Genomic DNA, 121,896 nt, shown 5'->3' with positions numbered 1-121,896 from the left:
AGTTAGTAAACTCACGAGCAGGTGAGGAAGTGGATCAGAATTCTGCCACCTCTTCCTACTTGCTGACGAGGTCAGAGAAGTCATATTTTTTCTGAGGATGGTGAATCTACCTTAGTGATAAATGCATTAATATAGCTTAAAATAAGCTTTTTAAACCTTCAAAATCAGAACATACAAAAGGCTTAAAGGAGCCGAATCCACATCTACCTTAGAGGGAACATAGAACAAACCTTCCGTTGGTGGATTTGAACCTGCCAACTGCCACTTCAGCCAATGCTATAGCTCTGGTTTCTACACCGTTTAATCCTGAGAGTTACAGAACGCTACAGTTAAAGTGATGGACACAGGGCACCTCAATGTCAAAGAAAGCGAGGTGGGAAGGCCATCTCCCAAACTCTGGCACTGTTTTAAGACAGTTGACGAGACTCCCTTCAGAGACCTCCTTCCGTGAGGGTCCTCCAAACAAAGTCATCCTCAACTTTCTTCGTCTTGCTTTTTCTCAGAAAATTAAAATAGTCTTTCGGCTAGAAAATAAACAGAGAGATCAGAAATGTAAAGGAAAGGAAGAAATTTCCCTAAGAACAAGAAAACCTCAAGGAGGTTGAAAAAGTATCAAAATAGTTACAACAGCTACAAAAGGTTACATCTGTGTAAGCAAGGATTACTTTGTACCTTAATCCTGCACTGGGGTAGGAAGGAGGACGGCGCCCCCTGCTGGTCTGCTCAGGAAGCTCTGACTCCCAGAACCAACATTCTGCCCGCCCGTTCCTCCCTACTCCTTGTGAATTTCAGTTCTTCGTCTCATTTTCTTGCTCACAAAAGCACAGACCTTAAAAAAGTCATGTGAAACATTTTAAGAACTTATTTGCTATCAGTACTTAAGCTCTCGATGCAAGTGTGTGTGCGTGCGTGTGCGAGTATGTGCGTGTGTGCGAATGTGTGTGCACGTGTTCAAGCACGTGGAGACCCGAGGTTGACATCAGATGTGTTCCTCACTTTCCATTTTATTTTTTTTTTATTTTTTTTATTTTTTTTTTGGTTTTTCGAGACAGGGTTTCTCTGTAGCTTTGGAGCCTGTCCTGGAACTCGCTCTGTAGACCAGGCTGGTCTCGAACTCACAGAGATCCACCTGCCTCTGCCTCCCGAGTGCTGGGATTAAAGGCGTGTGCCACCGCCGCCCGGCTCCATTTTATTTTTTGAATCAGGGTCTCTCGTTGAACCTGAAGCAAGCCCAGCTGAAGAAACAGGCGGTTCTGGACCAGGTTGCGCTTTCGCTCGGTCTGTACAGGGGCTTCTAAGAAGCAGCCAGCGACCTTACTTAAGCTTGAATGCCAAGGACTTTGCTGAAAGGTAGGGTGGGGGGGGATGGGGAGGAAGGCACCTGATGACAACACATCCATGATGTCATTTTACTCACAGACCTGGTTCGGCTGCTTCTTACTTCTGCCTTGTTCTGGAACCTCGATCTGCTAAATGAGTTAGCAAAATGTCAGCTCAGCTCAGGGAACCCGGCACATGAATAATCCACTAACCGACATGGTTCCCCCTCCATAGTCATGCCAATGACCCCTCAACTGCCAGTCAGCAGGCACATTGCCTGGCATCTGTACACCTGCTTGTGACCTGCACACCTGTCTGTGACATGCACACCTGTCTGGCACCTGCACACCTGCAAACTATTAAACACCAGGGACTGTACCCCTCCCAGCAGGGCCCAGCACCCCACGCTATTGAAGGTCTGAAGAGTAACTTGCATCCTTAAGGAGGGCTGCCAGAAGCCTCACAGCTTACACCTCTGCTCAGCGGCCAAGATTTCCTCACATCACAGGCCAGTGCCTGCTTTCAAGGCTCTGGTCAGCATAACTTTTAAATGGGTGCTTTGTCTCCCCAAAGAAAACTGTTATTGCTTAGGACGATGGGCAGAAAGGGAAATGCCGGAGACTCCAACAGCCTCTGGGGTAACTGAATGCTGAACCAGAGGCATGAAGTCTACGGGAGACTTCTGAGAGTCCACCTTAAGGACAGGAGTCCTCGTTCATATTTCCCAGGCCTGCAGGCTGAGACTGTGGACATAATGGCTGGGCTGACAGCAGCGTTCACGCTGATGTAGAACAGCAGGAAAGTCTCTACTTACACTGTGATTCCACAGCCCCGCCCTAGACTAGGCCTACCTGAGCTTCTAGACAAGAGAAAAGCACACTTCTATTCTGTTCAGATACTTGCTGTCTTGGTTGGGCTTGGTTTTTTGGCTTTTGGTTTTTCCTTTTCCTTTTCTTTTTGTCAACTGGACAGAAACCTAGACATGTCTAAGGAAGCATCAGTTGAGGAAATGCCTTCATCAGACTGTCCTGTGGGGCATTTTCTTGATTAATAATTGATGTGGGAAGGCCAGACCATTGTGGGTGGTGCCGCCCCGGGACAGGTGTTCCTGGAGTGTATAGGAAAGCAAACTGAACAAAGTCCTGAGGAGCGAGCCAGCACGAGGTGCTCTCCGCGGTTCTCTGCTTCGTGCCTACCCCCCAGACTCATGCCTTGGCTTCCACGGTGGTAAGCTGCAAGCTGACCTAACCCTTTCCTCCCCGCGTTGCTTTTGGTCAGTGTGCTAGAACAGCAACAGAAACTTAGCGAAGACACTTATTTTGCTTCCTGTTATATGCAGCTAAACTTTACCCTAATATACTTTATTTTAAAATAAAACATCTTTGTAATTCTGCTCTCTGTCTCCTTCCTCCCACCCCGCCTTTTCCGTGGGGGCTTGGGGTCCGAGCTCAGGGAGCCATCTTGCACCTCGAGCCTTAATTTTGAAATCATTGTGTGAACTAACAAGACTAATGAGTTTTGATTTGACACCAAATGTCTTCCCCCATTCATCCCATCTAAATGGGAAAGCCCCGTATTTCTGGTGGCTGTCAGATTAACCGTGGGGGCTCATTTGGTTAAAGTTCTCCAGGGTTTCCCCTTTGCCTTAGAGTCTTCAACCTTATCAAACCTTTGGACTCAGAATCCGCTCACTAAATAGAGACCTCTGCCTTAGTCCACAGAGTTCTGTAAGGGATGTGTGTTCTTCCCAGGGCACGTTTGCTCAGAAAACAAGCAAATGTCAGTGCCTTGCATTTCTATGGCCACTTTAAGTCACAAAATGACTTTAGTCCATGGTCCTCAAGAGGCCCGGCACTGAGCTGTGATTTCACAGGGCTCAGCCAGCCTCCATGTCAGACTTCCTTTTACTCAAGGTTTTGTGGGGGAGAATTCAGCTTGAAATGTGGTTTGTCTTTGAAGGCAATGTCTTTCCAAGAACCAGAATAATCCATAGACATAAATAAGCCATAGATAAATAAAATAAAGTTCATGGAAACAAAACCTGTTGAAGCCAGTCTATGCCTGCTCTGATGTCGTTCGCGGAAATGAATGGAAGCGTGAAGCGCCCTGTGAGCTGCAGGCGTGCGGACTGTGTGGATTTTACTGAGCTGGTTCCTCTGCTATTCACTGTCCGAGGACTTCCTGTATCAAGTGGCCGTATTATTCTCCTGCATCTGAGGGCATGAATCTCTTTTCAAAAAGCCTCCTCCAGTTAATTACTTTTCTTTCTTCTTTTATACGCACATGATAATCAAAGCCTAGGAGAGACTGCTGTGCCTGAGAGGGTGGATTTTATGACTCTTTTCACAAAGCGCCTCCTTCATGGACTGCTCTCTAGTGCAGCTTGAATAGTTCAGTCACCAGGAGACAGCGGATTGGTTTGCCCTAAAAAGATATTTTTGGATCCAGAAGAGAAATGAAGTCCAGAGTACATTTGGTTTCTTAGAGAAACAAGCTGTAATGATTAACGTTGAAGCGAAGATGCTGCCCATTTGCTTCTGGAGAATTAAACCTAAATAGAAATGTTAGGGAAAGAGCTCCAACGTTTTCTATGGTAATTTAAAGATGACTGCATGGGCCTGGGACAGTGCAGTGGTTAAAAGCACTGGCAGAGGACTGAGGTTCAGTTCCCAGTGCCCACACAGTGGCTAGCAAGCATCTGCAACTCCAGTTCTTTAGGATTTGATGACCTGTTTTGGCCTCCATGGGCCCAGGCAGGCACATGATACACCTACATATATGTAGGTAAAACACTCACACACAGAAAATAAATCTGTTTTTTAAAAAAAAGGATCAATGTAATCCTCTGTAAAAACATTAAATTTACCGACACACATGCCCACCAACCTGTCCTATCTTATTTGGAACATGGTTATATTGTAATGATAAGGTAATCAGAAAAGTCTAGAATCACAGGTTTGTTCTTATTTTGTTTTACAGCATTTAGACCAAGCCTAAGGAACCAGGCCTTTGGTGGAAATATGCAGACCAGAAAAATAAAGTTTATTCGGAGGAAAAAACGAACAAACAAACAAAAACAACTGACCTCAGAGTTTCTTTCACTCTGTGGCTTCCTGCTTGGTAGACAGGAAGTGTCAAGGGGCTATGGATTCCTTCTGGGGAAGTTGCTGAAGATCACCCCTGCTGTGTTAAATGGTCCCCTCAAACTCCTGACTTCAACGCTAGATGGGGGTTCTTAAAGCGGAGGGCAAAGCAGAACACACGAGATGTGAGAACCGGGAGGAAAGCTGTAGCCAGGATTCAGGGAGGAGACTGAGTGGATTAAGAAAAATGAAGAAAGCATAAAAAAAATTTATGAAACTCACAACTTTTTGTTTTGGTTCTGTTTTTGAGACAGGATTTCTTTGTGTAGCCTTGGCTATGCTGGAACTCACTCTGTAGAACAGACCAAGCTGGCCTCGAACTCATGGAGATCCACCTGCGTCTGCTTCCTAAATACTGAGATTAAAGGCGTGCGCCACCACTACCTGGCCAAAACTCACAATTTTTAAGCTAATTAAAAATGTATAATTCAAAGAAGAAAGGGCATTTGAGTGAATGTATCCTGCATGGGTGGACAAGCTGCCCTTGGAAGATCTGGGAAATAATTACATGAAAATCTCACTGAGGAGTATATGGTTCCCTGTGAGATTGGCCAGAAGGGCCCTGGAGGCACCCAAAACAGCAGAGGATCGCCATTGCCTCTGGATGCTCACCGTATATAGATAGTGCGACCCTATCGCTAAAGACTCAATGCACTCCCATTGCAGGATGTGAAAAAATCAACCTAGAAGCGACCTCAAAACTTCCTCCCCGCTGACTACCTTCCATGGTATCAGGAAGAGCTATATAGGTCACTAGGGGAGAAACGCCATCAGTGGGCCTTGCACCCACTGGTTTGCTGGTAACATTACTGTTTTCTGGTTGGATTTCAGACCCGCTCTACAGGGTGGGATGAACTCCCTTCCCTGCTTTTCGCCACTGCTGAACTCTGACGGCTTAAAAAGCCAGTGTGGGAGAGCTGGGGGACCCAGGCTCTCCCCTAACAATTCCGGTAACATAATCAGATGACCACTGTGAGCTGGAGCTGCCTCCCTGGAGGACAAGACCCTCAAATTCTGGGCGTCTGGGGTGAATTTGGTCTACACGCGTTAGCACACATGTGAATATATCCGAGTTCGTACCATTTCTGGGTTCTCCTCAGCGAGCTTCGCCATCTTCTCTGAGATCATCTTCTTCAGGCAGCTACTCAGGAAAAAAGCCTATGAAACCCGGAAATAGAGACTGCTCTTAGGCCGGGCGGTGGTGGCGCTCGCCTTTGATCCCAGCACTCGGGATACAGAGGCAGGAGGATTCCTGTGAGTTTGAGGTCAACCTGGTCTCGTGAGTTCTGGGCCAGCCAGGGTTTCATAATGAGCCTCCCTGTCTTAAACAAACAAAATAAACAATCAGAAACACAGAGCTGGAGAGGCGGCTCAGGAGTTAAGAGCACTGGCTGCTCTTTCCTGAGGACTCAAGTCTGAATCTTATCACCGACATGGTGGCTAACAACAGCCTGTAACTCCAGTTCCAGGGGATCTGACTTCCTCTTCTGGTCTCCTTGGGCATTGCATGCACACACCACACAGACACATGCCGACAAACATCCATACACATTAAAAGTAATAAAAACAGCCGGGCAGTGGTGGCGCATGCCTTTAATCCCAGCACTCGGGAGGCAGAAGCAGGCAGATCTCTGTGAGTTCGAGGCCAGCCTGGTCTACAAAAGCTAGTTCCAGGACAGCTAGGGCTGTTACACAGAGAAACCCTGTCTCAAAAAACCAAAATAAATAAATAAATAGATAGATAATAAAAACAAGCAAATCTTTAAAACAACAAAACCCTCCCTCAGCTCGAGGTCCTCATTCTCCTTCTCTCACTGCATATGGAGGCTAAAACTCACCAGCACATTTTAAAGAATTTTGTCTTTAATTTTCTCAGAAATGGACTTAAAATGTAATTAGCAGGAAAACTCAGGTTTCCTAAATTGCAAGAATGTAGGAACATTTAAAGACAGATGAATAAATAGGCCAAAACCCCATTCCTAATTGTTTCCCCTCTTAATCCACATTTCTATGGCACTATGAACAGTTTGTGTCTCATAAGCAACAAGCTCCTTCCACTAAATAAATAAATCTTCCACTTAATGGTATAATAATTATTGGGAGACTCATCATCAGGCATAAGTACTAACCCATCTATTTGGAAGAAAATATAAAAACTTTTGCTTTTTGTTTGTTTTGTTTTCAAGACAGGGTTTCTCTGTGTGGCCTGGAGCTGTAGACCAGGCTGTCCTGGGCGCATGTGCCACCATGCCTGGCTTACAGAGATACTTTCTAACTTCTTTTATCTTTTCTTTGTGTCTGTCACATCAGGCATCTCGATCCCACTCGGTTTCCATCCCTTTGTATTCCCCCTCTGCCCTTGCAAACCCCCCTCAAACACAAACAAAATTTAAGAGGAAAAAAAAAGAGAAAATCTCCTCATGGAAGCTGCAGTGTGACACAGCGCGTCAACCTTTTCCTCCCACGTTGCTTCTGGTCCTGGCGTTTCATCACAGCAACAGAAACCCTAATTAGGACACCCTAAGGACCATTTCCTTCACTTAGTATTGCAGTTTCATACTTTCTGTTTTTTAGAGGACGGACATCACGACCACATCGGTATTAGAGGTAGACATTGGTGACCAGAAACCAAAATTCTCTGTGGAGCTAGGCAGGGCTCAGGTTGAACACAACATCAATGTAAAGTTTACCTGATATTTTTATTAGAATTAGAATACCTGGAATAATTTGCCTATTTTAAGAGTTATTATCTTCATCCAGGCAGTGGTGGGGCACAGCTCTAATCCCAGCACTTGGGAAACAGAGGCAGGTGGATCTCTGTGAGTTCGAGGTCAACCTGGTCTACAAGAGCTAGTTCCAGGACAGGCTCTAAATCCAAAGCTACAGAGAAACCAAAAAAAAAAAAGAGTTATTATTTTCTTATTTATGTGCATGCATTTTTGCCTGCATGCTGCTGACCTCAAAGGCCAGAGAGGGTGCTGGATATCCTGGGGCTGGAGTCACAGGTGGCTGTGGGTGCTGGGAACTGAACCCTGGTCCTTTGCAGGAGCAGCCAGTGCTCTTAACTGCTGAGCCATCTCTCCAGTCCCTTTATTTTTTTTAATTAAAATATTTTTTCAACTGGAATTTTGACTCTAACTTGAAATAGCTAAGATAGGGGAATTTGTTTGTGGATGCTTTGTTTACTTTTGGGGTGGTCTCTCTATTTTACTTGGACACATCAGGACCCATCCCCTCTCTCTCTTTGCTTCCTGTTGCTGGGCCTGAGACAGTTTGGTCCACCACACGTTTCTCTCTTTGCCTCGCCACAGGTGATGGTGCTAAACCAGCACAGTCTGAAGCCTCTGGAATTAAGAGCTGAAATAAGCCTTCTTTGTGTGATTTATCTCAACTCAGAGCTGGCCATCACATCAACTACATTCATTGAATTCATGACCATAGTGACCAGGAAAATAAAGCAAAATAAAAGCAAAGTATTTTGGTCCCGTGCCTGTGTATGCTGACCAGCAGGCCAGGCACTTTGGCACAAGCGGCTTTCACGCCCCGACCTGAGAACTCACCTGTTTGGTGTAAACGACGAACCACTGCTGCCGACTGTCTTCACTGTACTGAAATCTCAGCTCTAGGTTCTGGTTGAGAGTTCGCTGGGGCCCCTCTGTATCCAGCAGAGTTCCCTGGAGAGGGAAGGGATCACCAAGGTGCCTTGGAATAGACTGATGTGAAGAAAGCATCATTTCCCCAAGGCTGTCAATCTCCCAGGGACCGTGGGAGGAAAGGAGCACAGTCAGGACACAGGGAGCCTTGGAAAGGTGTGCAGAAGGCAGCAGAGGGTAGCCCAGGCTAGAAGGGTGGAGGAAGACTTCCTAGAAGGAGGGGCATGTGAGCAGAAGTAGGCGCTGTCCAAGTTTGTCGTGGTGGCTTTATCGGTTCGAGATGCTGTGAGGGACTGGACATGTGAGTGGTCGACACTCACCCTTCCACCAAGTCCTTTGGTTACTAGAACTGGGTGTACAGGGGTCTAGTGCTGGCTAGCGAAGGGCTTGGCTCTCGTGGCTTTACAAACAAAGCTAAGGACTCCAGACTTCACCCCGAGGACAGCGGGCATTCCTTAAGAGAGTTGGCAAAGCAAGATGATAATGAGACTTGATTCATGTCCTAGAGATGTTAGCCTCAGAGCATCTGCATGGACAGTAAACTGGGCAATAACTGTCTGCAGAGAAAGGGAATAAATGAAGTGAGCCCCACAATCGCTCCACCCCTAGCGAGAGAACTCAGAGAAGACAGAAGCCTGCTGAGGTGAGAGGGGAGGAACATGAAGCCGAGGTCAGGGTTTGTGAGCAGATCACCACAAGGGGGAGCTCCTGTGAAGTCTCTGTCTGAACAGTGATCCGTGCACACGCGGTGTGAAGCCCTGGGACCAGTCCTGTGTCTCCAAGACGAAGCACACAGAGAAAAACTTTAAAGGGCCGACAAAGCGAGGTGCCAGATACTCACAAGGAAAGTGACCTGCCAGCACTTTACTCCGCTCATCTGGAAAGCAATGTCCTGGGTCTGGCCGTCAGGCAGGGTCACACAGCAGCTGATCTCGTTGTTGCCGATGGAAAGTACAGCCGTGCAGCCGGGTTCGGGGTGGTTGCAGGTACAGGGATCCAGCTGAATGTACCCATAATGCCGGACCTCCTGGGACCGCTCCAGAAACTACTCCAAGGTGGGATGGAGGAGAAGGAAATAAGATACAGAGCTCATGGGTGTGGGGGAGATGGGGGAGAAGGAGATAGGGGTGGAGGGAGCATACTGCTGCCCTGCTGGTGAAACCCACATGGGGGTGGGGGGGGATTCACAACAAAGCTCTCTGTTTCTAGAGCTTCCAAATGAGGCTCTTAGTCCTGCCTTCTCCCCCGCCCTGACTCCTAACCCTACTCCTGTTTAGACCTTGGAGCCAACAAACTCAGCTAATGAATGAAGAGCAGAGTTGAGAAAACAAAAGAGTAGATGTGATTCTATCGCAATAGGAAGGGTTTTGCCTGCCTGCAAGTGTGTGCATCTTGTGTGTGTCCATGGAGGTCAGAGGAGGACAGTGGATCTCCTGGGGTGGGGTAGGGGTGCTGTAGATGCTGTGAACCAGCATGCACGTGTGAGGACCAAACCTTGGTCTTCTGCAAGAGCGGCAAGTTCTCTCACTCACTGAGCTATCTCCTGGCACAACTCTTGTCCCTTTTTTAAAAAAAAAAAATTGAAATAAAGGCCGGGATGGTTCAGAGGCAGAGCTCTTGCCAGTGTGTATGAGGCCTGAGTTCAATCCCAGCACCGAAGAAAAAGAAGGGAGAAGGAAGGAAGACCTTTTGAAAAGTCAATAAACTTATAGCTGTTGTGGATTAAAGGAAGTGAATGTATTTAATTAAAAGTAAAGCTATGTCGGGAGACGGTTGATGACTATTAACTCTACTCCAGACACCCGTTGGCCCTGGCCATTCTACAGGAGGTGCTAACCCGCAGAAACCAGAGGGTAGAATTCTTAAGGATTATACACTTGAAGACGTCATTCTTTTAAGAACATTATATCTGGAGCCAGAGAGATGGCTCAGTGGTTAAAACACTTGCTGCTCTTAACGCAGGGGATAGGGGTTCAGTTCCCAGCACCCACACCAGGCAGCCCACCACTGGTTAACACCAACTCCTGAATCTGATGCCCTTTTCTGGCCTCTGTGAGCACACACACACACACACACACACACACTAATAAAAACAAATCTTTTAACTAACACAAGTACCTTAAAAAGCCAACTCTACGCACAAGCCATGGATGGCATGTTTACTTATTTTCATTTGAGATGCCCACACTGCTCTTTAAGGAAACACACACTAGAGCCTGGGGCTGGTGCTCCAGTGTGAACACTAGCCTAGGATGTGTAAGGCCATTAGGGAGCCTACTGTCTCTATAGCAACGCCATACCTCTTTCACCGCAGCACAAAAATGACTTTAGACACACATAAATGAAAAGGTGCCACTGTGTGCCAACAAAACTTTATTTATAAGAACAGTGGGCCAGAGTCCCAGTTAATTCATCTCTGGTTTATATCAAATTGCTTTGGGTCATTTCACTCATCCTCAGTTCAGCCTCCTTGCGCGAGCACAAGGTCCTAGCTTACGTATTTGTCCCATCTCCGGGAGTTCGCACAGGAGTAGGACAAGGAAGTGTAAATTAGACGCAGGCCTGGGTCTACATGTGGTGCTTGCTGCCGAAGAGATTCATAGCAGAGAAAGCTGTTAACAGCTTGACTTCCGGTGAAAGGGAACTGCATGATAATCTCAACCCCAAAGGAGAACACTCGACCCTTATATAATGGTGTGGAGGAGCTTTATTAATTAACTGGGCCAAAGATTCGATATACTGTATGCTTTCAGAGTCCTTACACAGGAAACTTTTCCTGATTATAGAGTCAGAAAGATCAGGAGAGGAACTCCCGTTTTCAGTGCTCGATGGGTTTGTCACTGATAGCAACACTGGATGCTAGCGTGTGCGGGAGCTCAGCTAGTGTGTGCAGGAGCTCGGCTAGCGCGTGCAGGAGCTTGCTTCCAAGGGACAGCTCTTGCTACGATGCAACACTCACCTCTGTTTGATTCTCTTTCTCCTGGAATGCCTTCAGTTCCTCCCTCTGAACCTGTGTGGGTTTCACCCATTCTATTTCAATGTCCTGCACTGCCTTAAAAACAGGATAATTATATAATTAGCAACCTTAGTAAAAATTAATTGACCTATATAAAGGGCTAAAAACCTAGACCCAAATGGATCTACATAATGATTTGACAGATTATAAAGATTGTCTTTTTGTTGTTTTGTTTGAGACGGGGGTCTTTTCAAAAATTTACCTTTATTTTATGTGCAACTGGTATTGTTTTGCCGACGTGTGTCTGAATTAAGGTGTTGTATCCCCTGGAACTGGAGTTACAGACAGTTGTGAGCTGCCATGTGGGTGCTGGGAATTGAACCCCAGGTCCTCTGGAAGAGCAGTCAGTGCTCTTAACCCCTGGGCCATCTCTCCGGACCTGGGATAAGGTCTTAATATTGAGCACTCTTTATATAGATAGATCAGGCTGGCCTCAAACTCCACCTCCAAAGTGCCTGGATACCTGGAATGCATGGCCACAGCTGGCCTAGTGCCAATTAAATTAGCAAGGAGGAAAGATTTCTCTACAGTTAGGACAATAAGAATACTTGGCAAAGAAAGTCAAAGTAACTTCAGTACCATCCAGTCAAATAACTTCCTAAGAGATTAAGGTATAAAACACCATTAAAGGCAGAAAAGGGGTGGGGGAGATGGCTTGGCAGTTAAGAACATATGCTGGTCTTTAGAGTATGAGATGGTTCACAGGCACCTGTGACATCAGACCCAGGGACCCAAAGCCTCTGGTCATCACAGCCACCTGTGACATCAGACCCAGGGACCCAAAGCCTCTGGTCATCACAGCCACCTGTGACATCAGACCCAGGGACCCAAAGCCTCTGGTCATCACAGCCACCTGTGACATCAGATCTAGGGACCCAAAGCCTCTGGTCATCACAGCCACCTGTGACATCAGATCCAGGGACCCAAAGCCTCTGGTCATCACAGCCACCTGTGACATCAGATCCAGGGACCCAAAGCCTCTGGTCATCACAGCCACCTGCACTTCCATGCACAAACCTATACACAGACATGCACATGTATGATTTTAAGAAATGAATCTTTTTTAAAGCAGAAAATTAAAGATGAATGTGTTTATCTTGATGGAAAGACCATCCTTTTAAGATATAACAGCAAGATCATATGTAGTTATACATAAGTACAAATTTCTGTACACAAGACACCAGGAACTAAGCTAAAAGGTAAGTACTAAAGCAGGCAAAGGGTTAATATTTACAGAGAACAACAGGACACACATAAAATCACCAAAAACGGAGCACAGGTCAATACTGACAGTTGACCAAGAGGGTTTCCAGATGGCAAATGCATACATACACAGTCTCACTAGTAATCAGAGTGTTTTGCCTCTTGACTTGACAAGGCTAAAACATGCACAGTTAGAGCTGACGGGTTGAGAGAAACAGTGTGATTAAATAGATTAAATAGATATGACGCAATAGATTAAATTCATACAACTTTCTAGAAGTAACTTGGCAATACAAATCTAAAACCACATATAAGATTCATAAATACAAGGAGCCAAACACAATAACCCCATCACTCAGGAGGCAGGGGCAGGAGGATCTCTGCGAATTCAGAGTCAGTCTGGTCTACATAGCAGCTTCCAGGCCAGACAAAGCTATACAGTGAGACCCTGTCTTAAAACAAACAAAACAAAAAAGGTGTGGGGAAAAGTATATTGATGAAACCACTATGGCTATTGTATATAAAAATGAGATAGTTTAACTAATGGTTAGCAGCAAACACACACACATGTTCGCACTCAGAATCTGTGGGTTCCACATCCTTGGATTGAACATGCGGGGGTGACAGAGGCGTGGAGTCAAAGCGTGTCTACAAGGATGTGCACCCACCGGTTTCTCATCACTGTTCCCCAAACAAAGCAGGTAACAACTGCTTGTATGGTGTTTTCATGTACGTAATCTAAAGGTTTAAAGCTCACAGGAGAACGCGTGTGATTTCTGTGGGAATGCCGTCCCATTCTATCGGAGGAGCTTGTGCAGTTCCAGCCCCAGTGGCCAGCGCCAACCTCACCTGCATGTACAGCAGGTCTCCAGCCGCTCTGCAGTCCATCAGCACGGAGTCCAGGGCGGGGTCCAGGTACCTGCACGATTACATGATCCCCGATGAACACCTAGGGATGTATGCAGAGTTCGATGCTCCACCCTAGGAACTGGGTCCCCTTCTCCCATAAACCTATACCACTGTACTTGCCTAACCTCTGATGCGTTCCTGTATCCCTGCTCTGTCCTTGTCCTGTTTCCTCTGTATGTGAGTTTTTAGCTGGTACGCTGTCATCGTTCTTATCGATATGACAACAATAAACATTAACAAAATGTATTGAGCATGTGGGACTGCCTTAATACTGACAATAGTCCTGGGAGGATTGTTCTCCTATTTTATACATATGTAAACTGAGGCTTAAGGAGCTCAAATAACTTGACTGAAAGCGTGGCGAACTGGGTCTCAGCATGTATCCTCTGACCTAGGAACAGCCGCGCTCAGACACACAGCATTGAAAGCAGCTCCGGGATAGTCGAAACCCTTAGATGGAAGCAGAGTCCTTTCCCCTTCTCATATATCCAGTAAAAAGGTTTTAGCGATTTCTCAAACGTTTCTGAGTAGCTGGGGTTAACCCTTTAGAATTCAAAGCCCCAAGCTAGACCCAGCGAGGTCTCATTGGTCAAGTACATCACTATTCCTAGATTTCAAGGCTCCTTTTTTTTCTTTTTAAAGTCTGTATCCCCAGATTATAGAATAACTAGGATGAACAGAGCCAACGTGAGTAGCCATTCAACACAGTCACGGTAACGAAGGCTGGGGTCGCAGGTTGTTGGACGAGGCTGGGAAAGCACTCTGCCTTCACTGAGATTTCCTGTTGATTTGTTCTTGCTGGGACTTGCATTTCCCAGCAAAATAACAGCATTTTCTGCAGAGACTTTGTGTCCTTCTAATCTAGGAATTAAATGTGGGTGGCCCTGGCACATAGCCTTCAGGATTGTGAGCCGAATGCTTAAGGGGGTCAAATTCAGTCCAAACTGGCTGAGCCACCCCCTCTGCCTTCAAGGAATATCACAGTTACCAGACATCTGATCTGCCTGGATTAGCAACACATCCTTCCCTTACTACAGCTAGTCGCCCATCGCTCGGCAAAGCGTGGTCAGCAATTTCTCCCCGCTCTGTTTCAGGCCGCTCCACACCCACCTGCCTCTCGAGTACGGTGAGACTGACAGATTCTCACGCAGTGGCGTCTCTCACAGGTACTCACCATTTTCTGAGTCCTATCTTCCAGTCTTCCGCCTCAGAACTCTGAAGACTAGTGTAAGGTAGCTCAAAGTCAGCCAGCTTCTTCACAACTAGAGAGGGAAAGGCAGCGTGGAGGTCAGGCTATGCCCTACTCCGAGTTACCCCGCACTGTATAAAACTGTTTTTTTTTTCAGCCCGCGCCTTGCTCCTAGAAACTCCATTTTACAGTGTTTTGTTGTGTTTGTTTTGCTGTCTACTTCATTTTGAGGGTGGACACTGACAAAGTCAAGGCAGACCACACACCACCATCTGTCTTACATCACCCATCCAGCACAGACTGAGAAATGACTTCTTTTTTTATATATATTTTAATGGTTTATTTAACTTTATTTTATGTGCATTGGTGTGGTGTCAGATCCTCTGCAACTGGATCTTCAGACAGTTGTGAGCTGCCATGTGGGTGCTGGGAATTGAACCCTGATCCTCCGGAAGAGCAGTCAGTACTCTTAACCACTGAGCTATCTCTCCAGCCCCCAAGAAATGACTTCTTCATAGTAGAAAGGGGGCTGCCCTATCAGGATGAATTAAGGCCATGGGGCACATGCGTATATTAAAACCAAACAAAGCTCCAAAACTTAATAGACGAGTAGAAGTCCCTCACCTGGGTCCTATAAAGTGATGGATGTCTCTCAGTACTGATGGCATGCCCCACACCAACCCGTCACCTGATACCCCAGCTAACTCGGCTGCTGTCTGCCTGTCCACATGCTGTTTGCCCATCTGGACCTCCTGTCTTGGTTCTGGATCCAGTTCTGCCGTTCCTTCTCTGCAGCCAACTATATCTTTACTCTCACCCCTGTCTGCTGAGGCCTGGTCTACAGCAAAGCCTCCTCCCTCTGCTGGTTCAGGTCTAATCTGAGCGACACTGACTCGACGGCATTTTTGTTACCCATTTCTTCAACCTCTGTATCCTCCTGCTTTCTCTAACCTGTGTTCATTATGGAAACCACGTATAGAAAAGCGCAGAGAGAGGTATTAACCACGTTCTGTTGGGTGTATGCTAGGAGGGTTAATATTAAGATAAGGAGTAAAGAAAGCCCCTGCTCACACCCGCCCATCCTGTTTGCTGCACCTTTCCAGCTTACCAGAGAGCTTGCCCTCCGGGAAGCACCGGATGAGGAACAGGCCGAAGTACCCCAAGAGCTCCGGATACAGTCCAAGTTTCTGCGCCACCACCTGCACCAGGAACAAGCAAAGGGGAGAATTCAGCAAGGGCCATGCTTCAGGCTGTGGAGGCAGAACTGGAAGAGACCAGTACACACTGGCAGCAAGTGCATCGCAGGCCAATAAGCACTCAGAGAGACGTTCTGGAATCTAAAATTCACTCATATTTGTTACAGTTTGAATCTGAAACAGCCTCCACAGGCTCTTGCATCTGAAGTCGTGGTACCCAAGCTGGTGGTACCGCCTTTGGGGATCATGGGAGCTCTTACTTGGAGTCCTTGTCATTTGTGGGCCTGGGACCAAAAGGCTATGAGCCAGTTTTACTTTTAGCCCAGATTCTCTCTCCTGATCTACTGGGACGTGAGAAGTCACGGCTGTACATTCCGGTCATCGTGAGCGTCACCGTGATAGACTGCACCCTCCCAAACCATGAGCCAAGACAAACCTTTCTCCCTGAAACTGTCTCTGTAGGGACATCTAGAGAAGTAGCTAATGACACATTTGCTCTAGACAATCTTGGGGACCTAGGAAACTAGAGTGGGTAGAATCCAAGCCAGTGCTACTTCAGGGGACACCCTGGGCCCACTGGGACTGGCTGTCCTGACTTGGATCTGGACATATGTCCTGGGTTATTCTAGTGTTTGTCGTCGGATGGAGGATGGCGGCATTCTCCGCAAGCATCCGGCCCTGGGGCTTGCACTGCTGTGCACACCAAGCAGAAGGCACTTCCCACTGTTTGGTGGCATATAAACGTGCCCGTGCTGGTACCCTCTCTCCTTTGGCACCCAGGCCTGCTTCTCTTTGATGCTTCCTGCCATGGTCAAGTTTAACTCACCACAGCTTTGGTCCAGCGTAAACTTCAGACACCATTATATGTAACCTTGGCCCCATGGGCACCGGCAAGTCCAGGTCCAGGGTGCTCCTCTTTGACAACAGCTGCCTTTGGCTTCATATTTACCAGAGTGTAGCCTCCCAGAAATCCACCTCCATTCACCTTCCCTTCGTAGGGACCAGAGGCCACCCTCTCCTCCGCCTAGCTACACATTTAAGACTTGGGAAGACGGCAGCCCAGCTGGGCAGAGGGAAACAGCCCAGAAGGCAGAGCTGCTGATAGCCACATCTGAACCAGGAGAATGTTTTTGTTATCCTCAAAATTATTCAGACTCAGGTCAAGCCCTTGGTGCTCAGCATTAGACCCCATGGAAAGCAGCTTCTGGGGGTACCCAACATTAGACCATATTAAATGCAGCTCCTGGGGGTGCCCAGCATTAGATCCCATGAAAAGCAGCTCCTGGGGGTGCCCAGCATTAGATCCTATGGAATGCAGTTTCTGGAGCTTCCTGGGTGTGAGAGGAGAAGTCTTCAAGAAAGACCGCCTGCCCTGCCAAAAAAAGAAGCGCCCCACTACTCCCTGCCAGGCTCGCCTGCCAATACACACTGGGTATGCCCTGTTCCAGACTCTGCCAGGCACCGCCCTCCTTCCTGTTCCCATCCTTGCAGCATCCTGAGACACAGCCTTCTGCCCGTTACCAGAACCCAGTCTGGTGAGTGCCAGGGAAGTAGCCACAACCTTAGGAGAACCTCAGAGGTCTCGAGAGGGTAAAATCAAGGAGCCCTCCCCACACCGAGGATGGGCTAGACCTTGGCTTTCTCAGTCAGTATCTCTTTGGGGATGATTTCTGTGTGTCACCTCTGCAGATAAACCATCCCCAGAGAAAGCGACAGGCAGGAATCACATTCAAGTCTCCACCTCATAAGACCTGTTTCTGCATCCCCTGGAGCTGAAGCTAAGCAGAGTTTACCTCAAGGACCCTTTCAGCTGTATCTGACGTTAGAACCTCCACGTTAACGCTCTTTCCATTGGGCAGAAACACATCCAAAGTGGCTTGCGTGGTGGTGACGTTCAATGTGTGCTATAAGTAAAAAGGCAGCCATCAGTTTCACACCCATCTCAGAGAGAGGCAGCAGTCCTTGCCTGCCCCCACCGTGTGCAGGGAGCCAGCACTGAGGAGAAAGCACCCAAGTGCTGAAGTTTAACAAGGCTGTGTCTCTCCATGGGACCCTGCAGTGCACAGTCTGGTACATTTCTTTATATACCTGGAGATTTTTCTGTCACCTCAAGTCAACAGAGTCCACGAGCCAATCTGAGCATCCTTTGCTGGTACTTCCGTCCCTCTAGTGAAGTGCTGACTGACGGCCACCCCTCAATACGTATAGTGTAGAACATAAAACGAGATAAAACAGGACACGTGCCTAACAGGACCACTTTCCTGATTCGAGCTTAATTTCCTTTTCAAAATTTTGATATAAACCTCTTTTAAAGACACCGCTGAGAATAAGGCTTCCTCTGCCCTGTTTGCCTTTTGAAGCTAAGATGAAAACAACAAAAATAGAAGCCATCTTTGAAAATTGGAAAAACAGTCCCAGGCCTAAGCCCAGGACACTCTGTATGTCTGTTCAGCATAACAAAATGGCCCCAGTCACAACGCGACCAAAGGCCTCAGTCCATTCCACATAACCTGGCTCAGGGAAGTTCATCCCAAGGGCTTAGCCAAGCATGACTCAGGAGCCATCTGAAGAGGTACGTGGTCACTAAAGACTACCTTCCTGTAGAACCGGGAAGAGGGAACGGGCCTGGCATCAGCCACTAGAGTGCTGACCTCCCATGAGGCAGCAATGTGCCATAGTCCTCAAAACAGCCAGAAACAGGAGCTCTGTTCCCCATTTTCCCGCTGGAGAAACTGGTACATAAAGAAACTAAATAAACTCAGTGTCGCTGCCATGTATAAATATAGCAGTTGGAGAAAACAAGAAGATTACGAGTTCAAGGTCAGTCTGAGATACATAGTGAGCGCTGTAGAAAAGAGAGGAGAATAGGAACTGGGAAAGAGAGGAGGAGAAGGAGAGGAAAAAGTCAATGAAAATGGAAGGGAAGGGGAAGGGAGGGGAGAAGAGGGGAGAAGAGGGGAGGGGAGAGTTTGAATGCATCATCCCAAGTCACAGAAATCAAAATATCACCTCTTGCTCCAGAGCCAGATTCACCATCACCAAGCCAGATCTCCAGCAGCTTGTCTGAATGGATAGAAACATTTAAAATACTAGGTCACAGGAAGAAGCCCTGTGGCTTAAACATCACCGCTAGACAGAGCAGGTTGCAGGGTCTTAGGGTGGAGGATTAATGAGAAAAGGCTCAGAGACAAGACCCAAGATCCAGGAATATCTCAGACTCCAGGGACTCAACGACAGCCCCTCTCCAGCAGTGTGCATCGGCCAACAGCTAGTCAGGACACAAGGGCCAAGGAACTGTCAAGAGCTGGATCAATCAAAAAAATTGCAAAAGAGAAGAAAGCATGACCAATGCATGGACATACATGTTCAGAGGAAGCATTAGGCCCTGCAGATAAGGATGGTGTTGGTGCTACTAAAGGAACGTGTCTCCGTATGAAGATCTCAATGAGAGAGAGAGAGAGAGAGAGAGAGAGAGAGAGAGAGAGAGAGAGCGAGCAGCTAAGAGGTGGGAAAATGAATGCAACAGTGAGCTTGCAAAGTTCATGGGCAAACAATGGAAAAGAAAAATAACATCATTGCCAAAGTGAACACTACATCAGAACCCAGAAAAGAGACACCACAGAGCAAAGTTATGAGGTAAAAAGCTTTTATACAAAGCTAGACAGTCAAAATCCCAAGGCCCTAAAACTAGGCTAAAATCCTTTAAAATTGTTGGAAGAATTAATACAAAGCAAAACTCTACAACACTGATAGCCCACAAGAGATATTTTCTTAAGGCAAGAAAACAAAAGCTGTAATGTACTCCTATAAGAACTTGCCAAACTTATCTTCATGTGTACTGGCATTCAATGAGCCACAAGATTTCTACCTTAAATAATTTTTTTTTCTTTTTAATTCTGTGTGTGTGTGCATGTACACACATACACGCGCACACACACACACATGCAGAAGCCAGAGGCAGCACTGGATCTTCCTGGAACTGAAGTTACAGGCTATTACCTGGCATAGGTGCTGCGGCCCTGACTAGGGTCCTCTGCTAGAGGAACAATCAGTCTTCAACCATGGAGTCAACCCCCCAATGCCAGACTTCAACTTTTAAAAATCAAGTTTAGGGCGAACTACACAGGAGCAGGCCTAAGGCAGTGCCAGAGCAAGCCTGGGACAGTGAACTCCATGGGCAGGAGCAGATCCATACCAGGGACATTTGTGAGAGCAGGTCTGGACCAGTGGCCTAGGCCAGAGCAAGGCTGAGGCAGCGAACTCCACAGGAGCAGGGGAGCAACTGCTAAGGGAGTGGGCCAGAGCCAGAGACCTCTGTGGGTTCAGCCATAAGTCTGGAATCTCTGTGAAACTAGGCCTGAGTCAGGACCTAGGAGGGTCTGGGCATGAGTCTGGGACCTCCAAGGGAGTGGGCAAGAACCAGAGACTGCTGCAGGTCCGGGTGTGAGTCTAGGACCTCTGAGGGAGCAGGCCTGAGTCAGGACCTCTGCAGGAGTGGATCCAGACCAGGGACATTTACAGAAACCCGGTAGGGTCGAGCAACCTCCAGGACATGGAGTGACCATGCATCTTATCAGATCACCATGCTTTAAAACTAGACGTCAACAGGAACACTAATTCCAGAAAGCCCACAAACAGATGGAAATTAAACAATGCTCACCTGAATCATCAATGGGTCAAGAAAGAAATAAAGGGAGAAATTAAAGGCTTTCTAAAATTCAGTGAAAATGACCACACAACAAACCCAAATTTATTAGACACGATGAAAGCAGTGTTTAGAGGAAAGTTCATAGCACTAAATGCCTAAATAAATAAGCTGGAAAAATCCCACACTACTGAATTAACAGAACATTTGAAAACTTTAGAGCAAAAAAAAGCAAATTCACCTAACAGAACTAGATGGCAGGAAATAATCAAATTGAGAGCTGAAATCAACAAGATAGAAACAAAGAAAACAATACAAAGAATGCAAAACAAAGACTTGGTTCTTCGAAAAAAATCAACAAAATAGACAAACCTTTATCCAAACTAACCAAAAGGCAGAGAGAGAATATCCAAATTAACAAAATCAGAAATGAAAGGGGGGACATAATAACAGACACGGAGGATCATCAGGTTATCTTTTGAAAACCTGTACTCCACAAAATTGGAAAACTTAAAGAAAATGGACAACTTTCTGGATAAATATCACTTACCAAAATTAAATCAAGACCAGATAAGCAAATTAAATAGACCTATAACTGCTAAAGAAATAGAAACAGTCATCAAAAGTCTCCCACCAAAAAAAAAAAAAAAAAGCCCAGGACCGGAAGGTTTCAGCTCAGAATTCTACAAGATTTTTAAAGAAGAACTAATACCAATTCTCCTCAAATTGTTTCACACAATAGAAACAGAAGGAACACTGTCAAACTCTTTTTATGAGGCTGCAATTACTCTGATACCCAAACAACATAAAGACATTACTAAGAAAGAGAATTACAGACCAATCTCACTCATGAACATTGATGCAAAAACACTCAATAAAATACTGGCAAATCAAATCTAAAAACACATCAGAACCATCATCCACCATGGTCAAGTCAGCTTCATCCCAGAGATGCAGAGATGGTTCAACATACAAAAATCTGTCAACGTAATCCACCATACACAAAAACTGAAAAAAAAAAACACATGATTATCTCATTAGATGCTAAAAAAGCTTTCAACAAAATACAACATCCCAGGCTGGAGAGATGGCTCAGAGGTTAAGAGCATTGCCTGCTATTCCAAAGGTCCTGAGTTCAATTCCCAGCAACCACATGGTGGCTCACAACCATCTGTAATGGTCTGGTGCCCTCTTCTGGCCTGCAGGCATACACACAGACAGAATATTGTATACATAATACATAAATAAATAAATATTTTACAAAATACAACATCCCTTAATGATAAAGGTTTTGGAGAGAGCGGGGATACAAGGAACATACCTAAACATAATAAAGGCAATATACAGCAAGCCAACAGTCAATATCAAACTAAATGGAAAGAAACTCACAGTGATCCCACTGAAACCAGGAACAAGACAAGGTTGTCCACTCTCTCCATATCTATTCAATATAGTACTCGAGGTCCTAGCTAGAGCAATAAGACAACATAAGGAGATCAAGGGGATACAGATTGGGAAAAAAAGAAGTCGAACTGTCACTATTTGCTGATGATATGATAGTTTACATAAGCGGCTCCAAAAATTCTACCAAGAAACTTCTACACTTTCAGTAATATAGCAGGATACAAGATTAACAACAACAACAACAAAAAAAAATCAGTAGCCCTCCTGTGCACAGATGATAAATGGGCCGAGAAAGAAATCAGAGAGCCGGGTGGTGGTGGCGCATGCCTTTAATCCCAGCACTCGGGAGGCAGAGTCAGGCAGATCTCTGTGAGATCGAGACCAGCCTGGTCTACAAGAGCTAGTTCCAGGATAGGCTCCAAAGCCACAGAGAAACCCTGTCTCGAAAAACCAAAAGAAAAAAGAAAAAAAAAGAAATCAGAGCAACATCACCCTTCACAATAGCCACAAATAACACAAAAGATCCCAGAGTAACTCTAGCCAAACAAGTGGAAGACTTGTGTGACAAGAACTTTAAATATTTGAAGAAAGAAATTGTTCAGTCAGGATCCCAGGTACAGGCACAAATGTGCAAACGGAATGAAAGCTGTGGATTACCAAAAGTTTCCGCCTAGTCGGGGAGTGGGTGTGGCTCCTGGTCCGCAGAAATGGGGCTGCTTTATGCTACTCTTTCAGGCTGGATGTTCTCCACGGACAGTAAAGTTAGGAAGACAGACAGCCGGCAGCCGCAGGGCCTGCTGTTCCGATGGCTGCACTATGGTGCTCTCCGAGACCTTGGCTACAGCCTTTGATCTCATCTCAGTCTGGGGTCCCTGAGCGCTAAAACTCTAAAACTCCAGCTCTTTGTCTGCCTTTCCTGGGACCAGCACACAGGCTACAGAACAAACGTCTACTTAAACCGTAAGCCAATGTGAGTGACACTTCACCTCCCATGTAGGACCGGAACAGGAAGCAGCCTCCAGCTTCCTGGAAACGATTCTACTTCACCCTAGTCCAGAAAGCCTGTGCACTCGGGAAGCGGGCAGGCTCGGCAGAGGCTGATGGCGCCACTCAGGAAGGGGTCTTACCATCTGTACCAGCGTTAAAAACTCGGTGAAGACGTCGCTTCTCATCACACGGGGGTCTGCAGTTACTGAAAAACACGGAAAGCAAGCCCAGTCAGCAAGAGCAGGGCACGGCTCTGTCAGGAGTTCTGAGATCTTGCCCTAGTAGTGAGTTGACCTTCCAGGATGTAAGCTTGAGTTCTCCCCGCAGAACAATGGACAGAGTCTGCCCCCTTGAGGTGGTCTGGGCAGTATGAGCCCATCAAGACCATGGTGTTCCTGGGACCCTCACTCTATTCCGCGGGAACCTCGCTCTGCTCAAGTCATCCACACCGCTCAGTAGCCACCTTATTACCCTAGCAAATGGGAGAACTCACTTAGTTGGCCAGGCTGGCCTCGAACTCAGAGAGATCCTCCTGCTACTGCCTCTTGAACAAATACTCAATATAAAGAATGCCATTGTAAAGTCAGGCACACAGGAAATACCCAGAATGCACAGGTGTGTAGAGAGAAACTAGAGGGGTGGCTTCATGGGCCCAGTGGGAGGAGGCTAAAACGGAAAGCAACTGCCAATGGTCGTGAGGTCTCCTGTGGGGGCGATGGTAATATCCTAAAACTAGAATATGGTGACAGTTTGCACAATTCCATAACTATGCTAACAATGACAAATAAGGCCTTTAAAACAGGTGGCTCTTGTGACGAGGAATTTACGTTGCAACGCAGCTGTGAAGCAGAGTCAGCGTACATACCATTTTGCAGGTAGCGTTCCAGCTGGTCCCTCCTCTCTTCAGCCATGGCGGCCGTCATTGCCAGATAGTGCTTTGGCGGGAAAGGCGGCAGGGAGTTTCCAAATACTCGTCTCAGCTGAAAGGTCCCAAGTCAAAGTGAGACACCAGCTCTAGGGTGAGGAGGCTCTTTATTTAAAAGCACTTTATTTAAAAGGAAAGAAAAACTGGTCCCTGTTGGTGGCCAAGGGGAGGGAAAGAGGACGGACATTTCCTTTATGAAGAACAGCCTTCAGTATACGTTCCACGGATGTCCTACTACATCACAGACGCTAACTCCAGCCGTGCTCTGGTGAAGCTGGCCTATATTTTCATTATAAGACAGTCAGAGCATCGCTCATATTTCCTTAAATTCATTCTCTATCAGAATGATCTGAGATTATAGCCAGATTTTTTTTTTTAATTTTTGATTTGTCTCACTATGTAGCCCTGACTGTTCTAGAACTCACCATGTAGACCAGGCTGACCTCAGACTCACAGAGCTCCTCCTCAGTCTGCCTTCCAAGCCAGATTAAAGGTGTGCGTGCAGCCGGGCGGTGGTGGCGCATGCCTTTAATCCCAGCACTCGGGAGGCAGAGGCAGGCAGATCTCTGTGAGTTCGAGACCAGCCTGGTCTACAAGAGCTAGTTCCAGGACAGGCTCCAAAACCACAGAGAAACCCTGTCTCGAAAAAACCAAAAATAAAATAAAATAAAATAAAAGGTGTGCGTGACCATTCTTGGCTCTTTTTACTCTAATGAATGGACCACCTAAACATAATGTGTGTCCTTCGTGTCGTTTCTGTGGCACAGTGCCAATTACAGAGGTCCTAGAAGGCTGGCGTGAAGGCCAATAGATTCCAGGCAGGCCTTTCCTCCCACCTACCGTACAGAACCCAGAACTACGGTGGCAGTCACTTTCACAGAAGATACATAAAAATAACTTTTAGGGGCTGGAGAGGCGGTCCATCAGTTATGAATACACGCTGCTCTCACTGAGGACTCAGATTTAACTTCTAGCACCCATGTCAGGCAGCTCACAACTGCCTGTAACTCCGGCTCCAAGAGGATACAATGCCGCTGACTTCTTCAGGCACCCACATTCACATGGACACACACGCACACACGTGTACATGCAATTATAATTATTATTTTTAAATGTGAAGGAAACCAGGCAGCGTCCTGGGAGACTGGAACCTGACTATTGGCGGATCCCTCAGCTTAAACAGGGGAACCAGTCGCAGGAGAAAGGAGACGGCAGACAAGACCTTTAGTTCCCATTTAACTTTGGTTGCCGTTGCCGTAATTACCAGTGCATACCTGGCAATTCACATGGCCGCTGCTTAGGAACACATGTCGAGGCTGACCACTTCTCTCCACCCCAGCGCCACTATGCGGGTGCAATCCTACTAATACTTGTTTCCTGGATTGTAATAGCAGCCTCCTAGGCGGTCTCTCTGCTTCTCTCCTTCTAACACAGCTCTCAAGTAACACTTCAAAACTGTACGTGGAATCATCACGCTCCCTCAGTCAGAATCCTCTGGTGTCTCAGCTCCCCGCCCCCGCCCAGTCAAAGGCAAACTAGTTCTAATGATCTATAACTATGACACCATTATGAATACAATTAGCCACGTGTAGAAAGTCACACTTGAATCGTTTAAATAAGATAAACTTGTAAAATCGGTTCCGAGGTCACGCCAGCCACATTCCACTTGTTTGATGGACGGTAACACGTGTCGTGTCAAGCTGCTGCCAAATTGGCTGAGCACATACACAGCATCTCTGTTGGCATAGAAATTTCTACCGGCCAAATGCTGGCCTGAATATAGAGAGGTTATTAACTGTCGGGCTATGAACAAATTATGGCTTCCTGCTGTTTATTGTGTGGTGTTGCTCAGTTCTTAGAGAACCACATTCAATGCCAGCATTTACTTTTGTGATTTAAATTTTAAAACATATCCTGCAGAGACTACAAACTATCATAGCTGCTTCGGTAGAGAGCTTGGTAATTTCCTACAGTGTTAAGCATAGTCTCACTGTAGACCCCAGCAGTCGTGAATCGGAACAGCTTACTGAACTGATCTCAAGACTCTGTGCTCACGGAGTCTGCACGTGGGGCTGGGGAGATGGCTCAGCTGCTGTTCTTCCTTAGGACCAGCGTTCAGTGCCCAGCACCGCATCAGGCAGCTCACAACTGCCTGTAACTCCAGCAGCAAGGGCTCTGAATACTCTTCTAACCTCCAACAGCAGCTGCACACACATCACACGGACACACATACACACACATCTCTCTCACACACACACATCTCTATCTCACACACATACACACACCTCTCTCACACACACACACACACACACACCTCTCTCTCTCACACACACACACACACACACCTCTCTCTCACACACACACACACATCTCTATCTCACACACATACACACACCTCTCTCTCTCACACACACACACCTCTCTCACACACACACAACACAAATAACAATAAATGTTTATAGACTGCTTGCAACCCGCAACTGACAAAGGTCTGATCTCCAAAATATATAAAACTCAAGAAACTAGACCGTAAAAGGCTAATCAACCCAATTATAAAACGGGGCACTGAGCTGAACAGAGAACTCTCAACAGAAGAAGTTCAAATGGCCAAAAGACACTTAAGGTCATGCTCAACTTCCTTAGCGATCAGGGAAATGCAAATCAAGTCAACTTTAAGATACCATCTTACACCTGTCAGAATGGCTAAAATAAAAAACACCAATGATAGCCTTTGCTGGAGAGGTTGTGGAGAAAGGGGTACACTCATCCATTACTGGTGGGAATGCAAACTTGTGCAACCACTTTGGAAAGCAGTGTGGCGGTTTCTCAGGAAATTCAGGATCAACCTACCCCTGGACCCAGCAATACCACTCTTGGGAATATACCCAAGACACGCCTTATCATACAACAAAAGTATATGCTCTACTATGTTCATAGCGGCATTGTTTGTAATAGCCAGAACCTGGAAACAACCTAGATGCCCTTCAATGGAAGAATGGATAAAGAAAGTATGGAATATATAAATATTAGAGTACTACTCAGCAGTAAAAAACAAGGACTTCTTGAATTTTGCATGCAAATGGATGGAAATAGAAAACACTATCCTGAGTGAGGTAAGCCAGACCCAAAAAGAGGAACATGGGATGTACTCACTCATATTTGGTTTCTAGCCATAAATAAAGGACATTGAACCTATAATTCGTGATCCTAGAGAAGCTAAATAAGAAGGAGAACCCAAAGAAAAACATATAGGCATCCTCCTGAATATTAACCTTCATCAGGTGATGAAAGGAGACAGAGACAGAGACCCACATTGGAGCACCGGACAGAAATCTTAAGGTCCAAATCAGGAGCAGAAGGAGAGAGAGCACGAGCAAGGAACTCAGGACCGCGAGGGGTGCACCCACACACTGAGACAATGGGGATGTTCTATCGGGAACTCACCAAGACCAGATGGCCTGGGTCTGAAAAAGCCTGGGATAAAACCAGACTTGCTGAACATAGCAGACAATGAGGACTACTGAGAACTCAAGAACAATGGCAATGGGTTTTTGATCCTACTGCACGTACTGGCTTTGTGGGAGCCTAGGCAGTTCGGATGTTCACCTTAATAGACCTGGATGGAGGTGGGTGGTCCTTGGACTCCCCACAGGGCAGGGAACCCTGATTGCTCTTTGGGCTGACGAGGGAGGGGGACTTGATTGGGGGAAGGGGAGGGAAATGGAGGCGGGGGTGGGGAAGAGACAGAAATCTTTAATAAATAAATAAATTAAAAAACTGCTTGCAAATGTTTGTGGCAGCTTTATCTGCAATGCCTTAGAGATGCCCTTCAATACTATGGAGGGTGAGCAGTGATCTATTCCTACCATAGAAAGCTTTCATCCCTGAAAAGAAATGAACTGTCTAGCCACAGAAAGATCAGGTGAACCTTCAACGCGTGTTACCAGTGAAAGAGCTAGTCTGGAAAAGTTACTGTATGGTTTCAATCCTATGACCATCTGGGAAAAGGCAGTAACAAGACCACCTGTCCCTGGGGCTGTGGGACAGGAGGGTCTGAGGAGCTTTGAGCACATGGGCCTCTAGACCTGCGCAAGAGAGCGTACTCACGGGGCATGTGCTCTGCACGTGGCCAGGCACGCTGAACACTTACAATGTGAGCCTGACATCTGCAAATATTTTCAAAACCGTTTAGGCAGCGGGGAGACTCTCGGGATGGAATGCAGCTCGTGACAGAAGACGTGAACTGCGTTGCAAACATTCTGCACACCTCACTGAGAGGAGGAGGGGGAGCGACGACCTAAGAAACTACAGGAAAGAGAAGTCCACATGAGGACTGCATGTAGTCAGCTGGGCAGAAGTGCTGTCCTGTAGCTGAAGTGGTTTCCCGAGTCGTGTGAGTTAATTCTCACACTACTGTGAGACTCAACCATGAAGTGAGTGAGTGGCAGGCGTCCGATTTCTCACTGCTGTAGCGAGTTCTTCGCTAAGAGCACGACCTGCACATGCTCTAAACGATGAGCTCCTGATCAGTGTGATTAGCACCATGGCCGGTGGGAAACGTCCCCCGTTGGAGCTTGTGCCTGACGACTCGATCCCCAGCGGGTGATAGTCTTTGTGAGGTTATAGAACATTCGGGGTCCAGGGTCTAGCCAGCAGCAAGAGGTCACCGGGAACGGGCTCTGAAGGCTAGACACACGTGTGGCTCGGGTCTGTGGCCGCTCGTGTAACGAGCCTCTCGTCATGAGCGCTGCCCCACCACAATGGATTGTGCCCTTAGAAACTGAGCCAACACGAACCTCTCCTCGCTGAAGTTGTTTCTGTGAGGTAAAAAAAAGTTACTGATACAAATGGGTGTCCCTAGACATCCCTGAGGCAAGCCTGGGTGACTCTGCAGGGTGTCTACCTCCCAGCTCTGCATGGGAAGGCCTGAAAGTGACAATAGGAGCCCTGAGCACATCTTAGTGTCTAACGCTATCCCTCAACGAAAGCCACCACAAATCCGTGAAGAATGACTCCTTCTAAGACAGAGCCTGGAGCAGCTTGGAGCACCAGCAAGGGTGGAAGTGCCCAATGGCCAAGTGTAGAGGAGACACAGGAGCTACGGAAGCACTCCTGTGCCCAGAGCTCAGACAACCTGATCAATAAATACCCATCACCCACGGTTGTAGTAATAGGAGCGGCGGGGCTGTGTCCCCAGCCCCGGCCGCCCACATGGCTAGCTCTACCCAAAATAATTACACTGAAACTGTATTCTTTTAAACACTGCTTGGCCCGTTATATCTAACCTTTTCTCGGCTAACTCTTGCACCTGGACTAGCCCATTTCTTATAATCTGTGTAGCCCATGAGCTGGCTTACCAGGAATGATCTTAACCTGCGTCTGCCTGGAGTGGGAGAATCATGGCTACTCTCTGACTCAGCTTCTTTCTACCAGCATTCTGTTCTGTTTACTCCACCCACCTATGTTTCAACCTATGAGGGCCAGCCAAGCAGTTTCTTTATTGCTTAACCAATGAAATCAACAGATTGATATATGACACTCCCCCATCACACGGTGCTCCAACTAAATTACTGAATGAACAGGAGAGGACAGGCCAGTCTCTTGGGTAGAATGCCAGGTAATTTATGTGAACGGGGAACATGAATCTCCATTCCTTAAGGGTGGGTTGTACACGATGATGCAGGGTACCATAGTGCTGCTCAGAATTGGGGTGGGGGCACCGCTTTGCTGTGGGAAAGCCAAAGGGACGCTTCCTCAGCCAAGAGACGTCGGGCACCATCCACAGTGGGGGGGGGGCTGTCAGGCACCATCAACAGTGAGGGAGAGAGAGAGAGAGAGAGAGGCTGTCGGGCACCATCCACAGTGAGGGGGGGGGCTGTCGGGCACCATCAACAGTGAGGGAGAGAGAGAGAGAGAGAGAGGCTCTCGGGCACCATCCACAGTGAGAGAGAGGCCGCGCTCGTGGCGGACACACGAGACAACACAGCCAGAAAACTGCAGCTCACTCTTCTCCATGTGAAAACAAAGATCCCAAACAGAGGCACGTCCACAGAAGAGCCGACCAGTTCCCTCGAAGCCGTCGGGGGTCATTAACAACATGGAGAGCCCGAGAGAACTGTCACAGTCAGAGAGCCGAAAGGAGACCCAGCCATGAAATGGGATGCTGGGTCCCGAACAGAAGCTGTACGTTAGATCAGAGCTAATCACGTCTGAATGAGTTGTGGGTGCAGTTGTAACAGTGTATCCCTGCTGAGTGAGTCATTGCAACAGCTGTGTGTGTTAGACAGAGGGCGCCAGCTGGGGAGGTGTCCAGAGTGCTGGCTGTTTGTCGGGGGGACCTGGACACACCCACACAGTGGCTCACAGCCGTCTGTAACTCCATCTCCAGAGGATCCGACACTCATCTGAACTCCGGTACAGCACACACGATGCACATACATGCAGGCAAAACATTCATACACATTGAAGACATTTTTAAAATAAATCTTTAAAAATATTTTGAAGAATAGAGGAAACTTGCCTAACAAAGGGGAACTCTGTATAAAAATTATAAACTAAAACTTTTGCTACAAAAATTGAGCTTACTTTAAAGAAAAACGGAAAACCCCATGTTCTGGATTCTCTTCAGAAAGTGAGAAGATCGGGCAGTGACAGGGTCACATACTCAGGCCATCATTTTTCAGAGCCAGCACAAGGGCTCCCGCCATGCTGCGTTGCCTCGTGCCTGCCTGACCCCTGCAGACCCAACTCTTATCCGTCCTGGTATCAAACATTGTGCAGGATTATGTTTCCTTTAAACCCAAGGATATGTTCCTGCTGTGCCCAAGAGTCAAAGGGTCCAGCGGCGGCAGCAGCATCCAGGCTGTTCCACCAGCCAGGACGTTCTGATCTCCATCTCTCTCACTCCATTTAATGGAAACAGAAATCTGTCTTCTCTGCACGCAAGCATTTCTAGGCTAGATGACGGCTGACTAAGTGATGGCAAAAGGAGAACTGTCTTCATTGATATGTGTTCATAAATGCCACAGACATTCCCTCGCTGACTGCAGTCACAGCAGCCTTGAGACAACAGGACTGCGTGAATCACCTGCACTGAATCTAGGGGAGCTCCGCCCTTAGGTCATGAAGTGGGAAAAGTCAACAGGACTGAGAATCTGCAGCCTGACACAGAGCAGAATTCCTCCTAGCAGGTTTTACAGCAAGAACTGGTTCCTCAAGAAATCTCTGGCCTTTCAGGCTGAATGTAGTCCGTAGTCCGGGGGGGGGGGGGGGGGGGGACCAGAAATACAGTGTTGCGGGAGGTCCTTCCGCTCCTCCAGCCAATAGGGAGCTGAGTAAATTCTGCCAAAAGTCAACCATCGTCTCTCTGGTCCAGTTCTCTGGTTACCAACACAGAGCTCCTGCCTGGGTTCAGCGGAGTTTGGCTGCTGCAGCCACTAGCATAGCAAGACTTCTAGAGTTCAGCTCAGTCTCCACCAAAACCCCCATGAAAGACGTCAGAAGGGGAAGCTCAGCTCTCCTGATGTGATTAGGCCAAGCATTTCTGTTTGAGTTGTTCTTTTTGCTTTGTTGTTGTTGTTGTTGTTTGTTTTGTTTCCTGGACTGGTCTTGAACTCAGTATGTAGCTGAAATGATCTTGAAGTTCTGATCCTCCTACCTCTGATTCCCAAGCACAGGATCACAGGCGTGTGCTAGCGTGCCTGGTTTACAAAATACTAGGGATCAAACTCAGGGCTTCAAAGGTACTAGGCAAGCACTCTGCCAGTTGAACCATATCCTCAGCCTGGTGTGTGAATTTGAATGTACATTTGTGTGTGTGCGGGCGCATGCGTGCATGTCTGTGTGTGTGTGTGTGTGTGTGTGTGTGTGTGTGTGAGTGCACGCGCATGTGTATTATGTGTGTGTGTGTGTGTTCTCCATGACTGGCATCAAAAAGTTGAAGGATTTTCCCGGATCCTTCTCTCTTAGTTTTTATTTTTACTTTTTTTTTAATGGATGGTAAATGGCTCCAAAATCTTTTATAATTTTTTGATGTCATTTATTCCATTGTGGGGGAGGAGCACCTGTGTGAGGTCAAGGACAACAGGCAGGAGCTGGTGGCCTTCTTGCACCACGGGAGTCCTTGGATTTGAACTCAGGTCAGCAGGCTTTGCAGCAGGTGCCACTGAGCCATCTTGCTGGCCCTAATTCTTAATATGACCAAATACAGAGCACCATGAGGAAGGAAAGACCTTGTACATGTGTGTAGAGAGTAGAGATTCCTTTCTGTAAGAGCTCTGTGTGAAGCTTTGATTATGTGTATTATGTTAAATCAAGTTTAGAACTCGTGCAACATGGTTTTGGCTGTAAGAATTGAATTTAGCTAGGCATAGTGATGCACACCTTTAATCCCAGCACTCAGGAGGCAGACGGGTCCCTCATCCTGGTCTACACAGTGAGTTCCAGGACAGCCAGAGCTACATAGTGAGATCCTGTCTCAGAAGGGTTACCTGTCCAGGTGATGTGGCCATGAGCTCTTGTCAGCCGGAGCATGTGGAGGGCTAGTCCAGGAAAGAGAAGGGCGTGTCTCTGAGGTGAGATGTGAATCGTGTTCTCTGACGTCAGCTGTGTGGTCAGCTGCACCTCTGTCCCTCAGTGGCCGGCAGCCTCCCCTCTGCTGCTGAGCCTTGTTAGTGTCTGCTGTGTGAATGCCCTGGCCAGCTCTCTGTGCCCTTAGAGAAATAACCACCAGGCTGATGGGTGCCTCTGTCCTCTCGCTAGCCTGTGCTAGTTTCCCTGCTTTAGAGAAGTCTGTGAAGGCAATGCCAGCTTACAGGGCCCAGGGTTGCACAGGGATCGTCAGCAGGAGGGGGAATCGGAGAACCTCTCAAACAGTGAGTTAGGGTGCTCCTCCCCAACACAGTTAAGGCACTCCTCCCTGCCATGGCTAGGGTGATCCTCCCTCCCATGGTTAAGTTGCTCCTCTCTGCCACAGTTAAGGTGCTCCTCCCTCCCACGGATAGGGTGCTCCTCCCTGCCATGGCTAGGGTGATCCTCCGTCCCACAGTTAGGGTGCTCCTCCCTCCCACGGTTAGAGTGCTCCTCCCTCCCACAGGCCAGTCTACCTGGCTCCTTCCTCATTTTGAGCTAATCTAATCTAATTTTTCTACCCGCCCACCCTCCTTCCTTTTGGGGCTGAGACAAGCCTGACTGTGTTGCCCAGGCTGGTCTGGAATTCTCTATCCCCCTGCCTCCGTCTCCCATGGGCTGGTCTTATAGGTATGTACCACCTCTCCTGGCTTTTACCTTCCTCTCCTCATTCACCTCCTGCTCCTGTCTGCCACTGTTACATCCTCTGCTTCAAAGACTGCTCCTGGACCATCTGGAGCCAGTCCCTTCTCAAGCCCCTGCCTCCCTCCTCCCAGAAGTCCCCTTGGATTGTGTGAGATGCTTTTGAGTCCTGTGTTTCTGTCTGCTTAGGGTCCACAATTCAATCTGCTTTGAGTGTGACTCCTTAGCTGTTGAGTCGGGTTTGCTAGCAGAGGGGCTTGGAGAGGGGTGATCCTGATGAGCCAACACTGGAAATAGAGACTGCACAAAGGACACCCTTCACAATCCCTCTTGTCCCGATTGACCCCACTCTGGGAGGCTTGGGGGCTGTGAGCACAGTGAGCCAGAGGAAGGGGTGACTTTTGCAGCCGGCCGGTAGGATCCTGTTTCTGGTATAAGCTGGTGTTGGAGATGTTGGTATAGGAGATTGCTTTGGGATGTTTGTTCGTTTGCTTGCTTGGTTGGTTTTTCATTTTTGGAGACAGGGTTTCTCTGTTTCAAAACTTTGGAGCCTGTCCTGGAACTCACTCTATAGACCAGACTGGCTTTGAACTCACAGAGATCTGTCTGATTCTGCCTCTGCTGGGATTAAAGGCATGCACCACCACCGCCTTGATGCTCTGGGTTTTAAAGAGTGCCCGTAGTTCACAAATTAGTGGGCTGGGTACAGGGCACTCACCCCCACTACACACACAATCCGATGTCTTTCAGAGTGGCACAACCCAAGTCCTCAGGCACACTTTCCCCACGAGGCTCACCTGTTCATTCCAACGGTGCAGCTGGCTATAGCGTACCTTGCAGAAGAGGAAGCCGTCCAGGTACACGGAGTACAGCTGAAAGCACAGACACCGGCCGGGGGTTATCCAAGGCAGGGATGATGATGCGGGGGTGGAGGTAGAGGTGAGGGGGGTTCACAGGGTCACCGAACCGCTCCCTACCCAGTCGGTCCCGGGCCCCAGACCCACCACGTAGCGGCCCCCCATCGCGTCTGGCCGCTGCTGGGACACCGGGATGTAGAAATGCATCTTCATGGCTCTAGCGATGACCGGGGACAGCGTGGCGAACTGGACCTGTTGTTCTAGAGTCTGGGATGAGTCCTGAGCTCTGGCAGCTAGAGCTCTGCGGGTGGGCGGGGTCCGAAGCCTGGCCCCGCCCCGGCCTCGCCCCCTCCACTGTCCCAGGTGCCAGGCTGGGGTTGAGAGGCAATCAGGGTATAGAGAGACCCTGAGGAGCGCCAGAGCCTCTCTGGCCAGGGTCACCCTGGAAGCCAGAGGCCAGAATTTTAGAGACTTTTAAAGAGAAAAGCCTGCCTCTGTGGGGCGGGGAGGGAGAGCGTCGAATTCTTTTTTAGAGGACTCCTTGAACTCACAAGTGAAGAACCGGGCTCTGGCTGCATGAACGTTCTATACTGTTGCCAGAAAGGCATGCTACACCCTGTCCTGCCCCAAAACAGCAGAGCCAGGTAGCCTGCCTAGGAAAACAGCTTCCCCGAGGGGCCACTTGAGGGCCCGGGTCTAGTGTCTGTGACTGACAGAACACGCACTTCCGGAGCTGGGTGGAGGAGGTGGCATTCAGATGCAGGGGGTGCTTTGACCATTTGAGAACTTCGCATCACCCTGGCACTGGCTACAGTATGCTGTGGATTAAGATTAGAAAGAAAAAAAGGGATCTTGGAAGCGCACTATGAGCAGCACAATTATATTAGGCTCAGGGGTTTTGTTTATTTTGGGTGGTTTTTGTTTGCTTGATTTTTTTGTCTTTATCTAGTTAAAGTGTATCATGGCATGCCACCATATATAAAGCACTGCTTACCGAAGTTTTGTTTTGCCTTTGAAGTCTTCTTTTTCCCTAATGTATTAGGGACGTCAAAAACACGAAGGTGGCCTGGCTCTCTCTTACCGGGAGAAGCCCTGATCTTGCGTAGCTACCTCTCCCTGTAGCTGGGTTCATACAAATCTTCATTCCTAGGGTTTTTCAACGACTTCTCAGTTCTTCCTTGTTGATGCTCATTCATGTTAACTTATGAATATGTTTGCTAGTTATTGCCTATAGATGGGATCTAGAATGACCTAGGAGCCAAACCTCTGAGTATGTCTGCAAAGGGTCGTCTGTCAATGGATTGTCTTAACTGAGCCGGGAAGACTCAACCGCCATGGACTTGGTGGCACCGTTCCACCAACTGGGTCGTGGAGCGAACCGGAAGAGCCGGCTTCGTGCCACCATTACCAGTCCCTCGCCACCTCCCGACCACAGAATTTACAAGGGAGCAAGCAGGAAAATGTCACAAGTGGCCTGGCACGCTTCAAGGACCACATTCGGAAATCGGGAAAGATGGCTCAGCAGAAGAGCTCTGGCTGCTCTTGTAGAGGACCTGGGTTTGATTCCCAGCACTCACACGGCAGCTCACAACTCTCTGTAACTCCAGTTCTAGGGGATCTGACACCCTATTTTATATTTTGCCAGATTCCACGTGTGTGCACCGTCTGTGCCACAGAGGCCAGAAGAGAGTCTGTGAGTTCCTGGAACTGGAGTTCCAGGCAGCTGTGAGCTACCCGATGGGTGCTCAGATCTAACCCCAGATCCTCTGCAAGGGAGCCAACTCTCCAGCTCGTGATTTTTGGTGTTTTTGAGGAAGATCTCCCCTAAGATACTCAGATAGCCTTGAACTTTCTATGTAGTTTCACCTTAATCTTTAAACAATTTTTATTTATTCTTACTGAGTCAGAGGAGGCGTTCAAATGTCACGGGGTGGCCATGTAGAACTCAGAGCAGATGTCAGGAGTCAATTCTCTCCACCTTGTCAAGGCTGGGTCCCTCCTGTTCTGTCCACCGGCTTCCAGGCCCCCATTTCTGCTCCCCAGCTTGCTGGAGGAGTTCTAGAATTACTAGAACTACAGATGCCAATGTAATTGGCTTTTTCACATTGGTTCTGGGGGTCAAACTCAGCTCATCAGGCTGAGCAGCAGGTGTGTTTATCTGCCGAGCCATCTCACGGGCCCTGGCGTTGAGACTGTGTCACCTTGGCCTCCTGAGTCCACAGAGCCAAGCTTTGCTCACTTACTGTCACCCACAGACCCATTTTCAGGCAAGAGAGTTGTAGTGATAAAGACCTTCAATATCTTTGTTTGTGTTACACTACCAGCGATAGCAAACCTTCCATTCCGGGCCACCTGACTCGGATGCTCAGTACTCTCGATTCCACGGATGGCTCCTCCTCTGTGAAGGGTGAAGGGATGGTCTAAAAGCTTGTATCTGCCATCAGCCCACGGGTAGCTTTGGGCAGATCCTCATCCCATGGACCTGGCAGCATCCTTTGTCTTCTCAGTCTAGACCAATCGTCTGCCTTAGGGGAGTTGCTCCGGAGAACCCAGAAAAAGGAGCTGGTTCAGAAGACATGAAGAATCCGGCTGGTCAGCCACTTGGGAGCAGGACTGCGTCTCTGGGTAGTTGCGCCCACACTCACAATTGCACAGGCTGTGCCGAACGCTCTGTAGCCCTAGATCCTTTGTTGAAAAGCTCTACGCACGTGGTCAGCCTCAGACTCTGCCAGTTCTGAGGAAACGCGAGTGAGTCTGATTCCTTTGGAGAAGTTTTTGAAAGCAAAAATAGATGTCATTTTTATCTGGGGAGGGGGGGTGTCAGAGGTTAAGTTTCATGAATCAGTTCTTGCCTTCCACCATGGAGGCCTGGGGATTGAACTTATCCTGCCAAGCTTGCCAAGAGATGCTTTACCTCTCTGCTCTATCCCACCAGCCCAAGAAGTGTGATGTTGGGAGCAGTGAGACCCAGATCCTGAATGTCTTGTAATCCCCTGATCTGAGTGCCTACAGCTGCTCTGAGCACGAGACCTTCAGGAGTTCCTGATGGCAGGAGAGTGGTTTCTGGTGGGTTTGGCTGGGGCGTGGCTCTCTCTATATAATCTGCCCCTGAACATAAGAAAGGGGGCATTCTTGGGGAATTCAAGGATGACCCGTGTCGCTGTCTCTCTGTGTGTGTTTTTGTATTTTAACCTCCAGCCCCTTGCCCGAAGCTCAGTAACTGGGTGCCAGCACACAGAGCACAGACACGGGGGCACGGTGTGCGGCAATTGGAGGTCTCCACCGAGATAGCGGTGTGTGAGATTATGTAGATCAGTTCCAGGGAAGAATAAAGACCCAGGGAGACTTCCACCCTCCTAGTGGCATGTCTGGTCCCTGAAGGTGGAAACTTTCCTCCTGCCATGTCAGCTGTGTTCACAGGACAGTTGGGGTACAGGACACGTGGGGTGACTTCCTCAGGCACTTGGTAATATTTAGCAGGTCCCAGACTCTACCTGAGTCTGTCCTCCAGATGTAACAACCAAAATGTCCCCCCACATTGCCAAATGTCAGTAGGAGGGAAAAATAATATCAGCCTTGGCTAAAAACCAGTCATTTAGAAGAACACTTCAAAAATCGATCTTGTTGGCCCAGGGAGGTCACTGTCAGCAAAGTGCCTGCCTCGCAAGCATGGGGACCTGGGTTCTGGTCCCCGGAGCCCACATGAAGAGCAGGGCATGGTGACACATTTCTGTAACCCCAGTTCTGCCGGTGCAGAGAGAGGCGGGGTCTCCAAAGCTCTTGCCAGTTAGTGGAGCAGCGGCCCTGAGCTGGAGGTTCGCTGAGAGACTCTGTCTCAAAAGAGTGAAGGCGGTCAGGGAAAGACACTGGAAACCTTTGGTTTACACACACTAAATCAATAAATCCTGTCCTAGGCTGCTGAGGTCATTCGGTGGGTAACAAGACTTGCTGCACAGGTCCGGAGACCTGAGTTCAATAACTGGAGAAGGGAAGAACAGCTCTGTGGGGTTCTCTGGCCCCCGCACCCATGTATAATAATAAACAAAATGCTTCCTTCAGAGAGAATCATCATAGCGGCATCATTCTTCATCCGTCACAACACAGAAAAACCGGAACCCTACCAAACGATAACCCCAAAAGCAGAACATGGATGCTCACAGTGAGATAGCATTCTCCACTAACAACACTGAACTAGGTGTGGGGTGACGACGAGAGCCGTGTAGGGGAGGCACAAAACCCAGGGCTTTATTTATATGAACCCCCAGACTTGGTGACTCCGTAGGGCTTTGGGAAGTGGGGATCACAGGCTCAGAGGGTTTTCTGAGGGGTGCTAAATGTTCTGAAATTGTCTGGGGCGGTGGTTACATAACCACACATAGGTACAGCAAACCCCACCGAACTGTACGCTTTAAACGGATGAATAGTAACATATGCAAACAGCACTCAGTAAAATGTCATCGAGAGGAAGGAAAAAGTCATTAACTCTAGCCGCTCTGCCCCCGTCGTAACCTACTCCACGCCTTCCAAACCAGGCCCTCCATGAGGCTGCCCTGAGGACTTCCTGAAAGGTCTTGATGCAGCGGGATCGTGCGGCTGGACTCTGTGGCTCAGACAGGGTGATGGGTCCTCATCATCTGATCGGAAAGCCTGGCAGGGCTCCCCACTGCGGCAAGCGGTAGCAAACCGGTCTCTGCCGCGCAGAGAATCTCTGCCTCCGAAGCGAACGCAGCATTTTGCAGATTATGGCCTGGCACACGGTGCCCCCCAGTGGACTAGTGGGGAAGGTCAGGCTTTCCGCCAGCACATCGGAGGCCCCGGGGAAGTATGGGAGAGAACACATCTTAAGGGAGGCATTTACATAACTGGGGAGCTTTCCGATGGGCTTCCTTAGGGTGAGTGAGGTCTGGCACCACCCTCCTTTTTTGGGTTCCAAGGCGCAGCGCCCAGCTAAATCGCTGGCCTGTTCAGATGCTGAAGTAGCACACCCCTGTAGCGTTCTAGAGCAGCCTCGGGACACACAAGCCCCTCTCTTTCTCCTTCGGGGTTCTTCCTTCCAGCGTGGGCCCCGGCTGTGAGCCAGACAAGCCTGGGCTCTGTCCAGCTTGCCCAGGCGGCTGTCCTTTGCACACAGGGCCCTTGCTAACAGCCCAAACCCTTCCGAGAGCAAGGCACTGTTCTTAGGGTCACTGGGAGAGGAGTCTGAGCCAAGCATAGGTGGGTTGTCCATGGTCAGATAGGCATAAGCACATGGCACACGTACAGCAGAAGCTGGGTCTCACTGTCATTTGCCGTGTTCTCCAAGTCTAGACTTGCTGATAAATTGATTTTTTTTTCAGTATTGGGGATTAAACCCAGGCCTAATCAAATGCCACAGCGCTGAGTGTACATCCAGGCTGTGTGTGTGTTCGTGTGTATATTTATCCATGTGAGTCTGGAAGTCACTGGCATAGCTGTCACAGAAGACCCCCAGAGGTCCTCCCATCCCAGCTTCCTCATGGCTAGGATTACAGGCACACACCAGTACACCCAGAAGTTTATATTAGTGCTGGGGATTCGAACTCAGGTCTTCACATGGGCACACTAAGGACTTCACATCTGAGCCACCTCCCAGCCACTCCAGCCCCCCCCCTTAATTTGCTTATTTTGAGACAGGGGCCCAATAGGTTGTCCAAGCTAGCCTTGAACTTTTTGATCCTCCTGCCTCTGTTTCCTGAGTAGCTGGAAGGGCAGACCCATGGCACCAGGCCCACTTGGACTGGACCAGGCTTTGGTAATGGTTCACTGTGCTTCCAAGTGGTGCGTTTGCCCTTTGACTTGGGTCTTCTCGAAATCAAAACAGAAATCTTGAGCCCAATCCCTAATGTTGAATGTTGGCCATTTAAGTACAATAGCTTCCAAGGAGGTGAGAGGCAGGTGATTTAGGCAAGGATCCCTCAGGTAGCCCTCATAGTTCCGCACGGGCCCATAGCTATCGCAAGCCTCCCTACTGAGCAGTTTATGTATTTCGTCTTCACGAATCTTCCCAGTAACCTCCAGGGTATGATGATCCTCATTCTGCAGCAGAGGACACTCAGTGGGGTTGAGTGGCATGGGCACTGGAGCCGGAGTCCATGCTCGGGTCTTCAAGGACCAAGGCAGTGTTCCTGTTCTATTGCTGCCTTGACTCGTGTCCAGCCTGTCTGACTTTAGCTCCCTGAAAGAGTTCTGAGCGTGTTCTGTTCATTTACGTCCAGGCAACACTTCCCAGCAAAGCATCCTGTAGGCCTATATGGGCCTGAGTCTCACTCATCCGGGAACCCTGTGGGGTGAGAGTTGCATGTGGTCTATGCACGGAACACGTGAGGCACATGGATCTCAGGCTGGATACAGGTAGAACTGGTTGTGAAGGATGTATTCAGTATTCCAGTAAAATCCAGACCCATGCCCCAAATGCCTAACGGCGGTAACAACCACAAACACTTCCTGAAGCACGGCAGTTGCGGCCGTTTTAGTGGCCTAACCCAGTGCCTGTCCAGTCGTGAGCCTCCAGGCCCAGGCCTGGCAGGTGGCCACCCACACCTCGGCAGAAAAATAGCCGGTTTCTCCTCCAGCTTGGATTTGGGAAATGAGGGGAAAGACGCTGGGGCCAGGTCATTCACTGCCCATCATTTAACACATACTTTATATTTTTGGGCCTAGCGGTTAACAATTGAGCCATCTCTCCAGCACATTTAACACACAATTGGAACAAAAAAAAATACTGCACTATGGCGGTCTGAATGACAAAGGCTCCCATAGGTTCATATGCTTAGATACTTGGTCCCCAGGGTAGAACTATTTGGGAAGAATTAGGAGGTGTGGTCTTGTTGAAGGAGCTGTGTCATGGGGGTGGGCTTTGAGGTTTCAAAAGCCATTCCTAGTGTGTCCTCTCTGCCTCCGACTTGTGGATCAGGATGTGAGCACTCAGCTGTGCCCGCTGTCATGCCTACGCGCCACCATCACAGACTCTAGCTCTCTGAGATGGCCAGTCCAGTTGAAGGCTTTCTTCTAGGAGTTTACAAGGCCATGGTGTTTTGTCACAGCAATGGGAAAGTATCTAAGGCACATGTCCAGCCTCGTGGAGCTCATAACCATAAGTCCATTGACCAGCAAGTGTGACCTGCCCTAAGACAGACTGGACGTGGAAGTCAGGGAAATGAGAGCTGACATCAAAGCGTCCCCAGGCAAAGAGCTGGGGATGGTTTTCTGTATGGAGGGAGACTTGGGGATAAAGCAGTGGGGCAGGTCTGTGACCTGGGCCTGCAAAGGGCTCGAATGGAAAGATCCAGAAGAAAGTGGCACAGAGGAGAGCGGAAAGAGGTCCATGGAGCTTGGTAGGAGTCCTGAGGGGATCCAGGATGGAAATGGAGGGCAGCGGGTGACGTGACCACACTTTCCTCTAACACTAGCTGTGGCTGGACAGAGAGGCCACACAACCGTTCAGAGGAAAATGTCAGTCTCTGGATCCCAGGTTGATGGGGAGGCAAACAGGACGAAAGTCCAAGAAGTCTAGAACGGATGAGCCTTGACGCTTGGGACTGTCACCAGGGATGCTCCTTAACGCTCTGACTTGCTAATGCCTCCCAGAGGGATATGGGACTGATATGACCTGGATGGGTCACGCTGTCACCCCCAGGGAAATATCCAGGCCCTGTGACTTACCAAATTCACAAGATTCTCTTGGAACTGGGGAACTTGTCCTGAAGAGGGGGTTACAGACCCCAGCTTCAGATACCGCAGTCCACTGCAGAGATAGAGAGGGGACCAGTCTCCAGCCCCCAAGAAGACCAGCAAGATGCCACTTACCACAATCTTGAGTGTCATCAGGCAAGATGCCAGGATAGGCAATCCTGCTGCTTCCAGAGCCCCTATGTGAGGTGTTTCACTGTTGAGTTCACTGATGCGGGCACCGCCAGGATTCTCAGCCCAGGCTCCGAGATGGCCTATAAAGTGTTATCTTGGCTCCAGTTAAAACAGAAGTTGAAAAGGTAGAGGGATTGTTGCCAAGAGCATCAGCCAAGCTGGTGAGGGGCAGAGGAGCAGGGCAGTCCGGAGCATTTCGTTTCCATCCTGAATAAACACAAAGACGCAAGCATGCACACACTCTTGGCACCCTGAAAGTGTTTCACCTGGATGCCACTCTTTCTAAGAGTCCTGGATCTTAAAGAGAAAAATAATTCTTTGTGTCTCTTAGATATTTTTCCTCAATGGTACCTAGAAGTCTTTGGCAAGTATGCTAACATTTTAAGTGAAATGCTAAGCCAGGGAGAAACTTAGCACAAGAACTGGTCTTTCTGGATCCCCTGGGTAGTCAGGCCAACAGGTTGTGTTCAAACCAGTAAAAGCAGCCAAATTACCCGGATGTTTGTCTAAGACAACCTAGTGTTGCTTTGTGCACAGCAGTGAAGGGGGTGGCGTGTGGGCTTTTCAACGGACCATGTTGGCTGCAGTTTTTTATCTCAGAGACGATGTGAATGAAGGTGAGTGCCTTAAAGATCACAGCAGTTTCATGGGTTTTTGGTTTGAGCTGGTTTTTTTTTTCTGCTCTCAAAATAAAATGTTGTTTCTTTTTTTTTTTTTAAAGTCATTGAGAAGTGGAGGTGATCTCAGGTAATGAAAGACACAAAAGCCCAGCGAATCAGGAACCCTGGAACTGGCCCCAGGGAGGGACAGAGTGCCAATAGCTGTGCCCTTCGCTAAGCTGGAGAAACAGTGGGCTCAGAGCCCAAGCTGATGATACTTCAAGTCCATGGTTGTCCCACTTCCTGTAGAACAGGTTCCCTGGCCTAAACCCCACATCAGAGCTGCAGCCGGCTCCAGGAGGAGAGTCTGCCATAGCCGGCTCCAGGAGGAGGAGAGTCTGCCATAGCCGGCTCCAGGAGGAGGAGAGTCTGCCATAGCCGGCTCCAGGAGGAGAGTCTGCCATAGCGTGCTCCAGGAGGAGGAGAGTCTGCCATAGCCGGCTCCAGGAGGAGAGTCTGCCATAGCCGGCTCCAAGAGGAGAGTCTGCCATAGCGTGCTCCAGGAGGAGGAGAGTCTGCCATAGCCGGTCCAGGAGGAGGAGAGTCTGCCATAGCCGGCTCCAGGAGGAGGAGGGTCTGCCATAGCCGGCTCCAGGAGGAGGGTCTGCCATAGCCTGCTCCACTCTGCTGAGGAAACAGTGTTCAACTCTCAAAGTTTGGTATAACAGTTATTTCCATTACATCATGGTGACAATCTGGGAGGTCACTGTAGATGGCTCCCAGGCATTGAGCAGACGTGCTTCCGGCAACGCTGCAGCTATAAGCAGTGGTTGGTGTTGGGACTTGACCCTGACTTAGGATGCTTTACTGTCTTCCCAAAAGATCTTGCTGCTCACTGAATTCTGGCCCTAGCTCCACACTGGGGCTAAGGTGTGATTGGCAGAAAGTCTACATGAAACGGGGCACTTGATTAGAGATTTTTCTCCTTAATTCTGATGGTCTCCTAGTGCAGAGATCGCTGCTGCCACCAGCAATTTGCCCATCTACTGAGAAGATACACGGGCCGCTACCAAGTTCTAGTAAAGTACCAAGTTGATATCACCCATGTTGTCAACCCACAGGGCAAAGAGCCCAGCCAAGAAATCAGACTGCCACCAACTACTCAGTCCCACAGCCCCAGAATCTGACTGAGGCAGGAGGATTACGAGAAGTTCAAAACCAGCCCAGGCTGTGTAGTGAGTTCCAGGCCAGGCTGGGCTACACAGTGAGCTGTCTCCAACCCTCCACTCTCAAAGCCGGCCTAGATCCCCTGCCTTCCTTGTACAGTCGTTGCCAGGACTGTCCCTAGACTCGGGCGGGACTCTAAGGAAGACCCAAACAGAAGGAGGCTAACCCTTCAGCTTCCATCTTCCTCTTTGGTACCTGCAATCCACTGCAAAATCTGGGGCTCCCGTGGCTGCTTCATTCACTCGTTCGGAGAGCAGGGCTTCTCAGGCTGGCTGCGACACACCAGGAAGCTGGTTAAAACTGTAGACTGATTCAGAAGGTTCTAGATGCACTCCCTCTCCTCTCTAGTCTGCCTGACAGGGACTGGGTGCACAATACATGACGGTCAGACCTGGGCTTCCGAATGACATTTTCCGCCAAAAGAAAAATTCTTTAGTAACAGATAACTTATTGGGAAAAGTAAAATGGGGAAGCGTGACTCCTTACAGATATGCCAGTGAATAAAATGGTTATCTGAACCAGACATATTTCACTGTTTCAAATACGTCCCGAGAAGCATCCATGGATGACAGAGAAAAATCACAATTTTACCCCTGCAGGTGACAGTTTCACTATAAATGTCCTCAGCAATGGAGAAAAATAAAATTGTGAGAGAAACTAATGACCTAACACGGAGAAATCACATCGAGTTTGTGATGCCAACACACCTGTAAACTCACTGGAGCAATGAGGAAACACCAGAAGCCCAAAGGAGGGCTCTTCCACAGATGACTGGTCCTCAGTGTTCACGAGTGTCACGGGAGACTAGACAACTGTTCCAGACAAGAGACAGACGAAAGCCACAGCAGCCAAATGTGTGTCAGTTCTAAACCAGGCCTCTCCCTCCAGAGGACATTACCAGGACAGCTGAGGACAGAGGGATTATGGGTACCTGGGAGACTGTTGTTCCCCATGGTTAGGGCATGAAGCATCAGGCTGGCGACTCACTCTCAAATGGTTAAAAAAATAAATTCTTGGGGGCTGGAGAGATGACTCAGGCATTTAGAGCACTGGCTGCTCTTCCCAAGATCCTGAGTTTAATTCCCAGTACCACATGGTGGCTCACAGCCATCTGTAATAAGATCTGGTGCCCTCTTCTGGAGTGCAGACATATGTGCAGAACACTCTTACATAAGGGAGGGAGGGAGGGAGGGAAATAAAGTCTTTGTATTACATTTCTAAATTTCTTTTACATCTTTGTGACAGCTTCAAATAAAAAATTAAATTCAACTTTTAAAAAGTCACTCACTGCTTGTCCCTGGAGCGAAGGTTTTGAGTCTGCCAGGGAAATGTGAGGCTTGGATGCAGACACGGCCATCTGGGTCTGACCGTGTTAGGTTGGCCTCCTTTAAAGAGTCGCGGGCAGGAGAGATGGCTGAGAGGCTAAGAGCACACACTTCTTTGTACCCGTTCAGTTTCAGCATCCGCTCTTTGTACCCGTTCAGTTTCAGCATCCGCAGTGGGCGGCTCAGTCACAGGCAGCTCTAGATTCAGGGGATCCTACGGTCTCCACTGCACTCCACCAGCACCATACACACATATACACACATACACACACATACACATATCCACACAGACACATACATGCACATACCCACATAGACACACGCATACACATACCACACACACATGCACATACGCACACATGCACATATCCACACAGACACATACATGCACGCACACACACATGCACATATCCACACAGACACATACATGCACATACCCACATAGACACACGCATACACATACCACACACGCATGCACACATGCACATACCCACAGACACATACATGCACATACCCACATAGACACACACATACACATACCACACACACATGCACATACGCACACACATGCACATATCCACAGACACATACATGCACACACACACACATGCACATACCCATGCAGACACATACATGCACATACCCACATAGACACACGCATACACATACCACACATGCATGCACACACGCACACATGCACATACACACACACAGACACAGGTGCACATACCCAAATGACATGCACACACACAGACATACACACACACCATGCATTCACAAAATGAAGAGACTGGGTTGGGGGCTGGAGAGTTGGCTCAGTTGTTAAATCTAACATTGCTCTTTCTAATTAAAAATTTTTCCTTTACTTTACCTACCAACCAGTTCCCCCCCCGCTAATACTACTCTTACAGGTTCAGTCTCAGCAGCTATGTGGTGGCTCACAACCATCTGTAACCTCAGTTCCAGCAGATCTGCACCAGGCATGCATGTGGTGCACATACTACATGCAGGCAAACATACTACACGCAGACAAAACACTCATACACATAATATTTTAAAATATGACAAAATAAAGTTAAAATCACACTTGAGAACATGAGAGCCGTTTGAATGTTACTGTCTAACTCCCTGTTCTCACACCCAGTGTAGCAAGCTGCATGGAGTCACACCTGATGGAGATGTATAATCAACTCCTGAGATGGCTAAGGCCTGACCTATGCTATGATCACGCAATGATTATCAGCTGCCTGCATATGCGTGAACCTATGGGCAGTGCCCACCTGGCAATCCGGGATTGGCAGCCCGTGCCTACTTAAGGGCTGGGAGAGGTTTGCCCGGGGAGAGAGGGGAAGAGAGAGAGGAAAAAAGGAGAGAGGAGAGAGGTCAACGGAGAGAGAGAGAGAGGAAGGAAGAGAGAAAGTGAATAAAGTCCTGGAATAAACTGCAGTGAGAAGAGCTCCGGTGGTCGCGTCATTCCTTGCTGGACGAGGTGGGGCGTGACAACCCAGCTCCAGTTATGAGAAGCTTTCTACGTATTCTGGACTAATTTTTAGGAAGAGCTTTACTTGCTGGAGAGGGACGAAGCAGAGACTTTGCAGCTGCTGCTGGGCTAACCCCAGCGCTGTCCTGATTGCCACGGACCACGTTCAGACGCACATGCATAGGGGGTGTAACACTCCTACCTTAGTGAATACTGACGGGATATCGTATGAGCCAAATACACAAAATCAACACACTGAATTTTATTAAAATGAAGTCATTAAAAGACACCACTTAGAGCAGAGCTTACGATTTTGTCTGCTCATGACCGTTCCCACCGAGGAACTCCTGCCCAGGCCTGGGAATACAGGCGCATACAACTATTCAAAACAACATTCGCTGGTAAATAAATTTATGGTAAATCATCAATTTATCCTAAAATAATTGTTACATATATGATGTTCATCATAGTTGTTAAAAATGAGATTATATGCTTGTTTACTTTCCCATGACAAGTTAAATCTTGGCTGAATATTTAATACCTTGGGATCCAGAGTATCTTCAGTGTTTGCAGAGTTAATCAAATTTTGGTTTTATGGTCATTGGTGCTGAGAAGCCTCTTCACATAAATGTGTAGGTCAAGGTAGTAAGGGGGATACTTGGGGCCATCTCAGAACGTGCTGGACATCTGGTCTGAATCTCAGGGCAAATCCATCTGACAGCCGTTGCTTTTGTTTTTCCTGATGACACGCAAGTAGGCAACTCAAACGGCAATTTTAAAAACTAAAATAAGCCAGGCATGGCAGTCATGCTTTTAAACCCAGCACTCAGGAGCCAGGCCAGTCTGGTCTAGCAGTGGGTTCCAGGACAGCCAAGGCCACACGAGAAACCCTGTCAAAAAAAAAAAAAAAAAAAAAAAGCAAAGCAAAGAAGTCTTACATAAACACACCTCGCAGAACAAGATACACACACGAACAACTGGGAAAGTATGGCTGCTGGATATTAATATTAGAGAATATGTGTCTCGTCACACATGACATCACACACCTACATCCCAACACTTAGGAAGCTTAAGTAAGATTTCTACAAGTTCAAGGCCAACCTAGGATATGTAGTAAGACTTTATCTCATAAAACTAACAACAAACAAATGACCTTCTTACCCCCTTGCGCCCCACCCCCCAAATTAATCTTTTTCCTTTAGTTTTTCGAGACAGAGTTTCTCTGTGTAGCCCTGCTGTCCTGGAACTCACTCTGTAGACTAGGCTGTCCTTGAACTCAGAGATTCCTGCCTCTGCCTCTGAAGACTGGGATTAAAGGCGTGCGCCATGTTTGAATTTGCTTCCCCACCACCTATGCACACATAAGTTATGGGTTGAGAAAACTAACCATTGGTAGCTATTGAAAGTGGCTGAGGGAATGTTTCAGAGTCCTGTGCAGCTTCCTAGGCTTTTGTGTATTTTCAAATATCAAATTAAAAGGAAGAAACAACAAAAATAAAAATTGGGAGAAGAGAGAAGCAGGTACAGAGAAGGCTCAGCAGTTAGAGCACTGGCCTTTCTTCCAGAGGACCAGGGTTGTGGAACTCCAGTTCCAAAGGATCTTCATACACTGCATGCATGTGGTGTACAGGCATACATGAAGGCCACACACACACGCACCCTCTCCCAGCACTCGGGAGACAGAGGCAGGCGGATCTCTGTGAGTTCAAGGCCAGCCTGGGATACAAGAGCTAGTTCCACGACAGGCTCCAAAGCTACAGAGAAATCCTAATAAAATGGACAGACCAAGCCAGGTTTATTGGTCCAGGCCTGTTCTTTAAGCACCCGGGAGGCTGGAGTAGGTAGGACTGTGAGTTCTAAACTGGCCTGGCTCTCAGAATGAGCTCAAGGCCTGGGGTATACAGCAAACCAACAATCAAAAACACACAAAGTGGCAAACAAGAGGAAAAGAGTCTCAACAAGAAAAACTGCATAAAGAATCAAAACACATGCTTCTTCAAATAGCAAAAGAATGTTTTAACGTGGTGAAGATGTACTTCATTTAAAAAACGCCACAGTCCATTGTGTTCTATTGACTGTAACAAATATTACTGTGAATGGACCTCGCTTGCCAATAAAGGATCTATTTTTTAATTGGCTCACAAAGATTCAAATGAATTAAAAGAGCACAGTTCACGGGAAATATATATGCACACATACACACAGCACTTATTTTCCTTAAGTCCAATATATACGCACAGATTATATCTGAACACATATCCTCCACGAATTGCGTGTGCTGTATGGTGCTGTCTATCTCTAGCCTGCAGCAGCCTCTTCCTGATGCGCAGACCCAGAGGCCTTCTTATCTAGGGCAGGCGCAGCACGGAGCTCTAACACGTCTGCTACTTATCACTGCATGGGAGGGTTCTACCAGCAGTCCCACAAAACAGGTGAGAATCTGAGACGGTGAAACCTTCTCTGGACACGAGCCACAGCTGCCTCCAGAGCAGTGGTCCTCAGCCTTCCTGCTGCTACCCTCATGCTGTGGTGAACCCCAACCATAAGTTACTTCATCACTACGTCATAGCTGTAATTTTGCTGTCCTGAAGGACAATCTGATATGCAGGATATTTGATATACAACCCCTACGAAAGGGTTGTTCAACCCCAAGGGGTTGTGACCCTCAGGTTGCTATAATCCAAGCACTTGGGAAGCTGAGGTAGCAAGTTCAGGGCTGGCCTGGGCTACACAGTGAGTTCAAGGTCAGCCTGGGCTACAGTGAAAGAGCAGTCTTTACAACAAAGCAGGTGGGGGTTAGTGCAATGGTTGAGAGGAAAGGGGGCTTGCCAGCAAAGTCACCTACCGGGATTCAACCCGTGAAAGCTGTCCTGACAGATACATGTGCACACTCCCCCTCCCACACCACACACACACTCCCCCTCCCACACCACACACACACACGCACTCCCCCTCCCACACCACACACACACTCCCCCTCCCACACCACACACACACACACGCACTCCCCCTCCCACACCACACACACGCACTCCCCCTCACACCACACACACATACAATTTAAAACATGTGTAAGACAGACAGATATGGAATGGTATAATGTCTGGTTCTAGGACTAGGGCTAATTAGGTACAAGTTAAATCTCGGAACTCTTGGTAAGCCAAGAATTCGAGCTAAGCTCACAAAGGGATCACTGTGCACTCACAGGACACCAGGGCGCCTGTACACGACGTCTGATAAAGATGTAACAGATTGAAAGCAGAGTTTAAAGGAAATTGCAGGTTTGAATGGTGGAGATAACCTTCCTTACAGCAACCAACGTGAAGACTTGTGAAACTGAAAATCACCGCATCCAAACAGCTGATTCAAGTAAGAATCACGTGTCGGTGTTTTGCTTTGGTGGGGGAGCTTGGAGGGATAGGGAGGGTTTGATAATTCTGTACTAATATTTTTCAGTTCCCCCACAAACTGCTGACTGGGGGAAAATAGTTAATTTAGCAAATAACAGTCCCGTTGGTAAACCCAGCTGCATCTTGGTCAAACAGTCACTAGTGATGACCAGAGGAAAGCAGTCGACCCTGGCCGTGGCACCCAGGCGAGGACACAGCCACCGTGGAGACTGTGAATGTATTACCTGAAATCTAGTTTTAAGGATGTTAACAATGAACCCAAAAATGTCAGCTTCATGAGAGCCAAGAACAAGTCGAGGAGCAGCAAGAGAAGACAGCCTAATGGAAAAGTAGTCAGCCTGGCAAGGAAAGATGCCAGCGGACATGGAACGGCAAAACCGGGCATTACCCTGGCTTTGTTAGAAAACTGCACACATACACACACAGTGCTGTGTAAGAGAATTCACCTTCTCCAAAGGAAACACAGATGTGAGCGGACGTAGCACAGACCAGCCATTTTACAATTGTGCAAAACCAACTGCTGAGTTCGTGGTGAGCACCTGCAGTCACAGCTGTTGGGGAGACTGAGGCAGGAGGAGCAAGCGTGAAGCTGACCTGGCCAACTCAGTCAGGGTCTCAGAATAAAAACAGATAGCATGTTGGCCCTATGTTCCACAAAAAGTAGAAAGGAAAAAAAAGATACAAGTGAAATAGCAAATATGGCCAAACGATAAACATTTTTAAATTTGTAAAAATTCTCAATACCATCCCTCAAACTTTCTGCAAGTCCAAACCAAATGTGCACCTACAGTACTTGCTACTGGGGCATTCGCTGCCCATGGACTTGCTACCTTGGTCCCTGCTGGGTGAGTGCCTGCCTGTGTCTGCTTCTTGCAGGAAGCTGAGGTCTCCCTCATCTAGAACCCCAGCATTCCAAAGCCCCAGGCCTCGAGATAGCAAGCATCCTAACATTTGGTAAGAGATGAATGAGGAAAGGGGAACTGACTGGAGTGGGTGTGGTTCATGTACATTGGAAGAAATTAAACTTTCGAGCTGGGAGGATGGCCCAGGGCCAAGAGTACTGTTTCTTACAGAGTGAAATCTGGTCCCAGCACCCACAGGGCAGCTCACAGTGCCTGTAACTCCTCAGCCCAAGGGCGCCGACATAGGAACGGATGTGGTGGAGACAGGCATGTACGTAAAACATTCACACGAATATTAAAATAGAAAATCAAATTTTCAGAAAGTGTAGGTTTAGATTCACAAACTAGTAGGATACCTTTTTACAACCTTTAACTTTATAATCCATGGGGCTGGAGAGATGGCTCAGTGGTTAAGAGCATTGCCTGCTCTTCCAAAGGTCCTGAGTTCAATTCCCAGCAACCACATGGTGGCTCACAACCATCTGTAAAGAGGTCTGGTGCCCTCTTCTGGCCTTCAGGCATACGGACAGAATATTGTATACATAATAAATAAATATTTAAAAAAACAACAACTTTATAATCCATGAAGAACCCACGCTTTAAGACTGATTTTGGAAGACATTCTGAAATCGTGTCTCCTTTCTTTGGAAATCAATATGAAAACATTAATTGTCCCGCAATAATCAATGTTTCATTGTCCCAGGAGTTCCAGACCTCCTCTCCATGCAATTAATCAAGTTGCAGTCTACTAGCAGTCACTTCATACACCTTTTTCAACAGAACCTACTACTTCAAACATCAAAACCTGAAACTTTCTGTACTAGAATTCTCTGCCATCCCTAAGCATCCCCCAAAAACAAGTTAGGTGACATTCGCTAATCAACCCCAAGAAAATAGAAATACAAGGGATCCCAGCACTCCGAAAGCAGAGGGAGGCTGATCTGAGGCCAGCCCAGTCTAGTTTCACAACAGAGAAACCCTGTACAAACAAGACAAAAGACCCAAACTCCCCCCCTTCAAACTTATTGTCAACCAAATGTAGTCTAGGCCAGACAAAACCAAGTCAAGAGCATTCTGGGCACAGAAGTCACACAATAAGTATTACAGGTTCACACTCTGAAGCAGTCATGAAATGAGATTTGCAGTTTGTCAAATTTGGCTGTCTATGGCAATACAGGCCTATAATCCCAGCACTTGGCTAAACTGCCATGTCTAAAGTTTCTTAGACAGGAGAGCCTAATTTTTTTGAAAGTCTCAAAAAAACCAAAAAGCACCCATTGGTAGATGAAGTTCCAAACAGGTGTCTTTCAAAATGCTGTACACCAAGCCCTGTAAGCCACAGCTCCTATTTTGCAGGTGGTCTGGGTGACAAGGTACCATAGTACCCTAAAATTAGGCCACATTCTGTAAATGCACCAAGTATTTCAAAGAGATAGGTGTACTGTAGTGATAGGCATAGTGTCTCAAATACCTATTTTCTCCAATACAGAGTGCTACCTGTCACCAAGGACCTAAGATAATTATTTTGTAGTACAAAATCCTAGTAGTGACAGATTTGTGTAAATGTTAAGAACCAATGAGCTATATATGCAACAGCTCAATAAATAAGGGGAACCAACTAATACACATAGTATACACACACACACCCTGAGAATAGCCTGTATTTTATAGACTTGGTAACTGCTTCCAGCCCTCTACTTCTAAAAGGCAGTAAGCACTCGCTACACACGTCAACTGACAAGAGAACCAAAGGAAATGAAAGCACAACCATCCACTGTTTAAGGAATTTTTATTAAAGCAAGAATTTTATAATCCAAATTACGTTTCCTTGCTTAGTTATCAGTTCTGCTACTTAAAACAGAACTGACATCCCAAGCTATTCCACGGTAAAGAATTACAAAATTAAAGAAAGGAATGCTTTAAATTTTTGTACTTTGCTGAAAATTCTTTTCCCAGGGTCTATAAAACATTAATTTGTTTTTATATTTTACTATTTTTTTGTATTTTTTGTTGTTTTAAATCAAGTAATCTAGGACTAGCACTGTTTGCTAGACCTGGCATTTGCTCGGTACATAAGGTTCAAAGTTTCCTTTCCTTTTTTTATTTATTTTATATTTTGCAATGTTTTTTCATAATATTTAAATTTTTCGATGTTTAGATATTTTTTCTTCGGTGAAGCACGAGTTTCTTTTCGTGGTCCCTGATCAATCTGTAAATGTCAAAAAATAAAATAAGACCAATAGCAACACATAATTAAAGCCCTTGACTGAATCCAGAAAGTCAGTAAGCTGCCTGTCTTTTATTGGCACAGCCATACCTGCTCCTTAACACCCGTATCTACATCAGGCACAACATGGCTCGAGCCCAGGGTTCTAGTCATTTTTAGAAAAAGTGTCTGCCAAACTGTAATCTTAGCACCCTGGTGGTGGGACAGAGAAGCCACCATCCAAATAAATAAATACAAGTATTAATTATAAAAGCCAACTTCTGTTATAGGGCCATTTCATACAAACTATTTCGCAAAACAGTATTGACTTAAAGTACCAGTCAGTTATCAGTCGGAGGAGACCCCGACTCTGTTATGCATCTTCCCCTCTGAAAACCTAGTATTTATTTGTAAAAGTTCATCTCTGCTATAGAGGAAGGAGCACTCACTCAAACAGTTGGAACACCAGTGGCACTGTTCACTGCCTTCTGGGCAGCCTCTTTTGCTTGGTGGGCTTGTAGTACAGCTACAGCTTCATCAACCTAGAAAAGGGAAAACATAACTGGCTCAAGAAAAAAAAAAGTAATTGATAAATCCCCACCCAAACAGACTTTCTTAGAAGAGTGGCATGAGCTCTAAGCAGCAGTGGTTACCACTGCAAGAGACCCAAGAAAGCTCTACAATCTACCAGCAGTGTGAGCTTTGAAAAAACAGGCACTACAGTTATCGAGGGTATATATGCATCACCATTTGCAAAGCTCCTTAAACTCGATATACGCCATGTAAATGTTTCGTAAAATAAATAAAACCAAACAAAAGTCAGTGGGACAAATGACAAAGCACCTTTGAGCGGAGAGACTCTGGAGACTCAAGCATGTGAAGTAATTCTGAGTTATCAATCTCCAAAAGCATGCCAGTGATTTTACCAGCAAGAGTAGGGTGCATGGCTTGAATAAGAGGAAACAGCCGTTCACCTAGGAACAAAATATTCTATCAGAAAGTAGCAAGGGCCATTATCAACCTGGTGTTTAGAACCTTACTAATGCACACCCGTCTGCACACAATCTGTCACAAGCCAATCACTTCTGGTGGAACCGGCTTCTCAAATGTCAGCATCAGTTTCCTTGCTGCAAAGCTGGAGTGGGGGATCAGTGTGAGCCTACCCACCAGCTCCCAGTCTCAATTCCTTCACACTGCCCTACATCATTGCTTTTAGCTGCAACATTGCTGACCCCTGTCTTCTGCAGACTCTGAAAGGCCAAGACAACAAAGTTACTTACCCAACATTTGCTTTTGCTCTTGAGGGGGGGCAGATGCCAACATGGAAGCAGTTAGAGGTTCTTGACCTTGCACATGAACAGCAGGCTGGACATAAAACAGGAAACCTCTTAAGTCCCAAAGTAATGAAACAAAACCCAGCCACCCATCAACGTACAATCACAGGGATCCGACTACTTAAATCCAGAGGGAAACACTGGCTAAGTACTAAGTATAGACAATCACATGACATATCTGTACCTGAGATAGTTACATTTTAAATAAAGTCTTCTTTGGAATCATACAATCAAGTTTTGGCTCCATGACTAAGAAAAAGGTGACGTCTAAACCATTTAACTAAACTTTCCTTCACATCTTCCTTATATCCATGTCAAACAAAAACAGTATATTAATTCAGGGAGACTACTGGCTGCATTCTAGTCCTAAAACCTCTTCACATATAACCAACTAGTAAGATGATCCACAGAGAGCTTAAGCTCTCATAGATCACACAACTGATCACCTTTGAGTTTAGCTAAGTACCACGACCCTCACAAACAAATGATAAAACCGCACCTGTTGCATGGTAACTTGTGGCTGTGCATTAAGATGTTGCTGGGGATTGCGGACTCCCGCAGCGTATTTATACTGGGGAACGGTGCGGACAGCAGGAGTGGCTGCAGCAGCAGCAGCTGCAGGACGTGGACCCATGGTCTGTGTTGAAGTGTTAGCTAAAGAAAAAGAAATATCTTAGAGTACTGTACCATTTCAAATTGGAAATCAATTTTTTCTTTTTTTAAACAGAAAGACTCACCAACACGCTGTGTTGACATAACTCGTGGAACCTGTGAGGAAGCTGGTCTCATAGTACTAAACGGTGGTCTAGGAGCAGCTGGGCGGATAGCACCGGGCATGTTCTGGAATGCTGCATTTAAAGATAACACACATGGCTGACAACCTTACTAGGTCAAAATTAGTGCTTCTCTAGGGCTGAGGTTTGTATAAAAAGCTACACGAAACCCTGGTATATATTGGGTTTCGAACTTATTAAATCGCACAATGCCAAGAGATATGCAATAGTATCAAAAAGAAACACCAAGGACTCCTGCAGTCCAGACTGACATGAGAAGACCAATGTCACAACCCTAAAGCCCCATAGTCACCTGAGCTTTGAAGACAGTCACCAAGGCAAACGAAGATTTGGAACAAATCCCCAATCTTATCTAGGAAAATCCAAACCTACACACTGAAGGATCACCTAAGCATAAATTATAAACTTTGCCTCATATACATTATATTAAAACCACAGCCTAGCAGACGGTAGGTTGTGTTGTATCTCTGAGTTAAACCCCATGTTCCAATCCCTGTCGTAACTAAAAGAGGCTTACGATGAGGTCTGGCACCCTGAGCAGTCCAGCGAGGACTTGGTCTTAGTTGAGCAATTTGGCTAGGAGGATAGTATGCAGCACGGTTCTGAGTCTGTGGGAAGAAAGCAAGCACATCAGCTCTGGCGGGGTGAACCCTCCACAATACTCTCCATCGCTTTCCATTTCCCCAGTCCTAGAAACTTAGTGCTTTATTATCAAAGCACATACAACACAGCATGAGGTTCTTTCTTTCCTCCTCACTCACCTGTGGGATAGCTGCCATGAAGTAACCTGAAGGAGGTGCTGGCTGGTAGGGGTTCATCACGGGGTTGGGCACAGCTCTCACGCTCGCCATTCTCTGCATATACTGGTTAGTGAGGTGAGCCTGGCGCTCTTCTTTGCGCTGAGCTAAAGCTACATACAGTGGCTTCGTGGCCACAATTCTGCCATTCATTTCCGTAACTGCTTTAGTGGCTTCTTCAGGGGAAGAGAAACATACAAAACCAAACCCTTTGCTGCGACCACCCTCCATCATAACCTATAAAGAAAAATAATAAAGAAAAATGAAAGGTTAGTACAATGGTAGAATAAACCAGTGAAGTCACTGAACCAAGTAATCCTGTTAGTTCCAGAACCAACTTGCATCAACCGAGTTCTTCCTTCCAATCAATACTCAGGGCACACATGCATTACTGCAGGCAAATACAGCTGGAAGAGGGAGCTATACAACAGCAACTTTCCAAAGTATTCGGGGCCTCCCCTCTTATCTTTTATAAATAATATCGCACACGCTCCTCTTACCTTTGCACTGGTGATGGTACCAAACGGAGAGAACTCTTTCCGGAGACGCTCATCATCAATACCATCATCAAGGTTTTTCACATAAAGGTTAACACCCTGAAAAGACAGACAGACAAACTGAAGAGAGGAAGGAAGCCCTCTGTGATACCCAAGAACTCCTATTACATTAGCCCGTGTTCCTTCTCTTCCCTCTCAAACTCTGTTACATGGCAATAACTAAAATGAATGCAAATAGGTCCCTCATCCCTATCTTAGTTTGCTCATTCAAGTAAAAACGGACCTGGTATCTGGTGATCCTATCTTGCTTCATCTGTTCAAATTTGCGCTTAAGTTCCGTCTGCCGCTCCACTTTTTTCTGAGCTCGACCAACATAAATCTGTTTTCCATTGAGCTCCTTTCCGTTCATCTCATCCACAGCCTTACAGAAACCAAACAAAAACCTTAGTTACTTGTGAAGGTACAGGCACCCCCATGCCCAAATCTCCAGGTTTGAGTGCAGTATACACTCCAAATTCTCTAACACATACCATACAAATATTTGATTACAACATGAAAGCTTTTGTTAATGTTGGCATAAACTTATCTACACAAGCAAAAAGAACTTTTTAAACTTACTTTCTGTGCGTCTTCATGTCTTTCAAAGCTCACAAATCCAAACCCTTTGGATTTCCCACTTTCATCCGTCATCACTTTCACACTTAAGGCAGGCCCTAAAAGAATTCGCAGAGTCAAAACTAGTCCACAGTTAATTAAGTATATATTTCACCTTTTTTATTTGAGAGGGTTTCCTTCCCTGCATCTGCCCACCTCTGCCAGGATTAAAGGCACGTGCACCCCGCCCCCACCACCAATTTCAGAGTAACTCCAGACCGCTCAAGCTCCAAGACTTTTTTTTGCTGTTCTCTTCACAGATCTTTTGTATAAATATTTTATACATGCCTGGAAGTTCTTACACTGAGATGTCTTACAAACTCAAAGTTTTTCTTAGTTCAGTAAGTAGAGAAGCCCTTTAGGTAACTAATTTGATTGATTTTTCTTGCTCAGAACTAAGAATAAACTTGAAAAGCCTTCTTGGGTCATCTGTCTTTGAATAGCAGAGGGAATACCAGCTCTGCAGAAAGAGACAACTGAATTACCCCAGGTTATTTCTAAGGACAAGCTTCCCCAAAGTGGAAGAGACCACCGCGGGTTAAAGCACCTACCCTGTAAGAACGGGAAGTGGTGTTCTCAATGAGAACAGCCCTCACAGGCACACACCATACCAGTTAACTCTCTTAACTGCTTTGTGGTTGTTACCATCTCTGCTGCTGCTCCAGATCCTGCCCACCATGATGGTCACGGACTCACCCACCCATTTATTAACTTTTGTCTCAACACAGCAATAGAAATCTAACTAGACAGTGGTCAACTCAGGATGTGGGAAAGGTGGTATAATTAAAAACAACCAGCTCAAACCCAGCACTTGGGAGGCAGAGGATGGTAGACCTAAGTTCAACCCGATCTACATAGTGACCCTCAAGAAAAAAAAGACAAAAGGGTTTTTAGTTTAAAGCATCCAGATGCAACATAGGTAAGATATGTAATGAGAAACTCCTAGAAAACTTGAATAACGTCCACAACTTGACTGTTATTTTATCTCCTCATCCCACATCTTTGTAGAAAATAAGAATTGTCTTTGCTCAAAAAGAAGATTCAGCCAGATGTGGTGCATGCTTTATGTCTTTAGCCCCAGATCTTAGAGGAAGGTGGGACTTTTGTAAACTGCTCACCAACAACTAGGGCAACACAAAGAGACTCTGTCCTTAAAAAAAGAATCAAGGCAGCAAGCTCAGGCTGGCCTTACAATGGTATAGAGTAACTGAACCACAAAAACAACTTAAGTCTATTCTGAAACTTAACAAAAAGACAGCAGCAAATTGCCTACAAATGGATTCTCACTACCCACCTTTTACTCCAATCCTAAAAGTGAGGCTGGTTTTTGCACTTCCTTGAACTTAATTTATTTTGAAATTTGAGGCAGGATTTCCTATAACCCAGCAGACAGTACAATTTCTAAATAGGCGCACCTAGCTAAATTTACTTTGAAAAGATCTTCCAAGGAGTTATGATGGAAGAACCTGGATCTTTGAAAACATTTTTTGAAGCTGCTCAAATGTTACTGACACTAACATAACCTAAAAGGAACAAGCTTCTTCCACTCTGTAACTAGAGTACACTTTACTCAGGACAGTCTCACCCATGCTGCCCTACAACTCTTAAGAACTGTGTTTAAAGTATCCCAAAATGAAGCAAAACCTTTAAAAAGATCTACTCAGCAGATTAAACTCTAAGCTTCGCAGCATTCTCCAGTCAACCATCAGCCACTAAAGGTCAGGCAATCTCAGTATAAAGATGTAACTTGGACACATTACCAAACTTGCCAAAGAGATCCTTAAGGCGCTCGTCATCCATGTCCTCCCCAAAGTTCTTGATGTAAACGTTGGTGAACTCCTTTGCTCTCGCTCCAAGTTCTGCTTCTCGTTCCTTCCGTGACTTAAATCGTCCAACAAACCTGAGAAGATGTCAGCACTTTAACACCAGGCTGTTTCATAAAGCTCAGATCAAGGCCAATAGGTTATAAAATGTCCTCACTGAAAACAGGGTCTTCCACAACAGTATCTGTGCACTATAAAATGAAGTTTCCTTCCAGTGCACAATGACATCCAGTTAACCCAGGTTAAAGAGGGTACTCCTGTGAGAACTGCTCAGTGCTGACCAAGAGATCTACATAAATGTTTTCGTTACTGTTTCAGAGAGGTTCTGTAATTGTGCCATCTCCTTAACGAACTTCCAATTGTCTCTACTAATACAACAGTCTGGCCTAACTGTATAATTAACCAAAAACATAGTAAATACCATACCAGCTTCTATAATAACCCCACACAAATCAAAAATGACTTCAAGGAAAATACGATTTGCTCTTATCCTCAAAAGCATGGGTCTTTTCCATGTAGTTTGAAGAACCTCAGTGGGAGAATTATTCATTGTAGATACAATTTCCTGCTCTCCCAAGTGATGCTTCAAATATTTCTTAGGAACAAATTATTTAAAAAAAAAAATTAAAAACAAAAAACAAACGGCTCCCCAGAATGGTGCCTCAATATGCACTTAAACCAGCAACAAATCAGTCTTCACTTGGGTCCTGCAATGGAGATATTCCTTTAATTTTTATTCTAGCACTGCTATCAAGTTTTCCACTGTGATAACAATTGAGTCACTCCAGGGGTCACAAGTGTCTTGGATTTCACAATCTGTAGGCTTTACTGATTAACACCTCTATCTTAAAGTCTAATCTGCATAATCTCATTTGTTGTGCTGATGCTTTAGATGCTGGGTGGCAGAGAACACCTGGGCTTCAGGTTTCCACACTGGGATCAGTGTTCTGGCCAAGCAGTGGTGGGTGACACCTTCGACCTCAGTACTTGGGAGCCAGAGTGGGAAGAGTGAGTCCAGGACAACCAGGGATACAGAAAACCTGTTCTAGGGACTGCTTCTCTTCTGCTTTTGAAACAGGGTTTCTCTAACTTCACGTTGTTCTTTAACCCTTTAGTTTCTCAGGAGCAGGGATTATGGGTTTATGCTACAAGACCAGGCTCATCTAGTCCCAGTACCCACATGAGAGTGACATCAAGTCAAGCTGCAGGCCACTCATCAAGAACTCCCCTCTCAGATCACTTCCTACAAGGCTTTACAGAATAGTCAAATTCTCGCAGATCACGAAGTCTACTGGCAGCAATCAGCCTCTCATATTAGTTTTCAGTGTTATTCCTTAAAAGTTTGTTAACTCTTTAATTTTACTTCAGGGAAGATTAATCACAAAACCTAACGCCAAGATCGAGCGGACTTCAGAGCACTGGTATGTACAGTTGAATAGTTTACTGTCTTAGGGCACCTACCATTTAAATGACTTTGGCTAGTTTCCCCAAATATGAAACTGGCCAATGAATTAGTTCCTTAGTAAGGTTAGGTCAGGTTGCATGGTAAGATTCCCAGTTCAACAATGCACTGATTTGATCAAGTTTTATAGCTCTATTTACCTAGTTCAATTTAGGTCTGAATGTTGAGTGACATTTCTGAACATGGTTTAGTGCTTTTGCTACATCATGTACTTTGGTAGTCGATACATTCTCATGGAGCCTACCACCGGGCTGGCCTTAAACTCGTGGATCCTTGTGCTCCTATTTCCATCTCTCAAGTGACGAAATTACAGGCATGGCTATGTCTTCTCTCTTTGTATCCTTCTTTTTTTTTATGTGTGTGACACACATCTGTGTAGCTTAGGCTGTCCTGCAGGTTCTACAAAGTTACAGTTACATCTGCCTCTATCTTCCAAATGCTGGGATTGAAGGTGTGTTACTTCAGCTCCAGCTAGTTTTAACTTAAGGGTAAAAACCTATTACTTTTCAAACCAATGGTGGGGCCATTTAAAAACAGACTTAATAGTACACTAAAGCTATACTTACACTTTACGGTCATTTAGAAGCATTCCATTCATTTTCTCAATAGCTCTTTCAGCTGCTTCCTGTGTTTCAAAATGCACAAACCCATAGCCTTTGGAGCCATTTTCATCACAGACCACCTGGGGAAAGAAGATACGCTCACTTTTATTACTTGCTATTGCTTTTCTACGGTGCAGAGATGATAGCCACCTAACCTGGCTATCTTGGAACACAGATGCTCACAAAAAGTAGCTCAGCATTGTCACATCTTTGCTTACCTTACATGAAAGGATGTTACCAAATGCAGAAAACGTATCATACAATGCTTTATTGTCAATGGATTTGTCCAAATTTTTAATGAATATGTTGCCTACTCCACTTTTGCGAAGTGATGGATCACGCTGAGACCACATGATGCGTACTGGCTTGCCCTTTATAACATCAAAATTCATGGTGTCCAAAGCACGCTCCGCTGCGAGAAAGACATTTTCCAAGTAAATATCACTAACCTTTGATTAGTCACTGTATTTATGGACAGTTATGCTTCACATCCAAAAACTCAATCTATTGGTGGTATAGTGGTGAGCATAGCTGCCTTCCAAAAACTCAATCTATCCTACAATTAATTTTGAGGTCCATAAAGACTAAATTATGTATACTTGTGCAGAATTTCTAAAGTGAACCTTTTTTTTTTTTAAGCTAGGGCCTCTCCATGTAGCCCTGACTAGCCCAGATCTCAAGAGATCCATCAACACTGCTTCTGTCATGGGATCAAGTGTATTAACACTACATCTGTCTTAAATGGAAAATACTACCTTAAGCAAAAAGACCAGTCCTTAAAGAGGCACAGTTCACTTGAATCCATGAAGCAAATTCCAAATTTCTCACTAATAACTGTAAAGTTAGGACAAGTTTTTGTTCATTTTTTTTAGATAAAGTCTCACTGTGTAGGCCTGGCTTTTGATGTAGCCCAGGCTGGCCATATAAACTCTAAAGTCAAACCCAGGTGCTGGGATTAAGTCAAGGGACAACCACGCCCATTTGCTGTAAATGGAAGTTTCAGTTCCTAGAAAATAATGATAATCAGTAATGCTCACTATCAATTGGCCACACCTCCTCAGCTTCCCTGGTCCTGCTGACTTTGCTTGAGCTTGACAGGTTTTTTTAATGAGTCACCTCTCCCTACTAAGCATAGCACTGCTCACTAACAGAAAGAAGCCCTGTTGATTACTACAATACTTAAGAAAATACTGTAAAAGAGAGAAAAGCTGGTTTAAAAGACCCAACTATCTGTAAAGATGGAACAGACACAAAATGAACGGAGGAACTGGAGGCAAGACTCTTAGCAGCTGCAATATCGGCCCACTGGCACACCCATACACAGTAAACTATAACCACGGCAACTCCAAGTTTAACTTTTCAAACCCCAGCACATCTAAAAACTGGAGAGTCTGTATTTAAAAAAAAAATCACTAAGTTTTAGGTCTTCCAAATTACGTAGTCAAGTTCTTGGTTACTACCTTCCCTCATGTCACATCCTGTGACGAATCCTGCCCAGGGCTGAGCTGTAAGGGACACTCAGAACCCCGTACAGAGCCAAAGGGCAGGACAATCTGCAGTGCAGGGGGACAACTTCTGGCCCCCAGTCATTCAACACGCTGCCTATCCAAAATCTCAGTACCAGCTTTAACCAAATGAAAAATGGGTCGTCAGTCACTAACTAATGGACTAACTAACCGAATGAACTTAAGCTGACTTTTCCTAAGATTTAACATAACTGCTTGCTCATAGGCCATAAACCTTATCTGATTGTTAGATTTGTTTCAGTGAACATTCAAATTTCACAAAAAATATCAAGTCAATCAAGATTCATGGATATCCTGGACTACTTAAAAAAACAAAACGAAACTATTGTCACTTGGATGGCACTAATTCAGCATTAAGTCCATGTTCTAACATTTATGATCCAAACTAATAAGACTACATTTTTTAAAAAATTCATAACCACGGGTGTTGTTAGTAAAATATTTCGAAATGTATACAGTAACTGACCTAACTAATTTGGTTGAAATGAGCTAAGGTGTCCTAGAGAGCTGCCTACATCCCCCTCCTCCACTTCGCGGTTATAGACAGAAACCTACTTCATCTAGGGAAAACCCCAGGCAAGTGCACATGGCATAAGGTGCCTTTCCCGGTCCACCAGTCAGGGATGCGCTATTGGGAATGGACTCGGGACCCTAAGGATGCGCCCCCCACCAGGCACCACCCTAATAACTTTCTTCTGAAGCCTTGGGCTCCCCCCAGCGATTGGGCCACCGGCAGGAACAGGCCTTGGGCCTGGTGAGGTTACAGGGTTCAACACGTGGTATCCTCCCCAACCCCGAGTCGCACTTCCTCCCCAGCCAGTGCCGGGCCACGGCAGGGCGATGGCCGGCCGGGCGCCCCCACCCAGCGCGCCAGGAGGGGTCTCGGAGCCCCCGGACCTCGCGGCTCGTGGCGGGCGCGCGGCGGAGGCGATCTCAACCCACCCTCCTCCCGGCGAGGCGCGTCATCGCCCTAAAGTTTGCGAGCGACCGAGGACGAGAAAATGGTCGCGGAGGAGGAAGTGCCGGCCCGCGAGGGGCTGCTCGCCGCGCCGTGCCCTCCCGCCCCCTCGCCCGGCCCGCTAGGCCCGCCGCCCCCGGCCGCATGGCCGCCCGCTTGCCCGCCCTCCGGCCTGCCGCTCACCGTCCGCCGGTTGTTGAAAGTTCACGTACGCGTAGCCCAAGGAGCGGCGGGTGATCATGTCCCTGCAGACCCGGATGGAGAGGATGGGCCCGGCCGGGCTGAACTTCTCGTAGAGCATCGCCTCCGTCACGTCGGGGTGCAGGTCCCCCACGTACAGGGAGGCCATGGGGTAGCTGGGGGCGCTGGGGTTCATCTCGGCACCGGCTGCCCGCGGGGCCACAGGCCGCGACCTTTCCCGTGAGAGGAGGAGAGCGAGTGGCGGGGCCGGGAGGGGGACGGAGCCGGGGGGAGGGGAGCGGGGGCGAGCGCAGAGGGACAAAATTCAACCGGAATCGACGCGTACTCAACGGCCGTGGAACCGGGGGAGCGAGGCTGGCGGTGCTGGGTCCGGGCGGCAGGAAGGCCTCGGTCTCTGGGTTCCTTCTTGGAGCTGCGGGGCCGCGGGCGGGCGGGCGGGTCGGTCTCGGCTGCTTCACCGGGTTATTTTATAAAAAGAGGAAGAAAAAAAAATAAAAGTCTCCGGCGGGGGGAGGAGACGCGGATTTTTTGTAAAATTTTTTTTTGGGTTTTTTTCAAAGGATTTTTTAGATTTTTTTTGGATTTTTTTAATAATAAATGTGTGTTCCGAAGCCGGAGCACACACTCCGCACTCTCAGCACTAACCGCCGGGGAGAAGGGGAAGCACCGCCTCCTGCACCCTCTACTTATACCCCCCGCCGTACTCGCCCCGCCCACGCGCGTCTGACGCCGGGGCCCTACGCGAGCGACGGCGCCGGAGGAGGCGGAGGAAAGAGCGGAGGGAGAGGCGGTGGCGGCGGCGGCGGCGGCGGCGGCTGGCTGCCGGCGTGGGGGTGGGGGCCGGGGCGGGGACGGCACTGCTGCGCACGCGCCACGGCCGGCGGAGGGCGGGGCGGCCTCCTGCCCCGCCCCCTCGCACACGCCACGCCCAGGCTCTCGCGGGCCCCGCCCCCGCCGGGAGGAGCGTTAACCCGTCCGCGCAGCGGGTGGGCGGCACGCGGGGCTTCCGGGTTCCTCGGCGCCCAACCGCCCCCCACGTGCGCGATCGAGTCATCGCGGGTTCTCCTTCGCTCGATACCCCCACCCACGTCCCCGGGCGGCGGCGCCGGACACGGGCGGACGGGTGTGAGCCTCTCTGCAGGGCCGGGTGTCCGAGCTGTGCGCCGGAGGGAGGCAGGGGAGCTGCCCCGGTCTCCTACCCGGACCGCACTACGAGTCCCAGAGGGCAGCGCCGCCACGCGCGTGGGCCGCGGAAGCGGTGCCTGTCGGGAGCTGGAGTTCTCAACGGCCGCGGGCTCGCTGACCTCAACCGGACCCCAACCGTCCCGGGCGTGACCTGGCACGGGTCCGGGGCGCTCGACGCGGCGGAGGGGAGGGAGGGAGGGAGGGAGGGAGGGAGGGAGGGGCGCGGCTGTTGGGAGTCTGGCGGCTGGAGATGGTCTGTTGGCATCACTACGTTTCTTTGCAGTGGAAAACAGGACTCGATAAAAATGGATACTCCCCCGGAAAGTATGCGTTCTTCGCAATTACTCGCTGCCTGTCACTCTCAACCAAACAAACTTGACAGATTGAGGAGTAGTCAAAATCCTTAGTAGCCTGCTTAACCCGGCCATCGTAGCCACGCCTTTAACGCAGCACCCCGGAGGCAAGGGCAGGCACATCTGAGTTCAGGGCCAGCCTAGTCTACACAGCAAGATCCAGGCCAGCCAGGGTTGTGATACACACAAATCCACATTGGTTAAGATAATAGTTTTGAAAACCGTGTTGTTGTGTGCTTTACAAATGAGTCCAATTTAGGGCTGTTCTATAGGAAGACACATCTATTACTATGGACTATAAGTATTCAATTTACTAGGACCCTAGTTAAAATAGTCAATCAGAAAACCACTGTTAATGCCGGGTGTGTTGGCGCACGCCTTTAATCCCAGCACTCAGAAGGCAGAATCAGGTGAATCTCAGAGTTTAAGGCCAAACTGATCTACACAGCTAATTCCAGGACAGCCAGGGCTACACACAGAAACCCTGTCTCAAAAACCAACCCACCAAAAAGAACCTATTCTAAAATATTTCAAAATAAAACAGTGATAATTCCAAAGTAGTTTAAAAGAAAATGACGTCATTTTAACTCCTGAGTAAGAGCAATATAAAACAAAAACCAGAAGGGGCATTCCGGATGGCTGTCAGGATAGCTCAGTGGGTAAAGGTGCTTGCTGTCACACCTGGTGGCCTGAGTTGTGTACTTCAGGCCCGTGTGGAAGGCAAGAACCAGCCCCTGCAAGTCCTTTTCTGCACACACTCCATTGTAACAACCCATGAAAGGAACTTGGAAAGATGGCGACAAGAGTTAAAATCACATATAATCACTACCTTTGCCTCTGTCTCTAACATATTGCATCAGCCGGGGTTCTCTAGAGTCACAGAACTCTCTATATAATATATATAGGAATTTATTAAAATGACTGCAGCCCAACAATGCGAGCTTGGGTGACAAGGGCAAGCAGGCAAAGAACACTCTTCTCCCTTTGCCTTTATAGAGTATTCCAAAGAAAGACGGGGCCCAGATTAAAGGTGTGAACTATCAAAAGTTGTCTGTGTTGTAAATTTTTTTTTTGTTTGGTTTTTTGAGACAGGGTTTCTCTGTGTAGCCCTGGCTGTCCTGGAACTCACTGTGTAGACCAGGCTGGCCTCGAACTCAGAGATCCACCTGCCTCTGCCTCCTGAGTGCTGGGATTAAAGGCGTGAGCCACCACCATCCAGCATAAATCCACTTTGTACAAACTTCCAAATGGTAAGTGCAGTTAGGAACTCAGCCCCTTGGACTGAGCAGCTGCTCGACTTTGGATTTCCCATTCACAGCCACCATTGTTAGATGCAGCTACTCCCGAATCACCACGCATCACCACACAGAGACTTTTTATTAATTATGAAAGCTCAGCCAATAACTTAGGCTTGTTATTAACTAGCCCTTATAACTTTAATTAACCCATTTTTATTAATTTTCTTCCTGCCTCATCTCCATAGCGCCCATACTACTCGCTCTGTGTCTCAAGGCATCTTCCTTCTCCTTCCCAGCATCCTTTCTGCCTTCAAAATCCTGCCTAGCTATTGGCTGTTCAGCTTTTTATTAAGTCAATCTGAGTGACACATCTTTAAAGTGTACAAAAAGATTATTCCGCAACAATTGGACTGTAGCCTGTAAACCATACCAATAAATTCACATACACATACACACATAGAAAGAAAGAGAGAGAGAGATTGATTCATTCCATAAGTCCTGTGGCTCTAGAGAACCCTGACTAATACGTATTTTGGCACCAGAGTGGTTCTGGTGAAACAGGAATATTGGATGACTCTTTTAAGTATCTGGAATAGGCATTTTGATTCACCAGCATCTTCAACTACTAAAGCCTCTCCAGCTCTCCAGTCCCTCTCTCCTGGGAGCTCAGAAAGTACTGGAAGCCCATAGTGTAAACTATATTTCACATTTATAGAGATAAACGTCTTTGATTATCTTGGTTCATCAGTAGTAAATGGCAATGGACTCGGTGATGTTGTATTTGAAACCTTTGAGGGTTTGGGGGAAAATGATGCTGCCGGTCGGTTGCTCTTAATATCTCTGGATAAATTGATAAAGGATAGGAACGAGCTCCATGATAAAATTAACCAAATTCAGAATACAGTGAAGGACAGCAATGACCTCAGTGATAAAACTGACAGCTCCAGGTGTGAAAAAACAGTCTGTTTCTAAGTGTGCCCTGGAAGAGAGTCTTCCCTCCAGCAGCCACAGAGTTCGAGTTTCAGAAAATCAGACCAAAGCCCTCATTGTAAGGTTGGCTGAATTACAATGAAAATTCAAATGAAAATTCAAGCCTCAGGCTCAGAGAATGTCAGTAGTTAAAGCAAGGGCTTTAATTGATAAAGAATGGGCTCCTATAACTTGGGATGGGGATGTGTGGGAGGACCCTACTGAAGCTGGGAACTTTGAACCCTCAGATTCGCAAGGGTTGATCTCGCTTGAGGAAGCAATACCCTCAGCCCCACCCCTTGGAACACTGCCCTTTTCAACTTTCATTGAGGAAGCTAATCCTCTGGTGCCTGCTAAATCAGGAGTAACTTTCTCTGAAGGAAAGGCCAGTGTCCCTCCAGGTACCAATAGTTGGCCCTAGACTTATAACCAGACTCAAGGCAAAGCAAACTCCTAGAGGGGAGGTAGAAAGTGTGGTCCACAAAGAAGTGGAGCTTAATGGTCTTGCTAATTTGTCCAAACAGAAATCTGGGGAATACGTGTAGGAATGGTTAGGGTGTGGGATAATGGTAGAAGGATGATGAACGAGACCAGGCTGAGTTGATTGACATGGAACCCCTGAGTAGAGATTCTAGGTTTAATATGGAAGCTCACACAGATAAACATGTGAAAACAGGGCGGTGGTGGTGCACGCCTTTAATCCCAGCACCCGGAGGCAGAGGCGGGCGGATCTCTGTGAGTTCGAAGCCAGCCTGGTCTACAGAGTGAGTTCCAGGACAGTCAGGGCTGTTACACAGACAAACCCTATCACAAACCCCTCCCCCCAAAAGTGAAACGTTTGAGTGGTTGGTTGAAGCATTTATCAAAAGCAGGCCTACTAAAAAAGAGCTGGAGATGTCTGATAACCCTTGGCTTAGTATTGAAGGGATGGATGTTTAAGGCTCGGGGAAATTGCAACACTAGGGTGAGCATGCTGTACAAAGCCTAATCCTCTGCAAGGGGAAGGCCCAGAAGACACAACCTTTACAGATCCTACAAGACATGAAATGGTGAGGGGGCACCAACACATTGCATCGCCGTCCTTTTCCTTGTGCCAGACCTTACGTTTGGAGATGCTGATACTCAATTGGCTGAACTGAATGCAAGCAGTTTAATTGGGCCCCAAGGCAGCAGGGGCCAGGCGGCAGTATGGAACCACCAGAAGCTGGGTGATCATAGCTATCATACTACAGGCAACATAACAAAACGGTGTTCATAATGGTCATCACAGATTAGGCAAATTTCAGAGTGGCCTGATTTGTATGAACTTTTGGTACTGGCTAATCAATTATGGTGTTTCCAGGCATGAAATAGATTTTCAAAGCCTACTGCTATCAGTTTTATCTGTATAAGCAGAAAAATTCTCAGACAAATGAAAGAAAGGCCGCATTGGATTATGGCAAGGTCAGCGAACCAATTTGCAGACCCAGAAATCCTTTAACGAAGGGTAGGTTCCCCTGATGAAGGACCCTGAATGAGGGGGTGGCCAGGTTCCCCTGACAAAGGACCCTGATTAGACACCTAAAAGTTTTACTGTTAAGCTTTCTCCAGTTCTCCTCAAGAGAAGACTTTTTACCAAGGTAATTGTACACTGGGGAAGGGGAACAATCAGACTTTCTGGGGTCTGTTGGATACTTTGCCATAATCCAAGATCATATGAATCATATGCCAAGATCATACTGAATTGATCTTGATTCAGGGAGATCCCGAGAAATACTGTGGTCCTCCAGTTAAAGGAGGGGCTTATGGAGGCCAGGTAATAATGGAACTTTGGCTGATGTCTGCTCTCAGTAGGCCCAGTAGTTCCCCTGATATTTTGTTTGTATTTTAATAAAGCTTGTTTGAAGGTCAGAAAAGCAAAACAACCAGTCACTGGCTCTTACCTTTACTACCTCAGTCCAAAATGGTGATCCTGCCTCCAGGAATCTCAGAATGAGACTGTGTCTGAGATCTGTCTCCTCCCGTTTTATATTCCTCTTCAAGGCTGGGATTAAAGGTGCGCACAGCTGAGATTAAAGGCATACACTGGCTGGTTTCTATGACAAACTTGAAGCACAATTATTATAAACTCAGAGACAGAAATTGGGGTTCAATCTGAAGATCTGAAAAACACAACAGCCAGCCACTGGCTTTTACTTTGAGCTTAGTCCAAAATGGTGATTCTGCCTCCAGGAATCTCAGAATGAGGCTGAGACTGAGAACTGTCTCCTCCCGTTTTATTTTCCTCTCTACTTCTAGGATTAAGGGTGTGCACCACTACCACCTGGTTTCTATGGCAAGCTAGTGTGGCTACTGGGATTAAAGGTGTGTGTTATTGCTGCCTGGTCTGTAAGGCTGGCCAGTGTGGCTGTTTTACTTTTCTGATCCTCAGGCCAGTTTTATTTATGAATGACTGAATGAAATATCTCTACACAGATGTATAACTGCTATAGATATGGAGTGGGCAGAATTCTCACGTTGGCTCCCTGACCTGTGGAGTGAGGGCTATTATGGTTGCAAAGCCTAAATGGAAGCCTATCGAGTTGCCTCTGCCAAAGGAAATAGTGAATCAAAAGAAGCATCACATCCGTGGAGGAACTGCAGAAATTCAAGGCACCATCATTGACTTGAAAGATGCAGGGAGGTGGTTCCTACTGCATCTCCCTTTGACTCTCCCATATGTCCAGTGCAGAAGAAAGATGGATCGTGGAGGATGACAGTTCACTATAGAAAACTCAGTCAGGTAGTGAGTCCAATTGCAGCTGTTGTTAGCCCTTAGCCAAAGAAACTTCGAAGCCTATTCCCTCAGTGACACACTTCCTCCAGCAAGGCCACACCCCTAATGGTGCCACTCCTTGTGAGCTTATGGGGGCCAGTTACATTCAAACTACAACATTCTACGCCCTGGCTCCCATATTGTAACAATATCATATGCAAAATGCATTTAGTCCAACTTCAAAAGTCCCCATACTCTATCACAAGCTCAACAATGCTAAGTTTGACTGTCCTGAAGCTGGATCTGTAGGCCAGGCTCCAAAGTTCAAAGTCTCTTCTGAGCTTCATGCAGTCTCTTAACTGTAATCCCCTACAAAAAGCAAAATTAAAAAAAAAACAGATTACATACTTCAAAAATATAACTGCACAGAGTATACTTTACCATTCCAAAATTCAGGAAGGGAACATGGTGAGGAGACACAGAACTAAAACAAGACTGAAAACCAGCTGGGCAATCTCCAAATTTTGCATCTCTGTGTCTGATGTCAAAATGCTCTTCAGGGTTCCAACTCCTTTCAGCTTTGTTGACAACACACTTCTGTCTCTTGGGCTGGTTCCACTCCCTGTTAGCAGCTCTCCTCTGCAGGTATCCCACGGCTCTGGCATCTCCAACATCATGGAGTCTCCAAAGCAATCCAGGCCTTAATGTCACAGATTCAGGCAGTGACCTCCCAAGGCCTCCATTCAGGGACACCCCAACACATGCTTGACCTCAGTGGCTTTCCTTAGTTGTGAAAGCAAATCCCATAGCCCCTTTCCTCTATCCTTAATTCCAGAACCGTGTGGCTGAAGCTGCCGAATTCTGCTGATTACTGGAGTTTGAGCATGGCCCCTTTGTTCAGTTACATCTTCACCAACTTTATGTTTTCTTTCTTTTTTTTTGTTTTTTTTTTTGTTTTTTTTTTGAGACAGGGTTTCTCTGTGGTTTTTTTTTTTTTGTTTTGTTTTGTTTTTTTGTTTTTGTTTTTTCGAGACAGGGTTTCTCTGTGGCTTTGGAGCCTGTCCTGGAACTCATTCTGTAGACCAGGCTGGTCTCGAACTCACAGAGATCCACCTGCCTCTGCCTCCCGAGTGCTGGGATTAGCTCTGTGGTTTTTTGGAGCCTGTCCTGGAACTAGCTCTTGTAGATCAGGCTGGTCTTGAACTCACAGAGATCCGCCTGCCTCTGCCTCCCGAGTGCTGGGATTAAAGGCGTGCGCCACCACCGCCCGGCCCAACTTTATGTTTTCAATTGTTCCCTTTGTTGCCTAAGCTTGGCTGTCCTGAAACTGATCTGTAGACCAGGCTGGCCTCAAACTCAGAGATCTGCCAGCCTCTGCCTCCGGAGTGCTGGGATTAAAGGTGTGCACCACTACAGCCACCTCTAAGTTTTTCTTTAATTCCTTATCACAAGTTGAAAACTTAGCTGGTGGGGCACTCCCTTTTTTCCATTTCTTAATCTGTTTGTCACCTTGAACACAGAAGTTAGCTCCATTCCCCTTTCTGCTGCTCCTTTTTGCCTCAGATTGTACATTTTATATTTTTCCTTGTTCAGTCTGCTCCTTTTGATTATAAATCTTTATAAACTTGAACACTAGTAACCACAAGACTGAGTCTATGCTAGGCTGTTCTGAGATTCCCCTCAGTTAATTTCCAATGGAATTCATTCAAATCTCTTTAGCCTCAGACAGACACTTCAGACAAGGGCAAAAAATGACCACATTCTTCACCAAAATGTCACAAGAATGCTCTCTAGATCACATATTAACATTCTTCCCCTCTGAAGCCTCTTGAGCCAGCCCCATGGCTCATCAGATCCCACTCAGCAGCACTGTCTCCCGTGTTCCTGCTGGGATGGCCTATTAAGCGGCACTTAAAGCATTCAACTGCTTTTCTAATCCACAGTTCCAAGGTTCCTTCAAGAAAAAGCATGGTCAGGGCTATCACAACAATAACCCAACCCCTGGTACCAACTCCTGTCTTAGTTAGGGTTTACTATTTCTGTGAAGAGAAACCATGACCACAGCAATTTTTATAAAGGAAAACCTTTAATTGGATAGCTTATAGTTTCAAAGGTTCAGTCCACTGTGGTCATGGTGGGGAAACACTGGCATGCAGGCAGACATGGTGCTGAAGAGGAGCTGAGAGTAGAGGAGGAGCTACGACTTGATTCTGCAGGCAGCAGGAAGTGGTCTGAGACACTGGGTGTAGCTTGATCAAAGGAGACCTCAAAGCCTGCCCCAACAAGGCGCACCTACTCCAACAAGGCCACATCTTTTCATAATGCCACTCCCTATCGGCTTACAGGGGCCAAATACATTCAAACTATGGGAAATGGGAAGGATTGGAACCTCATTCAAGACTATTATTTTGAGCTATTATTTGCTGCTATTGTCAGCAAATGTGGATAATCCCAGTGTTTGGTAGGCTGGGGCCTTGGGTCCGTCTGTCAGTTATTTCTCACCTCTGACCACACATTCATCACAGATCAGTATCTTTCTGAACAAAGCAAAACCCTCTGACCTTTGACCACATATTCACCTTCCATACACTTTCTGTCATAGCTGATCTTAGATGTTTCAACTGACTATTTAGTGTGTGTATGTGTGTGCATGTGTGCGCATGTGTGTGCATGTGGAGACCGGAGGGCAGCTTGTCTGAGTCAGTTTTCTCCTTCCACCACGTGGGTCCTGAGAAGCTTAATGGCAAGCACCTTCCCAGCCGAGCCTCTTCCGGGGGCCCTGAGCTTTTCATTTCTCTCTACGTTCTTGGCAAATCTCCCCTCGATTCCTCAACCCACTGCAGTCTTGTTTCCTGCATTTCCGCTCAAACCACCCCGGCGTTAATGATCCCACTGTGGTTTGACAAATCCAGCTGTCCTTCTCGGGTCCATTTGGCTCAACATCTGCAGCAGCCTTCTGCACACATCCAGCTGTTAGAAACTGCAGGGCACAGCTCTCTCTCCAGTAGTCCTTCCTGGCCACCAGTTTGGGCCGGGAACCCTTTCTTGGAGCTTTATTCCTTTTTCTTTCTTTCTTTTTTCCAGATAGGGTTTCTCTGTAGCCCTGGCTGTCCTGGAATTCACTCTGTAGATCAAGCTGGCTTGGAACTCACAGAGATCCATCTGCCTTTGCCTCCTATGTGCTGCGATTAAAAACGTGTGCCACCACCACCTGTCTCTTTATTCTGACCACCCCCTAGATACTACATGTCCTGCTTTATATTAAATTATTTTGTTCACTAGCTGTCTCCTGAAATAAAACTCTAATGTGCCACAAAAGGGAGTATACGCCATGTTTATCTGTACCACTCCATCCTAACACAAAGCCAGGCAAATTCAAAGTCATGGATTTGGTGTTTTGTTTTGTTTACCTAACCTCAAGGAGGCCAGCCAGGTTTTTAATTATTCATGCAAATAGGTTACTAGGAAAATCTCAAGCTGTTATTATAGGACTGTGCACACCGGAGCCCCTGGCCTGCTCACACACCTTAGGACTGTGTGCACACCAGAGCCCCTGGCCTGCTCACACACCCTAGGACTGTGTGCACACCAGAGCCCCTGGCCTGCTTGCCCATCCAACTTCTGCTATGCATGAGCTGAAATGCTGTCTGAGCTCTTGGTTCTGGTTCTAGGCATGAAGTTAATAAACAGATTTTTAATATGCAGCCAGGCAAGTAGAGGCAAGTATGGACTATGCATGAAAATTGTTTCTGGACCTTGACAACAGAAGACACTGTGCAATGGTGACCCTACTATGCTCTGACTCCCTTCGGGGCAGTCAGACAACCTCCCTGTCTGCAGGAGGACTCCTCTGATGGGGGAAACTAGGGTTACAGATAGTAGGCAGTAGACAGAATATCTGCCAATTCCCTCTGCCTTTCAAATGTACTTCTTCTAATCTCTCTCTTTCTCAAAAATGCTGCCGGTTTTATCTGGCTTGCCTGTGTTATTAGATTTTAAACCGCAAGCTGTAGGATGGAGTAATATCTTTATGTGTGCAATATCTCAGTGTCATTCAATTAACCTGTTTTATTTAATGAATAAATCTTAAGGCTTTCCAGAGAACTCATTCCATTCACTAGAACTAGACGAGAAACATGGAAACAAGTTTCAGACTTTCCCAGGATATAATCAGAATACATGCACTCTAATTTTTTGTTAGTGTTCGTTTTCAAGACAGGGTTTCCTCTGTGTAGCTCTGGCTGTCCTGGAACTAGTCTTGTAGACCAGGCTGGTCTCAAACTCACAGAGATCTGCCTGCCTCTGCCTCCCGGAGTGCTGGGGTTAAAGGTGTGCACCCCCACCACTCGGCTGTGCACACTAATTTATAGTGTGTGTCATGAAACTCAGACAGAAGTTGACTGGACTTTTCAGATGTTTAGGTAATATTGAGTAACATATTAGGAATGGACAATAAGCTAATATAGCAGTCCTCTCCCTACTCAAGGGATGTTCTTTCTGTTGATCCTTGAAATAAAAATAATACTATATTAAATAGAAAAATGCTACATGTTTCAGAAACGTGGCTATTTATTTTGTTGCTATTTGGGGTTGGTAAGGAACAGAGAGTACTCTCAATGTATAAACCATCATGCCCATGATCAGGATTTCCTATGTCTCTCATTCAGATTTTATTTCCTTCCATATGCAATACATATGGTGCAAAATAGAATGCAGAAAGAAAGATATATATATATAATATGATACATATATAATAATGTATATACATTATATGTTCACACACATACGTACACACATGGAAGGTATGTCATATGTCAGATGATATAATCTAACATTAGTTCTTAGAAAGTGACTGTCAGACAAGAAGATGCTGATCCAGAAACAGCAGAGACCCACTATGTGTAGGGTCTTCCACACACTCAGAAACAGTGTTGCCGGCAGGAGTGACTATGGGTTGCCGTAGAGGACAAGAAGGAGCTCTCAGGAATCTCAGGCACAGCTCTGGAGGTTAAATCTGTGTTCCGCTACACTGTTAACGTGACTGAGTTACTGCCATCCCCTGAGCAGAGTTAGTGTGTGACTACATGATATGTAATGCAGCCATGTATTGAGTGCCTCTCATTTCTTAAAACATAACACATCAGCTGATTTCCCAGGTTCCAAAGTCAAATTTGTGTAGGAAACACTAGACAGAGGCACTTATACAACACAAGCAACAGCTGTTAGGCCCCTAAAGGAGCCTGCAGGTTGGAGTTGTGTACCGCTTGGCCAGTCTTTGCAGTTCTGCCGGGGTCCACAGAAGAGGTACCATGGCTGGCTTGAGACAGGGGTCAATAGCAGCTGCATAACAAAACCATTCCCTATTCTGTGCAGACAGAGGTGGATGTGAGAATACTCCAGGGTGATGGACCCCCTGTTTCTACGGAAGAAGTGCCTGGGGGGTAAGGCGCTAAGAACAACAAAACTCCATTTCAGTCATTGAATAAATTTTATTAATGTTAATATTTACTGAGCACAGCCGTGCACTGAAGTCGGGTGACTTTATTACCTCTTTACAGCTCTTTATCAGACAGGAAATGAGGAAAGTACCAGTAAATAACCCGAGGCTTAGCAACTAGAAGTCTCTAGTGGGGTGCAGGACTGAGCGGAGGCAAGAAAGGGCTGGAAGGAGAAATAGATTCCAGAGTGACCTGGGAATCTCCCGTGGTGGATACCAGTGCCCCAAACTGGGTGGTTAGGGTGGGCAGCAACCAATACAAGGAAAGGCAATCAAGGCTTGGGAAAGGAAGGCCAGACTGCAGCCCAAACGAGAGGGCACTCGGGGCCTAAGCGTTTGTCCTGGTGGGTTTTTTCCATAAGGCTATTCTGATAGCAATGTCAAAGTACTGGATTTGAGAAATGAGAGACCAATTAAAACATTCCTGGAAAGGCATTACCTCACTCTTCCTGGAAGCGAAGGCAAGATCTTCCTAGCTGGGGAGAAGGGGGACTCCAGGCTGATTCAGGGAGACAGCTTCTTTTCCTGTTGTGTGCAGCTCTTTATTAAGGAGATATTGACTCAGCAGCACTATGGAGGCAGAGGCAGGCAAATCTCTGCGAGTTCGAGGCCAGCCTGGTCTACATAACGAGTTCCAGCAGCCTGGGCTACCAAGTAAGACCTGTCTCTAAACAGCCAAAGCGAGACAAAGGGATATCGAATGGTGTAATCCTCTCTGTCTTTACACATCAGGCATTGAGCTGTTAGGGCACTGCCTATGAAACAACGAAACCTACGGCCGTTTGTCTCCTCAGAGCTTACTTTGTAGAGAACTGGACAAGAGTGGCTCTGTTTCCCGCTTTTTGTTTTTTATTTCATTTTGCTGAGTAAAAGTTTCACGATATGGCCCAAGCCCTCCTGCCTCAGTCTCCCAAATGTGGTGTGTGTGTGTGTGTGGTGAGTGTGTACGTGTGTGGTGTGTGTGTGGTATGTGTATGTGTGGTGTGTGTGAGTGCGTGTGTGAGTGTGTATGTGTGTGGTGTGTGTGTATGTGTGTGTTATGTGTGGTGTGTATGTGTTAATGAGCATGTATTACCACATGCAGTTTTGAGCAGTTGTTTTGAATAGTGATTTTTTTTCTTAGTGTTGATATGTTCAAATGCAGGAATCATTTTCATGGGTAGTTTTTCTTAAATCAGCTCTCAATAGCAGCTAATTATAATTCAGTAGAGGTGTGTTTTGTTGTTACTGAGAGCTGTGGTGCCAAAGCTGTGGAAGCTGATGGTGTATCCCTGAGACACTGTAGCTCAATCAGCAGTGTCTGCTCCAGGTTACAGTTCAGGTAGGTGAGGAAAGGACAGCTATTCTCCTTGGGGGGCTAAAGTCCGTGTTTATATGCACGTGTGTTTATAGCACGTGTGTTTGTTTATATGCACGTGTGTTTATATGCACTTGTACAGGCTTTTATGTGGAATGGGTTCCATATAAACTACATGTCAAACACCTCCAGGTGGTTCAGAATCAACAACAACAAGAAAAGAGAATCCCTCCCACTTTAAATGTAAAATAGTGATATCAACATTATAGAATTCATCTATCTTTTTCTTTCTTAACCATATATATGGATTATGTGTATATGTATGGCCAGTCTTTTGCTGGCCTGGAACTTAACAAGCTAGGCCTTATTGCTTGGCTTCCCCCCCCCCCCTTTTTTTTAAATCCCCCTCTCATTTGGGTTGTTTGACACAAGGTCTCTGTAGCCCAAGCCGTCCTGGGAGGGAACCTCACTAGATAGCCCAGGCTAGCCTCTGCCTGTCAGTGATCTTCCTGCCTCAGTGTCCTGAAATCTGGAAGCGTGGGTATAAGCCACCACTAGAGGTGGAATTTCTAGATTTTTAATAACGCATTCAAACATTCTCTAGAAAATTTGATGACCAGGATTTCCTCAGAGGCCAGGATATATCTAGAATGACATAGATCTCACTCGGGGAGAGCAATCAGTATTGCCTGGCTTTATGGGGTACTTGGTCTAGCATCGTGAGGCCATTTGGTGTAACGAGGATCTATAACTCCCGCTGAAGTGTACACTGTGGAGATGCTCCTGTGTGCACAGGATATGAGCGCTGCCACAGTCGAATGGACCGACAGGCGCGATTGCCACAAACGCAGTAAACAGAGCGGCCATCCAAAGAAACGGCTCTCTCACTTCAAAGAAATGAAAGACATGGTTTATTCTGGAGCAAAGTATGAGTGACCCTGGCCTGGGGATATTTATTTCAACCTCCCCAGACCTAATGTTTCAAGGAAGAAGCAGCTTCATGGAGCTTTATAGTAGCAGAACAGAAAAAGTTATCAATCAAGGCGTCTTAAAACCACACTGCTGGAAACATCAGGGCCCACTGGGCGAGCATCCCTCCTACAGCCCTCAGGAGTCACCCAATGGCATTCTCGGCGTTACCATGGAAAGAACAGGCTTTTGTTAATACATTCCAGGGGCTTTTATTTGTTTATTCCGGATGTCAGGCTTGATGCCGAGGTGGTCAAAGGCTCTTCAGGAAGCTAAAGAAAACTCCAAAGGAAATGTAGCTACTGCTTTCGGGTCAGCAACTCCCCAACTACCCACAGCCACTGAGGTTTTTCTCAGTCCATGAGCTGGTCCAGGCAACTTCTTTCCAGGCTTCTCACTTTGCCTCTAGAGAAACTAGTATTATTTTTTCAAATGTAAAATGTCGTATTGAAAGATTATAGATGGGCTATCTTTGCATTATATTTTTAAAAATGTATTTTTATTTCTGGGTATGGAGGTGCACGCCTGGAGTCCTGGCACTGAGGAGGCTGAGGTGGTTTGAAGAAGAATGGGGTTCACAGGTTCATGTATTTGTTAGGACGCATGGCCTTGTAGCTCTCAAGGACTGCCCCAATGCCACACCATGCTCCCTGCTGCGATGATAGTGGACTAAGCCTCTGAAATTGTAAGCAGCTCCTGATTTAAAACAGTAGTTTCCTTGGTCAGGATGTCTCTTCACAGCAATAGAACTCTGACTAAAACGGGGCTAAAGCCAGAGGAGGATTGTAGTAAGTTCGTGGCTAGCCTGGTCTACATAGCAAGCTCCAGTCCAGACAGGGCTGCATGGTGAAACCCTGCCTCAAAAGTTCTTTTTAATATGAAAAGAAATAAACACTATTTTTTTGTCAACAGGAAGTAATATCATTAAATTATTAAAATAATTTTGATTAAGGGGTTTAAAACTTAGACCACACGATGAACAAAGCCCTGGACGGGGCCTGCGCGGAGTCCTGTTTTTATAATCACTTCTCACAAGCTGCGACGGCAAGGCAGTTAGCCACCATCTACCCATCGTACACTTTCTTGCTCAGCCTACGAGTGAGCCCAAGGAACAACGTCTAGACAGAGCTTTTCATACCTTGCTGGTTCCAGGGCTGCCTAGTTGTCCGTAAATGACCTGAGACGGAGCTCCCCTCTGACAAACAGGTCACTTCTGACTCACACCTACTGCTTGGAGCTCTGCTGGGCCTAACCCAGAGGCAGCACTCTCGACAGCGGACGTGAGTGTGTTGCCAGGGGCCCTGTGCTGGTTCCAGCTTCATCAAGGCCTGTCCTGAGCTGATGGGTCACAGATCCCTGTGAATGGTGGCAACTGTTAAATTAGAGACACCCAGACAAGTGTTAGCTATATTTAATAGAAGTTTATGTTTAGAAAAAAAATCTCTAGCTCTTAAGCCATAGCTGTCCACGACAGGGCAAGAGCAGAATGACCAGGGAAAAAAATGTTTGTTTGTACAGGCATCCATCCAACACATGTCTGCTCAGAAATTGAACACTGGGTGTTTTTATTGCCTCTCAAAATGTTGTTCTAGTGAGTCATCTTAAGAAAATTAGCTCTGGAATATGTTTAAATTATTTGACTTCTGAGTTTCTATGCATTCATTAGCTAAGCCGACAACAAGCTATCTAATAAATGTCACATGATGCTGGCTACGGCCCAAGTCTGTGCTAATAGGTAGCCATCAGTCATGTGAGTCTATGGCTAGACAGGTCTGGAAATGTGGTACTGTAGCAGAGGACCTGAATTTTCTGTTCACCTAGAGTAAGAGAGACCCAGTCACAGTGGCTCACACCTGGAGTCTTGGGGTACTCGGGGCTGCAGAAGGAGGACCACTGCGAATTCAACCTGAGTCAGACCCCGTCTCCGAAGAAAACAGCTCAGAACAGTAACCAGCAGATGCCAGGCCCGCTGACCTGAGTTCAATCCACAGGTCCCATAAGGTGGCAGGGGAGAACCGACCTTGGCAACTTCTCCTCTGATCTCTGTGTCCCCTCAAGAGAAAACCCTGAATAATTAAAACTAAAAACAAAGCAACGAGATTGCACATTAAAATGACATCAAGATGTATGCAGGAATTCTGTTCCTCCCTCCCCAGCAGCTACCCAGGGGTCTTCACCACAGAGATGGATAGCCATTGCTGGACAGGATGCTTCTTTTCCTCTGCCCACGTGTTTTAGGGGGAATCACTATGTCAGTTCAGGGGTTCTTTTTTGTTTTGTTTATATTTATTTATTTATTTTGGTTTTTCAAAACAGGGTTTCTTTATGTAGCTTTGGAGCCTGTCCTGGTATTCGCTCTGTAGACCAGGTGGGCCTCAACTCACAGAGATCCGACTGCCACTACCGCCCGGCTGGTCCTTCCTCTTTGAGAGGACACTGAAAGTGGCGTGTCTGCCCTCTTGGGAGCTAATGAGATAGCTTGCCTTTGGAATGCTAAGAATCCTGATTTCCTAAGTCAGTAATGACAGCAGTAGGTTGAGCCTGTGGCAGCTTGCACAGAAATTTCAGGCCTAACCCTCTCTTTCACACACACGCTGAATAAAATCTGGCTAAGTTTTGTGAGGTGGCGCAAGCTGTTGTAAGACTTAAAGTGAGCGTGTGTGTGTGTGTGTGTGTGTGTGTGTGTGTGTGTGTGCGTGCGTGTGTGTGTGTGTGTGTGTGTGTTGTAGCCACGTATTCATGTGCAAGGGTGCACACCTGTGTACATGAGAGGCCAGAGGAGGACATCAGGTTCCCGCTCTGACCCTTTCTGCCTTATTTCCTTCACTGAACCTGGAGCCAGGCTGGTGGCCAAAAAGCCCTAGCAATCAATCCTCCTGCCTCTGCCCCCTGCACCCCTCGAGTTACAGGTGCACAGCCACACCCAGGCTTTATGTGGGAGCTGGGATCTGTGCACATGCCCTCACACTGGCACAGCAAGAGCTCTCGTCCACCAAGCCATCTCTCCACCCAGGTGAATAGGATTTTTTTTTTGAGAGAAAAGGCACAATTTTAATTTCAATAATATATGATCCCCTTGATTGATTTTTATGCTGTATATAGAATAAAACCCAGGCCTACCAGGCTACTCATGAGTTGACTGTGGACTTCTGCTATTTTTTAAGATTTTAATTTAATTACATGCCTCCTTCCCTTTCCGCCTTCCAAACCATCCCCTCTGCCCCTACCTGCACCCCTTCAAATCCATGGCCTCTTCTCTCACCTCTTGTTATTGCATATATACATGTATTGACATATACTTATACATTCCTAAATATAACCTGTTGTGTCCATACAATGTTCCTTGTGTGTGTGTGCTTCCAGGACTGACCATTTGACCCTGGACAGCCAGCTGATTGGTGGGTGTGCTCTTCCCTGAGGAGGGCACCTCTTCCTCTCCCAGCTTTTCTCAGTTGCCTGCAGCTTTGTGTGCAGCTGAGGCCTCATGGACTTTTCCCATCTGGTTTGTCATGGCTGTTGGTGTCACCCTTGTTCAGCTTACATTCAGACGGTCGTGTTGGAGAAACTCGACAGACTGAAGCTTCTGACAACACTAGGAGACACAGTCTCATCGTGAAGACCCTGATCCTCCGGCTGTTACAATCTTCCCGCCCCCTCTTCTGCAATGTTCTCTGAGCCTTGGGTGCAAGGGTGTTCTGTAGATGCAGTCATTGGTACAGAGTGGCTGTGGGCTTCTCGACACCAGGCATCTTGGCCTGGCCACAGGGTCTCTGCTTACTCTCCTTTCAGCTGTGCATGCTCCCGTCCGCAGCTTTCTATAACGCTCCACTTCATCCTACGAGCTAAGGATGTCACCTCCTCCTTCACGTCTCCCCTGCATGTCCCTAGCCACACAGCCATGCTACCCACACCCTGCCATGCTCTTGCTGGTGCTTCCTGCGTGTTTACTGCTATATTGCTGCTGTCGGAATGTGAGCTGTCTCAGATCTGCAAGTCTAGCCATCTTCACTGGCCCAAGACAGTGCCTGGCATACAGTGTATGGACAATTAATATTCCCTACAGCCAAAACTGCTTATGACCAAATAAACAGTGAATGTAGTTCGAATAGAGGACTCAGGACTTGGTGCAGTGTAAGGAAATACTGTGCCTTACAGAGCTCCTCGTGGCTCCGTGGGAAATTTGACACTAGGCCTGACCTGAGTTTGATCCTGGGGACCAACATCACGGAGAGAGAGAACTGGTTACCGCAAGCTGTCTTCAGGCCTCCACATGCGTGTTATTGCATGCACACACAGACACAATAAACACATTTTTAAAAGTTTTTAAAGAGTCCCTCTTAACTGCATGATTTGATGGACAGTCTCATTCGCATCTTTGGTCTCTAACGTGAGATGTGTTCAAGTCACGTGTGCTCCTTGTTACTGCCATGACTTGCCTTTCAGGAAGGGGTGCAGCTTATGCCATCATGGAATGCGCTCTTCCTCTGAGTCAGGAAGCCAGCGTGTATTGGGATTTGCGTTTAGCATTTATTAGTCAGTTGCTTGCCTCATCATTCCTGAAATACATATGTTCATGAGAGCCCCAAAGTTTATTCAGAGTTTTTATTGGTGTCCATTTATTTGCTCCTCCCCATCCCTTTGCTCCATAAAAAGTCTCTGGTGGCCGTTCAACTGGGAAGGCTTGTGAGTAGGGATTAGGCAAGATGACGTTTTATGTAACACACCCAGTAGGGACAGAACTAGTAGCCAGTCTGGTGGCACATGTCTGCTACCCAGCACTTGGGAACAAAGTCAAGATCAGAGTTCCAGACTGGCTTGACCTACATCAGGAGTTGGTGGCTAGCCTGGGCTACATGAAACTCTGGCTCAAAAAAAAAGAGGGAAGAAGAGGAGAGAGAGAGAGAGAGAGAGAGAGAGAGAGAGAGAGAGAGAGAGAGAGAGAGAGGAGGGAGTAAATGAGCTGACTTCCGTAAGTCCCATCCCCAGCATCTTCAGTCCTGCCACGGTCCCTCTTACACTGAATTTGACTAGAGCGTTACAGCATCAATGTCCTTCCACACAAACCATCTCCTTTGATCCTCTTAACAGTCCTGTGATTGGCAAAGCAGGAAAAATTCTTTCCTAGAGACATGTATAGCATCTCTTTGAGAAGAGACACACACACAAGAGCAAAGACTACTGTTACTGAGTAGTAATATAAACAAGCCAAAAGCAACTGCACCAGTGTATCTGGATGCAGAAGAACCTGAACTGTAGGTGGCCACATGAGATCTCTGAGAAAGAGTCCAGACTTGAGGTCAAGGGAAGGAAAGGATCTGAGTGTCTTAGAAAGAGGGTCACGGGCCACGGGAAGACATGTTCGTTGGCACTGCACCACGTGAAGGACGTGGGCAGCAAGTTGGCTTGGCAGCAAGAGAGGGCAGCGTTAAGAAATAAGGAAGAGGAGGATGCGAAGACTCTGAGTCACTCAGTACCAAGGGGCTCTTAGGTTTCCTTTGACCTCTGTTAGGAGCCACAAAAACTTGTGCAAATAAAATGATAGAGATCATTAGAAGTCAGGGAAGGGAAGGAGGCACACACCTGTGATCCCTACATTTGGGGGAGTGAGGCAGGAGGATCATGTGAGCTAAGCTCCAGCCTGGGCTACACAGGAAGACATTACCTCCCCCCCAAAAAAAATCAGACACAGAAACAAAGTCTGATGGCGTTTTGGTGGAAAGGCATCAAGAGTATCTTATGGTCTGGGGAGATGGCTCAGTTCACAAAGTTCTTGCTAGGAAAGCACAGGGACCTAAGTTTGGGTCCCCAGCACCTACAGAAAAGGCTGTTTGTAGTCATGCATCTCTGTAATCCCAGACAGGGCGGAGACAGCACACCCTTAGACCTCAATGGCTAACCGGCGTAGCCAAATCTGTGAGCTCCGAGTTTGGTGAGAGACCCTGTTTCAAGGAATAAAACAGAGAGCAACTGTGGAAGACACTCAGCACTGACCTCTGGTCACCATACATGTGTGTGGATTCACAACTGTACACACACACACACACACAACTAGTGCGGTGATAGTCTGTGATATGTCTGGCATAAAGCACATAATATCAAAGACATGACAGCTGGAAGGGAGCAGATCTAACATACAAAGGCTTGTCAGGGTGGACTTGGGCTTCAAGCAAGGGAGTGGGGAGGGAAGAGTGCAATGGCCCTGTTGGGTTAGGGGACAGACACAATAAATTCCCTATTTCTGAAGGAAGCCTTTGGGCTGGGGTGGAAGAGGAAGTCTGGGATGAGAAAATAGTGAAATGCAAAATTGGTGCAAGCACGGAGTCCAGGCTCGGACACTACGGAGGAAACAGGTCTGGAGAAACGAGATATCCGAGTTTGTGTTATGTCGTCAAAGGGATTGCTCACTGCTCCCAGCTCCGCCCCTTTGCTGCCCACGCATCTGCCCACTTCTTAGCCATTCCCTGTGAAAAATCCATGCTTAAAGATTTAGCTATTTCCTTGAGAATATTCTGTATGGCAGTATTGAAGGAAAAAGAGGGGAGAAATCTTTAGAATCCAGAAAAGACCATTCAGCCTGAAATAGTTATTTAGAAGCTGTTTGGGGTTTTTTAAATTAATATTTATTACTTTTAAATTTAAAATCTGAAGTTTTTACATTAAACATATCTACTTATTATTCTACTTATAAACCTAACAAATTGATATCTGATCCACTTAATCATTTTAAATTGCATTTATTAATTTAATAATTTTACTATTTTTTAAAACGTGCCGATTTTCTGATTAACAAATCTTCTCAAATTACAAAGTAATTCTCATTAAGCTAATAAATTAGCTAGGCATGGTGTCACATGCCTGTAATCCCAGCAGTCTGGAGTCGGAGGCAGGAGGATTAAGAAAATCAGAGGCCAGCTGTGGCTCCATGAGACCCTGCCTCAACAAAACAAAATAAAGGAGCTGGTGAGTTGGCACAGCAGGCAACACTGATTGTTATATAAGCAAGGGAGGTCGAGTTTAAAGACAGAGAACCTATGTAAAAAGCCAGGCATGGCCACCAACATCTGTAACCTCAGTGCTGTGGGGTGGAGACAGGATTGCTATGACTTGCTGGCTGCCAGCCCAGCTTTAGGTTCAGTGAGAGACTCTGTCTCAAAGAAATAAGATGCTAGAACAGGATACCAGGTGGCCTCCAAACTCTAGTGCATGGGCTTGTGCAAACCCCCACATGAGTAGACGGAGAATGAGCATTTTTTCCCAGCTGCCCAGACCTGAATAGTCACATAGAAACTATATTAATTACAACACTGTTTGGCCAATGAGTCAGGCATATTCCTAACTAGCTCTTACATCTTAAATTAACCCATTTCTATTATTTTATATTTTGCCACGAGGCTCATGGTTTGTTACCTCACATCTTGTTTGGGTGGCCACATGGCATCTCCTTGACTCTGCCTGCTCTCTCTGTTCAGATTTCCTGCCTGCCTTACCTCTGCTAAGCCTTTGGCTGAAACAGCTTTATTCATCAACCAATAAAAGCAACACATAAACAGAAGGACATCCCACATCACACCTGCACATATCACACACACACACACAAATACCCTAAAATAAAACAAACAAAAATGAGTCATGAAGGAAGATATAAAACTAATTGCTCTTCTACTTCTAATTCTGTCACAGATTTTTGGCTTTTTGGTGGGGATAAGAGCATAAAAATACTCAATTTTTATTACACATTCAGTGATGAGAGTATAAAGTCCAGTGTGTAGATACACAACTTCAGAATGGCTATTTTGCCTATATAGGTGTTCGTTGAGATGGACAGATTTGGGGTTGTGTCAATTGTGGCATCTGACAGTTTTTTTATTTGAAAGATTTTCTGTTGTTGTTTAGTTGGCTGGTTTTTGGTTTTGCTATTCTATTGTTGTTGTTGTTTGTTTGAGACAGGGTTTCTTCGTGTAGTCATGGCTGTCCTAGAACTCACTCTGTAGACCAGGCTGGCCTCAAACTCACAGAGATCCGCCTGCTTCTGCCTCCCAAGTGTTGAGATTAAAGATGAGTGTCACCACCACCGTCTACATAAAACACTCTTAAAAAGGGAAAAAGAAAAGTATTAAAGGAAAATAAGACACATGTGAATTGTAATTTTTCTTAGAAGTTCCAAACAAGTGAATAAGCTGAAAATGTCTACAATTTTAAGCCGAAACTATAGTGTAAGTTATATGCTTTAATTTAGCATTACCCGAATCTATAGTGTAAGTTATATGCTTTAATTCAGCATCACTTGGTTAATTTTTAGTCACTTCATTGTTTCTACTAAATATTAAACATTAGAACCACTTAAATGTGATATCCCAGGAACTCTTAAAATATCACACGGCCAATTCCTTAATGCAGGAGCACTGGGAGGTCTCAGTTCCTTCACTGCGTCTCTGTTTCCTTCTGCGTCGTGCCCGGTGAAGAGGGCATAGCCTGAAACAGCCACTGAGCCATCTCATGTGGGAACACCTTCTTGAGAGCCATTTGGGGTCACCTCCTCAGCTGGAAGGTTTCCACATCACAGGGAACCTGGCCCTCTGTGTCTCAGGAGTCCTGAAGACGGGTTCTGCTTTCCCTCTGTGATCTACGATGGCCAGACTCTAGTTCTTTTCCACTTCCTTTAAGTGGTACCTTCCCTCACTCTGGAGTTCTGTGCTCTGGAAGCGTCTAGGGTCTCTGACTCCTGTCAAGAGCCTCCTCTTGATGCCCCACCATACCCTGCACATCTTACACCTTTGCCACTCTGTAGCGGAAAGGGAATGACTACTGCTGGGCTGGCGAGATGGCTCAGCTGGCAAAGGCACTTTGTTGACAGTCCCAACAACCTGAGTGCTGCCCTTGGGCTCAGAGCAAGGGAGGGGGAGGGGAGACTGACTCTGACCTCCACAGATGCACCAATGATCAACCTCCGACACAGATGCATGTGTGCACGTATGCTTGTGCATGCATGTGCACACACAATATAATTTTTTAAAAGTCTAATATTAAGCCGGGCGGTGGTGGTGCACTCCTTTAATCCCAGCACTTGGGAGGCAGAGGCAGTCAAATCTCTGTGAGTTCGAGGCCAGCCTGATCTAGAAGAGCTAGTTCCAGGACAGGAACCAAAAGCTACGGAGAAACACTGTCTTGAAAATCAAAAAAAAAAGTCTAATATTAAGATTAAATAAAATGTTATGGTTAATAAAAATTTATCGTGAAGATCAAAATCAGCCAACATTGCTCCTCAAAGGAGGAATAGGACTTGTCAGTTGCTGCAGTGTTGGACTTAGCAAAGCTCCTTCTTGGGCCATTTGGATGGTCAGAAGGCGTTGTGTGGGAATGGCAAGAGTATTGTAGGAGTCAGACAGCTTGACGTGATGAGGGAAATGTTTTGATTTGGGAAGACAGTCTAAGAGGGAGAACCCCACAGGGAATGGAGAGGAAGAGGTGCTGAGCTCTGGGGAGAAGAAAGGTGGCTGGACTCTGAAGGGTGGGAGGCAGGTATGCCATTTCCCGGGTGACAGTCATCTGAGAATGCTAAGATATGGCTATTCAAAGCTAGGAGAGATTTATTTGTGGCAGAGAACAGTCAGAGCCAATCTCAATTGACCTGGAGCAAAGGCTAGCTACAGGGATGTTCACTGGAGTGGGTTAGAAGAAACAGGAGACACGAAGGTGTTGGGGGGTCATTCACAGAGAATCAAAACCTCAGGTGCAGGGTGTTCTGAGGAGGTAGAATGTGGTAGAACAACCCAGAGGAGTCACGGGGAAGGTAGAGCAGGCGCATACCCTACATACTCTGAGACTGAGCCAGAAGAATTTCATGGAGTCTGGAGCTAGCCTGAAGTATATAGTTTCTGTCCATTCTGGGATGCAGAGTAAGACCACTTTCCAGGAGCAGAGGCCCACATTTCCTTCCTGTTCTATCCCCCCACTTTGTGGTAGTTGTTGAACTCAGGCCTCCCAGCACTGAGCTACACATCCAGCCCCAAGGTTTGCTTCTTAAACTATGAAATCCATGCTCAGCATCACAGCAGAAGCCAGGAGGCTGGCTTGGCTAACTGCATTACTACGGCAGAAAGGCGTTGAGAAAAGGCTAGTGGACAGACATATGGCTGGCCAGGGACATGGAAAGGGACAGAAGAAAAAGCCTTGGCAGGGGAGCAGCTAGGCTTCCCTCCAAGAAGAGGGGTACAGAGAAAGTCTTCTCACGAAGTCGTGATTCCATCAGGAAGAAGGCTCCTTTCCTGACCCTGAGACAGAGGCATCCAACTTTTCATCCTGATCTCGCTGGCTGTGTCATGCGGCTCACATCCTCTGCTCTGGTTTTCAGACCTCGTGAGTCAGTCCATTCGCAGGGACAGAGTGCTCTGGCGTCCCCTCTTCCCAGGATGACAGCCTCGGTCGAGTTCTAGCTTTTATTGAAATTGATCTGTGCGCATGCTGACTTCCTGTATTTTTTTCTATAAATTACTCAACCTGAGTCTGTCACTAAGAAACTGATCTATTTGATATGCTAATGAAATCAGGGTTTGGCACCTGCCAGGTTGAGTGCCAGTCCCTGGACTGATAATACCCATCATAGGAACATCTCCGGAGATGGATTGCTCATCTCTCTGGTCATTTCCTGTGACACGTAATCACAGGGCTGGAAGACCGGTAACCACAATTCACCCTGGGGGTTCAGAGGATTCTTGGAGATGATAACATCCAAATTATATCTTTGAGGATGAGTAAGAGGTGGGCGGGGTCTTCCCAGCACAGTCCAGAGCAGGAAGAAGCGTCAGAGAGAGGGGTAGGAAAGAGAAAGAGCAGCCGGAGGGCAGAGGATGATGGAGGAGCCAGGAGTCGCAGGAGAGTCTACATTTCTGAAGCAGGGGAATAAGGGGGAAAACTCGGATCTATTCCTCCAGCTGAGGGCAAAGCATGGTTGAAGGAGCCAGTCCGGCAGCAGTAAAGAGGTTGTAGGTTCTGAACTGTTACACCAGAGGACTCAAGGAAAATGGGGACATGGTAGGTGACACCGTTGGTCTGGTTTGGATGTCTTGAGGGTGGTAGTGCTAGGAACTCACAGTGGGCTAGACGGCTGAGTCTCCCAGGTCCTGTTTGTGTGACCTGGAGTGAGTGCTTAAGAGAAAACGATGAGACTAAAGTTTGAAAGTGTCAGCTTCTACATGTCTGGGGCTTCCAGGGAGAAGTACTTAGCCTTCAGTTGGATATAGTCTCTGGGGAAGGCCAGTGTAGAGATGAGGTCGTCTAAGTCATCCTCGTAGTGCTAGTAAAGTCAGAGACGTGAGACTCCCAGACAAGTCAGCCAGTGAAAGCAGTCCAGAGGAAAATCCCAGGGGGAATCTTAAGGCCTGGGCAAAGGACGGCCCCGTGGGGACAGCTCCTTGGGGGGAAATAAGATCAGGTACCTGGGAGTGCTTCCGGAGCCTCACAAAGGGCTCCAAACCCAGACGCTTCTGAAGAAGGAACTGAGTACTAGGCAAGCCAGACGATGGTGGCCTCAGGGTGGTGGTACCACCAGTGTCCCGAGAAGAGGATGGCAGTAGGGAGATAAAGACAGTTCACCTGGATCATCTTTTTCACCATGGCTGGGAGGCAGAGCCATCCTGACGTGCTGGGGTGGAGGCAGCCATGGCTGTGGGCCACCTTTCCTTTGTCCATAGCCTTAAGGTTGGCAGGAAGGCCCTGGGGGCCATACACGAGTTTCGAGGGGTCCTCTGCTCAACGTCACCCCACTTTCACTAGACGCCTCCTATTTTCTCCCTGTATTTCTTCCACCTACTAGTGAATGAAGGCCTAGTCCCATATTTCAGTGAAGATCCTGCACCCCAAGGAAGAACAACTCAAGGGCTGCTAGGAACACAGTCAGCTCTTGGTGATGACAAACACAATATGTGGGGCTCTGGAATCAGCATGATCTCCTATGACTCCTCCCCTCCAGTTTTGGATAGAGAGCAAAGGTGATACCCTACTCTGGCATTTTTATACACTGCCTGGTCACTGAAGTTTCTAGGGCCTGGGGGCAGCTTTTCTGGGTGCTTGGGATTCCCCATTCCTCCCTGAAGCCCCAGGTTTATCCTTGTTCAGTGGCCACTGGCTTTCTGGAAGACAGACTGTAGACAGAAGTTTCTGTCCCACCTGGTCCTGCAGAGATGTAGCCCCAAATAAGCACACAGAGGCTTATATTAATTATAAACTGTTTGGCCTACTAGCTCAGGCTTATTATTAACTAGTTGTTACAACTTAAATTAACCCATAATTCTTGTCTATGTTTAGCCACATGGCTTGGTACTTTTCTCAGTGAGGCATTCTCATCTTGCTTCCTCTGCTTCTGGATGACAACTGCATCTCTGCCTTTCCTCTTCCCAGAATTCTCCTACACTGGTTGCTCCACCTATACTTCCTGCCTGGCTACTGGCCAATCAGCATTTTTTTAAAATCTTTACAGAGTACAAGAGCATTACCTCACAGCAACAGACCAAATTTAACCTGGAGATGTCTATCTATCTATCTATCTATCTATCTATCTATCTATCTATCTATCTATATCTATCTATCTATCTATCTATCTATCTATCTATCTATCTATCTATCTATCTATCTATACAAATATATATAGTAAGGTTCCCTAACTGCCAGGTAAAGGAGACACCCCCAAGATTCCCTTTTCTCCCAGGTTTGAATGAGGTGTATCAATTTTTTGAAGTAAGGCTGGTCTTTGGTCTGGAAGCTCCCAGGATCTCAAAAGCAGAGACTAGTTAGTCCTTCATTCTGTGCTCTTGGTCTGTGGTCTGGAGCCCATGCTGGAAGTTCTGTCCCAGCTGGGGAAGTGTGACAGGTCCACTTGCACGTCTCTTCTTTAGGTTTTCACAACAAACATCTCTGCGTCCTCTCTAGTTTACAGGGCAAGTTCCAGGACAGCCAGGACTGTACAGAGAAATCCTGTCTCAAAATAAAACAAAAAACAAAAACAGCAAAAAATTAAATCAGCAAAAGACCCAACCAACCAATCAGACAAACAAAAAACCAACCAACTAACTAATTAACCAACTAACCAAACAAACAAACTAACAAACGAAAAACCAATCAACCAACCATCCAACCAAAAACCAACCAACCACCCAACCAACCAACCAAACAAATAACTAACTACAAATAACTAACCAACCAACTAACTCAACAAACAATTAAAAAGCCAAACACGGTTCTGGGGATTTAAATCGGGTCCTCATGCTTCCGAGACAGGCATTTTTACTATCAGCTCCTGGGCTCCTTTCAGGGCTCCAGTTTTTAACTTAATCCCGGAATCTCCTACCTTGATTTTGGGTGAGGACTATTACTAGTCACTAGGAAACTCAATTTCCTTTACTCCTCCTCCTTTGGTTATCTTAACCCACCCAGTCTTTGGTAAAAAGTTCTTTCCAGTGCCGGGTACAGGGATGTGCACCTGTAATCCTGTCCACTCGGAAGGCAGAGGCATGAGGGTAACTTGAGCTCAGCAGTCGAAAGGCAGCCCAGGCAATAAAGTAAGAACTTTTTCATTTTCTTCAAAAGGTGTTTCATTCAGTTAGAGGCCAGCAGATCTCTGGGAGTTTGAGGCCAGCCTGGTCTATGTGAATTCCAGGACAGCGGAGCTATGTAACAGAGAGACTCTGTCTCAAATATACGTACATATATGTATATACGTGTGTGTGTGTGTGTGTGTGTGTGTGTGTGTGTGTGTATCCACAGATAACAAGTGTTTCACATCCTCAGCAAGCAGGTCACAAGTCTTCATGTGTCTAAGATTACAGTACACGAATCTCAAAAGCATGCCTGCTATCAAGCTGGGTGAGAAAAGCGTTCCGGTTTGCTGTACTCTACAGTTTGTGATATTTCTTTCCCTCTTCCCATCTCTAAGTTGTCTGAATGTCAAATCCTTCAAACAGGCAGGAGATGACAAGGTGATTCTCCTTCCGGATTTGTGGGGAGGTAGATAAGAAAAGGTCATTTGCAAAGCCAGTGCCACCTGGAGAGGGGTGCCCGTGCCCGCTGTGATTGACGATTGATTGATTGATTGATTGATACACTGATGTGATAAGAAGGCACACCTTCCCACTGGGGTCATTCCTCTGCCTATTATCGGAGCCGAGCTTCACACTCGTTACCCTGGAAAGGATGTGGTTTATTTTTGAACAATAGATGAATCTGGGTTTTGGGTGGTGGGTGCTTTGTTTTATAATCACCAGAGCCTGGGCCATAGCCACAAGTAAACAGGCTTCTACGGCATGAGTCGGAGCCACTGCAGAGGGGAGAGCTGAGAGGTAAAATCGTCCATACTTGCACCAGATGATACATACTTCTGTGTTCCCTCGCAAACGATCACATTCGTCCATCCCCACAACTCATCTACAGGCAGAGTTATGTTTCTATTTGCATTTTATAAAGCTTAGTTAGCTCAACAAACACTTATTAATCCCCACGCGTATGCCCGACCCTCTCCTGGGCCCCAGGAACACTGAAAGGGAGATAATGGCCTTTCTGTACTCAATGCGGTCCAGCGGGAGACACCAACACAGCAACTCGCTGAAGCACGAAGTAATGGGCATTGTATGCATGGGTCCGTGCCAAGAGGAAGGAGGAAGGACAGGGTTAGATGCAAATGTCACTGAGCGCTTGCCTTGGGCTAAGGCCCAGGTCCATGGGCCATGGATTTCCAGCAGCCATACCACCTGGGAACCTGTTAGGACTGCACCTACAGATCCAAGGCAGCAGTATCTCATCCAAGAGGAGCTCCGTGAGAGCCCATTATCATTCCCAGTGCTGTAGCAGAACCAGAGGCCTCCAGCCAGACCAATGACTCGTGGCCATGAACACTTGCAAGTAAAGATGAACGGACTCAAGGGTGAACTCTGTGTGTCTCTAAGGGCAACACTACAGCTCCCATGCTAAGATTCTTCTTTTATTGTTTTTGTTTTTATTTTGTTTTGTTTCTTTGTTTTCTTTTAAACTTGGTTTTGTTTCGGGGGGAGGTTACAAGGGCAGAGGGCGGATGCAGGGGACAGGGAGATACGTGGGATCGGAATGTACGACGTGAAGTCCACAAAGAATCAATAAAAGTAAAAATAAATTTTTTTTAACTTGAAAAAAGAGAAACTGGTCTAGGTGAGCTGCAGGTTTTATTTAACCCACCAAGGCGGTCATCACGGTCTCAGTAAAGGCAGGAGGTGAAGCTACACAGTTCCCTACACGTCATGGAATTGGGATTTGAACTCAGTCCTCACAAGCTCCCAGGCTCCATTCATCCCTCTGTGCTTCTCTTTCATACCCAAGGCTTTCTGGGTCGCATCACAGCAAAGGTGATGCCTGAGTTGTACGTGGAGGACCACACAGAGGGAAGAGGACGAGCTTGGTATGCCCTCCAGAGCCAATGCTTGGCGTGGCTGTGCAGCATGGCCCCTGACTACTAGGGACAATAAGGGGGGACAGAAAGTTAGAATCAAAGTATAAAAGGCCTTGAATGCCATGCAAAGGAGCTTGAGTTTCCCCGAGAGATGACCGTGACCCGCCATGGAGCTATGATCATTCACGGATTCAGTCAATTCCTTGTCTCTGTCAGGATGTGTCCCAGGCTGGGTTCTCTCAAACTGGACCCTGACACAGGCTTTGGAGTGCAACATGCTTCTTAAAATCAACACCGTGAGCCATCACGCCTATAATCCCAGCACTCAGGAGGCAGAGGTCTTGAGTTCAAGCTCAGACTGGACTACAGTGTGATGCCCTGTTATTAAGAAGGAGGAGGAAGAGGAGGAGATAATGAAGAAGAGGAGGCAGGGGAAGGGAGGAGGAGAAAAGAGAGGAATCTATACCTGTGATGGGAAGAGGAAGAACGAGGAATGAGTTTAAGCAAATCCCAGACTCCCTCCCAGGAATTAGGGCTGACTTAGTCTGACATTAGTCAGAACTGTCACAGATGCCGGCTGTCACAGCAGGGCATGGCCTTGGGTAACGTGGCTCTCTGCCAGTGAGGGAGTTAGTTCTGTCTGTGTACTAACTGTTCCCCTCATAACTAGGCCTGAGTCCCACCTTCAAGGGGGCTCTGGGAGGCACACCTTGCCTAACACTTATCTCTCCGTCTCCTCATTGACGGATGGAAATCCTGCCACAAACCTGTTGGACTCTGAGCTCTTCTTACCCCCTGACAGGGGAGCATGTTGTCCTCTGAGGGTGAGCTTTCTCACTGAGTTTGGAAAGACTGTGTCCCAAGGCACAGTAGATCATGGAGACTCCGCGGTTTGCCATTCAGAATGCTTCCTCTTCCTCTCGATGCCTCAGTCCTCCAGCAGGATGTGTTGGGCGAGCTGCGCCAGGAGACAGGATGGTTGAAAGCTCAGGGTTTGGAAGGAGGGTTTAAGATGAATTGTGAAGCTTCATTTGGATATAAAACTCTGTGTCAGAGACTCCAGGAAAGACCCAAGCAGGGCCCACCCTTTCTCATAACGGTCTACAAGTGAGTGGCCAAGAGCGCAGAAGGGGCATCACCCTGTGAACCTCAGGTCCCCCTGGCTGGCTTCTCTGTTGTCCTTAGTCGGAAGTCACTGTGCCAGCAGCATCAAGACCATCTGGAAATGTACCGGAAATATCATTTTCACATCCCACTATCAGATGCCCAATCAGGAACTCAAAGGCTGGGGTCCAGCCACCAATTTGTATTTCATTGAATTCTTTTGCTGTGGTTTTGCTTTGGCAGTTCTGAGACTGGGTTTCAACAGGTAGCTCAGGCTGCTCCACTCATGCCCCCCCCCCCCGAGATCACCGGGATGTACCACCCCATTAGGCTCCATCCATACTTAAATTCTCCAGGGGTCTCTGCCGTGCACTGCACACCGCTCCCCTGTGTCTGCGCTCTGTGCGCTGGCACCCAGTTCGCAAGCTTCGGGCAAGGGGCAGGAGGTTAAAATACACAGACACACACAGACAGAGAGACAGCGACACGGGTCATCCTTGAATTCCCCAAGAATGCCCCCTTTATTGTGTTCAGGGGCAGATTATATGGAGATAGCCACGCCCCAGCCAAACCCACCAGAAACCACTCTCCTGCCATCAGGAACTCCTGAAGGTCTCGTGCTCAGAGCAGCTGTAGGCACTCAGATCAGGGGATTACAAGAAATTCAGGATCTGGGGTCTCACTGCTCCCAACAGGTCTCTGGTGACATTTATGTTTGGGAAACACCAACCAAGGATTTCGTCCTCGTTTGTTAAGTGAAAACGTGAGACCAGCCTGTGGCAAGGCAGCAAGGAGCACAAAGAGTGCATGCCACTTCTTTCAAACAAAGTGCTTGAAGTTTGATGCTCCACTTTTGGTGGCAACCTAGTTTTGCAGCTGAGGGGTCAGGAGGCTTATTACCTAGCAGTGAGGAACCTTGGGAAATGTAGTCTTCCTTTGAGAGGCGTTGACTGCAGCTAAAATGTGGGGTTCTACACCAAATGAAAAATAAAGACAAAGCCAAGATCTCTTGAGTAAATTGGGAGCGTGGGATGGGGGGGGAGGGCATGGGAGAGGGTAGAAGGAGAGAGGGGAGGAAGGAAGGAGAGTGGAGAAAATGTATAGCTCAATAAAAATAATTAAGATAAAAAATAATATGGCAAGAAAGAAAGAAAGTTAACAGCCTCTTTCACGACTGTACTAGGGCAGGGATGAGGAAAACTACAGCCAAGGGCACATGCCCCAGATGAAGAGGGGCACACACTAGAGGAAGGGGTGCACTTGAGGATTAGGTTCTGCGCCCAACCTGCTGAGGCAGGAAAGTCCTGGGCAGCACAGTAAGACTGCCTTGAAATAATCAGTGAAATGAGGGCTGGGATTATAACCCAGTGACAGATTTCCTGATGGCAGCTGTGACTCCTAGACTTAGTCCCCAGTATTGAGAAGCAAACAGCCTGTCAATGGCGGTTCTGATCTCACGGCGAGGGAGAGAGAAGCAGACAAGTGCTGGCTTTCCAGGCACGTGTATAATGGCTGTGAGAGCTGGCAAAATAGAGAGAGGAGAGAGAAGGGGGGGATGAGCTGGACTCTGGGCTCAGCGGGTCCTGGTTAAGGAAAGAGCAGCCCGGCAGAAATGTCCATTCCTGCCAGCTGTGATGTTGCCTTCGATCCCAACACCAACATCTGGGAGGCAGAGTCAGGAGGATGGCGTGTGTGAGGCCAGCTTGATCTACACAGTGTTGTGTCCAAAGAAAGGAAGGGGGAGGGGAGGGAGGAACCTGTGTAATCCTGTGGTTGGAGAGCTGATGCCCTCTGAAGGATGCTGAGGCTGGAGCTGATGCTTGAGAAACACTGTGGTAGTCCAAGCAATGATGTCCACAGGCTTGCCCCGTGTGAGACACAAGAGGAAGAAGTTCTGGGGAAGCTGGCATTTAAGGGCTGAGCACAGGAAGAACTAGAGAAGGACACAAGAAAGGGTGGCTCAGTGAGAAGTGTGTCAGAGAAAAGGGAGGCCAGAGGAGTTCAGGGTAGCAGGGTGACCACACGGTGTCAAGTGCCGCAAATGTGACTCACAGGGCAAGCACTGGGAAATGATCTCTGGTGACAGATGATGCAAACCATTGTCCCGGACAGCTCAGGGAGATGGTCAGGGTGGCAGAGCCAGGACTCACCCTGTCTTCCTAAGAAGTCTCAGAAGCTACATAGAATCCCTGGCAGCCTTTCCTGCCCAAGCTGCCATTTGAAAACTTCCCCCCCCCAGGTTTGTGTCTGTCTTGAATTATTGTGGTCTTATCTTCCTCCTATCTGCTTGAGTGGATTCACCCCAAGGCTAACTGTGACACGCCATCCTGGTTTATGGGTTTCGCTTTCCGTCCTAGCGTTCCAGACTGCCCCCCTTTGTCTTGTGGCGTATCTCGCCCAGAAGCCCAGCTGATGTTGCTCCTACCTAGCAAGTGCTGGAAAGAGTATTGCTACCAAGGGACACAACTCAGGTTCAGGTCTGTGCCCTCCTCATCCTGCCTCTGCATGTCATAAACTGTAGACAGCTTGACATTGGTGAAGACTGAAAGACCCCTACCTAGCAGCATTAAGTTAACAGCAGCAATAACGCTATTTTACAAGGCTTGAATTTTTGAGCAATATAATTAGAAGCTAGGACAGGGGAGTTTAACTTAGAGATAAGGGCTGTGGTCAGCTTAGGGGCAGGGACGCTGAGCAAGGCAAGATATCTCTGGTCAACCATCCGGACTGTCAGCAGGGGACTTGGGGTCCAAAGGAAGAATGACACCCTAGATAGGCCAGAATAGCATGTATATCTGATTTCTTGGAAACCACGAAATTGTACTCAGTTTGAACCCGAGCCTTGTTTGAATTGCCCAATCAGAACCCTGTAACTATGCATCTCGCTTCTGTTCCCACGCTTCTGCTTCCCTACCCTATAAAAAACCCACTGTTCCAACCTGAAGGTGCGCAAGTCCTCCGAAAGACTTGTTGCCCGCAGGTACCTGTGTTAACTCAATAAACCTCTTGCTGTTGCAGCCGTATGAGTGGCCTCGCTGTTCTTTGGGAGGGTCTCCCCAGACTGAAAGGCAGCCCACCTTGGGGGTCTTTCATTTTGGTGCGTTGGCCGGGAAGTGGAGACCCCTGCCCAGGGATCACCGACCCACCACATCGGGAGGTAAGCTGGCCAGCGATCGTTCTCTGTGAATATCTGTGCTTCTGTGTTTCTGTGTATGCGCATGCGACCGTATCTGTATCTGTATCTGTACTAGTTAGCTAGCTAGAATCAGTATCTGGCAGATTCGCGGAGAAGCTGACGAGCTTGTACTCCCGGCTGCAACTCTGGGAGACGTCCCAGAGTGTCTGGGGCCAAATTTGTGGCCCGTCCGTATTCTGTGAATCCTACCAAAATAGGACTGTTTGGGGCACCCCCGCTGTCTGAAGGGTATGTGATTCTTCTGGGAGACGAGAGATCCGGACTCTCGCTGTCTCCATCTGAAATTTTGCTTTTGGCATCACGCCAAAACCGCGCCAGCGCATCTGTATTGTCTGTGTATTTTTGTGCTTAATATGTTCTTTGTTTTGTATATCTGTTTGTACTCGAGTCTAAATCTGGTACCATGGGGCAGTAAGTAACCATCTCTTTGACCCTAACTCTATGAAAATCCAAAAGGAACGCTGACAGCCTGCCCCTCCTTCACTTCCCTAGGCTGTGCTGCTGAACTGCCCTGCTTGCTGTTGCGAGGGGGGAGGGAGCAGGGCTGTTATCTCCTGCAGCACAGCCTGGAGCCAGGCCTAGGCGGGGCAACCAGCTCCAGCTCTGAGCAAACTTCTCAGCAGGATGCAGGGCGGGGCATGGCAGCAACCCTGGCCCGAGTCAGGGAAGGGGGCAGCTGTGGCCCCCACATCTGCAGGTGAGTCCCCTCCCCGGCCCAGCAGCAGCCACCTTAGCTGTTACCAAGGGCGCCAATGCAGAGACGCTTGAACTGAGTTGAGGCTTCCAGGTGGCCCACCAAACCTGACCTGATGAGTTCCCTGGAGGGAATGCCTCCTGGGGCCTCTGGAATCCCATTCAGAGAAAAGCTGCTAGATTGCTGTGAGTACTGAGGTGGGGTGTGGGAAGCTTGTGCTATACAACTAGGAGCTCACTGTGGACAGAGCTGAGGCTGAAGCCAGGTCCTGGGAGGATCCCCAATGGGGTTCCCTGTGGAGAAGGCTTGTTTTCCTTGGAAAATAAGATGCTAGAGACTGAATGGCAGCCCCCATCTGCAAATGCTATGTAAAACCTTGTGCCAAAGATCTATGGCCCTTGCCCAGGGGAAATAACTGGTGCTAACGCCAGGGTCACGGAACTAAGGCCTCCTGTGGAGACACATGCCAGCCAGTTGGGTCCAAGCTGGTGCTAATTCCTCCCCACAGGACCCAGTAAGCCTGGGAACCTGCAGTAGGCTATTTCTCTGGGATTGGATACCCTATTAAAAAGCAAAAGGTCCCCTAAAGAACCTGGACCTTTCCGTTTTGGCAGTGGGGCAAGAGATTGCAAGTAAATATCCCTGTGGCTGTTGGTAAATGATGAATGTGGATTTAGGAGTGGCAGGTAATGGAGTAAGCTGACATTAAAAGGGCCTACCAGCTCTGATAACATCTGTCTTCTGGGGATACTCTATACCAGTCATCATGTGCTGCATCCAGGTAAAAGCCTCTGGTTTAAAAATTGGAAAAATTAAATTAAGTCACTTTAAAATAATATGCTTATAAAAAACTACAGATTGTTGGTTTTTATATTTCTTACTATGCAGTGTGTCCAGATGAAAATAAATTCAGGCCTGGCACAGGGCCAGGGCCATATGAACAGCCCAGCTGAGCTTCTAAGCCAGCCCATGTTCAGATCTAAATTTAACACTTGTCTGCTCACAATGCTTGTGATAAGGTGGGGACCCCGCCCACATGGCCACATGGCAAAGATCTGCTAAAGCCTCTCACCCCACCACAATTGCAAGGGGGTGTTACTGAATGATGAAATAGAGATAAAATGGCCCTTTTGACTCTTTATAATGTTTATGGATATTTAAAAAGAAAACATGGCAAAGATTCTCATTCATTATTAATATAAAAAGGTGCATTTTAGGTTGTTTTCAGATTCTGTCTATAATAATAAAAAGGATGTCGCTAAGTTTTTAAGGTAATATGTTATCTAATTCTGAAAATCCACCATGCTAATGTTCAAAGTAGCTGTAAGCATAAATTGTCAAATGATATTTTTAATCCTGGTCAGTTTTACAGGAATAAGATAAAATCTCAGAATTGTTTAATTTGCATTTCCCTGATGATTAAGGATGTTATATTTAAGCAAATTTTAAATATCTTTCAGTCATTTCAAGTTCATTTTTTGAGAATTTACAGTTTTGGTCTGTGACGTAATTGTACTGAAATATTTATTTTTATGAGGATTAAGCTTCTAAATTCCTTATATGGTTTTAACATAATTGATAAAGACACCTTTCCTATTCTACAGGCTGATATTATGTTCTGTTAATTATATCCTTTGTTATACAAAAAGCTTCTCAGTTCTGGAGATTTCAATTACTGATTGTTTCCTTTAATGTCTACGCTACTGAGGCTATGTTCAAAATTCTATTTATATTGTTGCCCTTATGTTAAGGTCTTTAATTTGTTTGGATTTCAGTTTTGTGCATAGAGATAAATATGGATCTATTTTCATTCTTCTACATGATAATGTCTAATTAATTCTTAAAGGGAGAAACTGACAGTCAAAATGTTGGGCTCATGGCAAATCTCAGGGGGGGGCTGCAAGGCACCCCACTAATTCGGCCAAGATAAGAGAGGTTCTCCAGGGGCCAGTTAAAATCTGTGTTCCTTAAATGATTAATAGAAGTTTACAAGCATTTTTACCCAACCTCTGAAGGTCAGCAGACAGCAGTAGTCATGGCCTACATAGGACAGGCAACATCAGATATAAAAAAAGATACAGCAAATAGATGGGTTAAAAGATTATACTTAATAAAAATTTGGAAAAAAAATGTTAAACAAGGGACAGAGAAAAAAGCGAGAGAGAGAGAGACAGGACTCAGACAGATAAGGAGCGAGCCTGGGCAACAGAAGATCAAAGACAAATGAAGAGGGACACTGGAACTGAGTAAAGAATACGAACTGGACACCTTACGAACTATAAATTTGGGAAAAAGACAAATAAATGACTCGTTCCTCCCTGGTCACTTCTGAATGTATGACCAACGCCTTTTGTTGACCAAACGAGGGACTTTTGCTTTCGATGCTGTTTTCAGTTCTGCAGGAGACGCAGGCTGCTTGTCTACCTCTGCCTCTACCACGCCCTCCTCACCGGGATGACCACCTCTCCCTGCCGTCACCGCTGAAGAAATCCTCACCTCCTAGCAACTGCCTTGATGCTGTGCTTGTTCTAAAGCCTGCATGAGCCCTGACTGCTCACTCTACAGTCTTGCTCCCCTCACCCATGTCAGACTGCGATACAGCAGTCACCATGCTACCACAGGTGCCCTCCTGTGCCAGACTACTGCTCCTGTGCTGGGCTGACGTCGATGGACTATGGATCCTGCCAGCATCTGCATAAAGGACAGGTGAATGGCAAAATGGCAGACTAAGCTGTGCCAGGCAGAGCCGAAAATGAGGGCAAAGCTTGCCTGGGGCACAAGGCTGGCGGTCCAAGCTGAGCAGGCACACAAGACTGAAGGTAAGCGGAAGGCGGGGGCAGCATTGGTGGACAGGAAGCAAATGATCTAGGCCAGTAGCCTCCCTTCAGAGATGGCGGCCCGACCAGAAAGCTGAACTTATGGCTTTGATACAAGCTCTACAGATGGCAGAGAAAACGTCTATACTAACAGCAGGTATGCTTTTACCCTCACCTGTATACACAAAGCAATATACATTTGCAGAAATTTTGAGCCTCCAGGAGGCCACACATTTGCCAAAGAAGATAGCCATCATACATTGACCAAGATTGAGACACCCAATATGATGGCTAAGAAGATCATAAAAAAAGATCATCCTAAGGTTGGGGATGCCCAAGATAATCATGTCCCATAATAGACCTGCCTTTGTTGCCCAGGTAAGTTAGGGTGTGGCCAAGATATTGGGGATCAATTGGAAATTAAGCTTACCAACCCCAAAGCTCAGGTCAGATAGATAAGATAAATAAAATTCTAAAAAAAAAACAAATTGACATAATTGGCCCTGGAGACCAACAAAAATGACTGGACAGACCTCCCTCCCTCCTGTCCTGTTCTGGGTTCAAAACACCCCGGCATCGTTGCCACTAGTTCTGCTGCCTGGCTAGTTAGCTGCCGCTCATGTATTTGCTGAGAATGGCTGACCTTGATGATGGAATCCTGAGCTCAAGGCTTGCACAGGGCAGGCACATCTGCTATAAGATGGGCTTACATCACCTTTAAGGCTCTTCTTTCCTAAAGTCAGAAACCCACAGGGCTCTGCTCATTTTTTAATGTCTTTTAAAGCACAATATCACACAGCAGAAGCAAAAGGCAATTCTGTTCTCTTCCTCCTCTGTGTGTCTGGGACAGATTGACAGGAATTATTTTGTACTGTTTAAGACTTTTCCAGATCAGACCGTTTTGTGCAGATAACTTCAGAGATAAGCAAACACACCTAAAGCCTCCTTACCTCTTGACAGGTTTTGTTTTTCTAAAGCCTGGGTATTTATGTCCTCATTGGCTGTCCTCTGGCTTTAGGGCTTTTTGTTTTGTTTTAAACATTTGTCATCCTGTATTGCATTTTCTCTCATTGTTTGTTAAAGTTCTCACAATGGACACAACCCTGTACATTTGGATAAAGCTGACGCTACAGGATGCAATGGAAACCCGTAAATGCCATATGGTGCCAGCTGGACCAAAACTGACCTCTCCGGCACATTCTCTGGAGTTGAGGATCAACACTCCCGGTGTCTACAGTAAAAGAGATTTGTCTTCATAATACTAAACTTGTCTCTTATGAAAAGGCATGTGTTTCTTAGGGCTGAGTTAAGCTCTTTGTAGTCAATAGACTATTATTGCCACAGTGTTGGGTGCTATTCTCGGGTCTACAGTGGTTCACAATGTCTACCATATAGTTACTTTCAAGCCTCATTCAGACAATTTTGCCAAGAGCTATTCTGCACACCCTAGAGGTGTTCTACTATTTTCTCAACAAGGATAGTTTAAAGGATGGTTTATAAACCGCCTGGTACAATTTATAAAAGACAGACTTTCAGCTATCCAAACCTTGGTCCTCACTCAGCAATATCATCAGCTTAAACAATATGATCCAGAACATGTTAAGAATGCCCGCTAGTTGAATAAATGATTTTATTCAAATTCACAAAAAGAAATGGGGGGATGAAAGACCCCTACCTAGCAGCATTAAGTTAACAGCAGCAATAACGCTATTTTACAAGGCTTGAATTTTTGAGCAATATAATTAGAAGCTAGGACAGGGGAGTTTAACTTAGAGATAAGGGCTGTGGTCAGCTTAGGGGCAGGGACGCTGAGCAAGGCAAGATATCTCTGGTCAACCATCCGGACTGTCAGCAGGGGACTTGGGGTCCAAAGGAAGAATGACACCCTAGATAGGCCAGAATAGCATGTATATCTGATTTCTTGGAAACCACGAAATTGTACTCAGTTTGAACCCGAGCCTTGTTTGAATTGCCCAATCAGAACCCTGTAACTATGCATCTCGCTTCTGTTCCCACGCTTCTGCTTCCCTACCCTATAAAAAACCCACTGTTCCAACCTGAAGGTGCGCAAGTCCTCCGAAAGACTTGTTGCCCGCAGGTACCTGTGTTAACTCAATAAACCTCTTGCTGTTGCAGCCGTATGAGTGGCCTCGCTGTTCTTTGGGAGGGTCTCCCCAGACTGAAAGGCAGCCCACCTTGGGGGTCTTTCAAAGACGACCCAGAGTCAGGGACAAATCACACCACTGCTATCTTGTCGCTCTTGCCTGGAGGAGGTTGATTTTGGACTTAGCTTAGTCCAAAGCACTTAGGTTTTGGTTTGTGCTTTGTTTTATAAATCCTATTTTTCTTAATCTCAGACAGTGGTGCATACAGGTGTGTGGAAGGGAGCTGAATTCTCCCGCTGCTTTGAGCTTTCTGCTTCTGATACACGGATGTTCTGCCTGCTGGAAGCAACTGGCCGCGACAGACAGCCTCCACCCTCCACCAACCGGCATATTATCAGTCCCCAGCCGTGTGCTGACTGCAAAGCGGCCCGTGTTTTTGCATATCTTGCGAGATCACTGTGGGCTTGAAGCCATTATGATGCGGCCCTTCTTGTCTCGAGCACTTTTCATAGTTTTGCTTTTTTTTAATAGCTTCATTTCCTATTGATATGAAAGAGACACTTGATAACCAAAAATAAATAGAACCACAAATTTCAAGTTTCTTTGTCTGGTTTATGAGCATGGCTTTGTGGTCTGGTCTGGATGAGCCTAGACCTCCTTTGCAAATGTTGAACCTCTCATTGCAGGTGAGTCACCCAGGCCTCCCTCAGCTCCAGCATGGGGGAGTGACCTGGAGAGTCTGTGCTCACTTAAGATGTGGAACAAAGGCAGAGGTTCTGTCGGCAGGCATGAGAACGACAGGTGACTGGCACAGCCAGTCCTCGGGCACAGACCCAGCCATCCCATCGTGCTGTTACTGCCGCCTGCTTTGACTCTGACTGCCCCATCCATTCTGACACTGAAGCGTGTGTTCTCTTATCGTGCCTGAAGACACGATGTTATTCATAACCTCTGTCTAAAACGCCTTGGTTTTCTATGTCAGGTTAGGATAAACTGTAAATTCATCAGCAGCTGGTGTGATCTGGCTCTCCTGACAGATCTCATGCCAGTTACTGCTCACCAATCTACCTGTCCTCTCTGGGTCCACCATGTGCAAGCATGCAGGTTGCAGACTGCAGAACTGGTCCACCATGTACAAACATGCAGGTTGCAGACTGCAGAACTGGTCCACCATGTACAAACATGCAGGTTGCAGACTGCAGAACTGGTCCACCATGTACAAACATGCAGGTTGCAGACTGCAGAACTGATCTACCATGTGCAAGCATGCAGGTTGCAGACTGCAGAACTGGTCCACCATGTACAAACATGCAGGTTGCAGACTGCAGAACTGATCTACCATGTACAAACATGCAGGTTGCAGACTGCAGAACTGATCTACCATGTACAAACATGCAGGTTGCAGACTGCAGAACTGATCTACCATGTACAAGCATGCAGGTTGCAGATTGCAGAACTGGTCCACCATGTACAAGCATGCAGGTTGCAGACTACAGAACTGGTCCACCATGTGCAAGCATGCAGGTTGCAGACTACAGAACTGGTCCACCATGTGCGAGCATGCAGGTTGCAGATTGCAGAACTGGTCCACCATAAAGCATGCAGGTTGCAGACTGCAGAACTGATATACCATGTACAAGCATGCAGGTTGCAGACTACAGAACTGGCCTACCATATGCAAGCATGCAGATTGCAGGTTGCAGAACTGGCCTACCATGTGCAAGCATCCAGGTTGCAGGCTGCAGAACTGAGCCACTATGTGCAAGCATGCAGGCTGCAGATTGCAGAGCTGGTTCACCATGTGCAAGCATGTGGGTTGCAGGCTTCAGACAGAACTGGTCTATCATGTGCAAGCATCCAGGTTGCAGACTGCATAACTGGTCCACCATGTGCAAGCATGCAGGTTGCAGACTGCAGAACTGATCTACTGCATGCAAGCATGTAGGTTGCAGGCTGCAGAACTGAAAGGTGGATGGCACCACTGAAAACCTAGTACAGCACCCGTGCTCATGCATGAAAACTAATGTCTACCATGAAGCCTCGGCACTTGTCTGTCCTTCCCTCTACTGCAGCCTTTTGCACAAATGGCTCCTTTGTGTGATGTCCCCACCAACAATCCACAAAGCACTGCAGTATAGCAGGCAGACTGCATGCATTCTTTGCAAAGCCCCACGTAACAACAGTCTCAGAGTCCTTTGATCCATCATGTAGAGTGACAGCATAAGTCCCTTCTGAGTACAGACCCTGAGGCAACCACGTCAGTCATTTCCCGGGAAGCCAGCCCTGACTGAGGCTTCGAGTTAGGGGTTCCTTTTCCTCTTTACCAGGTAGGTCAAAAGAGCCTTTTGCTCCCTTTGGAGTCAACACCCATACACTCCATCTCCTTTCTGGATATTCTGTAATGGTTTCCTCTGAAGTCAAGCATTCCCTTCTGAAGGGAGGAAGGAGGCTCATATGATACCAGAAGCCGATAAAACTTCCAAGGTCCAGGAAGCTCAAAAACCCACCAGATTCACAAGGCTCCTCCCTAAAGAGTATTAAAATTGGAAACAGTTGTTCAGGGACCATGTGTAAGGGAACTGTCAGCCACTTGGTCCTGAAGGTCCAGTGATGTGGCGTTCTTGGGTTGTCACCCAGGCTGAGGTAGGGTTTTCAGATGATGTATCTGTCTTTGGGTCACCAGTGCTCCTGTCCTGTGAGTCAACCTAAGCTTGTTTCACCAAACTGGACTTGGATGCAATTGCTTCATTAGTCTGTCTTTGGTGCCCTGTGAGGGACGGGCAGACCTTTGTAAATGTCTCTCCAGGAAAAAGTCACCAATTGCAGGTAAAATAGAAGCATTCAGAATCATAAACGCGGCAGGGCTGTACGGATGATCTGATTGTGCCTCGATTTCAGGCAGAACATCTAATGAACTTAAAATGTTCTGTTTCTTTTTAATGAGGTCTTGGACAGGTTCTCATTTCCCTACAAGTTTGCCTTGAAGGCAGTGACAGACTCGGTAAGCAGAGGAGAGCGTGGGTGCGCAGACATCAGCGAAAGCCCTTCGCCGCGCTAGAGATTTGAAAAGGTCCCTGCAATTGACTCTTCTAACAAAAAGCAATTGTTTGTGTATCTTATAGACTTCAGGTTTCAAGATATGTTAATAAATTCGATTTTATTTTAAAGCTTAGCTGAGACTGCATACTTAGTAAATAGCTAGTATATTGAACGAATCCTCTGAACTGCAGAAGTTACAAATTTGGGTGAGGGTAAAGTAGAACAAAATTATGTAAGAATAATTTCATTTTTAGGGTTTTGTGTGTGTGTGTGTGTGTGTGTGTGTGTGTTTTGATATAGAGTTTCTCGGTAGCTTTGGAACCTGTCCTGGACTCATTCTATAGACCAGGCTGGCCTCGAACTCACAGAGATCTGCCTGCCTCTGCCTCCCAAGTGCTGTGATTAATGGTATGTGCCATCACCTCTTCTTTTTCCCTCCTTCCTTCCTCTCTCACTCCCTTCTCCCTTTCTCTCTCCCTCCCTCTCTTCCTCCCTCTCTCCCTCCCTTCCTTCCTCTCTCCTCTCTCTCTCTCTCTCCCTCCCTCCCTCCCTCCCTTTCCTTCCTTTGTTCCTTCCTTCCCTCCCTTTCCCTCCCTCCCTCCCTCCATCCCTGGACTGGATGCTAGGCAAACATGCCACCCCTGAGCCACATCCTGAACTCTGCTCTGACTCCCATTCTAACACAGATCTCACTAGGTTGCTGATACTGACCTTGAACTTGGGATCCCCCTGCCTCAGTCTCTCAAGCAACTGAGTATCACAGGCTTATCCCATCAAGCCTGTCTAGAGTAATTTAATTCTTGACGAGTCAAGAATTCAATGTTTTGATACATCTCAAAGTTTGTACTTAATACACAATTAATTCAACATATGTTCACTGCTTTCATTCGGAAGACACTCATAATATTATTTATAAATACATGTGGTCTTTGCACTAAAAGGAGGCGTAAGAGCCAAAGGTTCTGCCTTTAGTCTCAGGAATCCAACACTACTAGTCTAAATAACAGCACAAGAAAACTCAAGTTCAAGGTTCTGGGACAGTGAGATAAGGCCAGCATGTGAGTTTTCAGAGGGAGCAGGAAGCTGTCAGCCCCCACCCCCAGGCTGGTGAGGACATCTGGGGGTTCAGATATGCTTTCTGCTGTGGGTTGCCACTGTGTGGTGCCAGAGGCAGAGTGGCTGTAAACAGAAAGCTGAAAGTGCTCATGGCCCACCAAAGAAGAGAAGGCACTTTTACTCATTTTCCAGAAGACCATTAGAGGAGGAGGGAGAAGGAGGAGGGAGAAGAAGAAGGTGGAGCCGCAGCGAGGAGGATGTGGAGGAAGGGGGAGGAGGAGAAAGAAGGAGAGGAAAGAGGAGGAGAAAGAAGGAGGAGGAGGTGGAGGAGGACGGAGAAGGATCAGGGAGGAGAGGGTGGAGGAAGGGGGAGGAGGAAGAAAAAGGACCCCAGCAGAGGAAAAGTAGAACTCAAAAGTCGGCACTAAGCATCCATAAAGTTTCTCACCAAAGCCCTCCTCCAGGCATAGACTGGGTTACGAGGTCGGAAGCCCGACTTTCTGATTGCTCACCTCCCTGCTGCCCGGAAGCCACGATAAACGCACCCACTCTGAGGTCTACATGACTAATCAGGATTCAGGAATTATCAAGCACAGCAGACACACTGCCAAGCAGTGAAAATGGATCATGGCCAAAGAGCTGAAAGTGTTTTCCTTTTCTCTTTCAATGTAAATTGACAGTTTGTTATTATATAAAAGTACAGGTGGGAGGCACAGCTATGATTTATGATCAATAGTGCGTAGAAGGGGAAAGCGCTGACGATCTGATGAAACCTGTGTGCTCATGCGCCCCTGCATGCTGCAGCACAGGCGTGAGGGTTGGGGGACAGCCTTTGGCGTCGTCTCTAACTTCCTGCCACGTGGGTCCCAGGACCCGGAACTCAGACTGTCCAGACCCAGGCAAACCCCTTGGTCCACTGAACCATCTTTCCAGCTCAACAGTTGAAAATATTTTTTTTTCTTTTTGGAAGGGGGTGTTGAAGAAAGGGTTTGTTTCACCTTACGTTCCCATGATGGAGAAAATATGGAGGAAGGCTGTTGTTCACTGACCGCTTTCTTCAGAGAGGAAAATTTCAATGGTGGAATTTCAGCAGGGGTCCAGATCACCCGCAGACAAATTAGTCTATCCTGAAGGAATTGAGAATTATCTGCATTCATGGTCCCTTGGGAAAATATTTTCTAGTTTCTCTCTCTGTCTCTCTCTGTTCTGTCTCTGTCTGTCTCTCCTTTGGTTGTAGGAAGGCTGTAGAGGCAGTTCAGAAGCTCCCACACAGCCCCCACCCATCCAACTTCCTCAGATATTAACAATTTCTGTCACCACTCCACGTTTGTCAAGAGCAAGATAGGAGTGCCGGAATGTTGCTATTCGCTAACTGCCAGATTCTATTTGGATTTCAGGTTTTTTCCATGAATGTACTTCCATGTGTGATAGAATCCAGACGGCTGCACAGCATATAACCCGCTCTCTGTCAAACACAACCACATCAAGTTTTCACCCCCTTCACCCCACAAGAAGCCGCTTTTGTCGAAGTCATTGCCCGCCTGCGCACTGCCGAGCCGAGGGTCCTTTCTCGGCTCTGGTTCGGTCAGCAGCTCCCTCCTAAAGGACTCCCCCTTCCTCTGTCCTTCCCAGCTTACTATCCATCCTTCAGGCTCCTCTTTATCGTCCCAATAGGCTGTACAGAGACCCCCGGGCTCGTCCTCCATTCTGGGCTGATTTCTGTTGGATGTCTGTAAACCCTTCATTTGATAATGTCTTGGTATCTACTGCTGCTTCTCTCTACCTGCTCTTTGAAATCTATTTTTTTCACCCTTAACTTGCTGTATACTTAATAAACTTACTCACTTTAAAGAAAAGAACATTGGCCATCGGCCCTCCTCTGAACTCTACAGAATAGGTGTAACAGTAAGTATGTATTGTTCATTTGTATGTGTTAGGCACCTTACACGCTTTATCTCATGTGTCTGGTAATTGTCCTAACTGCTGTTGTACCTATAGGGTCACCGAGACTCATCAAGGCTGAGTCAGACAATACCGTTCACCTGAAATACAGCTGGGGGTGTGGGTCAATGGCAGAGACCTTGTGCTCTTGTGCCTGGCATGCACAAGTGATGGAGGAAGGTCATTGGTTAAAAAATAAAGAAACTGCCTTGCCCATTTTATTGGTTAGAACATAGGTGGGTGGAGTAAACAGAACAGAATGCTGGGAGGAAGAGGAAGTGAGCTCAGAGACGCCATGCTCCCCTCTTCCCGGCAGACGCGATAGCTCTGCTCTCTGAGGCAGACGCACACGATGAAGCAAGCCACCAGGTCAGACATGCTGAATCTTTCCCGGTAAGACCGGTGCTACACAGTTTATTAGAGATGGGTTGATCGGGTTATCAGAATTAGCCAGTAAGGGCTAAAGCTAATGGGCCAAGCAGTGTTTAAATGAATACAATTTGTGTGTTGTTATTTTGGGGCATAAGCTAGCCAGGCGGCAGGGGTGCTGGGGATGCAGCCCCGCTGCTCATATTACTACACACAAGGTCCTGTATTCAATCCCTAGCACCATATCACACATACACACACACACATATGCACGCGCGCACACATGCACACACGTAGATGTAAGTCCTGACAGAGTGCAAACCTGCTTGAGTTCTTAGCCACTGTATTTCACACAGGTAATGAGAGAAACATTGCATGTTGTTTGGAAATCCCTGGGTTTATGAGTACACATTTCTGGAATGAGTGTTGAGTGTATGCCAGCTCTTGGTCATTCCAGAAGGTTGAAGAGAGACAGAGGCAGTGAGGCAGGAGATCCTGGCTGTCAGAACGTCAGTCACTCTACAGGTGGATGTGTGTCTCATGTTTGCCTGGCTGGCAGTCAAGGATTCAAAGTCTTCTCTTAGCAGAAGTGTGGACAATTACACCAACTTATCCCAGACAGAACTGTGACAACAGAATTCATAAGTCCCCTTGCCATCAGACAGAACGGATTCTGGAATTTGGAAGGGGTGCATCTGCAAGTAGAGTTGAAATACTCACTCAGTTTTACTCATTTCAAGATACCAAGCTCCCCTCCCCAACCCCACCCCAACCCCCAGACAGGGTTTTTCTGTGTACCAGCCCTGGCTGTCCTAGAACTTGCTCTATAGACTAGGTTAATCTCAAACTCACAGAGATCCACCTGTCTCCGCCTCCCGAGTGCTGGAATTAAAGGTGTGCGTCACCACTGCCCGGCTGGGACCAAGCTTTCTACACACGGCACTTCTGAGGTAAGGGCAACTCTCCTGGCTACTGGCCAGGCAACAATTAGGAGGTAAGCATTGCTGTGACATGGGTACCAGCACGCTTTATATTTCTGGTGGCTAAGTGCACAGTGGCAACCTGTTGACTTCTTGTCCAACGACTGAAGGACTGTTTGGGGAGGGGGGCAGCATAGTTCTGACTGTTTGCCGAAGCTCAGTGGAGCTGTCTGAAACGAGGGAGAGAAAGGGCCGGGGAAATGGGTGGATGGGAAAGCTACAGGCACAGCCTGGAGACTTGAGTTTGACCCCTGGAACCATATAAAAGGTAAGATTTGGTGGCAAGAATCCATAATTCCAGCACTCCCAAGGGGCAGATAGGAGGCAGAGATAAGAGGCTCTCTTGGAAGCTTGAAAACCCACTAGCTTGTTGAATATCACATGGTGGCAGAAACAGAGAGAGCCTGCTTCAGCAAAGTGGGGAGAGAAGCAACCCTTGAACCTGCTCCCCACCCCCGAGTAAATAAATGAATTTATATTTAAAAGATCAAGAAAGAACCAGTATTAAATTATGTCTGAGGGTGGCTGAATCACTGACCTCGAAGAAAGTCCTTGAAAAAAATTCTTTAAAACTACAAGACAGGTATGGTGGTTGCCTAAAACCCCAGCACTGGAGAGGGTCCAGTATGATGGTCACAGCTAGTGAGAGTCCAGCATGGGGTACATGGAGAGTTCCAGGCAGCCTCAGGAGTAGTGTGAGACACCTTCCAGAAAGAAGGGGGTGGGGCCGGGGGGAGGGAAAGAGGAGAGAAGTCTGTAGGTGGAGCCCTAGCATTGCCCCAGGCCCTGGGTTCAATCCCCCCCCCCCCCCCCCCCGCACAAACCAGGCCTGTGGTACACTCTTGTTATCCCCAGCACTGGGGGGGCGGGAGGATAGGGAGAGTAAGCCGGGGGCAGTTGGTACTCAGGAGATGTCCTCTCTAAAAGAAAAATGCTGGGGAGAGGGAGGGAAGGGAGAAAGAGGGGAGGAAGAGGGAGGGGAGGGAAGGGAAGGGAGAGAGAGGGAGCGAGAGGGATAGACAGAGGGAACAAGAAATCGAGCCCCTGAAACTGGCCCCATTGATGGCTTTGAGCAAACGTGACACGTATATCAAGGGAAGTGAACCAATTTCAGACAAGACAGTTAGAAGCTGGGGAAACTTTAGCCCATCCATCCTTCCTGTGAACATGTCACACGAGGTGGAAATCTCTGCCTTTGAAACCTTTGTCTTTGGTAGCAGCCCATGCATTAAGGCCCTGCTTCTAGGACCAGCCACGGGGAGTTTAGCCTGCCATGCCCTTTCCCTCCCATCAGTTCCGAATGGGCAAGTCCCTTGATTTTGTGCCCACACATTCTCCAGGGTTTCCTTTTGGTGACACTCCACCTGTGACTCCAAGGTTGTCTTTCTGGTATTATGAAAAGCCAAGGCCATGGCGAGGTCAAGGTGAGGTCATGGCGAGGTTTTGGCAAGGTCACGGCTAGGTTCCAGACTGACCTGTCAGACTGCAGGCTTTTGGGACACGTCAGCCCAGGAGCAGCCGGTCCCACTGCTGTGACACTGTCTTTCTCAGTCTGAGGCTTAAAAAGATCTTTCAGCCATAATAGAAATGCAAAGCATGGCGTCTTCCCTGACGACACTCTCCTTCCTCTGTGGCGTGAGAATACAAGCATGGTGTCTTCACAGACGACACTCTCCTTCCTCTGTGGCGTGAGAATACAAGCATGGTGTCTTCACAGACGACACTCTCCTTCCTCGGTGGCGTGAGAATTCAGATGCAGCTTGTGGTCAGCAGTGTTTCAGAGTCAGTGAATGAGGAGGCTTCAGCTCTAGCGGGGTGAGGGTCATTCAGACACAATGTTAGGTCTCAGACCTGGTGGCACAGGCCTGCTATTCCAGCCTCTCTGGAAGTTCAAGGCTTGCCTGGGCAATTTAGTGAGACCTTGTCTCACAAAGTAGAGAGAGGGCTCCCTCATGCGGGAAGTCTTCGTTCAATCCCCAGCACTGGCCCCATAGATGAAGTCCATGTTACTGTATATATGTGTGAGTGTGTGTGTGAGAGAGAGGTGTGTGTGTATGTATATGTGTGTGTGAGAGGTGTGTGTGTGTGTGAGAGAGAGGGGTGTGTGTGTGAGAGAGAGAGGTGTGTGTGTGTGTGAGAGAGAGGTGTGTGTGTGTGAGAGAGAGGTGTGTGTGTGTGAGAGAGAGAGAGGTGTGTGTGTGAGAGAGAGGTGTGTGTGTGTGTGTGTGTGTGAGAGAGAGAGGTGTGTGTGTGTGAGAGAGAGGTGTATGTGTGTGTGTGTGAGAGAGAGGTGTATGTGTGTGTGTGTGAGAGGTGTGTGTGTGTGAGAGAGAGAGAGGTGTGTGTGTGAGAGAGAGAGGTGTGTGTGTGTGTGTGTGAGAGAGAGGTGTGTGTGAGAGAGAGAGGTGTGAGAGAGAGAGAGGTGTGTGTGTGTGAGAGAGAGGTGTGTGTGTGTGTGAGAGAGAGGTGTGTGTGTGTGAGAGAGAGAGGTGTGTGTGTGTGAGAGAGAGAGGTGTGTGTGTGTGAGAGAGAAAGAGGTGTGTGTGTGTGAGAGAGAGGTGTGTGTGTGTGTGTGTGAGAGAGAGAGAGGTGTGTGTGTGTGTGAGAGAGAGAGAGGTGTGTGTGTGTGAGAGAGAGAGGTGTGTGTGTGAGAGAGAGAAAGAGGTGTGTGTGTGTGTGTGTGAGAGGTGTGTGTGTGTGTGTGTGTGAGAGAGAGAGAGAGGTGAGTGTGTGTATGTGTGTGTGTGTGAGAGAGAGGTGTGCATGTGTGATTTTTAAGAACTGTATTAGTTCATGCGTATGCGTGTTTGTCCTCCTTGTGTGTCTCTGTAGCACATGTGTACAGCACTTGAGGAGACCATAAGAGGGCTCTTGGGCCCATGGGGCAGGAGTTACCAATGATTGTGAGCTGTCATGTGGGTGCTGGGAGTCAAACCCAGGTCCTCTACAAGAGCAGCTAATGCTCTTAACCACTGAACCATCTCTCTGTCCCCTATATATGTGATTTTGAACTCAATCTTATCAGTGGATCTAATTAGTCTCCCAGGTTTTTGTTTTTTCCCCTCATGTTTGTACACTGGACATCCCTACACGTGCTTATTGCTGGAGCTGGAGTTTAGGATTTTACCGCAGTCCTTACTAAGTTGTATCTTATTCTCCTGTCTGTCACCCCATCTCCAGTCATGAATTTCTACTACATCAACTGTCTTTCCCATCTAGCTTTCTGCCACCTGTAAATGCGATAAGCCTGAGTGTTTATCCAAGTCTCATAAAAATGTTAAGCATCCCTGGGCCAACTTTCTTTCTAGAGCCATGGTCGTCATGCGTGAGTTCCTCCTGGTTGGCAAGACTCCGGGACGGATTCTTTTGGGATGTGACATTTAATTCAACCCTCTTGCTACCCTGTGAAACCCAGCGCAGTTGTTAGACACTCCGCTTTGCTCACAGAGTAGACCCTACAAGCCTAGTTTTAAAATACTAGCCATGATCGGATCACCATCACTCACGTGTACAGTCCTAGCGCCTGAGAAGTTGAGGCAGGAGAATTGTCCACATTTGAGGCCAGCCTGGACTACACAGCAATTCCCAGAGCAGGGCACAGGGCGACCTTATCTCCAAACAAACAAAATTCTGATTCTATGGCCCTAGGCTTGCTCCCTGGTGAATCTTTGCTTATGTTTCCTTATCTGTACATGGGTTGCTATTTTTATTATTGTTTATTTATTATTGTTACTATAATTGGGGTAAGGATCAAATCAATTGGTACTTAACAAGACATTTGAAAGTGTTTTAACAACCTTATTTAAAAAGGAATGGTGATTTAGTGTGTACATATTTTGTTTTTGAGACGAGGTCTCTGGTAGCCCAAGCTGGCCTTGAATCTCTAATCTTCCTCTGCCTTTCCCAAATGTTGGGATTACAGACGTGGGCCACTATGCCATGCGAGTATACATCGTTTTTTTATTTACAATTTTATTCATTTACTTTTTTCTGAAACATAGCCTCAGGTAGCTCAGGCTGGCCTCAACACCAGTTTCCCTGATTGCTGTGGGATATTTGATCACACTCTGAACCCTGAGTTTGTGTTTGCAATAATTAAATACAATTAACCTTGGGTCAGGAGGCTGAGTTAGTTCACAGAAAGTAATTATCATCAGAGGGCACCTGGGAGAGATGAGGGACACACCAGAAGTAGTAAGGAGGGATTGTGAGTGGCATTTTTTTTTTCAGAGCAAAAAGACAGGCTTTTATGAAGGTGCCAGCAAGGAGAAATGGTTAGCTAGTTGCAACCCAGCCACTCTGAGCTAGCAGGTTTTCACCCCAGCCTTTGAGTCTCGAGTCTTATTAATAAACAGAACGATAGAGATTTAGTTAAAGCTACCGTTAGCAGCAGCGACAGACCCGGTGCCTGCAGGAGCAGGATTCCTGCCAGGCTTTGTCCTGAGTGGCCAGGCCACTGCCAGAGAAGCAGGCCGGGGACTGTGGAGTCGCAATTGCTGAAATAGCAGGAAGTTAGAATACCTGATCTTCCTGCTTCTGCCTCCCAAGTGCTGAGATTACAAATTTGAACCACCTCCCCTGGTTTCTCATTAATAATTTATAACTCGGATAATTTCAGTAAGTTGATGTGGTTTAAATGTGGACTTTTTGTGGTGACTCTGGGCTGACTCAGCGATCAACACCTCCTTCTCTTTCTCTTCCTGCTGGTCCTGTTTTCTGTTTTGTTTGCTTCTGAGTTAGGGCTCAGGCGGGGAAGTCACTGGCAAGCTAGTAAGTAATTCTTGGGTCACTGAGCTCCACCCTCCACCCAGAACTCACCATTTCTAAGTGCACAAAAACGCTCTTGGTGAAATAATTCCCAAGTCTGGCCGGGAATTCACTGAAAGCCGAGACCTCTGTTTTCTCAAATCTCCTTGTGATACTTGTGACATAGATATCTGTGATCTCCAAGAGTCTTCTTTGAGACAGAGGCGAGTCTTTCCAAATCTAGCCTACCTTTCATAGGATTTATGATCTTAATTCATTTGGCACCCCCAGCGCTGTCTCCTCAGCTCCTAGCCTGGGTGTCCACTTCCCAGCCACAGCCACTTTGTTCTCCTTTGCAGTGATAGAGTTGACATCTATAAAGTACGTGAGGGTGACTTGCAGGGAGGCACGGCAGCACACATCTGTATTCTTGGTGCGTGGCGGAGACGAGAGGGACTGGGGCAGGAGGATAGCTCTGAGTTCAAAGCCAACTTGCCCTGAGATTTAGGTTTACTAGGTTTGAGATGGGACCTGGGGATAAGCATTCTTAGAAACAGTTTGGAAGTCACAACCTTTGAGAAACAACTTATGGAGAGGGAAAAGGGAAATAATAGCCGGGGCTGGGGATCTCTAGGTATCTGTTACCATGGCCTCTCTCTGTCTCTCTCTTTGGCATGGATCAAAGTCCTCCTGGGCTGTTCTTTTTGGTGAGACGTAGCTTGTAAGAAGGGCTTTCGTCTAGCATTCTCACAAGCCTCAGCCATTCTGGGTTCTATCTTCTTGAACAGTTACGTAACTGTTGACTTTTAAAGACAACTATTCACAGGCCAGCAAGATGGTTCAGAGGGAACAGGTACCTGGCACCAAGTTTGCTCAACACCCACATGGCAGAAGGAGAGAAGTGGCAGCCACAGTTGTCCTCTCATGCAGCAACCCCCTGTAGTACACACACACCCTGTCAGACCCCACACACCCACAAAATGAACTTCAAAATGTGATTTAAAATTTTTTTAAATTATTCAGAAGTAGGGTGTGGTGGTGCATCCTTTGACCCCCAAGCACCTGGGAAATGAGGCTGGAGGGTCATACTCAGCTATGCTATGAGCTTAAGGGTTTCAAGAGACTGTCCCGAAAAAGAAAAACAAGGAAGTTAGTGTATAATAATAAAATAAAGTAGAGCTATCATTGTTAGATTTAACAAACTGAAAACAAATAAGAACTTTCAAAACAAAGCAAAACAGTAACAACAACAACAACAACAACAAAAACCGTCCCAGAAAGAAACAAATAGTCACTGACCAGACTCTCAGTGGAAGCTCAGCAGCCAGCACCCCATGAACAAAACCAGAGGAGAACTTAAACAGCCAAGCTGAAATTCTGTATCCAGCAAGGTTCTTCCGGGAGTGTGGACAAAATCAAGTCATTCGTATTTTATTTTTATAGTGCTTTTATTAGCACATTAATCATACAGACTAATAAATATACGTAATAAGAATGGGTTTCATTATAGAAGCTTCTCAGTCTCAGGAGGTCCCATTTATTCAATGAGGTCCTTAATGTCTGTGCTGCTGGGGTTATACGTAAGAAGTGGTCTCCTGTGCCCATGTGTTGTAGAGTACTTCCCATTTTCTCTTCTATCAGGTTCACTGTGTTCAAACTGATATTGAGGTCTTTAATCCATTTGGACTTGAGTTTTGTGCATGGTGATAGATATGGATCTATTTTCATTCTTCTACAGGTTGACATCCAGTTTTGCCAGCACAATTTGTTGAAGATGCTCTCTTTTTTCCATTGTATACTTTTAGCTCCTTTATCGAAAATCAGGTGTTCATAGGTTTGTGGGTTAATGTCAGGGTCTTCTATTCGATTCCATTGGTCGACTTCTCTGTTTTTATGCCAATACCAAGCTGTTTTCAATACTGTAGCTCTGTAGTAGAGTTTGAAGTCAGGGATGGTAATGCCTCCAGACGATCCTTTGTTGTATAAGATTGTTTTGGCTATCCTGGGTTTTTTGTTTTTCCATATAAAGTTGATTATTGTCTTCTCCAGATCTGTGAAGAATTTTGATGGGATTTTGATGGGGATTGCATTGAATCTATAGATTGCTTTTGGTAGAATTGCCATTTTTACTATGTTGATCCTCCCAATCCAGGAGCAAGGAAGATCTTTCCATTTTCTGGTGTCCTCTTCAATTTCTTTCTTCAAAGACTTAAAGTTCTTGTCAAATAGATCTTTCACATCCTTGGTCAGAGTTACCCCAAGATATTTTATGCTATTTGTGGCTATCGTGAAAGGTGATGCTTCTCTAATTTCCCTCTCTGTTTCCTTATCCTTAGTGTATAGGAAGGCCACTGATTTTTTGGAGTTGATCTTGTATCCTGCCACATTACTAAAGGTGTTTATCAGCTGTAGGAGTTCTTTGGTAGAGTTTTTGGGGTCGCTTATGTATACTATCATATCATCTGCAAATAACGAGAGCTTAACTTCTTCTTTTCCGATACAAATCCCCTTGATCCCTTTATGTTGTCTTATTGCTATTGCTAGAACTTCAAGCACTATATTGAAGAGGTATGGAGAGAGTGGACAGCCTTGTCGTGTTCCTGATTTTAGTGGGATGGCTTTGAGTTTTTCTCCATTTAATTTAATGTTAGCTGACGGCTTGCTGTAAATAGCTTTTATTATATTTAGGTATGACCCTTGTATCCCTAATCTCTCCAAGACTTTTATCATAAAGGGGTGTTGAATTTTGTCAAATGCTTTTTCAGCATCTAATGAAATGATCATATGGTTTTTTTCTTTCAGTTTATTTATATGGTGGATTACATTGATAGATTTGCGTATGTTGAACCAGCCCTGCATCTCTGGGATGAAGCCTACTTCATCTACTCTTCTGTAAAGCAAAGGACACTGTCACTAAGACACAAAGGCAACCCACCAACTGGGAGAAGATCTTCACCAACCCCGCAACTGACAAAGGTCTGATCTCCAAAATATATAAAGAACTCAAGAAACTAGACCGTAAAAGGCTAATCAACCCAATTATAAAATGGGGCATTGAGCTGAACAGAGAATTCTCAACAGAAGAACTTCAAATGGCCAAAAGACACTTAAGGTCATGCTCAACTTCCTTAGCGATCAGGGAAATGCAAATCAAGACAACTTTAAGATACCATCTTACACCTGTCAGAATGGCTAAAATCAAAAATACCAATGATAGCCTTTGTTGGAGAGGTTGTGGAGAAAGGGGTACACTCATCCATTGCTGGTGGGAATGCAAACTTGTGCAACCACTTTGGAAGGCAGTATGGCGGTTTCTCAGGAAATTCGGGATCAACTTACCCTTGGACCCAGCAATACCACTCTTGGGAATATACCCAAGAGAGGCCTTATCATACAACAAAAGTATATGCTCTACAATGTTCATAGCAGCATTGTTTGTGATAGCCAGAACCTGGAAACAACCTAGATGCCCTTCAATGGAAGAATGGATGAAGAAAGTATGGAATTTATACATATTAGAGTACTACTCAGCAATAAAAAACAAGGACTTCATGAATTTTGCATACAAATGGATGGAAATAGAAAACACTATCCTGAGTGAGGTAAGCCAGACCCAAAAAGAGGAACATGGGATGTACTCACTCATATTTGGTTTCTAGCCATAAACCAAGGACATTGAGCTTATAATTAGTGATCCTAGAGAAGCTAAATAAGGAGAACCCAAAGAAAAACATATAGGCATCCTCCTGAATATTAACCTTCAGCAAGCGATGAAAGGAGACAGAGACAGAGACCCAAATTGGAGCACAGGACTGAAATCTCAAGGTCCAAATCAGGAGCAGAAGGAGAGAGAGCACGAGCATGGAACTCAGGACCGCGAGGGGTGCACCCACACACTGAAACAATGGGGATGTTCTATTGGGAACTCACCAAGGCCAGCTGGCCTGGGTCTGGAAAAGCCTGGGATAAAACCGGACTCTCTGAACATAGCGGACAATGAGGACTACTGAGAACTCAAGAACAATGGCAATGGGTTTCTGATCCTACTGCACGCACTGGCTTTGTGGGAGCCTAGGCAGGTTGGATGCTCAACTTACTAGACCTGGATGGAGGTGGGGGTTCCTTGGACTTCCCACAGGACAGGGAACCCTGATTGCTTTTTGGGCTGGGGGGGAGATTTAATTGGGGTAGGGGGAGGGAAATGGGAGGCGGCGGCGGGGAAGAGACAGAAATCTTTAATAAATAAAATAAATAAATAAATAAATAAATAGAAAAAAAAAAAAAGAATGGGTTTCATTACAACATTGTCATAACCCCCTCTTGTCCCCTTTCTCCAGTGTTGGGAAGACAATCTCAACAGCTCCTCTTTTTTTATTTTTATTTTCTGGTGTCCCAGGGAGCCTCCTCTCCCAGATGCCTATAGCCTGAGGCTGCTTGCCTGTGGAGATTGGGCAACCCCTCCACTAATGCAGTACATGAGGAACTTGTTGAGCTTCTAGGTTGCTGTTCCTAGGCAGGGTTTTCAGACCAACACAGGATACCCAGAGTGACACCTGAACAGGTCTAGAAGGGTGCGGAGAGATTGTCCCGATGAAGACACGGGGGGGGGAGGGGGGGGGGGAGGAGGGGCCTTTCCACAGAGGGATCCGTCCTGACCTGCTGGGAAGTGAGAGTGGATGGGAGAGGAGGAGGAAAGCCATGGAAAGGGAGTGGCCAGCTGGGGTGGGAAGCGAGGTCAACACGGGGAGGTCCTTAGACTGGCTTCCCACGCAGGCGCAGGCAAGGGCACCATAGCAGGATCACAGGAGCCCCGTTGTGGGAGGAATGAGTGGGAAGACTCAGCTCTGCTGGAACCCTGGAGTGGACAAAAGGGTCGTGACCTGAGGAGGTGTGGGAAGCAGAGCTGAGCAAACTTAGTATCCACTGACTCAGAGCGAGGGCCATTGACAGATTTCTAGTTTTCGCTAATAATGTTGGTTGCCAAAGAAAGCGGGGAGGGGTCAACCAAGTAGGCTGAAGGGTGGAAATAGCAGGAAGCTCAGGGGTGGGATATCTCGGTGTGGGATATCTCAGTGTGGGATAGCTCAGGGTGGGATAGCTCGGTGTGGGTGTCTCAGTGTGGGATAGCTCAGAGTGGGATATCTCAGGGTGGGATAGCTCAGAGTGGGATATCTCAGGGTGAGATAGCTCAGTGTGGGATATCTCAGGGTGGGATAGCTCAGGGTGAGATAGCTCGGTGTGGGATATCTCAGGGTGGGATATCTCAGGGTGGGATATCTCAGGATGGGATATCTCAGGGTGAGATAGCTGGGTGTGGGATATCTCAGGGTGGGATAGCTCAGGGTGGGATAGCTCAGGGTGAGATATCTCAGGGTGGGATATCTCAGGGTGGGATAGCTCAGGGTGAGATAGCTCAGGGTGAGATAGCGGTGTGGGATAGCTCAGGGTGGGATAGCTCAGGGTGGGATAGCTCAGGGTGGGATAGCTCAGGGTGAGATAGCTCAGGGTGGGATATCTCAGGGTGGGATAGCTCAGGGTGGGATAGCTCAGGGTGGGATAGCTCAGGGTGGGATAGCTCAGGGTGAGATATCTCAGGGTGGGATATCTCAGGGTGGGATAGCTCAGGGTGGGATAGCTCAGGGTGGGATAGCTCAGGGTGGGATAGCTCAGGGTGAGATATCTCAGGGTGAGATAGCTCAGGGTGAGATAGCTCGGTGTGGGATATCTCAGGGTGGGATATCTCAGGGTGGGATAGCTCAGGGTGGGATATCTCAGTGTGGGATATCTCAGAGTGGGATATCTCAGGGTGGGATAGCTCAGGGTGGGATAGCTCGGGGATAGCCTAGAGCATCCAAAGTCCTGAGCTCCATTCTCAGCACTACAACACAAAAGAGAGCCTTCTTACCGTTTTGGCTGTCTTCCTGCACCAAGATCACTTTCTGTCTGCTGCATAACTTGACCTGTGTTACAGCTTAAATTAGAATATTGGATCTTGCAATAGTTGTTCGGGAACAAGAGACAAACAGAACATTCTATTAGAATATCTGACAGACAAGTCTTGTACCTGGATCCTAATTAAGTGACGAGTTTGCACAGTCTTTAATCTACCACGGAGCCCTGACGACAGCGTCTGCACTCTTCTTAGATGAGAAGGAACTCGCAGAATTAAAAAAACACTGCTCTCAAAATTTTTTTCATCTACCATTGTTCAAATAATGTATTTTGAAAGCTTCTGACATTTTGAATACCAAATCATACAACTTTTAGCTTTGAAGGAGACCTTGGCGGGCCTTTAATCCAAGCCGTTACAGTTCCTGGGGACTCAGAGACTCCAGAGGCAGGCACCACACCGTGGCCCTTCCCCAGCTAGCACCACCTCCCTTCCCTGGCCCTCCAGCCTTCCTCTTGGAGGATTTAAAGTTTTGAGATTATATAGATTTAAACAGCCCAGCTCTCTAAGTGAAAGATTTATATGGACTCATGAATATCATGAAGCTATCTGCCAGTAGACTAGAACAAAAAGCTGGGGCCGGAGAGATGTTTCAGTGGTTGGGAAGCTCACTATAGCCAGGCATGGTAGCACACACCCACAATTCCAGCACTCAGGAGGCAGAAGCAGGCTAATCTCTGTGAGTTCAAGACCAGCTTGTTCTACATAGCAAAGTCCAAGTCAATCAGGGCTACCTAGTAAAACCCAGTCTTTTTTTTTTAAACAAACAAACAAAAAAAAAACAAAACAAAAAACCTCACAAAGCAAAACACTAAGGAGCCAGTTGAAACTCATGTAACTGGTAGTTCTTAGGG

At 46.9% G+C, this 121,896-nt stretch overlaps 2 protein-coding genes across 3 annotated transcripts; both read right to left on the bottom strand.

Moving 5' to 3' along the window:
* Positions 1 to 431: 431 nt before the first annotated feature.
* Positions 432 to 33,930, bottom strand: Snx31 (sorting nexin 31). The gene is made up of 14 exons (XM_075963630.1): positions 33,865 to 33,930; positions 33,658 to 33,732; positions 23,531 to 23,645; positions 22,806 to 22,870; positions 17,423 to 17,533; positions 15,542 to 15,632; positions 14,419 to 14,506; positions 13,185 to 13,254; positions 11,076 to 11,168; positions 8,958 to 9,161; positions 8,024 to 8,137; positions 5,544 to 5,621; positions 1,422 to 1,469; positions 432 to 524 (listed from the first exon to the last, which is right to left on the bottom strand). The coding sequence occupies exons 1-14, from the start codon at positions 33,928 to 33,930 to the stop codon at positions 432 to 434; spliced, it is 1,311 nt and encodes a 436-aa protein (XP_075819745.1).
* Positions 33,931 to 52,313: 18,383 nt separating this feature from the next.
* Positions 52,314 to 64,054, bottom strand: Pabpc1 (poly(A) binding protein cytoplasmic 1). 2 transcript variants are annotated; one of them, XM_075961188.1, is made up of 16 exons: positions 63,721 to 64,054; positions 63,378 to 63,607; positions 60,929 to 61,122; positions 60,675 to 60,790; positions 58,584 to 58,723; positions 56,788 to 56,882; positions 56,453 to 56,590; positions 56,173 to 56,268; positions 55,637 to 55,909; positions 55,393 to 55,483; positions 54,819 to 54,929; positions 54,581 to 54,735; positions 54,028 to 54,112; positions 53,591 to 53,721; positions 53,197 to 53,289; positions 52,314 to 52,750 (listed from the first exon to the last, which is right to left on the bottom strand). In XM_075961188.1, the coding sequence occupies exons 2-15, from the start codon at positions 63,568 to 63,570 to the stop codon at positions 53,197 to 53,199; spliced, it is 1,911 nt and encodes a 636-aa protein (XP_075817303.1). In that variant the 5' UTR covers positions 63,571 to 63,607; positions 63,721 to 64,054; the 3' UTR covers positions 52,314 to 52,750. The 2 variants fall into 2 exon arrangements, with proteins under 2 accessions (XP_075817303.1, XP_075817302.1); XM_075961187.1 differs by lacking the exon at positions 63,721 to 64,054 and having other exon boundaries at positions 63,378 to 63,704.
* Between the last annotated feature and the right edge of the window lie 57,842 nt (positions 64,055 to 121,896).

The sequence above is a fragment of the Microtus pennsylvanicus genome, chromosome 2, assembly GCF_037038515.1.
Source record: "Microtus pennsylvanicus isolate mMicPen1 chromosome 2, mMicPen1.hap1, whole genome shotgun sequence".
Taxonomy (NCBI): domain Eukaryota; kingdom Metazoa; phylum Chordata; class Mammalia; order Rodentia; family Cricetidae; genus Microtus; species Microtus pennsylvanicus.
This window is presented reverse-complemented; position numbering and strand designations above follow the sequence as displayed.

Bases quoted from the DNA above. Each gene is read 5' to 3' on its own strand.
- Snx31 (XM_075963630.1), bottom strand. From the start codon at position 33,930: ATGAAGATGCATTTCTACATCCCGGTGTCCCAGCAGCGGCCAGACGCG. The intron at 23,646-33,657 runs GTGAGCCTCGTG...GGGACCTTTCAG, and splicing joins TGCACCGTTGGAATGAACAG to CTGAGACGAGTATTTGGAAA. The intron at 11,169-13,184 runs GTGAGGTTGGCG...CCTGTTTTTAAG, and splicing joins GAGACCTGCTGTACATGCAG to GCAGTGCAGGACATTGAAAT.
- Pabpc1 (XM_075961188.1), bottom strand. From the start codon at position 63,570: ATGAACCCCAGCGCCCCCAGCTACCCCATGGCCTCCCTGTACGTGGGG. The intron at 60,791-60,928 runs GTAAGCAAAGAT...TTCTTTCCCCAG, and splicing joins GTAACATCCTTTCATGTAAG to GTGGTCTGTGATGAAAATGG. The intron at 56,883-58,583 runs GTAATGTGTCCA...GAATTCTTTTAG, and splicing joins GGATCTCTTTGGCAAGTTTG to GGCCTGCCTTAAGTGTGAAA.